Consider the following 135,938-nt stretch of genomic DNA (forward strand, 5'->3'; position numbering starts at 1 on the left):
CTACTCGGATGTCCATTGACGCAAATGCCACTTTAGTTGCTGACTCTATCAATATAATTATTTAAGTACTAAGTTTGTAATGAAATGTATATTATTTTGACTGTATAAATAGCGAATAATATTTCATCAAAATGTCACTCGAATATAAGTTTCCGGGCTGTAAGAATCTCATTCTCCGTATTGTCTTCTCATTGTCACAACCGTTACGCCCAGAGTTGGGTTTCGGGGATTTCCCGACGGGAATTATTATCTCGAGAAATTTTCGAGATTTTCCATCCCGAATCTCGAGAATTTAAATTTTTAACGTTTTGGGAAATTCCGGATCTCGAGAATCTTCTCTCGGGATTCGGGATTGCTTTATTATCAAATATTAATTGAAAAAACGACTTTCTATATAAAAAAAAAGTGGACAGAAAACACAAAACGTTCAAAGACTGATCGGAGCATTTAACACAATTAAGCCAACGTCGACTCAAAATGAGCGCAATTTTTGCAACATCAGGGAATGTTGTGTCTCAAAAGCGTACGCGATTGTCAGACGTCGCGATTGACAGTCTGTGTTTTTTGAAATTCCATTTTAATAAGTAATGTTTTGAATTATTTTTGTTTTCTTACTTCTATTTTTTTCTTTGTCTTATTATATAAATTTAAAAATGTCATATTTTATTGGAATTTGTCTGTTTTTACACTGATTTTAGGATTTTTAGAGGTTTTTTTAAATTTCCCGATATCTCGAGAATTCTTTTCTGGAAATCCCGAATCTCGAGATTAAGATTTTCTCGGGAAATACCCAACTGTCGTTACGCCTAATAAAACTCGCTCCTGCATCCATCTTCGACTTCTTCATCATCATGTCGAACTCCTACATTAGCGACTCCGTCATCCCTTAATATTTTATAGTTAGACGAATATTTTTTGACTATTATCTATTATGGCTTGGTTTTCGCAGGGTATAATTGAATTTTAAAAACTAACCAATACCATCTGTGAATTATTGTAGTCTTAGTTCAGTGAAAACAAATAGTACGTATAGTTGACAAAGTTTAGTATGCACTATTTATATAGGATCTTGACAGTCTACCTCTACTCACCCTTCACCACTGTTATCCACAATATATTTATATTTTTCTGATTACAGAGAGTAAACATGGAATCCCCGTTCCAAGAAACTGGTAAGTCCTAAATATAATTGCTTATTTCAGGCATTTTCACAGTAAACTAGATTGAGTGTGTCCACTTTGAAAAAATACCTATCGATAATTTTTTATTATTGATTTCTAAGGCGGCGGGAGGGGGTTGAGATAACAAAATACAGCTGGCGTCAATGACGTCCACATTTACTCTGACTGCTAATAATTTATAGCTTCTTGGAACCGGCTTCGACTGCACAATACCGATATATAACTTCTGTCCTGCAGATTCACCTAACAGTGTTTAGCACAGAGCAGATAGCTCATAAAAATAATTCCGATAGGCAATATTCAATACACTATACATTTGATGCAGAGTTTTGAATGTGTAAGTGTTGGTTTAACTTAACGCGAACAAAATCAACGTTTTATGCAACAGCACCTATCCTGATCCAGATTGCCCTCTGATTAGCGAAGGGCAAAGCATAGAGTGCGTCGACAGCTTCAAATACCTGGGGGTACACATCACGGGAGATGGCATTTTGCAGAGAAAGCTCGCTATCCGAATGAGAATGGCTGGAGCAACATTCAACTCGATGCGGAATGTCTGGGACGATTGTACTTGATCAAAACCAAATGCCTGACGGGGCTGCTTTATGCTAGCGAATCATGGCACCTTACGAAGGCTCAGAGCAACCGTATACTGAGCTTCGAAAACAGATGTTTGCGACGGATACTGGGTGTGCAGTAGTATGAGTTTAAGGGCAACGAGGAGATAAGAGAATTCGCCAAGCAGCGTCTCATTATGCTGAGATTGAAGAGGCGATGTTGGACCTGGCTCGGCCACGTGTTGCGGATGCCAGAAGAGAACCTCAACCTGGCTTGCCTGTTCTTCAAGCTGACCGGATTCCGGCGTCCTGAAAGGCCGCTAAATACTTTCTATAGAGTGTATACGGCGGAGCTGCATGATGCTGGTTTGACCTGGAACGAAGCAAAGGCGAGCGACAGGAATTCTTGGAGGCGCTGCGTGTGTCTATATGCTCCAACTAAGGGGCGGATATGGCCGAAAATAGTGTCCTACGTTAATGAAACACGCATTATGAACGGAAAATAGTGTGTGTAATACACCAATATTAAATGAGCGTCAACGCATAAACTGAGAGCAGTTGTCAGTATTCGACGGATGGCATATTCTTGACACGTATTTAAGTTTAGTGTGCACTATTTATGTCGGATCTTAATAATAATAATAATTAACTTCCTCTTTTATATATTTGGTTATTATCTACCGGACAGAACACCAGCACCTTCGCTACAATCCTCTGAAGGACGAATGGATCCTGGTATCTCCGCATCGCATGCTGAGGCCGTGGTCTGGCCAGACAGAAGCGGTCAAGGATGACGGTGATGATGGCCAGGGAAAGGAGGGTCAAAAATCCAATCCCCTCTGTCCAGGGGCCATCAGGGGAAATGGGCAGGTGAGTAAAGGCTTTAGCTATCTTCTCTTATATTAAGACGGAATTTTTCGCAATCCCGCTTCTTCCAGATGATGCATTCTTTGGTTTCTCTATAAAATCACTGAAGCCAGTTCCAATTTGACGTAAGAAATAGAACGCTGAAGAATCTTGAGAGTTTGTATGAATGTAGTAATGTTTTTGCTTCACTTGTATAGGTTTAAGCAGTGGCGGCTCGTGGATATTATATCTGGGGGTGCTGTGGTTGATTAAAAACTAAAATAAAATGTTTATTTGGATTATATTTTACTATTAACATCAAAATTATTGAAATTAAACATTATACTTATGTATTTTTATTGCATTATAAAATTGTTTCGTCTGCCTTTTGTCCTTGAAAAAAGGTCTATCACCTTTTAGTTGCTCTCGACAGCTATCGTGCCGCGCTCAGAGCCACTGTACCCGCACGCAACACGAAATACTACCAAAATGGCAAGTTCCTAGCTGCGAGCCCCGCTCCCCGCGCCTCTCCTTTGCCCACTCGAGCATATTCCATCGAAAATGGTACTGCACAAAATCACGCGATTCATCACTTTCTGATATTAGTATTGCGGTGTATGATAATTATTGGATGTATCGGTGCGCGGGCGAGCTTTACACGCTTAAATAATATTGATATTTTCATATAATATAGGTACTTACATAAATTTATGTATATTATATTATTCTCAATTTGCTTGGGAGTGCTGCAGTTCCGCAGTGCATATGGACGAGCCGCCACTGTATTTAAGCCAGCGCTCGAAATGGAAAATTTTACGAACCGGAGCGCAAGATCATTTTCCGAAAATATTTCCAATTTATCTAATTTGATAAGGTATACATATTTTGTAAAAATCAGTATGTTAGATTTTTGTTATAATAATATAACCTACATAGCTCAGACGGTCAAATTGTTTTTTATACGAAACGGAGCGATAAATTTTCAGAGATTTCATGAACTGGAGCAGCGTTCCGGTGCGCTCCCGTCCATTTCGAGCCCTGGTTTAAGCTCCATCTATATATACAAGAAGGTCTTCAACATCTTAAGGGTGTTCAAATATTAAATTTGGCTTAATACTTAAAGGTCAATCCTGATTACAAGTCGACTTTTGTATTCCAAAACGACTTTCCAGCGCTTTTCGAGGACGTGCCCGCCCCCCCAGAGTCCGAAGACCCCCTTTTCAAGATGGCGCCCGCGCGAGGGACCTGTAGGTATGTCATTCTTTCTATTTTGTGTCACAGTAGCGAAGGGTAGAAGTAGGCTGTTAAAATCCGACTAAGCTTTGTCAGTCATACTTATTTATTTTGTTTTCATTGAACTAATAATTCAAATTGCAGATGGTGCTAGTTAATTTTTAAAATTTAATTAAAACCTGCCTCAACTGAACCATAATAGTTTAGGTATTATGCTATGGGCGATCTGACAAACAATACTGCACACTTTTTCAGTCAAACTTATTTGTTTTCGATAAATTAAGAATACTTATAACAAAATGGTGTTGGTTAGTTTTTTAAAATTCATTAAGCCCTGCCTAACCAAACCATAATTGATAAAAAATATTCTTCTATCTATAAAATAATATCTAAAATTATGTATATTTAATGTCATAGTTTTATATATTTTATAGATAGGTATACAAATAGTTTTTGACTATTATCTATTATGGTTTGGTTTACGTAGAGTTCAATTGAATTTTAAAATCTAACCAAAACTATCTGCGATTTGTAGTCTTTAGTTTAATAAAAACAAACGCGTATGACTGACAAAGTTAAGTGTGCACTATTTATGTCGGATCTTAACAGCCTACCTTCGCCCTTTGTCACTGTTGCGTTATCATCAGCCAGGGTCGATCCACTGCTAAACGAAGATCTTTTCTTGGGAATCACTGCTATAGTGCATATTTTATTGCATAAAACATTTTTGTAAGTCGTCAGTAGTTCCATCCCAGCCCAGCCAAATGATATTATTATTTTTTCTTTATTTACAGAGTGATGTGTTTTCACCCAAACCCCAAAGTGACACTTCCAGTGATGAAACTTGACGAAATAAAAGCTGTAATTGACGAGTAAGTACTTAAATATACAATTGCATTTGTATCTCTTGACGTCAGTTCTGTTGTCCGTTCAGTCGAGGTTTCCGTTTTGAAACGGTGGTGTATTTAGACGATCAGTAAAGTTGTCCGTTCAGTCGAGGTTTCAGTTGCCAGGTCAGTTCGTTGCGGTGTATGTTTACATATTTTTTTATCCACTAAAAATGAATATTATTTTATAATTACTTTCTAAACATATTGGTTGGTGTAGTGCAGTACCTATATTTAAAGAAATTACTTATATTTCAATCCAAATTAAAAAGTAGTATTAAAATATGGCAACATACTAATTTACACATCAATTTAAATGGCAACTCTAAAAACTGATACGATAACCGATAGAAAATCCATCCTGTCTCGTCTCCGTTTTGGTTTCAGTGGGCCGCTTTAGTTTTGCATTTACACGTCAGTTTAATGGATAGCTTGACGGAAACGGAGACTGATTAGATAGCAAAACTGATCGTTTAAAAGCATCTTAACTGTTTGATAAAAAAAAACTCTTCGTTTTAGATGGGTAAACCAGGCAGAAGAGTTGGGCCAGAAATACCAATGGGTACAGATCTTCGAGAATAAGGGTGCTAGTATGGGATGCTCGAATCCTCATCCGCACTGTCAGATCTGGGCATCTTCATTCTTGCCTACCGAGCCAGCTGCCAAACAAAGGTAGGAACTGTATCTTGTTATTCTATTAATGCACCCTCACTGTACTGTGACTGGAGTACACCGATGGCACTGTTCAATTCGATAACTCTCTTAGGCTCAGAGTAATGATATTATATAGAGAGTGCATATTTTTCGGTAAAATGAAGCCGTGTTTCTTGCGTACCTATAACACACAGTAGAACCTAATCCATTTTTACTGGTGACGTTTTGAAAAAATACTTAATTCAGCCGTAGAAATTCTATCTTACTCTAACGCACAGCGTGGAGATAATTAGCATGCCGAATGCTTACTCACTCGCACTTATGGTTCATTTTAGTTCAGGCCTTGCTCGTAGGCCTTGTGCAGATGGTGCGATTTGACTCTCGCGTAACAAGTTGTGCGTTCTCCAAGTACAAGTGACCTAAAGACCACTTCGGATTAGTCGAGCAGTTTAGTCGAGTGGTGAGTGATTTAGTTACCACTGAATGATTTAGTAACTGAAAAGTGTCCGAACACTGTACATGGGTGAGTGAGTTGTCAAAATGAACAGAGCACAACGTAACAAAGCAAAAATAAATTATTTACTATTTTTTTTATTCAATGAATAACTCACAAGATTTAAGAATATAACATTCTTTTTATTGAACATACATAATTTAAAAACACTTCTGAAAAATAATTATATAACCAACAGAAAAAAATCTTTTTTTTTATAAAAATATGACACCCAGCAAGATTCGAACCTGTGTGATGAACCTGATTCGAAGTGTTTTCAAATTATGTATGTTCAAAAATAAATAAGTTAATAACTTCATTTTTATAATGGCTATATTAGAAGAATTCGAGGAAGAAATTCTACGACAACTACTAATGAACTTGACTAAAGATAACGTGTTCAGACGTCTCGTGGCGTGCTTAGTATTTTGTGAAAGGTGGTGGGGGTCGCTACTTGACCGAAAAATTAGAACAAAATGGATTGACTCGACTAAGTAAATGATTTTACTAAATTTGTCTGTTCCTACACGTTTAGTTACTGAATTACTCGCCACACGGCTAAATTACTCGACTTATTCAAACCGGCCTTAATTGAGCTGTCCACAAGCACTCGCGAGATTCTCAACAACGCGACGTTAATAGCCATTCCAAAATAAATTATGTCACCTAGCTTGTATACCCACAAGAATACGTCTTGCCAGTATTAAATTAATTAAAGCGAGATATTAAATCTTCAGGAGCCGTGTGTCACGACTAAGATGCAGTCTTTCTTCTCGCACTCCCGCTTATTTTGTATGCCCATTCAAAAGTGAATTACGTCACCTAGTTTGTTGTCTGCCGAATGAAACGCGTTATGTGGGCGCAGTACATTTTTGGTACTGGCACGTAAAGCACGGTGAAACACGCGCCATCTAGACAATATCTTAGTGGTATTCTAGAGACGTGGAGTGAGAGATGCGACATAGCAAAGTAGTTTCACTGCTATTTTTATTGTTTCAGATGCCAACTGGACTATTACAGAAAGTATCAGAGGACGCTTCTGGTTGACTATGTCCAGAGGGAGTTAGCTGCGAAGGTTTGTCATTTACTGATTACAATTGCTGGACTTTTATGTTGACCGATCAGACCTTCAAAAATGCACTCCACCAAGCTGTTGTAATCTTCAAACAATTTATTCAGAAATATGTTTATCAATTGTTGTCGATGTTTGCCTTTCCAGGAACGCGTGGTGTATTCAAACAGGGACTGGCTGGTCGTGGTGCCATACTGGGCAGTGTGGCCGTTCGAGACGATGCTGCTGCCACTGGGGCACACTCCGCGGAGAATCACGGAACTCAGCAATGATCAACGGAAGACACTGGCCGAGGCTATTAAGATGCTGACGACGCGATACGATAACCTGTTCAAGTGCAGCTTTCCCTACAGCATGGGATGGCATGGTAATGATTGCTATCGTTTTTATACTGGACAGAAATGAAGAAAATTTAATTTCCAGGCCCGAAACACGCCACCCCCCCCTCTCCCGCTTATGTGCACACCTGAGTAATTGAATATATTATTAATTGCGCTTCATACCTAGCACAACTCCTTTTCAGACCAGCGTTGATTACATATTTAATTTATAATCATCAATGTGCTGATGTGCTCCCTTGGAAGACGGCTAAATGATTTTAGATATTTCATAGATATATGAATATTTTTTGTCAATTAATTATGGTTTGGTTTACACAGGGTTTAGTTGAATTTTAAAAACTAACCAGCACCATCTGAAATTTGGATTCTTAGTTCAATGAAAACAAAAATAATTATGACTGACAAAGTTTAGTGTGCACTATTTATTTTGAATCTTAACAACCTACCTCCATCCCTTGCCACTGTACTATAGTGTATATGGCAGAGCTACACGATGTTGGCATGATGCAAGAAGACTGGTGAGCAACAGGGATTCTTGGAGATGCCATGTGGTGTTAAATTGCTCCAACTAAGGGCCGGACATGGTTAAAGAAGATGTAAAAACTGCTCCTAATGAGATATCCAGGGTTCCAGCGGCTAGCTCAGGTGTCCATCAAACCCCGGATTCACAAAAAAAGATATTTTAAATTGAGGAGAAATTAAATGAAACCACGTTTGTCTCCTGTGTAACTTGGTATTATCTTATATTTTAAATTTTCTTTACAGGTTTATATAATTATTTTGTTTTTACAATAAGTTTCGCAGGTCCGTACATAGTTTTCAAGGGACGCTTCCTGACTTTTTCTTATTCTTTTCAAATTCCTCGTACCCGCGTCGACCAGTAAAAAGGACTCGTGATTGGCCAAATCTGCTCGCATGATCCTTTTAATTTGACGAATCACTAGGACCACCGAAGCGCAATGCGCGGCAAAATTTATTATATTTGAATACTTATATTTAGTCTTAAAATTGTCTCTTTCATCCATCATCATTTATACTTTAAAATGTATCTTAATTACACCTCCGCCCAGTAAGTGATTTTCACGCACCGGACAAAGGCCTTTACTCATAAATAAATTTTTACGTAGTTGAGCAGGGAACCAGATCAGGTGTTTTATTCAATTGTTTATAGAGATCAGGGTTGCGGTTCGGCCCGTCTTTTATTTAATATTTACAGAAACCAACAAAAGCCTGTTGATAACAGGTATGTGTCACTAATCTATATTTAAAATTATTATGTCATATTATATACGATTCATTTATTTATTTTGATCACCAGGTGCACCGACTGGAAGTGAAAACGCAAGCAACAAGTCCCCAGAATGGCTGCTCCACGCCATCTTCCTTCCTCCGCTGCTCCGATCGGCCGAGATAAGAAAGTTCTTCGTGGGCTACGAGCTGCTGGCTCAAGCACAGCGGGACCTAACCCCGGAGCAAGCAGCCAAACGACTTAGGGATCTTCCCGACATACATTACTCTGATAAACGCCTTTAGAATACAGAGTTTAAATATATGAAAGTGAAGCAAGAAATAGATTACTAAGACTGATGATTTTATATTAACGACAAGCTGTATCGCAATGCCGATTTATTTGTAGCAAACTTCATAATATAAAGGGTCAATCCATTAAAGACGTCGCATGATTTTTAGTAATTTTTGACCCCGTCTATTACAAAAATTTTTACTCCCCCCATCTAAATTATGCCACATTTTTAACCCCCCCTCCTCAATCGTTAAAAACAAATTAGTTAAAAATGATTCCAGAATATTTTTAATGTTAATTGAATTTTGAAAATTAACCATTACCATCTGCAATTTGTATTTTTTGTTCAATGAAAACAAACAAGTATGACTGATAAAGTTTAGTGTGCGCTATTTATATCGGATCTCCACAGCCTACTTCCGCCCTTTGCCACTGAATAATATTATATTATGTATATACCTACATATTATATTTTTCTCCATGAGGCCCACCAACAGTAGTGCAGTGAAACAGTTATATAGCAGTAGAAGTGAAACAATTAAACACTAAAACTTTGAGAAAATCACATAAATATAATGTGACCTCACAGTGATCTAACCAAGAGCCCCCAGATAAAAAAAAGTGCCTTACACACTGGACTACGAGGGTCGGCTTTACATTTACTGTTTTAATGATTTCAACATAATTTAAGATTCACTCAATCCGTCAATTCCATGGATTACAGCTGACTTAATCATTAACCCTAGTAACTGTATCATCACTTATATTTTCATTCATAAAATCTCCATTCTTGTGCCATTCCCTATCGTAGGTTAGCCCCCATCAGGGTTATTCAATTCAGCGGAGCTACACTCGTACCTATCACGGAAGTTCTTTACACATTCGCGGACATGACGTCTATAAATGTTGTATTTTGTGAGATGTGATATGACAGGACGTCCATTGACCTCCTGTACTGTGGAACGGAATACGACACGACGTTTATAGAAGTCGTGTTTTGAATTAAAACAATATGTTCCCTGCTACTTGTGTCACAGTTCATACATATTCCATTAGATAGTGTCGTATCTTAAGACTTAACTCATTTCTATATATTATTATCTAAATCAAAAATTTAAAAAATTTTATGTGTGTCATATCACTAACATATATTAGCTAACATGTGTCCGCGAATGTGTTAACTATGAAACAAGGCCCGCTATAATCAGGCCATGACACGAAACTGAAAACTTTGACAGTAGTGATAGTTATTGCTCATACTTTAAATGCAATATGGTAAACAGTTGCTAATTGAAATAAATAGTAATAATTTGCACAAAATTGCAAACAGGTTAATGTATTGCATTCGAAGATAATCAATAATTAGCAGTTCCATCGTAATTCGCAATTAAGTGCCACGGATTTCTGAAGTTAATTTTTCCTTGGAATACTTTTGTACTCTCTTAATGTGGCCGAAGTAATGTAGATTTCAGGTTTCTATGCAGAATTTCTCTGTCCTTTGTCATTCGATTGAGAATTTCAACGTTTTGTCACTCGTCAGCCCAAGGAACGTTGAGGATACGTACGTCTACACATCAATATTTCGAAGACATCGACTCTCCGTGATACTCCAAAAAAGATTTAATATTTTTCTATTGATATTTGAGTCATTCCTATTTTAAACCAAAGAGAATTTTATACATGATAGGTAGATTAGTTTACTATAGTTATATTTTTATAATCTTTATACCTAAATCAAAATAAAAAATTTTCATATATTTTCAAAAGTGTTTTATTCAACAAAAGTAAATATATATTATATTATATCAATATTATTTTAACATGTAACAAACAATAATTGAATTTAATAAAATTAACAATATATTATTTCTAACGGTAAAAGGTTAGTTTGCTGTTGGCTTCCTGTAAAGTGTAAACCGAAAAGAACCGTGTTTTATTGAGACATGAATTTTATGTCAGTACTGTCAATACGACCCAAAGAGGTTGGACGGTCTTTAACCGCTTCACCGCGGAACATTTAATTACTATTTAATTACCACATTTAAATAACGTGCTAATTATATCTAATGGCCACCTAATGAGGACACAACAGCTGTGCCGTCAGCGCTGCAAGGATTAATATACGACTATATATTTCTGATACAACATTTCACAGTGAAGTGTGATACGGCGAACTGCACACGTACAAGTTTCCGGACATGAAAAATCATTGTTTTTTTAATAGAGTACATCATTCCGTTTGCCTAAAAGTTTCCGTTTAGTAAAATTAAATGAATGACTATCAACCGGTGGCGAAGACTGCCTACTGGTGAGAGGTAAACGATTCGTAAATCAAAAAAACAGTACACACCAAGCCAGAACGCAGAATGACTAACTATACCATGTGCCCACCATTAATGACTAAAATAAAAGACCAACCAACAAATAATGTCGTATAACCATGACTTTGAGTACTGCAGACGTGTCTATAAATAGAAATTCGCATGTGCGTCTACACCTTAATATTAATTGCTGAGTCCAGTGCCAGAGTCGAGTTAACTCGTCAAAGCATGTACAGTCCTACAAACTTATCTAAAGAACGGTCAAAAATGGAACTACAGACTATCATATGGACGCCATTTCGAAAACGTCATTCGAATGTCAGATTCTCTCCAGTTGCGAGTCTTGATTGGGTAGTTTTAGACTGTGGCTCCCCTAACCATTCTTTAGATAAGTTTGTAGGTCTGTATGTCGCGTCAGGCCATGCACGAGTTAACTCATGCATTCTTGTAAACATTATAACTTCTGAATAAACTGTTTGTGTATATTTTCTAAACAATATTTATCATTTTAGTGTGAAAATATTCACGATAAACTCGAGAAACATGTTGATTTCACAAATATTTATCATTCTGTTCCTATTTCTTATTTGTAAGGGATTTATTTTATTCCAAAAATAGCTGGCCTACAAGTGTCCACCTAGTAAAAATTGGCTGGCAGTAGCACATAGCGGGACGCATGGGGTCGCAAGTTAACGACAACCTACTGTCGCATTCTCCAGCACGAAAACAGTATACATAGCACTCTCTTCGGCTGTACAAGAAGCAATGTGGCTTAAGAGGGGGCTCAAGAGAAGGAGATTGAAATATAATCTAGTATCAAAAGGACATCGGCGTCGTTAGGACGTTAATTTAAATCGATATTTTCGCAAAAATCACTAATCATCGGAGATTTTATTTAAAAAAAAAAAAAATATTATTGGTATTGTCGGCCGTCTTACACATTATTATTTGATAAACAACTGCACGTGTCCGCCGATCAGAAAACAGGGCTGTCAAAATATTATATGGATTAAATATTTTTAAAATGTTAATTTCGTCATAGTTTTTAATCAAACCTGTAAGTACATACTGATAACTTGGGTGGATATCGTAGCAAACATACTATTGATATATCTACGGGTATATTATTATTATTACCTAATTCAAATTGAGCATAGGTTGATACTCAAATACTATTATAGTATGTTTATGATTTCGAGAAAATAATACGATGGTATATAATCCATATCAATTATTTGAAAACATTACATTTGCATGTAGGTACATGTATAATTGTATAATATAGTGAAAAGGTCAGATACCTGTTTAATTTGCAAGATAACATCAAAATTTGTATATACTTACCTAAATGAAGAATGACATTCATGAGTGAGCACGGCTCAAAGCTAGGAAAATGTGTTTTTTTCAATTTGAAAATATTTTAATTGTGTATTATTTTATTACAGATTCATAATACATTATATAACTAATAGAACATACTGTTTTTTTCTATGAATAAAAAAGACTGGAAGGAACATATGTCAAACACAGTGTCACTGCAATCAAGAAAGACCGGAAAATATGGCCAACAATGCATGATACACAAACATAAAATACACAAAATTACCTATTTAAGTTTACCGCACACGTGCAAACCACGCGATATTTGTTTACGCAGTCGTCGCTTTCCAAAATGGCGAATTTGGTTGCCAGTTTTTATGGCGATGAATCAGTATGTTCCTTCCTGTCTTTTTTTATTCGTAGGTTTGTTTACTATGTACACCAAGAAATTTCCATTTATAAAATCGGAAATGAGTTTTGGAATATAATGCAACTAAAACTGGAAAAATTCTATCATGGGTGTTTACTTCTTGAATTAGTTGACCCCAGAAACAACAGGTCCATTCCACTACGTGAACCACAGTGGATATTAAGCCGGGTCCACATTGGCAACATGTCGCCGGCAACCTCGTTAAATTTTACGATAAGTATGATAATTATCGTAAAAGTTCTTAAGCCATTATGATAATTATCGTAAAATTTATCGAGGTTGTCACGCGACATGTTGCCAGTGTGGACCCGGCATTAGATGCACAAAACTTGAATAAAATATATTATAAATAAAATTTAAAAAGTACCTACAATATAATTAATTGCGTCGACAGCCCTGGCGTCGCCCGCCAGTCGGATGGACTAATAAAAAAATAGTGTCTAGTGACTGTATGTTAATAATTATTTTTAGGCACTCATGATATAAATTATTTCGACAATTGGCTTTACATACAATAATGCTTCTTCCTACCACTTGTTTCACTAGTATAAAAGTGAAGTTGCGCAGCCAATAAAAAGTCACTTTCTTTTTATAATAGGCAGACACTAAATTCTACGTTTTAAAAAACATGCATTAGAATTAAACAATACCTATTATTTTTAATACGTAGGTCCTAAACATTACAAATAAACACTATTCATTAGTAATGTTTTTTGGATAGCACATGAAATAAAAATGTACGTAGATATGTATGTCAACATCCTTCGTATATTTAGTTCTCGGACAATTTCAGGTTAAAAAGTTATTAATATATTATTAAGTTTATATCGTGGCTAACACATAATCAAAAAAGTTATCATATCCATCATATCAGTTGCAATACTTCACACCAAAGAACTGATAAACATATTGAATTTAGTAACATTTATTAGAAAGTACTATGTTTTGGTCACCCCATAGCTTCACTTCACAAGCTTCACTTGGAGGGAGTTTATTGAGACAAACATTGGCGGCAACCTTTTTATATTAACTAGTAGACCAGTTATTATGGACCACATGTAAAAAAATCATATTTTCAATTCTCAAGGCCGATTCTGCAGAGCTTCCCCTTAAGCAATAACGCAAAGATTTTGACCAGCAGCCACAAAGTAAACCAATTGTTATTGCGTGTGACAATCAAAGCGCAATAATACTAAGTGATTCTGATGTGTTTCGAGCTCGAGAGAGATATTGATGTGCGCCATCATTTCATTAGGGATAAAGTTGAAATTAAATATGTGCCTATGCAAACCATGGTGGCAGACTATTTGACTAAAAATGTGCCACCTTGTTAAAATTGGCTGGCAGTGATAAGGTAACATAAATATTAATATTTTTGATGTAAATTGCTGGAAATAAAAATGTAATACTGGATATCAAAAAATGTCCCAAAATGAAACAGGACTGTAGAAACTACATTGAAATAGCCCGTAAATGTGAATTTTAGACACGTAAAATTGGGATTACATTGTATTACTGAAGTTGCTATAAAAAAAATGCTCCTAAATTGAGCATCAGTACAAGAATTTAATAAACTTGGCAGTTTTGTCTACCTTGGGTTTCTTGCATTCTGTTCCATAAACAACTCTGTCTCCAACTCTCGCATGACTTAGCCGGCTCTCACATCTAAACTCACCTCGTCTGCTGCACAGCCATAAATCTAACCTTCCAAGAAGGTCGATATGGTGTCACATATGATATGAAGACAGCGCACATCTACTGTCCGACAAGAAGATCTAGGCAATAACCATAAGTCGCAGGAGTCAAAGTGCGATTAACTAAATAGGAGGGGCTTGTTAGTTTACAGTTTTAACACGTGGACAACTCGTCGATAACCGGAAGTCATTGCAGTCGAAGTGCGGTTAAAAACAGGGGTGGGCTCATGGTATAGTTAGCCATTCTACGTCCTGGCTTGGTGTGTAGGTACTATTTTTCTGATTTACAAATCGTTTACCTCTCACCAATAGGCAGGCTTCGCCAATGGTTGATGGCCATTCATTTAATTTTATTAGTTTACAGTTTTAACACGTTGACAAGAAGATCTTGTTCGACAGTACCTAGCGACAGTGGCACGTAACCTTCGAAACGTATAGATATTTGGATGCGGCGATCGGCGAGCCGGTATAGGAATGATCAATTGGTAGGTGTTTGTATGTGTGCTGGCGTCTTCGACTCGCAGCCCGAGAAGCGTGCAACAGTAGATTTTTTTTCAAACTAAAAAGTCACATTCGACCAATCTTTCGTGTACAACCCGGAAACCGAGGTACAGTCATCACAGTAGAGAAATTTAACGTCTCCGAAACCAAAATAAGCTGTCAAATTGATGTTGAATATTTTTTTTTGACTTCCATGCGGCGGTGCAACAGAAGTATAATAAAGTAGGGTTGCTGCCAAAAGTTGGTAAGTCGATAATTTAGATATTTAGAGTTAATAACGGATCATGTCTGTTAAAAAAAAAATCAAGGTCATCCGATATATAGAACATCCACATAAAGCACAAGGAAACTAGCATTATGCCTGATTTCAGAGGACATGTCAAACTTCAAATTGCAAAAGATGATTTCGAGACTTTTGACAGTAACACCACGAATATACCAAGCTCAAATTGTTATTAAAGACTTTGTGATGCCGTTTAGATCTGTGAATAGGGAAAACTTGGCAACTACACCATGACAGTGCACTAACTCACTTATCACATTCTGATTCAAACTTTCTTAGCCAAACACAGCACTCTTGTAGATCGTCACGTTTCCTACTCTCCCAATATGCCTCCTTGTGATTTTTAGCTGTTCCAGAAATGCTTCCAACAATGGCGGGACTGCTGGGAGAAGTGTATGCAATTCCTAAGAGATTATTCTGAAAGGGATCACAGTTTCAGACTCCATTAATTTAATTTATCCACGTCAAAGGTTGGATGATATTTGAAAAAGACCACGTAGAAATGGTTTGTACGATTGGTACATTCTACGATCCTTCAATATCGATAGAAATTAATTTATTGTCAGAATTATCTGTTTGCTGATTCGAGTCTTCGTTTGCAGACGACGAATCGTGACTAGTTTGATGTTTTCTTAACTCTTTCAAGAATTTCGTTTGAAAATCGCACCGATAGCATGTATGAAGCCTGATTCTCTTCTTTGATTCATTGGTGACCACCAAATCATCCGACGAATGCATCATTTGATGTGACTTTAATTCTCTGGAATACTGCGCCTTAAACGAACACCGATCACACCTAAAATTCAACAGGACATCCCATTTATGAACCAATTTATGAATTTTCAATTCGTTGGAGTCATTCCCTTTAAAATCACACGAATTACATTTAAATGAATGAATTGATCGATGCAAGACCAGTTCGTTTTCCTCTTTACATCTGTAGGTACAAAACGGACACGCGTGAGGATATTCCGTATGCGATATCTTATGCCGTTTAAAGTGTTTAAATTCCGTAGTGACGAATTCACATTTCGGACACTGAAACGGCCCCTCACTGTGATTGGCTGTTATGTGAACTTTCAATCGCCGTTCTTCCTTACAGCTGAAACTACAAAATTTACAAACAAACGGCTTCTGATTCGAATGAATTACGACGTGTCTTTTGAGTGAGTTTTTTACCTTGCAACGATAGTCACAAAATTCACACACATACGCTTTTACGTCACTATGCGATCTCTTGTGCGCTTGTAGTAGGTTGAATGTTTTACACGTGTAGTCGCATTCGTCGCATTTCACTGGCCGCGCGTCCGTATGAACGAACTTGTGCGAGACAAGGTGAGAATGTTTCCGCGTCGTATAGCTGCACTGGTCACAGTTAAATATTTTATTGCCGACCCTGCGCTGTGTTTTGGGGGCTTTCCCCGCTTTTAACGTTTCCAGAGTATCGTATTTATCGTCTAAGTCGTCATTCTGGTATGATGCCGATGATTCAAACTCATTGGAACCATTAAATCCTTCATATTTATCCGGATGATTGAAATCTTCTTGATTCAATTTAGCGAAAGACTCATTCGAATTATTACATTCTGAGTCATTATGCTGAATTTTAGGGAACAATTTCTCCGATTCGAATTCCATTTTTACATCAGTGCGACTCTCAAGTGTCTGAAATAAAATAAAAATAACACCATTAGAAATAGGCAATTACGCCAGTGCCAAAAACTCAATACTAAGGCCTTCCGCTCATAAGAATACTCAAAAAAAGACGAGACTGAAACTAAAATTCCAGCTAGTATCTCGCTAATGTATTTCAATAGCGGCTCGCTCAAGAGCAAAACTGGAATCTCTCAGTTTCAAAATGTTCGGTACTAAACTGAAGAGATGCGACATGCTGGTCTCTCAGTTTCCCCGAACTAAAAGCACTCTTTACAAGACACTTGTAAAGCCAGTGCTCACCTACGCATCGGAAACCTGGACATTAACTCTGCGAAATGAACGAGCCCTGAACATCTTTGAAAGAAAAATTCTCCGCCGTATATGTGGACCGATCAGGGATGGCACCAATTGGAGGAGAAGATATAATGCTGAGCTCTACGGACTGTACGAAGATTGCAGCGCAGTTCAATCAATTAAGATTGGGAGACTGCGATGGCTAGGTCATGTGCACCGTATGAATGACAATGAACCGGCAAAGAGAGTGATGTCCAGCAATCCAATAGGGCGTAGAAGTAGAGGTAGGCCAAAAATTCGCTGGTTGGATGGATCTGCCAGTGACTGCCGTATTCTGGGGGTACCGAATTGGTAAGCGGCCACACTGGATAGGGACAGGTGGAGGGAGCTGTTGGAGGAGGCCAGGACCCACACCGGGTTGTCGCGCCCCTGATGATGAGTCTCTCAGTTTCCAGTTGCCCATAAAACAGTGGTGCTAATATCAGTAGATTCAATGAAAAATCATACTTTCTTGAACTGAACTGAACAACCAATAACAAGTCAAGACGTCAAAAGTCAAAGATGGACGAACCGATTTTTGATTTAAAATATGTGGCAGATGTTGAGAAATACTCCTGCCTGTATAATTACAGGCTGCCATAATATTCCCGTAAAGATATTACGGAAAAAGCTTAGAATGAAGTAGGAAAGATAATGGGTTTGACAGTTTGAGGTTATGAGATTATTATTGCAAGTGGGTTTCAGTAGCACCGTGTGCGAAGCATCAGTCATTCACCAGTTTATGAGTTTGATCACCAACCAGTTTGTCAGATTTTAGTTTCTTCATGAGCGAACGGCCTAAGGCAGGCTTCACACGAAGGATTTCAGTATGATGAATACCGAGTTTACATTAAAGCAAATGCAGCCTTTCAGACAGTGCAATGCAAATTAAAACAAAAACAAAAACAAAAAAGAGGAATCGAATCGCCTAGAAATCTCTTTCAGTGTCCAGCATCCGGTATCTTGATGGCGGACTAAACACAAGACGAGATGGCACTGTTCACACTGGATATACTGTATGAGACGCAGATTGATTTTCGATTTTATCGGCTGATGAACTCGCAGTATGTCTAAGACGGTGGTGAAGATTCCTTACTAGGCGATTATATAGTCTTTTTTTTATCATGTTCAATCCTAATCATATGGGCCGCCACAAAGTGAAAGTTTGTATTAACAGATTTTGTTTTTACGAGAAATGGATATCAGCCACTTGCTCAACCTATTAAGTCCATACTCTGACTCATACACAAATTGAAAAACAATGTGTACTTGGGCATTTTCGCCAAAGTTTGTACATGTTTGAAATTTGAGTAATATTATTTTTTCACTAAAATTAATCATTTTTATATAGCTAACAGATTCCTTGTTCTAGTCTTGAACTAGTGAGAGCAATTTTTCAGCAAAATATTGATTAATAAAATATTTATAGCATTTTTATCATGAAATTGGGCATGATAATTTTCCGCTCCGTGACCACGAAACTATGCTTATTAAAAATGAATGAGACACTTTTTATCACTTAAAAAAGCTTTATTAGATTAAAAATACAATACACTTAAAAATAAAACCACAAATAGTCAAAAAATATAATTAAATTGAAATTCTTGGGCACATTTTGTTCCTGTCCGTTACCCTATGTCTATAATAGCAGAGCATTTTCCCTCTAGTATTTGAAAATAGCAATCAGTGTTCGTTCTGCTATTTTTTTTAAGACAGTAATCAATTTTACTAAATTTTATTAGAAGTATACATAAGTTTCGTTATTTAATAATCAAATGAAAAATAGATAACGTTCAACTTTTTTTGGGACATTTTCGGAATGGAACGGAATGGTAATGGAGTGGAATTTCTAAAGCTAGTTATATGTTACCATAAAAACAAATTTTTGTTTTAAATTTATTTGAATCTTTTCATAGTCAGATATTCAACGTGCGTCACAATAACGATACAAATCAAACTTAATCACTAAAATAGACATATTTTATAATACTCGTAAAATAAAGTAATAATTTTGAAACACTATAAATGACCATAACTTTTATTTGGCTGTTATATGTAACTCAAATAAAAAATATTTTGAAGCAAATTAACAATATATAAAAAATGGAATTAGCAAGGGATTCGACATGTCGAGCTTCCAGTCAGCTGGATAGAATTTGGAAATCATTTATATACCTACTCAGCGGCGGCTCCTCTAACACCATGCATGTGCGCTGCACTGCTTTTTCCTAAACATCACTCAATGTGCAACAATGCTATTCATAAGTCATCACTCGTTTATCGCAATTTAATCCATGTAAATTTATACCAAAAGCATATACTCAGTAAACAGTCACCGAATTCGTGCGCTCGTCGGAACGCACAAATATGGATCTTAGTTTGCCGTTCATATTACATTGGGTAATAACAGTTCAAGCCGACACGTGAAAACGATAAATAACTCATGAATACATAAAATTTTATGACCATTAGGGACGCAGCTCAAAAGTTACGCGGAAAAATGTAGTAACTGAGATTTAGCAGGATTGATAAAAAAATAGATTTTTTTTATTTAAATCTCATATAAATTCATTGAAAATAGGCTGATATTGAATAAAAATTGATTATCAACATAAATATTTTGGATCGATCCTTTATTCCTTCTATATTTGCAAATATTTGAATATAATTTATAAAAAATTAAAATCTCAGTTACCATGTTCTTTCTCATAGTGAGTGAATATGTATAACATGATGTCATATTTTTAACAATGCAGGCATTTTGCTGGAGTTTTATTGCTTTTTGTAGACGAAGAAACTGACGATTTGTCGAGAGTCGAAAAATACGTACCTACCTATTCAAAACAATCGATAGTTTTGTTTTTTTAATTTTTTCTTCAAATATTATTTCTTACATACAATTCAGTATGATTTCTGCGGTCGTCGTTATAGTCGGCTTTTTTAGGTGTTTTGTCACGTTATTTCGATAGTTTTGTTCATAAAAATAAATTCATAACAATATATATACTTATTGTTTAATCAGGGAAGTGTATGTGTTTTAAAATGATAAATTTTGAATAAAAGATTTATAATACTTAATACTTATAATTATAGTTCAATCAGTGAAGTGTATGTGTTTTAAAATGATGTCGGTAAACGTAGACTTTATCAATAATAATAATAAGAGTCAGAATAAAAAAAGGATGGTCCGATGACATCTGTGGAAATTGAAAAGTGTTTTTCAACCATTAAATGAATTAAATCGTCTTTCAGAAATACTTACCATGTCTACCTGTGTTAAGCATTGAGAAAAAACTTTTACAAACAGTTCAAGACTTTAATGAGAAGTGATTGAGGTGTTCGCTAAACAGAAACAACGCTGAATTGATATGCTTTTTAAACAAGGTAAGAAAATTTTGAGTGCACCCCCAATGAAAGCAATTTTGGAAACCACCGGCCGCCACTGTACCTACTGCATATTTGTTTATTTAATTTTCTTTGTCGGCATGCGTAATCTGAAATACGGTCTAATTATCATAACTTCATAACAAACTCTGCATAAACTAAGCCGAGAAAGTTCGTTGTCATTAACTCATTACTCACCTCATCATGAACATCATCGGTAAAATAATCGCTTTTGTTACTTACCGCGCTTTTTTATTTTGTTTGCAATTTGAGCCGTACATCAAATTGATTTACCTACTTATTTTGAGTTATTATTACTTATTACTCTTATTAGTTATTATTATTAGCTTTTTGTATTGTTTATCGGCAAAAAAGACAAGTGCTCATAGGTAGACGGTAATAAAACTGTATATCACATGAGCCGAAAAAGTCGGTATGTTGAAAGGAATTGTGTTGTGCTAATAAAATAATTATTTTTTGTTAAATGGACAACATAAAGTTCATTTTATAAAGTTACTTTCTGTGTTTGATCATCGACTCATCGCATTTAGCTGGCCGCACACCGGGTATTAAATCTAATAGGGTACGCATTTCTGATAAACGTGACAAAAAAATACGGTACTGTTCGTTTATCAGGAATACAGCGGAAAACACATTTTGAAAATAGCCGATAAACTGGATTATTTGTTAGGTTAACCTAACCAAACCTAACCTAACCTAACCCAACCTAATCTAACCTAAACTAACAAATAATCCAGTATATCGGGTATTTTCAAAATGTGTTTTCCGCTGTATTCCTGATAAACGAACAGTACCAAAAATACTTCTTCATACATTTTTATAAATTTCTATGCCTAAAATGTATGGAGAAGTTTTTAAATTTTGGTGGTGTATCTAGCAGAAATATATATCAACACCAGGGGTCTATTCTATACTTATCGACCGCTAAAGTGATAAAGTGATAAATACGACGGCTAAGTAGGGTAGATTTGTATCAAAGTATTAGTACTTATTGCAACAATTACAATTAGTTGATTGTAATTTTTGCAATAAGTGCTATATTTTAACAGCACCTCTCTTGCTGCTGTTAAAATATAACACTTATTGCAACAATTTAAGCCAACTTATTGTAATTGTTACAATAAGTGCTAATACTTTGATACAAACCTGCCCAAAGTTTGATAATATTTATCACTTTATCACTTTAGCGGTCGATAAGTAAAGAATAGGCCCGCTGAAACTGTACCGCCAAATTTCGGAATCGTACATCGTGGACGTGGTCAGAATCACATTTTATAGCTGCGGCCTATGAATAATGCGGTCCATATTCGCCTGGTTGTGTCCCTTAAACACCAAAACAGTTTTTGCAAATATAATCCAAACAAGTTTGGCCATCATTACATTTATAACAAAACATCTTTTTGCATGCCATACACTTGGTCATGCCTTTTGTTTTAAATGGTAAATTAATTTTGCAAAAACTACATTCAATAGATCGTGAAATTATTGTTCGAATCGATTTTGACTTGTTCTTGTTCTGATGAAGGGGAATATTTTCTTTTTCCCCTTTCCTTTCGGATCGTTCTCTTTTTGTCTGATATCTACTTCATCCATGACGGATAAAATACGTTTCGAATGAGTAGGCTCCAAATTACACTTGACTCTGGTTTCCGAGCATGATATATCTGTGACTTCTTTAATTTGAACTGGCTGAGATATTGCAAAATCACTTTTGTTGGCCGGGCTAATAGAACCGTCATACATTTTAGTGAATGACGGAGCAGCGATTGTGGAGGAAGCAGGCTGAGATATATAAACAGCATTTTCATCAGACAGTTTCATAAAGGAATCTGTCACAGTGCAAGACAACATTAAGTCATCATCAGTGATTTCAATACTATCTCCTATGTACTCAACTACAACTTTTTTAGGCATCTGAACTTCAATGGTCTTGCTAAGTTGTGAATTGTTAACTGAATTTTCACTTTTAATAATTCTTGGGGGTAAGCCCTTATTATGTGGTGCTGCATTCTTTTGTGTCCGAAAAGTATGTTTTATTGGTGAAAAGCAATCACAAAGGCGTTCTCGTGTGCAAAAACAACTCAGTGCTCGGTGATAAATTTCGTTCCGCGCATTTGAAATAATTTGGTGTATTTGCATAGTACCAGCTATTGTTCAGGTATTAATTGAGTGATGTTGGCAACATCAACCTCTGCCACATAAATACATTTGACTGACTTCATGCAAACTGTTAATAAATCGAATTCCGCACAAGCACTTGTGATATCATTGCCATATGCCACTTGCCTATCAAGTGCTCTTTTAACAGCCCCTCCAATACCATCGGCAACACCTTTGCCATGACCGCTCTCAAAAAATGACCAAGTTGCAAAATGTAATTTTAGTTCTGTTGTAAAATAATTGAAAAGAAAAAAGTTTTTTTTCTGTCTATACTGCGAGCTTGGCCCGTCTGAAAAAAAATTGATTGTATTGACTTCAGGTGTTTTGTTTTTTATAAATTTGATGACAGGACACAGGTGCGCCCATATTGCAGATGGTTTATGAGATTTACTTTCAGATATTGTGCAGAACGATTGAGAGCCTTTATCCCAGTATATCATCCCGCAATGAAGAGTTATCTGATTTTTCGACGCACCGAAATGCATCGACTGTATTTCACGACTCATCTTAGAAACGTAGTTCTCCGAGAAGTCACATAATATAAGAACTTCATTCGGACCTAAACCATTGATGCATTCCTGATACTTGCGCTGTTGATATTTCCAGTTGAAGTAATGTTTTTTGAAAGATATTACATTTTTTTCGAAGATCTTTAATAGTTGACCAATGCAGCCCCTTTTAATTTGCTTCACCGTCTTCTTCGCAATCATTGATTTCACTGCACCATTTTCAGTCTTTTCATATTGATGATTGACTCGCTCCCATTGCAGCCACTCGATGTTCGTATCAGTATCTCCCTCTTCCAATTTGTAGTTTAATACATGAGATTTGCACTTAGCACACATTCCGTGCATGCATTGGTATGAGGTTATGTCACAAGACAGGCATAATAAAGCATCTGTCATGTTTTTGTATTCTGGTATCAAACCTTTCTTTTTTAATGCAAGGAACAAAAAATCCATATTGCTGTGTTTAATGCACAGACAAGTTTCTCTATTTGTTACATTCGCGATAAAACAAAAAAAGGTTTGTATTTGTAAAACGTTGTAAAATTATATGTGCCACCTTCTTCTTTATATATTTTAAATAAATTAAACAATGTATCCGTCATGTATCTCTTTTGCTGTTTGTTTTTCTTAAATGTCCGGCACTCTTTTTTGCCAGCGGTACTGCGGCTGATATCATCGCGAAGGAAAAACTTTTCCATTTCCTTTTGAATCTTCGACATGTCTTTGGAATGTCGTAGTTTTTGCCGAATTCTTCCGCGTAATCCCAATAGTTTAGCTACATAGATTGTAGACTTATTTCTTCTAACTGTTTCGTGTACAGCCAAACTCTTCAAGGTGCTTTTTTCTTTGAAGGTTTTAGACTTCTTGTAGGTGCTGCGAAGTGTAACTTCTAACATCTCATCTCTCGTCTTCATCTTCGTTATGGTCTGTTTTAATTCTTCTATTTTTTTAGAAGTAATCTTTTTAAAGCGATAATATTTCTTCCTCAAAGCTTGATAAGATGTATTCAAATCATTTCTGTGTTGTATGGCTTTATTGTATTTTCTTATTAAGATTTTGGTTTGAAGCTGCTTATTGTGTAACTTTCTCTTTGGTTCTGCTGAAGCCAATGCCTGTCTAGCAGTTTCAGTCTGCTGTTTTTTCTTTTCCTTCTGTTGTCTTTTTTGATGTCTCCATACTTTTCTCTGCGCTATTTTTGCATTTTCAGACATATCACATATTTTTTTACTCTTGGCTTTGAGTCTTTCTAAGTCTTTTTTTTTATATTGGTCATATTTTTCTGGATCGCATTTTAATTTCTCCCTATATCTTCTCATTTTCTCAGCCGGAGTGAGCGGCATCTAAAAAAATGAATTGGAACAATTAAATGAAAAAATAATTTAAGGAGAAAATAATACATTATTTGATTAATTATTTGTAATTAAATGAAACACAATTTTATAGTACTTATTCCACTTTTTAATTAAATTCTGTACCGATTTCGTCCTCTTCAAGGGGACATTATCAATTGAAAAGGACAAAAACGGTACCGTCAAACGGGGTTATTCCACCTTCCAAGTATAATTCTGCCTAGTAAAAAATATTTTGTTTGTATGGCCACTACACTCGGGTAGACATAATATATAATATTTGTTTGTTTATAACCTTATTCTCAATTATCAGTTAGTCACATTAAACCCTTTAAACATCTATAAATTTACGTTAATTAATATAAAACTTGACTTTTGTAAATGGCGTGTGCATATTATGCAGTCACGTCAGCTGTCGAAAAATCATCATTTATATACCATAAATACAAAAGGTATGATATTGATATTTGTACTCTCTATTCCATTATATTAGCAATTAGAATGCATTGCTAAATTTAAGTAAATTGAATTTTAAAGACTGCAAATACGCCAGGCGGACTTGTACCGAAGAGCAACATGAAGTTTCGGGTTATTCCGCCCGGCGTAGGGTTTTCAAAACACCTTTAAATAGCATTATTTTTTTTATATCAATAAATACAATAAATTGTCTATTATTTTTATTAGTTGAACGCCAAAATAGCAGTATTATTATTATTATTATTATTTGCTTGTTAATCAATCATTTTGAAAGAAGAAGCATGATGAAATTGATCTTGGCGTCTTATAAAATTGTGTAAAAAGTACTAAAATATAAAAATACACATAATCGTAATAATTGTTTCGGTATCTATTTTGTCATTAGATGTAAGAAGCTTCATTAAATCAGTTTTTGTATTCAGTCACAAAGATACTTTTTGTTATATTTCTTTCAAAATAACAAAAATAAAACATAAAAAAATAATTTCATACATTATTTTCCTACCTAATAGATATGCACATTAATTTGTTAGAATATATCATAATTATGAACATAATTTATGTACAAAAAATTATTAATCATATTTTTTGCACATCCCTAAGTTCAATCTTCAAAATGTATGCACGTGTCAAATGGTAATTCCGCCTAGAAAACTTTGACGATGCAAAAACACACAAAAAGGTGAATGTAGATGGGTTATGGTATCTAACATGTTTGCAACACGTGTTATGAGTATTGTTTTACTATGTTGCTGTTACCTCGTAACAGTGATAATGCGTTAGACTGATTTTTTTGGTAGGCGGAATAACCCCGGGAAGCTGTTATTCCGCCTACATGTTTGTATCAGTGAAATCAATGTATTAGAATGTAGATAAAATAATATTAACTATTTTTAAGTATAATTTATAACCATAAAAACCACATAACAATGAACATGTAGTACAAAAAAATCAAAAAATACAAATTAACAATACACCGTAGAAAAATCAGGCGGAATAACCCCGTTTGACGGTACAGAATTTAATTAAAAAATGGAATAAGTACTATAAAATTGTGTTTCATTTAATTACAAATAATACAATGCCGTTCCACCATGAATTGACAGTTAACATTATAATAGAAAATAATGCAATAGACGGGGAAAATATAGAAAGAGAAAATACTGCATATCTTTTATATCGCCAGGTTATTTGCTATATTTTTTACTGACAATATTTTTGTTTTGCGTACGGACAGAAAAAATAAAAGTTTTTATAATCTATGAAGAAGTAAACACACAATGTAAACCCAACTTTATGCATTCCTTTCGGTTACTTTTACATTCCACATATAGGTTACCACCAATATAGTTTCGGAAAGGAAGTAACGGATTCTATTTCAGAAGTGTTTGAAGCCAAAATTTAGCTTAGTTTTATTGTTAAACCTGCGTTATGTTTTATTATTTCTATAGTATAAAAGATAAGCTCCATATGTATAGTATGTGAAATAGAAATATGTGATTTCTTACCTTACAAATCGTGGTCACAGTAGTGGAACTTATTAAATGAACAACCCAGAAAGCAACCTGTTCCGATAGAGATACCGACACACACTAACTATTTAAATTGTAAGTGGCGGTCAGTGTTATACAAAGGTGTTGCTAGATTAAAAAAATATATATTTATAGTTGTAATTTTTCATAGTCATGCTGAAATCGCGGTAACGGACTGTGGAATTCCACCTTTTCAAATATCCTGGGATACACTTTAATCGTGATTTTTTTTTCAATATTGGTCTAAATTTACGAAAAAAACTGTATATTTTCCAAAAATATATAATGTAAGCTATTGAAGACACTAAAATTAAATTTTACAGACTCAAAATTAATGACGAAATCAGACTTTGTATATTTGAATTTAGAGGTGGGACATGGTAAAAACACACTACCTTTCGATCAAAATAATCATTTAAAAATATATACAGGTTAGACAGCTGACCGAATAAAGTAAATTAATAAATTTGCATGTTAAAAATACATAACATTCTAATATTCTATAATATAATAACTATGAAAAAATCAATCAAAGTCATGGGACATGCCAAAAACGCAATGTACAAACTTTGGCGAAAATGCCCACTTGCCAGACCCAGGATTTGAACCTGGGACTCACAATATTACAAGCCTACCTACCTAAATACAAATAAATTTTATACCACATTGTATATGTAAATGACTAACAAAAACATCGATATATATATAATGTAATAGTCGTAAAAATACGTAGTTTTTCTTAGGTCGTATTCTTATTTGTCCGGTACAAATCTTGCAATCGATTTTTAACTAACTTCCCGACTAGCTAGACATTTGAAACTTTTAGAATATATCAGAACACGATGCCAATGCATTTTTTTTAATACTTTTAGCCATCTTTAAGTAGAATTGAATTAATTTTTAGTTAATTCTGTTTTGTATGAAAAGTTAGCAACTAAATTATTAATAATATATACGTGCGTTACTATGGAAATAAATATGGAATGACATTTCATTATACAGTATTTCTATCAAGTACTTTTTTTTATCGTTTAAGCTAGTCAAGTCAAGTTTATAATTATGATTCAACAGAAAATTGAAAAACGTTGTATATAAAAAGTTCTTTTTATCTTCATTAATTTTATCTTCAATAATTATACATGAACGTCATATGCAAAAAACAGAATGACATTTTAATTAGTGCAATTTTTGGCATTAGATTTCTTCAATCGATTTTGAGTAGTTAGGAATGTAGGTATGTGGATATTCCTATTCTTAAACAGTTATTTAGATCAGTGAGTCGCAATCTGTATTTCGATTTCACTGTGCTCATTCTTAAAAATAATGCAGAAATAAGTCCGTGGGCGCACGCAAATGAGCTCGAGGCGCAGGTTTGGGAATTCATGACTTAAGGCAATTATTAAAGGTGTTTTTAAACGATCAGTTTTGCTATCCAATCAGTCTCCGTTTCCATCAAGCTGTCAGATATACTGACGTGTAAATGCAAAACGGAAGCGGCCGACTGAAACCAAAACGGAGATGAGATAGGATGGATTTTCTATCAGTTTTCGTATCCGTTTTTAGAGTTGCCAGTTAAATTGACGTGTAAATTACTATGTTGCCATAATTTTCATACTACTTTTCTAATTTTGATTGAAATATTATAATTTATTTAAATATAGGTACTGCCATCACGCCGTGGGTCTCAGGTTCGAATCCTGGGTCTGGCAAGTACACATATTGTTTTTCAATTTGTGTGTGAGTCAGGGTATGGACCTAATAGGTTCAGCAAGTGGCTGACATCCATTTCTCGTAAAAAACAAAATCTGTTAATACAAACCTCTACTCTGTGGAGGCCCATATCATCCTTATTAGGATCGGACATGGTCGAGAAAAAAGAAAAAAATAGGTACTGCATTACACCAACCAATATGTACAGAAAGTGATTAGAAAAATAATTTTCATTTTTAGTGGAAAAAAATATTTATACACTGCCGATTCCGAATTGACCTGGCAACTGAAACCTCGACTGAACGGACAGCTGATCGTCTAAATACATCGCCGTTTCAAAACTGAACGGACCAAAACGGACAACAGAACTGACGTTTAAAAGGACCATTTTAAAACAACCACCCGCCACTGGTTTTGTTAACTATTTATTTACATGTGACCTTACTGTCTAGTAAAAATTAATACCTTTTCTTCTTGTTTTACGGCGACATCTTTGCTGATGTTAGATTGGTAATCATGCCATCTTGAATCGAATTCATTTTTTATTTCAATCATCTCGTCCTGCATTGCTATCTGAAACAATAATATTTTTTTTTTTACTATGAATTCGTCAGGCTGCATAAAGCTCAATTATATTGGCAGATTTTCAAGCCAACTACCTCCTACGATCGTCCCAGATCATGAAAAGTCACTTTTGAGTCGTTCCTTGGAGTTGTGACAGAATTGGAATAATTGCTATTTTTTAGACATGATTGTGATCGGGAATGGGACAACTGGACGCCGCACTGTCGTAGACACATATACAGAACGTAGACGAGGAATTTTAATCAGTTTCTATCTACTACTTAGTAGTTTTAATTCATTTTACTCTTAACATAATGTTTTTTTTATTGCGGATTGAGAATTACCATGCCTAAGGCTTTATATAAAATAAAAAACTCTTTTTTCGTTGGAACTTAAACATATGCACGATTAAAGCATTATTTACGTGTGCATATTTAAATTCTCACCAACTATTAAATAATAATATAATAATTTAAATATAAATAATAATATTAAATATTTTTTTAAAAGTACCTCTAAGTACCTAACGTCTATTTAATTTCGAATTGCTTGGCGTCCAGTTGTCCCAGCGCCAAATCGTTTAAGACCCATTGTGATCAGAGAAATTGTATACTGAGCTTTGAGAATGGATGTTTGTAACGGATACTCGGTGTGTGTTGGTTTAACTTAAGGATTAACGAGGAGATGAGAGAGCGGCACATATAGTCTCTCATCAGATTAGCATTCACTAGCATGTTCACGCTAGTGAAGATGCCTCAGGATAATTTCAACCTGCATGTTTTTCAAGCCAACCGGATTTCGCTGCCCTGGACACCTGTAACTTAAATACCATCCACATGGGAGTAGCGAAGGGTGGAGGTAGGCTATAGAAATCCAAATAAATAATGCACACTAAACTTTGTCAGTCATACTTATTGGTTTTCATTGAACTAAGAATAGAGACTGCAGGTGGTGCTGGTTAGTTTTTAAAATTCAATTAAGCCCTTGACAACCTACCTCCACCCCTCGTCACTGCTATATAGGTACATACATGCAGTCCAAGATCTGATCGGCGCTGATAAGGGCATTCTCAACACTGTACGATTGACAAGGTGTGGATTATTTTTGTCGGATTGCCACAGACTACCTCCGCCCTTCGCCACTACCCAGTGACATCCCGTGGGGTAGGCAAATTGAGCGTCGCTTGGGGGCGGCAGTTACCCAAAGGGCGGCAAATCGAGGAGAATCATTAGGTATATATTATACAAATAGCTACATAGTAATAACGGAAATATCTTTCCACTAAAAAATCAGCTCACTGGTTGGAAACAAAATGTATTAAGTAATTAGGTACTATAAAAGTTTTAAGAGGACTTTTTTTTGTCGGGTTCGCGATGTCTAGTTCACTTCCGTTGTCTTTGGATATCACGTTCTTGGTGAACAACAATGACTCGTGCATACCTTATTTAAAATTTAGGGTCTTTTTACTGGTTCTCCGCCACCGGCCGCTGTCATCTGTCAGTGAGCGCAGTGTTGCCAACCGAACTATAATTATAGTACATTTTGATTCGCGTACTATTCGAAAAGTTACATTTTTGTCCGCGTACTATTAAAAAAGTATAGTACGTCAAAAATACCACAATTAAAAAAATGCTATTTTTTTATAGTACTTATTCCACTTTAATTAATATATTAGGACCGGTTTCGTCCGCCTCAGTGGGACATTTTCAACGTTGAAAATGTCCCACTGAGGCGGACGAAACCGGTCCTAATATATTAATTAAAGTGGAATAAGTACTATAAAAAATAGCATAAATAAGATCTCAGTGTGCGATTTTAGTCAATGGACATGGTTTTGCGTTGTATACCTACTCTAAAAAACTAACGTGACAGTTAATGACGGCGGCCGGTGTTAGCATTTTTCGGTCGTAAGAGGTCCTATAATTAAGTAGGACATCGGAATTTCTCGAATTCTCCGTTATGTTTGTGACAAACAAAAAACTTTCATTTTCTCTACACGTACTATAATTTTTGCCGAAATACTATAATGGCTTGGACCGCGTACTATAATTCGATGACAAAAAGATAGCTAAAATTCAAAATGGCGACTGACAGATTACGATGACGGAGAACCAGTAAAAAGCACCAAAATTTATCCAAATATACTTACCAGTCACTCGTGATTTTGGAAGTTGTCAAGTATATTTTTAAATGTACCTATCTGAAACTGTAGACTCACAATATAGTCTATTGAATCAGAGATGGCATTAAAATTAGATTTAGTGGTATATATCTTGTTAGTATCCACACAACACATTTCTTAGATATTGGAGTCATGAAAGGATGATAAAAAGTACTGTATAAAAAATGTGACGGCATTTTGGCACTGCCTAGGGGCGGCATTTTGTCTAGGGACGTCACTGCCACTACCACAGGGTGCTGTAGGATGCTGGCATGACCTAAGAAAACACAACAAGACTGACAAGCGACAGGAATTCTTTAAGACGTCGAATTGGATTCATAATTATACTTCAAAAGAGAGATAAGCAATGTGTTTACACCGGTTTATACCTCATTTTCGTGCGTAATTTCCTCATCTTCCATTGCCTCTTGCTTTATTTTAAAGCTTTCACTAAACCCCCTGGCATGTCCATCGGGAGAACGATGATTATCTATGCGACACGTTTGATCTGCATGGATATTTTCGAATTCCTGTTTAATGTCCATTATAATTATAATACTTAATTCAAAACAGTTTTTAATGATTCAAACGTTATATGAAAATACTATTTAAATCTCAGATAGTTATGTAAATACCGCAGTAGATTAAGGGAAAGTAAATTATTTACAATTGGGTCAATTGTTCAACGTCATAATAAACAGATATGTCAAATTCAGATATCTACGTATTCATAGATATTGAGAAGTTGTTAATCATAGACAAGAAACATTATTTCATTTAAAGGGATAGTTGGTTATACAATTCTTACTTGAGCATACTCTAGATGGTGGAATGAAATCTTTTGACAAGACTGTTATTATCATATTATTATATTCCAGCTACAACATTTTAATTCAGATTTAAAGGTTCATCCTGATGTTGTTTGTCGATAATATCACACCCCCCGACCATGTCCTATCCTAATAGGATCATATGGGCCTCCACAGAGTAAGAGGTTTGTATTAACAGATTTTGTTTTTACGAGAAATGGATGTTAGCCACTTGCTCAACCTATTAGGTCCATACCCTGACTCACACCAAGCAGCTAAAAAAGTTTGGAAACCAATCACCTTATTAATTTGATTAATTAATAGATCATTCGTTTTCATTGCAAGAAAGTCAAGATATTAATTTTATTATTAATTAGGTATCAATGGATTTAATAATCCTATAAAAACTAGCGAACTTTCTTTTTATATTAATTTCTTTTCACTCAACAACTTTACTTACCCATACAAAAAAGCCTATAAATAGTTTGACAGCTATTTCTTCAGCGAATCGTCATCATATTGACATATTCATACATTCAATAGTAAACAACATGCCTTGGGAATTATTTGATATATATAAAATGCTTGTAAAATTATTTGTACAATACTGACATGGATCAATTTCATTGCAGAACGAGATAAATAATGTCGCGTAATTTATTAATCGTCTCGATTTATTATTAATTTACGTAAAATACCGGAGAAACGTAATGCAAACAGCAGAAGAGAGCTGTCAAAGGCGACAGTGCAGAGCTTGTTTATCAACAGAAAATGAACTGTTGCACATATTCGACGAGGGATTTCGAGAGATTTTAGAATTGTTCTCAGGATTCCAGGTTAGTAGATTGTTTTTAGATAAGGGTTTAAAAACCTGACGGTTCAACGATCAAATCTTGCTTGTACGAAATGTGACAGGTCCAAATTCCATATAAAGGCTAAGCGACATGGCTGAATGACACAGAATATACAGACAGTCAAGAGTCTCTCACCGACTGCTGTTGAGTAATCAACAAAATGAGTTCAGAATCCAATTATGAAATTATTTTGTGTTGCTTTATATATTTGATTCCGAGCAAGGATTCAATGGATTAGGAGAATGGCTAACGGTGCTTTTTACTGGTTCTCCGTCGTCTTTATCTGTCAGTCACCATTTTGGAATTCAGCTATCTTTTTGTCATTCAATTATAGTACGCGGTCCAAGACATTATAGTATTTCGGCAATAATTATAGGACGTGTTGAAAATGTAAGTTTTTTGTTTGTCACATAAACATAACGGAGAATTCGAGAAATTCCGATGCCCTGCTTTATTAAAACACCTCTTACAACCGAAAAATGCTAACACTGGCCGCCGTCATTAACTGTCACGTTAGTTTTTTAGAGTATACAACGCAAGACTACGTCCATAGACTAATATCGCACACTGAGATCTTATATTATTTACTTACTACGTCCCTCGCTTCACGTTATTACGTTAATCGCAATGAAATAAGCAATGGGGAATATTTGCACAACCGGCGAATTCAATTAATTCCATTTTTCAAAATTGTGGTATTTTTGACTTACTATACTTTTTTAATAGTACGTGGACGAAAATGTTACTTTTTAATAGTACGCAAACCAAAATGTACTATAATTATAGTTCGGTTGGCAACACTGCGCTCACTGGCAGATGACAGCGAGCGGTGGCGGAGAACCAGTAAAAAGACCCTGGCTAACTATCATTCCTCGTTGAAAGGTACTTTAATAAATTGTGTTGATTGTTTTTAACAGGTAACACTAAAAGATTGTCTTCCAAAATACATCTGCGTAGAGTGTGTCGCCGTGCTAGAGAAATTCACCGAATTCAGAAAGAAATGCAAGACGTCTTATGAATATCTCCTTAGAGGGCACGTGGTAAGATATGATTTTTTGTTTTTATTTATTATTGCGTCATCATTGTTCCTGGCATACAACTGTTGGTGGGTTTTGACCTTAGCCAACGCAGTAACCGCTAGGCCATCGTGGTTGAGCATCGTGTCATTATTATCAGATATTACGACTTGATACTTACGAGCACCTACTTGCTAACCTACTTTTGAATCAATCAGAATTTAATATAGATATACACGATATGATTGTATTTCTGTAGCAATCAGACCACTCAGCATTACAAGGGTGAGACTTTGTATGTTTTGTTGTCAAAACAAAATAATGAAGCGGAAGCGATATCAGCATTTTCTCAATCATAACTACATCGTAGGGTCTATTATGATTAACTCTCCTGGAAACCTACATGCAACCACGACCTTCTCTCTCCAGAACTCTTCAATCCCAAATTTCCAATTTACTTACCTACCTATTTCTTCTTAACTAAACCTAAATCTTTCCTTTGTGGTTTCCGGTGGTTTTTATTACGTATTTTTGAAGTTATACTTCTTTAGGCGCGTTTGGAAAATCAGATCAGAGTGTATTTTTGGCGTGTGACATGTAACACATAATTTATTTTTTCACACAAAAATAAACGCACTCGATTGGATTCGAACCACCGATTGTTCGGTTATCAGCCGAACACACTGCCTTTACGCCACAGTATGATATTGCAATCGTGACGATTATACAGTATAATATTATAGTTAGTTTAGAATTGTTCCGTTGCCTAGGCATTAGACCATTTGCAATTCCTTATGTAAACAAACTATTAAACATCATAGTGGCAGTTGTTACTTTAAAAATAAAAACAATGATAAATAATTATATAATTTAGTAATATCAGTTAAAGTGTATAGAAATAAACCTACGGCGTTCCAATAAGCGGTCCTTTTTCTTGAGTGTGTAATTTAACAAGATAATTAAGAGCCAGTCGACGAATCTAGGTTATCACAAGTTTTGTTTTTATTTTGTTACGCCAAAGAAGTATAACTTCCAACGCGCGTACATAAATGCACACACCGATTTTTTTATACCTGAATTTGATCTCAATGCTATATGGCCATCTACATACTAGCAAATTTTCAGACACGGTATTATTAACGAATTTATTAATTCATTTCATTATTACTTTCAGGTCAATCAAATCAATGAATCATCAATAACTAATCATGCCGGAGTCAAATTGGAAGTGAATGAGTCACACAGTCAAGACGTATTTAAAATTGAATATGATAACGACACTAATGCACCAGTGAATGACTCAATTGAAATCAAACGTGAGAGTATTGAATTGAATCAAAATAAAAACGACTCCGTTGTAGAGAGTCAATCAAAAATCGATTGGAAGGATTTATTATTTGTTAAAGATTCAGATATTAATCTTTGGAATAGTGAGGGGAGTGTCGATTTAAAGAGTGAGTCGAAACGACTGAACGAATCGTTGGTTTCGAGTGACTTAAGTAAAAATGAGTCTGTACCGAGGAGCTCGAAAGCCGTCATCGGGAAAGAAAGAAAATCCAAAGGCCCGGTTACGAAAGAAACCAAAAATAAAGGTGTCGTTAAGAGAGTTGTCAGAAAGAAAATATATCATATGGACAGCGTTGATCCGACGAAAATCGAAAAATCAAGGTGAGAGATTCGTTACATAGAAACACTTATACTATAGCGCCGGCTAGACGCTCATGCTTTACGACAAGCTTACCTGCGCAAACCGGTTTGTATTGGGAAGCCTGGGTGTATGGATGGGAAAACTGTAGCTCGCGCAAACTGAAAAGCGCTGTAAAAGTGTTCAGTATTTTTTGCACAAACTATATGATACACCCCTGTTACAGGCGGGCTTCTCCCGGTGTAAAATAATCATTTAGTAGCTTAAGTCGAAACGTAACCCTGACCTCTAGAAACGGCTTCATAAAACATCTAATCTGATTCCTTGCTCAACCACGTAAGTATTTCTTTTTAATTTAAAAAGTAAAAATGATGATGGATGAAAGAGATAATTTTAAGACTAAATATAAGGATTTAAATATAATAAATTTTGCCGCGCATTGTGCGTGAAATCCTCGCGCGCCGGCGCCAGGGTCAGGCTCGTGATTCGCCGAATCAAAGATCACGCGATAAAATTTGGCCAATCACGAGAGTCCTTTTTTTGCTGGATGGCGTCGGTACGAGGAATTTAAAAAGAAAGAAAAAAGAGAGTAAGCGTCCCCTTTCCGATAAGTACGGACCTGACGACTACAACTGTAAAAATCCCAAATATAATTTGTAAAACTAAAAATTAAGAAAATGTAAAATATAAACAATATCACGTTACGAGCACGAAGGACTGTGTTTTATTTACACTCCAACCGTTTGAATTTCTTTTTTTTGTGAATCCGGGGTTTGATGGACACCTGAGCTAGCCGCTGGAACCCCGGGGATCTCAAATGGCGCCCTTGGCAACGTGAAGCTCGAAGAATCGCATGGATTCTTCCGAACCCGCGAACGCTAAATAAAAGTTTGAGATCACATACTGTGTATTAAATGTTAACGAGATCCAGGAGCAGGAACAACCAAGAAATGGTTAACTAAGAAGTGGACTCCGACGTAACCCTTATCGAAGAAGAAGTGCTGTCTCCAACATCAAACCAGGAGAGCCCTCTGGTGTTCGAAGACAGTCCACATACGGAGCTGACCGCGCCTAGCGTCGTGCTGGAGACCGTAGCAACGGCGCGTCTCCAGTACGACGAATGGCTGCACAAATCCCACCTATGGAGACCAGACACATCATCGACGGTATCCAGCGAGGAGGGCTCGTAGAGGCCACGGCCCACTCACGACGAAAAACGGCGAGCAAAATGCCGATTTTCCTAGGGTATCACTAACATGTGTACCCTAGTCGACCACGGGATGTTCGGTGAGGAGAGAAAAAGGAAACGCGAGGCTAGGGAGCCTCACAAGAGGGCTGAGATGAATCGAAGAAGCTGTACGGGCGCAGGCTCGACCACGAGGAGATGAAGCAGGACCAGTCGCCAACCCTCTAGTCAAGGGTGAACGCCGAGTTGCTGTTGGAAGTTTCAGTGTAAACAGTGTAGTTAAAAGTGAAGATAATAATCGTAAATATCCGGAAATTCTTCTAATTACGGATAAAAAGTTAATTAAGGACCCACTTTCTGAGCCCTATAATCTTAAGTTCGTTAGTAAGAAAAATGTACATTCTAGTTTTAAAAATAACGCTCCGCAAAGTGACGCCAATTCTTTCCGTTCAAATAAAGTAAATATGAATGAATTCGAAAACATTAACATTGAAAATCGCAAACAATTTTATAAACGGGAAAGACGATATTCTACAGTAGCGCGAAACCTGTTTCAAAGTTACACCGTGTTAATAATTTGAATCCAAAGAGAAACGAGGAAAATAGTACACTACCGTCCCTATTATTTCTTTACAAATTACCAATCGTAAATTTAACACAGCGAAAACGGAACGGGAATAATAAGGCGTCACTCGACAAAGTGTTAGTTGTTATGTTAAATTTTAATAATAAGTTAAAATTAGGTATAAGAGGATGAAAGTAGAGATTGTATGCTTGTGATAAAAAAAAAATGAGTCAATAAGCCGTAAATTTCTCAACGGGGTTTCAATAATGAAAAAAAAAATAATAATAATAAAACGTAAGAGGCACCGGAAATCGGCGCGGCGCGCCTTTGGAATAGGATATCGGGCGCGTAAAACGAAACAACAATTTTTTTTTTAAAATAAAACGGGTTTCACTAAAAATAAAGTTAATTACACAGTTTTAAGTGTACTGATTCAGAAATAAATATAATGAGAGGGTGGAATATTTCAATTTTTAATATCAATGTTATTTATACAGTCAATACAATGTTGCAAAATATTTATGGGTATTAGGGTAAAATATTAAATGTGATAGTAAGTACCATAAGTACAATGGGAAGATTTTATATAAAATTAGTAGCTATTTAATGTATGGGGTAGGAGTAATTAATAAAGTAAATTCGAATAAATTTAAAGTACAGGAAGTCTAATGAACGAATAAATTACTAAAGAAAGAAAAAGAATAAATACAGATGAAGACAATTTGGAAGCACAAAGGGAGCCACCTCTCGAAGTAAGCGCATCCAAAGGCAGCGTAGCCGAAAATTCATGATACCAAAGCTTGATGGAGTGGAGAGTGCGCACTCTCCTTTCTCGCGCAGGTTCATGGAGAGACTAGGGACGTGACGCCTGAAAGATATCGTGAAACAACAAGAGGTACCTCCGAAGTGTAACCATCTATAAAAAAAAAAGAAAGGGAAAAGGATACTTATTGTGAAAATCCATCCTAGTACCTGTGGGAAAGCCGTGCCGCCGTCAACGAGCCTGGCCGTTGTACCGCTATACGATGCCTTGCCCGCAGTAATAGGAACAGATGGAGACACAGTACCTGTCCATCTATGAGGTGATACTCCAGAGACCAGCAGATCAGTGGAAAACTTTCCACAGAAAGATATCCGCTGCTCGGAACGAGCCTGGCTCAATAGTAACGCCACTACCACGCCCTGGTTGCAAAGGCAGACGACGCCAAACGAGGTACGCTCCTATTGCACCAGAAGAAGAAAAACATAACACGAAATAATAATTCCGAACGAGGGCCAAACGTCTACAAATGTAGCCTCTCGGAATACAAAAAAAACTGGACAGCCCAAGAGTCGAAGACTGCAGCTCCACGACCCCTCCGCTGACCAGTATAAAAGAACGAGAAGAATAACAAAAACATTACGAAAACAAAATAAATGCATGACATTACAGGAGAAAAATAAGACAAATGATAATAAGAAAGGAAAATAAATCAAACTCTGACTTATTCAGGAGCATTGCTTTGAGTAGGAAAATAGTAATTAAAATAAATATAGAAACAATACGTAAAGTTAGTTGTTTTTTTTTTTTGTTAGAATAGTTAGATTGTAGTTGAATTTTTTTTATATAAACTGTTATCATGCCATGTACTTAACGGATGAACAAGGAATTGGATGGGTGGCCGATGAGATCAGGGCGTACCTTTCGACTTTAATCCAGATGGGGCGAATGATACACCCCTGTTACAGGCGGGCTTCTCCCGGTGTAAAATAATCATTTAGTAGCTTAAGTCGAAACGTAACCCTGACCTCTAGAAACGGCTTCATAAAACATCTAATCTGATTCCTTGCTCAACCACGTAAGTATTTCTTTTTAATTTAAAAAGTAAAAATGATGATGGATGAAAGAGATAATTTTAAGACTAAATATAAGGATTTAAATATAATAAATTTTGCCGCGCATTGTGCGTGAAATCCTCGCGCGCCGGCGCCAGGGTCAGGCTCGTGATTCGCCGAATCAAAGATCACGCGATAAAATTTGGCCAATCACGAGAGTCCTTTTTTTGCTGGATGGCGTCGGTACGAGGAATTTAAAAAGAAAGAAAAAAGAGAGTAAGCGTCCCCTTTCCGATAAGTACGGACCTGACGACTACAACTGTAAAAATCCCAAATATAATTTGTAAAACTAAAAATTAAGAAAATGTAAAATATAAACAATATCACGTTACGAGCACGAAGGACTGTGTTTTATTTACACTCCAACCGTTTGAATTTCTTTTTTTTGTGAATCCGGGGTTCGATGGACACCTGAGCTAGCCGCTGGAACCCCGGGGATCTCATATACCGCGCAGGCAAGTCGCTGCCGTCTAGCCGGCGTATTAGACATTGAAACTTGCAGGAGTGACTTATTGTATATACATAATTTGAAAACACCTCAGAAACGTTACATACTAGAAAAAATCTCGACTCGAACCAGCAATCATCGGATTTCGACCGATGTGCGTTACCAATTAAGCCACTTGCGTCCTACCAATTAATGACGAAATTAACTAGTAGTCATACAACTGAACCAATTGCGTTAATATTGATAATCGGTTTTTTGAAGTTTGAATCAAAGTACCAATTCACAGTACTCTCTCAGTAATTCGCCACCCCAAAAACCATACAAGTGTCCATTTTTTAGTGAAAGCGGCGGATTATAGTGCATACATACAAAATATGGTAAAAATTAAAAAAGGTATTTCTTAAAAATAGTTTTTTTGAGAAATTTGTACTAGCATATTACGGTTTTATTCATAATCAAAATCAAATATTTACCAAATTATACATATTTATAAACTAAGTTTATTAACTACATATTAAACAGTAAATCACTTGACACAACCAATTGTTCAGTGAGGCAGATATTCTTGAATGGCTTAGGATTCCTGGCTTTCCGTATGACCAAAAGCTTCAGTTTGTGTGTCCCGGTTCCATTGGAGCACGGCATAATTGTGATGCGATCTTTGGGCACTTTCCTTCCTGGTACATTACTTTCTTCGCGATGAATGTATGTTTTACGAAGGAGAAGTTTCCAAAATACACCCGTCTCATCTGCGTTGTATTCTTCTAAACGCGCGAATTACTGAATTTGACAATCAAATATCGGCGAATTATAGAGCTTGATTTTGTGCTTTCAACTAGTAAAAATAACGGCGGATTATTTATAGTAGTTGTCGGATAATCGATCGGCGGATTACTGAGAGTGTGCTGTAATACTTATTTATCTTGATTCCTAACCAACGTCAGGGTCTTAACATATTTGTACTTGCTAATAATTTAAAAAACTATTTTTTACGGCTCCACAATAGCCGAGCGGCTTACGCGTAGGCTTATAATGTCGTGGTTCCCAGGTTCGAAACCTTGATCTGGCAAATACACATATTGTTATTCAATATTTTTTGGAGTCGAAAGTATGAATAATAGGTTAAGCAAGTGGCTAAAGTCCATTTCTTGTAAAAACAAAATCTTTTAATACAAACTTCCAGTCTGTGGAGGCCCTTAATATGATCCTATTAGGATCGGACATGGTCAAAAGAAAAATGAAACATTTTTTTTTATTCAACGAATAATTCACAATATTTAAGAATGTAACATTTTTCATTGGACATACCTACTAAAATTAGAAAAAAGTATGACTGAATATTGTTAGTGGTTGCTATCAATTGACTCCATGGTTGCAGGTACGATCCTGTATCTAGCAAATTTTTTTTGTCATTTTTAAGGACCTGATCTGATTGGTTGGGAAATGGCTAACAATCTCTAGAAGTTCATTGTAATATGCTCCGCTAAGGTGCTAAACTAAAATTGACACTATCTCGGCATTTGATATTTGGCATTAGAAAATGTTAATATTTTTTTACAACGTTTTTATTAGGTTGTATTCTTATTTGTCCGATGGTTGTTTATCCAGTACAAATCTTGCAATCGATTTTTAACTAACTTCCCAACTAGCTAGACATTTGAAACTTTTAGAATATATCAGAACACAATGCCAATGCAATTTTTTAATACTTTTAGCCATCTTTAAGTAGAATTGAATTTATTTTCAGTTAATTCTGTTTTGTATGAAAAGTTATTTCAGAAGAAATCCATAATCCAATCCACTATTATTGGTTGCTAGGGGTCTGGGGTCCTAGCAACTAAATTATTAATATATACGTGCGTTACTATAGAAATCAAAATGACATTTCAGTATTATTTATATCAAGCACAAATTTTTTTGATCATTTAAGGCTAGCAAGTCAAGTTCATATGATTCAACAGAAAATTTCAAAACATTGTATATAAAAAGTTCTTTTTATCTTGTAATTATTTATTGTAATGCCACTGATTTTTATCAATTAAGTCAACATAATCCTCAAAATTCATTGAAATTATACAGATGTCATTATTTTGTCGGAACTGTACCTGTTTTAAATATGAAAAAAAATGACACCAATAACTGCATATTGAGGTAAAAAAACACTCAACTCATGTGATTTTTAGTTCTCAATAACACTAACTCTGATGTCATCTCATATTGTTTAATCGTTGGTTTTTTTTTTGTAGATTGTCCATGGAAGAACAAAAGGCGGAGCTGGTGAAGAAATCGCAATCCGAGGATTACCTGAACGCTCCGTATAAGTGCAAAGACTGCTTCAAGTATTTCCTCTACGAAGATAATTACAATGATCACCTGAGAACCAGACATGACGAGGTAATTTGGCCATAGTATTATGTATAGGTAAATCATTCTACAGTGGCAACATAGGCGATTCGCGCGTGTATTGAATTGCTTGCGACAATGCCTGTTTCAATGCTAGCAAACAATACCACTACAACTGCAAGCCGCATTTGAGGTACCCATGGTGCCACTGTAAAACGATTTACCTATAACTATATTTTTTTTATTTAATATTAATACTGAATTTTAATAATGTTAGATTCTTCATTGTAGAGTACGAAACGAAATTTTGAAAAACTTCAGAAACGTACATAGAAAAAAGGTGGGACTCGAACTCACTTCTACTTACATCAGTAGCGAAGGGTGGAGGTAGGCTGCTAAGATCCGCCATAAATAGTGCATATTAAACTTTGTTAGTCATACATATTCGTTTTTATTGAACTAAGACTACAACTGTGCCTAAAGCAAACCGGGTGATACGACAAAATTATGCACACTTTTTGTTTCATTCTTCTCGTCACAGCTCTACTCTGCAGTGTCAACTCAAATTTGGAGCATCTAATCGCTGTATGTTATGTTCCCTCAATCAATTCTTTACATCACAGAGAGTTGAGGCTATCGAGATGTGACTGCTTACTGCATCCTCAAAAACCTGGTGAAAAACGTAATAAACTAATGAAGAAAGAAAGATGAGTTCTGCGTAGTATCAAAACCAGAAAACTACAGTACCTCGGCCACATTATGATGGGCCAAAAGTACAGCATTCCCCGACTTGTTATCCATGGAAAGATCAAAAGTGGTAAATATAGCATTTCGTAGCTTAATACATTGGACGTTAAAGACGTGCTCAGCACGTGACGTTTAGGTGGCCATTCGATATAATTAGCATGTTATTTAAATGTGGTAATTAAAAAGTATTTATCTAGTCAGCAGTCAATGTGTTTTAAGAACCACTGTGATTGGTCCGCGTACAGCTCCACCGAACTTTTCTGGGTAGCAGATGATTTTCTGGGTAGCAGAGACAGCCATGATGATAGCCGACCTCTGTTATTAATGTCCTTCTGAATTTCATAATCATCGCAGAGCTACGAAGTGTTCATGATAGTGTAAGCCTGAAGTCGCTCCATTTTTTTCTCATCTTATAGGGAATATTTTATTCAGTATAATATAAGTGTATTTCAGTCCATAGGCCCCTATTTGTGTACGCTGTGTCAGTCGCGCTTCAAGGCGAAAGGCACACTCACGTCCCATGCATACAAGCACTCTGTCATCTTCCGGTGCCTTGCGTGCAGTGTCACGTATAAAAAGTGCGTTAGCGCCGAGGAGCATTATAAGATTGCGCACGAGGGGATGCCCCCGACACTCGTCTGCCATCTATGCGGGAAGATTTCCAAGTGAGTGAGACCAAGTTTTATAATAATAATTATATCATACTGGTAGGACCAACGAGTTAACTTCTTATGCCAAGACAAAATATATTTACTTTTTTATGTTATTCGCATTGTAGGAATACAAAAATATTGAAGGAGTGTTGGGCTCACTTGAGCGGAGTGTGCTGCGTGGTATCTTCGAAGCCATCAATGACACTCAGTCAGGGTGGAGACGGAGATACAATTTTTGTATGGGAACTCACACATAATACTTTAGTTGGCTTGACCATGTACACAGAATGAACGGGTCGGGTCGCTCATGACAAAAAAACTAATATTCAATGGAAGACAAATTAATACTTTGTCGATCTTGTAGAAGATGGAGGGATGGTATCCAGTTGGATTCAAATACTTTGGGTGTCCTAAATTGAATTCTTTTATTCCTGATCATTTCCTTCCATTTCTACTGTTGCTAATTGTCCATGTCTCTTGTTTATTTCAAGGAGTAGCCATGCGCAGACCAGACACATGAAACTATCGCACAGCAAAGCGGCGCTGGTCAGGATCCAGTGCACGATATGTCCGGCCACATTCCTAGAGAAGAATCACTTCAAAGCCCATATGCGGTGAGTTTTAGTCGAAGAGTTTGCTTTGTTAGAGGGAACCCTCTTGTCAGTCTTCGGAGGCCGTTAAATACTATCTATAGAGTGTATACAGCGGAACTACATGATGCTGGTATGATCTGGAATGACTCAAGAAGACTAGTGAGTGACAGAGATTCTTGGAAGCATCGTGTGGTATCCATATGCTCAAACTGAGGGGCAGATATAGCTGAAGAAGAGGAATTGTTTTAATTTAATGACTTTGGGTATTCAAAATTGGAGGGAAACAGCTTTAAACAGACCTGGAAGGAAGTAGATGCTAGAGTTAGCCAAGAAAAAGACTAAGAATTGTTAAAGATATAACCATGATGTTAAATTAAATTGTATTGTTTGCAATGCTGCATTTATAGGTCAGACAGTTAGATGTGTATAGTTTTTATATATTTCCGATCATTACAGATACCACTCGGACGTCAAGCCTTTCAAATGTGATATATGTGGAAACACATACCACTTCAAGGACACGATGCTGAAACACCGATTGATGCACTCCGATGAGAAGAATTTCTACTGCGCGGTGTGCGACTTATCTTACAGATGCCAGCGGTTCCTCGACAAGCACCTGAAAGACTCTCCGAGGCACGGCGGGAAGAAACAAGAGTAAGTTTTTAATACCAAAGACTTTTGGCACGTTGATGTGTAAACATTTTAGTTCGCGGCTATCCGAACTGTAGCAGTCTGATAAAAATCTGACACGTACTATCGAAATACGTTATGTTTGGTTGGTGAGGGGATAGGTAAATTTCTCCGTGGAGTGATCGTGTGGAAACAGCGATAAATTTATGAATGGCCTACATCTTACGTATGCTTAAATAAAGAGTACCCGTAATTAAATTCAACTTCAATTTGACATTTCACATTTTGCCGTATGAAAGCAGATATTTGAACATAAAATTTAAATATAAATACCAGTCGAATGATACTCTCTCGTCATTTTTATGTAGGAAGCCAAAATTAATACATCGACCAATATTTTTAAGGTAATTCACATAAAACGGCTGCCATTTTGTTTATGGGACTGCCAATAGAAGAAAAAATACTAATGAACTTGTTACCAATACAACCATATCTATAATTGTTTGATTCGTAAATCTGTCTTTAAAATTCCTATACAAAATTCTATCTAGAGTCCAAATTCTTCGGGCGCTATAGTAAGGGTGGAGGTACGCTGATCTTACATAAATGGTGCACACTAAATTTTGTTAGTCATATTTATTTGTTTTCATTGAACTAAGAAGACAAATTGCAGATGGTGCTGGATAGTTTTTAAAATTCAATTAAACTCTACCTAATCCAAACCATCATAGTGAAGGAAGACTGGAGATTCGACAAAAATAGTGTACTCTTTCTCAGTCATACTTACTTAATTGTTTTCATTGAATTAAGAGTACAAATTGCAGATGGTGTAGGCTAGTTTTTTACAACGATTTTCTTCTCGTATTCTTATTTGTCCGGTGGTTGTTTGTCCGGTACAAATCTTGCAATCGATTTTTAACTAACTTCCCGACTAGCTAGACATTTGAAACTTTTAGAATATATCAGGACACGATGCCAATGCATTTTTTAAAAACTTTTAGCCATCTTTAAGTAGAATTGAATTCATTTTTAGTTAATTCTGTTTTGTATGAAAAGTTATTTTGATACCATTAATGGTTGCTAGGAGGTCCTAGCAACTAAATTATTAAATAATATATACGTGTGTTACTATGGAAATCAATATGGAATGACATTTCATTATTCAGTATTTCTATTAAGTACAATTTTTTTTGATCGTTTAAGCTAGTCAAGTCAAGTTTATATGATTCAACAGAAAATTTAAAAACGTATATAAAAAGTTCTTTTTATCTTGTAATTATTAAAATTCATATTGCCTAACCAAACTATAATCTATAAAATATCTAAAATTATGTGTGATTTAATGGCATGATTTTAGATATTTTATAGATAGACGAATATTATATGACTATTATCTGCTATGGCTTGGTTTACGCAGGGTTTAATTGAATTTTAAAAAACTAACCGACACTATCTTCAATTTGTAGGTTTAGTTCAATGAAGTCAAATACGTATGACTGACAAAGTTTAGTGTTCACTATTTACGTCGGATCTTAACAGCCTACCTCCACCATCTGCCACTGCCGTATAGTGAGGTACGAGTGTAATATTTTTTTAATATTAAGTGAGCCATAAAATTGATATTCCCTACATACCCAGAATACACAGATTTCACGCGATGTTACAATAACTATGACTAACTAATTGGACTATTTTTTGCATTTTTAGCAGGTTCAATTGCGGAATTTGCCGAACTTCATTTACCGTCCAGTCAGAGATGTTCAAACACAAGGAAAGGGAGCACGGCATCGTGTTCAAACCCAAGAAGAAACCAGAAGGAAGGAATCACCAGTGTGACACTTGTGGAAAAGCCTTTTCTGTGAGTTATTATGAAGCTTGTTGTGGTTTGTCCTATATAAGTATCATTGCAATCGCTGTTATTAATTATTTTTGCGGACGATTTTAATTGCATTATGAAATATTTCCAGACGAATGTCACTCTTAAAAGTCATCTACGAACGCATACCGGGGAGCGGCCATTTTCCTGCGTCACATGCGGCAGGGCCTTCACGCAGAGGTCCGCAATGCAGACGCACGTCAAACTCGTTCACCTCAACATGAAATGGAGTGATTTGGTCAAGAGGAAAGCGAAAAAAAAAGAAGAAAACACAATGGGAACTATCATGCAATAGTTGTCCATAGACCAAGGAATTTAACGAGAGAATCAGGTCAGCAACTACATCATCAGTTGAGACTGAAGATGTTGAAAAAAACCTTCTTCTATAGAGATGGAGCCTAAATATGTGATACATAATATTGAAGTAAAAAATGAACTCAACAGAGCTTTTTTTTAACTGTTAACAAGGTAACACTTTTCCATTATTTTTATTGGTCCAAATTAACACGGAAGCAATTCCATACTTCTTCTTCTTCTTCTTTGGCCATATCCGCCCCTTAATTGGAGCATATAGACACCACGCCGCGCCTCCAAGAATCCCTGTCACTCACCAGTCTTCTTGCTTCGTTCCAGGTCAAACCAGCATCCCGTAGCTTCGCCGTATACACTCTATAGATAGTATTTAGCGGCCTTCCAGGACGCCGGAATCCGGTCGGCTTAAAGAACAGGCAAGCCAGGTTGAGGTTCTCTTCTGGCATACGCAGCACGTGGCCGAGTCAGGTCCAACTTAGCCTCTTCACTTTCAGCGTGATGAGAGGCTGCTTGGTGCGTTTTCTTATCTCCTCGTTGCTCCTAAAGTCATACCACCGCACACCCAGTATCCGTCGCAAACATCTGTTTTCGAAGCTCAGTATATCATCGTCTTAGATTTCAAGAGAGCCAGTCCACAAAATCATAATGCTGAGAAACAGGTGTGACAAATAAAAGTAACATTTTTTTATTGAACGTTTTTGTTTTTAAAGATATAACGGTGAAACTTTCAACATATAATATACTTTGTGGTGTTACCTTTTTATTATTTTGTACAAATATCTAAAAAAAATAGTATCTTAGAAGTTATGTGTGTTATATCTCTTGACCACTGAATATTGAAATGTACAAAAAATGTAGTCAAAAGAGTTTTGTGGCTTAAATCCATTGACCACTGCATCTTTGTTGATTTTAAAATGCTTTTGTATACTTTACTCATTTTCGCCAAAAATTTGTGGCTTGGCTCCCTTGACATCTACGGCGACGATATGGTTGCTCTGAGCCTTCGTAAGGTGCCATTATTCGCTACCGTAAAGCAACACCGTCAGAATGCACATTCCATACACGAGGTGGTATCTATCATAATTGGTAGTTCGTAACATGGCGAAAATTTAAGTTAGTACGTCTGTCGTGCAAAATACGTCGCAAATTCTTTGTCCAAAATGAAATTCAAACCTATGACCTATGTGACTCATCAGAACTCTGCACATTGGAGCACAAGATATTATAAATTTAAATGATATGTAAATGGGTGACAGAAGATTCTGAATGTATTTAAATAAAAGATAATATATATTAAAAAAAAAATGGTTTTTTTATTTACAATGTGAATATGCTAAATCTATTATCGGACGTCGGCAATGTATTCCTGTTTGTCACTGCTCTTAACAAGGATGGAGAACGGATTTCTTCTCTTCTGTGACCATGTTCGCTCCTTGGTTAAAGCATACGAGCATACTCCAAGACATCTTGTGTCTTTCCAGGTCATGTCAGCATCCCGTAGGACCGTCATATACACTGTAGATAGTAGGACGCCGAAATCCGATTGGATGGAGTACTGAATTTAAACCAGTCTTTAAGATACTCGTACGGTTGCACTGGTAGAACACACAAAAGATTAATGAGATAAAAATGTAAAAGACATAGCCATGGACCAAGATTTTGAAGCTGGGTACTTTGTGACGTAAAACCCAAGTGAAACAAAGCTCACCAAGTCTGCAAACATTGAATGGGTGGTATGTTTACGTGACAAGCTTAAATGGATATAATAAAACACGTAAGCCGGCTCGCACATCTAAACTCGTCTTGTCTACAACACAGCCATAAATCAAACCTTGTCTAAATATCGCATTCATGTTGCATAGTCGGCCAGGCACATAGGCGCTTAGCGACTGACACGTGCGACCTCTCGAAATGTCAGTGTTTTTACCATGTGTACTTCTTCCTTCTTCCCTTGACATGTTATAATATAATTATTATGTTTAATTATGATATTATGATATCTCTTGATAATGGCCTCTGCAACTAGCCCGAAACGTCGAGGAAAGAAGGAAGAAGTCCACGCGGTGAAAACCCAAAGATCAATTACGATGACAAACAACCGTGAAATTCTCAAACAGCGGATACCTTGGTAAAACCTTGGCCACAAACTGTGGCAACACATGCTACTTTATTCAAAGCTCTGATTTTTAGTAAATTGGAAATATTTTGATAAAACTATTTTTTAATCCAAATTCAACATGTACGAGAAAGCGAGAGCACAGTATGAACATCATAATAAATTAATTTAATAAAATTAGCTATTCAATTAATACACAAGTTTTACGAATATAGCATTCTTTACTACTACTACTACTAGTTGAAAAAAATATTTATGGCGATCGACTGATATCACTTGTAATTATATCATGCGAGAACAATAAAACCCCATTTTTTATAATTCAAATATGTATTTTGAAAACAGATATTTTATACATATAAAAAATAACAATACAGAAACATCGAATTAACGACAATAATATAGGTACTTAAGTAATATTATTACGTCTTTCACTTCTAAAAAAATTACATAGGTACACATTAACTGTATTTTCGACATAGTTACACAATTTACCTGTATGTCGAATATTAGAAATTTTGTAGTAGCCAAGATGCAACCCTTCGCGAGGAAACATACTTAAATACTTAAAATAAATTCTATACATGAATTTTCATTTAATTACATCAATAATCATATCACATAGAACTCCATCGAACAGCCATGTATTTAAAAATTTATATACCCCTTGAAGAAAATAGCACCGCAGGCGACTTTTTTACTATTCGAACAAATTTGTGGCTTCTGTTTTCTTACTTTACTGGTCGACCCGCTACGCCGGGCCCCCCTCACGCTAGAGCCCTGTCAGCCCCCCCTTGTGGGAGCCATGCTTGCTAGTGTATAATGCAATGATAACTGATAAAACTGGGTACTGTTGCCTCATTTTTACATAAAGTAATAAGCCCAAAATGATTCCCAACCATAGCAGGAACTCCATCAGTCGTTACCGATACTATTTATGAATAGGAAATCGAGTACGATTAGTATTCGACTTAAATGCATTAAATATATCTTCTCTTTTGTATCGTTCCTCTATTGGTAAAACTGTTAATAATTCTTCTGAAGCAAAACATGTCTTTAAAAACCAATCGAATAAAAACGCATAGTTGTGCAATATCCGTGTAATCTACCGACTCGTCAAATTGCAAGGATAGGAATTTACATTATTTATTTTATTAATGTTTTCCTGTAGAATTTCTTCCAAGTTCTCATCATTTGTGTTCTTCGCATGAGTGTATTTCTTGATAATTATATGTAAGAGAAGAGATAAGAACTAGTGGATTTTAAGAGCTCCAGCTCTTTCTCAACGTAGAGTAGTTTTGACTCGTTTGAACAAGAAATAGTACAATATTATTGTTATGTCCGCGATCGACGCACTGGCCATCCCTGCTCTACAAGGATCTTATACATTCGCCTAGTATGAAAATATCATTATTCATTATTTAAATTTAGTAAGAATGCGAAAATTCTAAAAGAAATTGCCATGGTAACTATTAAACAATAATCAAAAATGAATTGTCTTTAATTGGTTATAAAGCAATATATACCTACATAAGTTTATGAGTGCCTGATACAATTTTTCCAGTGCATCGATAATATTTGAAAAATAGAACATTATGATAATTTTATATTTTGTACCACAAACAATCTACCTTATCTATATTATGAAAGCCTAATAGATTTTTTTAAAATATGGAATATCAATATTATTTTTAGCGTAGTAATAAATGGGTGAAAATTGTAGAAGGCATTGTCATTTCTTCATAAAAAAATCTACCTGCAGGATCTTATGCGAGCCTAATACATTTTTTTCAAAATATGCGATATGAATATTATTTTGAGCTAGGTGAAAATTCTAGAAGACAATAACATTTTTCCAAAAACAATCTACCTGCAGGGTTCTATGCGAGCCTAATAACTTTTTTTTAAAATAGGCAAATCAATATTATTTTAAGCGTAGTAATAAATAGGTGAAAATTGTAGAAGGCATTGTCATTTCTTCATAAACAATCTACCTGCAGGGTTCTATGCGAGCCTGATGCATTTTTTTCAAAATATTCGATATGAATATTATTTTAAGCTAGGTGAAAATTCTAGAAGATATTGACATTTTTTCAAAAACAATCTACCTGCAGGGTTCTATGAGACCCTGATACATTTTTTTCAAAATATGCGATATAAAAATTATTTTCAGCTAGGTGAAAATTTTAAAAGGCATTGCAATTTTTTCATACACAATCTACCTGCAGGGTTCTATGCGAGCCTGATGCATTTTTTTCAAAATATTCGATATGAATATTATTTTAAGCTAGGTGAAAATTCTAGAAGACATTGACATTTTTTCATACACAATCTACCTGCAGGGTTCTATGAGACCCTGATACATTTTTTTCAAAATATGCGATATGAATATTATTTTAAGCTAGGTGAAAATTCTAGAAGGCAATGCCATTTTTTCATAAACAATCTACCTGTAGGGGTCTATGAGAGCCTTTTTCTTCTTCGATGGCGCTACAGCTCAAATCGAGCCCTGGCCTCCTCCAGCCGGAACGGTCCTCCGCACGTCTTTTCCAGTTCATGATTTTTAGCAGCTGGTTGGCATCTTTTGTAATGTTGTCACCCCATCGTGTGCGTGGCTTTCCCACTGGCCTTTTCCCCCTGGGTTTCCTTCGAGGATCTTCTTCGGTATCCGTGACTCAGGCATGCGCTGGACATGGCCCGCCCAGTTTAGCCTCTAGAGTTTTATGAAGGTGGAGAGTTTTGAATCTTGTATAGTTCCGTGTTGTACCTAATTCTCCACTCCCCACCATCATTCATGGGTCCGTATATCCGCCTCAGGATCTTTCTCTCAAAGCAATCCACCATTTCAGCTGCTTTCACATTTGGCGTCCATGATTCGCACCCGTATGCAACGACTGTGCGTATGACGGTTTTATAGAGCCGGGTCTTAGTTTTCCTGCGGACATTTCTGGATTTGAATATGAGCAATGCGAAGTACGATTTATTTGCAGTTATACAGTTATACGGGCTTTTATTTCTTCCAGTTCCTCGTTCTCTTTTGTAATATTGGAACCCAGGTATGTGAATCGGTTGACAGCCTCAAATTGATGGTTTCCAAAACTGAAACTTTGGCCCAGCCTACTCTGATTTTGTCGGCTTTTGAGGTTTGTAAGGATTTAGGTGAACATTTTAAAAGGCATTGCCATTTTTTCATACACAATCTACCTGCAAGGTTCTATGAGAGCCTAATACATTTTTTTTAAAATATGCAATATCAATATTATTTTGAGCTAGGTGAAAATTTTAGAAGGCATTGCCTTTTTTCATAAACAATCCACCTGCAGAGTCTTATGAGTTGTAATAATATCTCATATTGTCTTATTAAGAAAACGGAAGAGAGCAATAAATCTAAAGGTGCTTTCTTCAATAAAAACTTTTATTTTTTATTATTAGACACATGGGTTGTCTAGAAATAATGCATTGTTGGAAAAAATATACCAAGCTCGATGCATTTCTAAGAAAAAAAAATTAACTTGGCTAATTGTGGCGCCCATTTGTATCGACATAATATTATATAGGAACAATAATCAGGGATTTTCAACCAGTAAAATCATTGTTTAATACTTTGGACGCGGAAGACGCACACGGTGCGTAATGACCAGGCGGCCAATCGATGTAATTAACGTGCATTTTAAAGGGGGCAATTAAAATCTCATTATCTATTCAGCAGCGAAAGCGTTAATAGAAAGATATTTATTTTATTATGTTTTCAAAATATTTTGAACCGGAACTTTACGAGACATCTTTCTATCTTTTAGGATTCCACGCAGTGTTGCCATCTTTTTCTACGCTGATTATAGTACGAAGGCGTAAAAATTATAGTATTTCTAAAAAATATATAGTACAGGAATATTTTTCGTCTTGAATCCTTTAAAATTATAGTATTTTGGTATATTTGGCGTAAAATTATAGTATTTTACATTTTTCGCGGAATTAAATTTATAGTATTGTACTATAATTATAGTACGGTTGGCATCACTGATTCCACGAGAAGGAACGGTATATTCGTGGATTCCACGAGACGGAACGGCGCTCCAGGGCGTTCTGCTCCATTCCGAGCGCTGCGTTTTTGATTAATTTTGTGTTCCCTGTACACTACAACTACAAGACGTTGCGAGTCAGCTGGTCGGTGTAGGGATGATTTCGACATGGGTTGGGGGTCTTCCCCGTGCGTTAGTTCAGCAGAGAGAATAATAATATGCAGTATATTACGATCAGTGTTATATTATATCATGAAATTTTATCCATCAAAACATGGGGGGGGGTGATAAAAATAGCTAGGTATTTAAGAAACAATTGAAAAATATCATTGTGAATTATTTATTATTATGCAATAGAATGGTTGAAATAAAGATAAAAATACGTTGATTTCATTATAATTTATAATCAGTACCCACCTAGGTAGTATTTCTCGTATTTTTTGCATAATATATTATGTTGATCAAGTATACCCATATAATAAAATTATTGTACCCCTCTATAAATTATTTCACTCAACATCCAACGAAAAAAAAAAACTTTTGTGATTGACTTTGACAGTTTTACTATACTACAAAATCTACATACATTTTTCACCTTAAAGTAAACATTACGATAGGAATTTGTTTTTTTATTAATTATAAGTGTACATTGATTAACTGACATTTTACAAATTGGATGGCTGCATGCATTGGACATTGAACTTTCACTTATCAATCTTGCGAAATGATAATGTTACCAATTAAAAATAGTGTTTGAAGAAACGAAATGCAAAAATCGGACGATACCTGTCAGCAGCGGCAGTGCAGAGCTTGTTTGTCGGCAGGGAATGAACTGTTACACATATTCGATGAAGGGTTTCGGAACGTTTTGGAATTCTTCTCTGGATTACAGGTGAGTTGCGGACTTTTCGAGACATATTATGGTATATTAAGCTTATGTTACAAAGTCCCATTTTGACAGCCCTGTTCCAAATTCAACGTTGACTACTCTTCCGCAACATCTTCTTGGCTACGCTTCTAGGCGCTGTTGTCGACTAAATGGGACGAGCTTGTTAGTTTATAATGGAAAAATGGGAGGAGCATGTTAGTTCGCAGTTTTAACACGTAGCCAAGAAGATGTTGCTGATGAGTACTTTACAGTACTCTCTCAGTAATCCGCCACCCCATAAACCAGACAAGTGTCCAATTAGTGATAGCGGCGGATTTAATAGTGCAGACATACAAAATATGGTAAAAATTAAAACAGGTATTTCGTAAAAATAGTTTTTCTTTTTGAGAAATTCGTACTCCCAAATTATGGTTTTATTTATAATCAAAATCAAGTATTGGTAATTGTGCCGCAGAGGTGGACACGAGCTTTTATATATATTTTTTTACGAAAACAGTTAATTCCATGTAGACAATTTTAATAAATACCTTTTTCTGTCAGCGCGTCGGCTTTTCAATCTAATAATCGTTAATTGAAAATTTGAAATTTTCATACATTTTGATAGACCATTATCACAAACTAAGATTATATGAGGTAATATTAGGTTGGGGTAGGTTAGATTAGGTTAGGTTAGGTTAGGTTTGGTTTGGTCAAAAAAGAAAGTTGTAAAATCTCATGTCCACCTCTGCGGCACATTTATTTATTAATAGGTATTTAAGTATTTACTAAATTATACATATACAGTATAACCTCGTTTTTACGTACCCGGAATTCACGTTTTCCCGGCAATTGCGTGTAATTTTTTCAGTCCCGATGTATTTCAGTACATTTAATACCCGCATTTATGTTTTTCTTTCCCGCGATTTACGTCGGAAATATTCAAAATATGCGAGTTACGCGCGCTTGACAATGATTGGGTCATGACATTCGAACGGCGTAAGGTGAGAATTCTTTCTTTCTTTCGACCATGTCCGATCCTAATAGGATCATATGGGCCTCCACAGAGTGCAGGTTTGTATTAACAGATTTTATTTTTACGAGAAATGGATGTCAGCCACTTGCTCAACCTATTAGGTCCATACTCTGACTTATACACAAATTGAAAAACAAAATGTGTACTTGCCAGACCCAGGATTCGAACCTGGGACCCTCGACTTTATAGGCCGGCGTTTAAGCCACGCGGCCATCGTGGGTGTGAAGGTGAGAATTACATAACAAAAATGCAACAAACTAATATACATGATTTTTTTAATAAAAAATAAAAAAAATTTAAATTGAACGTTGTTTTTTAATTAAACGTTATTTTTTTAGAAACATAAAATTTAAATGTACCCCTCAAATTAGGTTTTTTTTCCAGTCCCTTAAAAAACGTAAAATAGGGGTTATACTGTATATAAATTAAGTTTATTAACTAAATATTAAACAGTAAATCAATCTAGTTTAGCATATACAGAGAATATAACTGGGTACATTAATACAGTTATCTCTCTCATCATTTAAGGGTGAATGTGCCATGTAACAAAATATGAAAGTGAAGAATTTGGGATAGTTTTTGGAACTAAGTAGACTCTGTAGGAAAGATGTATACAGTAAAACTTGATTATTATGATCACGGAAATAGCGAGATCTCGGATGTAATGAGGAGACATTCGTTGACATTTTAGTGTATGATTTTCTCCATACATTTATTCACTTTTATAACAAGCTACTTCTCGGGTATACCTAGCAAAACTGTTAATGTGTCGATTGTTTAAAAACAACATTTTCGACCCTAAGCAATAAAATCCGACCGGGCAGTTAACTAGACCGATGCCGCCGGGATCGGATTACGTTTATGACACTAGTAAAGTGTCTAAGTACCTAATTGGTGTTTTCGCCGACAACATATCCACGCATATGGTTGAAATTGTATGTAAAAAATCCAAGCTTTGTGAAGTCAGTATGTACCTACCAGCGCCAGCGGCTCAGCATTTCATTACAATAAACAACTTCTTTTGTAGTTTATGAATGACATGCTTGTTTCGGGGATTTTTACGATGGTTTTTAGATTTTTTATGTTTTATGCTTAATCCTTTCCACGCGGACGGCACATATTATTGCACCCTAATTGTTTGGCCATTCGATATATTTAGCATGGTATTTAAATGCAGTAATTAAATAGTCATTACTTAAATGCTTCGCAGTCAACAAGTTAAATAGAATGTGGCGCGCAAAATGTTATATAACGATATAACGAGTGATGCTTATAATGAGCAAATTCAGTTGGTCCCATCTTCCTCATAATAACCAAGTTCGACTGTATCACAATAATAACTGTGTACATGTAAAAATGCTTACTGTCTCGCCGCGAATCTCATTCTTCAAGCATAAGCGAGACGTGTTGTTGTCATTTTATGGTTCTATTTGACTGGTTATGAAAATTGGTAAAGGTCAAAATGCTCTGAGCGGTGTAGTTCGTATTTTTTCCGGCAGGTTAGCCACTTTCGTTCTACTGCGCAGATATTACACAAGTTCCAACTGTCGCGTGAAAATTCAGAATCTGCTGAACTTTTTTGATGCATGCATGCAATCTTGCAATGTTTACACATGCACTTTCTTGTTATGGCCGCGATAATACATACTATCATCAGTAAATCCATGCACATGTAAACGGGGTATTATACCGCCTGTACACGTGCGTGGCACACAACTATCGCTATAATAACCGTTAACATGTAAAAGTGCTGACTGTCTCGCCAATCTCATTCTTCAAGCATAAGCGAGACACATAATTTTGTAGTGCTATTTTGACTGGTTGTGAAAATTGGTAAACATCAAAATGCTCTGCGTGGTGTAGTTCATATTTTTCTGCCAGACTCGCCACTATTGTTCTACACGTCCAATAAAAACGACACATCGCAATGCATGGAATACCTAAATGTTTTTTATGTATCTACAGGTGACACTTAAAGACTGTCTCCCAAACTATGTCTGCGTGGAATGTGTCGCCGTGTTGAAGAGATTCGTCGAATTCCGAGAACTCTGCAAAAGGTCCCAGGAATACTTCAAGACATTAGAAGACAATAGAAGACAACAAGAAGATGACAAAGTGGTGAGAAAATATTCATAGTACTTCTCTGCTGTCATAAAATGAATAAGCTTATCTCTAGACTCTAGAGATTGCACAAAATCTTGTACATAATAATGTATACAGTAGGCCGTCGGTAATCCGGCACCCATATTTTTTCACCTATGCCGGATTGTCGGAAATGCCGGATTATTGGATTTCTATAGGAAATAATTCTATGACAGACACAAACACGTGTTTATCTGTCAAGGTCGGGCACCAAACTGCCGAGTGAACGGCTCTCCGCTCTGTAATCTGGCAGTTTAATGTGAAGGAGAGCTGAGTTGCAAAATGCCGGATTGGTGAACGCCGGATTACCGAGCGCCTACTGTACTTTGAAAATACAAAAAATTTTGAGTAGCGCAATGCGGCATGGAAAGATGCGTGTTGGGCATATTAGCGTATTTATCAGATTATTCATCAAGAAATGGTGATGTTTTTCTGTATGAACTGTACGTCACGTGACCTCAGTCAGTCTATCGTATTGTATGCAATATGGTAGGCTCCGATCGCCAAGTCTAAAACCTTTGCATATAATTTCTATGGCATTTCATCATCACCATCATCATCAGCCTGAATCTATTCACTGCTTTGTCTAATCTTTTATCTAATGATTTTTGATCTGTAAAAACTCAAGAGCTATTGAATTTTCATCGAATTAGTGTGTTGTTGTCATTAGTAGTAATATCGTATTATCTTCTTATTTCCCGTAAGCATACCTGACAAGTGTGCTCTTTTTCTCTGATCTCCACAGCCTACCTTTTACCAAAAATCACCCTTCACCACTGCTATAATATCTTTTTAACATTACAATAGGCCATGAAGCAAAATGACTAGTGTAATGAAACTATAGTGTATTTAGTAATAGAAGAGAAACAATCACAAACACCCAGGCTTATTAATTATATACTGTGACTTCACTGTGAATCAAACTTGGGGACCCTGGATGAAAGGCCGGCGCCTTACACACTGGACTACAAGGGTTATGCCTAATCTACAGTTAATTTGAATATTTTTATTATTTATTGAAGTTATACTTCTTTTGGCGCGTTTGGGAAATCAGATCAGAGTGTATTTTTGGCGTGTGACATGTAACACATAATTTATTTTTTCAAACGAAAAAAAACGCACTCGATTGGATTCGAACCACTGATTGTTCGGTTATCAGCCGAACGCACTACCTATACGCCACAGTATGATACTGCAATCGTGACGATTATACAGTATACTATTATAGTTTAGAATTGTTCCGTTGCCTAGGCAGCGAATTTATTATTGTCGGCCATTTCCAATTCCTTACGTAAACAAACGATTAAACGTCATAGTGGCAGTTGTTACTTTAAAAATAAAAACAACGACAAATAATTATATAATTTAGTAGTAAATAAGTTAAAAGTGTATAGAAATAAACCAACGGCGTTCCAATAAGCGGTCCTTTTTCTTGAGTGTGTAATGTAACAAGATAATTAAGACCTAGTCGAAGAATCTAGTTTATCACAAGTTTTGTTTTTGTTTTGTTACGCCAAAGAAGTATAACTTTCTAACGCGCGTACATAAGTACACAAACCAATTTTTTTTTACAGGTGTGCAATAAGCCAAAAGACCCTGGAGTCAAATTGGAACAGAGTGAGTCATCGCAGAGTCAGATATTTAAAATTGAATACGAAAACGAAACAACCAATCTAACGGCGAACGACTCGGTTGAAATAAAACCCGAAATCAATGAATCGATTCAGGGTAAAATCGACGCATCCTCGTGTGAAGGACGATCCAAAGTCGACTGGCATTTGCAGTTCGTAAGAGACTATCACAATAATGTTTGGGGCGTTGATTGTGAAGGGAATGCCGATTCGAATAGGGAGTTGAAAGATGTGACCGAATCGAATCGTGACTCAGTTTTGAGTGAGTCGGTGACCAAGGTAAAGAAGGTACCAAACCGTCGAAAAGCTGCCGTTAAAAAGGAAGCGAAACAGAAACGCCCGCCGGTTAAGAGAAGTAGAAAAAAGGTCGGCCGAGTGGAGAGGGTGGATCCGATGAAAATTGAAAAATCAAGGTTAGTAAGGCTTTTGTAAAACCTCAAATATTTTTTTTTTGACCATGTCCGATCCTAAAAATATCTTAATATGGGCCTCCACACTCAATAATAACTTAATTTTTTTATATTCTAAAAAAATAATATAATTCGCCAACGATTTATCTATCTGTAAAGTTGTGATTAAATTGAGATGCATGTCACGTACTGTCACGCTGTCACGGTGACAAATTTAGTCTGTGGTTTCATCATTTTGCAGAATATTTTGAACGAACATGATCTCTGTATTCAATGATCGAGTAATCCAGTAACGAGTCTTTGTAGATTCAAAATTCATAAAGCAGTCAAGAGCTATAATTTTATAATTCTATAATTTTCATTATAATTTTTCCAGATTGTCCATAGAAGAGCAACAGGCCGCCCTGGACAGGATGTCTCGGGCGGAGGACTATCTGAAAGCGCCGTTCAAATGCGTCCACTGCTTCAAGTATTTCCTGTTCGAGGACAATTACAACGATCACATACGGACGAGACACGACGAGGTAATTTCACCACTGTAACAACGAATCCAATAAATGAGACATAACAATATATTACTGTCTCGTTTATTGCTCTACGGTAGGGTGGTGGCAGAGTGCTTGTCACTGAAGCCATGGGTGAATACTCGAATTCTATATCTAGTGAAAATCAGAACGAGTTATTGGCATGACATTTAGATGAATAATCACAATGATCCTATATGATTTGTCATCAGTATAGAAAGTCGAAAAAATCTAACGAAGATGTCGGCTATAAACATGTCATCATGTTTCAATGTACCAACTTACAAAAAATTGTGGAAACTGGTAAAAGTTTGACCAAGCGTGAGTTTGAATCCACAATCCTCCGCTTAATACAAAGACAGCCACTCCACCAGCTATGCGAACGCGGGTTCATATAGAGTTGAGTAGTAATTATTCATGGAGTTAACAGAACATTTGTGCAGAATTTGCCATGGTATTTAACCTTTTAAATACCGCCACGAATTTCTATGAATTTAATGACCTTAGAAACATCATTATTTAGAAATTATAATTATAATATTAAAAGTATATCATAAAGACTTGTATATCGGTTAAGAATATCACTATGATTACAAGAGATGGCAGTATATTGTGTACAATGTATTAATTTGTGTAAAACAACCGACTGGGCGTAGTGCAGTGGGTGAAAGTACAGCGTGTGTACATGCTCATTTTCTGTGGCCAGCCTTGCATGCACGGATTTGTAGAGCACTTAAATGCACTTGTAGCATATATCCGGTTAAAGAATATTTAGATGAACAATCACAAATATGTCAAACAGTGACGTCATTCAAGCCAATTTTAAAAATACTAACTTAGGCCTGGCTTGCCAATTCAACCACACTAAAAATACCATCGAGTAACTCTAAAATGTCACAAGGCTACTTCTTGTTATAGTAACTAAATGGTTGGTAGGACTTTCTACTCCCTTTCGACATAGCCTAATTCTTGGTTTCCTTTTAGTCCATCGGCCCCCACGTGTGCCCGCTGTGTTTCGTGCGATTCAAGCGCCAGGAAACACTCCGATCGCACGCTTACAAACACTCGGTGATCTACCGCTGCCTCGTGTGCTGTGTTACATACAAGACCAGTGGCATTGCGAATCAACACTTTAAGGTCACCCACGAAGGGGTGCCCTCGACCCACGTCTGCCACTTGTGTGGGAGAATATCCAAGTGAGTTGAATATCTTCTTCTCTGGTGCTACAGATAAATGTATACGGCTGTACAATCGTATTAAATTTTTGTCGGTTTCCAGGAGCAGTGGAGCTCAAGGGAGACACATGAAGCTGATGCACAGTGGACCCGTTGTTAAGATCCAATGCTCGTTGTGTCCGTCCACCTTCCTGGAGAAGGCTGATTTTAAAACACATATGCGGTGAGTTTATCGTCTGTCGTAAAACAGGAATTGAAGGGAAATCCTCTCCTACTTGATAGAGCGTAAATATGTAAAAGTGAACCTGCAAGTCATTTTGCATTACAGATTCATTATCAGTAGCAAACTTAATACCTTTGCGCTCAGATGATTATTTGTCACGGTTACACTGATCCATGCCCATTCTATAGAAAATAGTTATAAATATTGTATAAAATTTATAATCCTTTTATATTCATAACTAGTGAAGCTCTGCCCCCCTGGCCACCTTCCCCGCACTTCTCTACACATGCAAAACGACAACGTGCACTAACATAATATTTAAGCTCCATTATCTCGAAAGGCAGATTGACGACACGCACATTTTTTACATTCCTATCTTGAAACCGTTCATGATGCATCTATTAGTGATGATTTCAGATCGATAGAATTGAAAAAATGTTATTTTTTTGCTGAATGTTGATTGGAGATTAGATGTTTGGAGTACTGGTCCACTACCCTATTTTAATACAATGTATTGCAACCATATTATCACTAACTTGTGTTACCGAATTATAAGTCTCTGGTAGGCAAAAATTGAGTGTAAAAACCTGATAGAAAATATTGCAGATTTTTGCCTATCTTTTTTTATTATAGAGTAAATTTTTAACACCTCAGAAACATACCTATTATAAAAATAATTAACAAAAATATTTGTTCGAGGACTTAAAACCATCATCAATTGCAATCCAAACAGTTTGCTATACCTAATGAGCTACTATCAATGCAATCATTAATGATGCCGAGTGTATTTATAATATGCCTCTTTTATCTGTAGGTTCATTCTTTTGACCTATGCTGCCAGTATTGCGAATGCATCACCGATCAGAATTTGGACAGTGTACAATGTACCTATTTATTCTAAAAACAGGTGGAACTATCGTAGTTATAATATCTGTATGTTTTTCATTGCAGGTATCATTCTGGCGCGAAACCTTTTAAATGCGACATATGTGGCAACGCGTTCCCTTACCGGGACATCATGCTGAGACATCGCTTGACGCACTCTGACGAGAAGAACTTCTACTGCATCCCGTGCGATCTGGCCTTCAGAACGCAGAGGTTCCTCGATACGCACTTGAAGATTTCGCCAAAGCACGGAGGGAAAAAGCAAAAGTAATTAACAATTAAATAGAATATTTTTTATTGATTTTTAAGTTGGCGGGAGGTTATGGGTGTGCCACTGTCTTCCATATTACCCTTAGATTTAAGTCGCTTCAATATCGGATTATTCCAGATACATTACCCATACCCAGACACTCCATACTTTGATTCAAACAATAAACATCTGACCTGACGGGTTACATGTAAATTTTACGTGAAACATTTAACTGTGAGCTTTCTTATCGGAAAGAGATGACCGTATACTATACGGTCTCCAATTTTATTAGCTTCAATATGAATATTAATTCGATTTTAGCTGATCATAGCTGATTTTGTCAAAATTCATGAATTCAAGAATGAAAACCTAACCTAACAAATAATCCAGTATAAAAAAAAATTGTTTGCTGCTGGCTTCCTGTAAAGTGTAAACCGACAAGAACCGTGTTTTATTTAGACATGAATTTTATGTCAGTACTATACGACCCAAAGAGGTTGGGCGGTCTTTAATATACGGCCATATATATATACTCCAGTTGATAATGATGATTCAAATGTACCAACGAGTATAAACAAAGCTGTTTTTGTTTTCTGTTGACAGGTTCAATTGTGTCATATGCCGCACCCCATTTGAAATCAAATCGGAGATGCTCAAACACAAGGAGAGGGAGCACGGCATCAAAGCAGCTCCCAAGAAGAAACCCGAGGGGCGGAACCACCAATGCGACACGTGTGGGAAAGCATTCTCGGTGAGACATCTTCATAAGTCTTTTTAGTCATACAGCTATGTCCTAAATACTACTAAATACATAACGCGGTCGTGTCCGGCAACTTGTATGTATGCAGTTCGCCATATCATACTTCACCGTGAAATGTTGTAACAGAGTTAAAAGAAAATTAAAGACCGCCCAACCTCTTTGGGTCGTACAGTACTGACATAAAATTCATGTCTAAATAAAACACGGATCTTGTCGGTTTACACTTTACAGAAAGCCAGCAGCAAATGAATTTTGAAAATAGCCGATAAACTGGATTATTAAATTTGTTAGGTTAGGTTAGGTTTTAATTCTTGAATTCATGAATTTGCCAAAATCAGCTATAAAAATTGAATTAGTGTTCATATTAAATGTAATAAAATTGGAGACCGTATGGTATACGGTCATCTCTTTCCAATAAGAAAGCTCACGGCGAACTGTGCCACGGTGAAATGTTTTACATACAATTTACATGTAACCTAATTCGGTATATTGAATATTGTTTTCAGACGAAAGAGATCCTGAGAAACCATATACGGACGCACACCGGGGAGCGGCCATTCTCCTGCGCGACGTGCGGCAGTGCGTTCACTCAGAAGGCCGCCATGCGAACGCATGTCAAGCTCGTCCATCTTAACCTCAAACGCACTGAGCACTCTAAACGGAGAACCAAAGTAAAAGATCAAAACATGGCAAGGGCAACTGTCTTACAGCATTTCTCCATATCGTAAAAATAGAGAATGAGAAAAAAAGATACTAAGCCATGATATAAACCTGGGAACCGGAACAAGAATGGTTTCCACTTCAAATCACATGTCGTTTGACGGTACATATTGTTGAATATGTCTCATTTGAAAGGCTTTACATCCAAGTGGTACCTATAATGATAAAAACCGTTCTACTACATTCCAAGGTATTGAAACGACACTTGAAATTCATTTTGTACAAAACACTAATAAGACTTAAAAACTTGATGCATGATAAAAATTTAACGGAGTTTACTGCATGGTATCTTCAGACCCATCAGTCACCCACAGTCGGGGTGGAGACGGAGATACAATAACGAGCTATATGCTCATCAAACTATTCTAGGACGTGACTAAATGAACGATACGTGCCGAGAGAATGACAGCTTGAGAGTAGAATATACCTACATCATTATTATGATAATGTGTGTTTCTCTTAATTGAATCAATTGTGTACATAAGCCCAGTCGCACATTGAAAATCGTCTCGACTGGGATAGTCATTAATCAAAACTGGGCGCAACTTTCTTCTGTACGCATAGGCAGTGATGTTACACAGTAAGCCAAAATGAATGACGAAGTGCGCCATTTCGGGTGAAAATTGTTGCATGCAACATTGGCTGTTTTTTTCAAACTAAAAGGTTGCTATCATGCAAAAGTACATTTTAGCATCTGTCCACGTGCATGGATTTACTGGCACCAATAGTATGTAAATTAAACTATCGTGATAATAACTGTTTACACGCAAAAGTGCTGACTGTCTCGCCAATCTCATTCTTCAAGCATAAGCTATGGTGCTATTTGATTGTGTAGTTCATATTTTTTCCGGCAGGTTTGTCACTATCATTCTGCTGCGTAGGCGCAGATATCGCACAAGTTCCAACTATCGCGTGAAAATTCAAAATTCAGAAGCCGTTGAAGTTTTTTGATCCATGCATGCAATCTTACGTACTTAATACGTACTGTCAGCAGTAAATCCATGCACGTGTAAACGGGCTATTAAGTTAAGTACATGTGTTTTGTGAATGCCGATAAAATCATATCGATAAATTCAATGATTCAATGTGTTGCAGTCGAGACGAGTTTAGATGTGCGAAGGCGGCTAAGTGTGACTTACGACATGACCTTAAGTTAATTTAACGGTGTCGTCTCTGCATCCGGTCCTAAGGCTACAGCCGAAATCGTTTCATGTACATAAATCAAATTATATAGTTATAAAGATGGGGAAGTATTAATCGAAATATTAATTTTATATAAACGTAGAAATATTTGGAATTTATTGAAATAAAAGACATAATATAATATTTAAATATTGTTTTTTTATTGGAAATGTGGTGGTTACATGTTAGAATATTCACTGGTAAAATACCTGACTGATTTAAACTTTACAAATTAGAAATTCAAGACATGATGTCAAAAAACAAAGAAACGGAAACAGTATTAGAAAAACAGTATTTATACCGAATGAGCTAAGTATAAGTAGACCATATTTTAAGAAGTGTCCACCTAAATGCACCTTAAGTATGTAGAATATATCAATATCTGAAGGAATTTGGTTGAGAGTTACTGCCCTCCCAATCGGCATTACTAAAGGCAGGTTAGCTATGTACCTTCGGAGAACAAACAACTGATGTTCCAGATTTCTAAAATAGTTATCAGGGACACAGGCCGATGACTAGTAATGGAACAGTTCGAATTTACACCGTGGATAAGTATGGACTTTTAGACAGTATGATATCGTCTCTGTTCTGGCAGAACACATTAACTGGAGAATACTAATTTTGAGTAATTTGACTTTGAAGTTGTTAAAATGTTTGAAATAATGGTCTATTATGTGAGTTTATTAAGTAATCGTAAAAAGGATGACTTTAAAATAAAAACTGTTTATTTATTAAGAAGGTTTCCGGACGGTAAAGTTTGAAATAAGGAACATTTTGGTATAACTAACTCAATTTGTCATTTTTTGAATTAGTGTCTTCTGCCAGAACAGTGACGATATATGAATACCTAAAAGAAAGTTAGTCAGATAAAGTCATGGATAGTATCCATACAGCCTCAAATAAAGGAAGAACTGTGAAAAGTGCACATTCTGACTGGAATCGCACCGCCGGAGCACACTTCGCAGTTTGGAGGATGATGAATCGGATACGAACCGGAGTAACCAGAACCAAAAACAATATGAAGAAGGGGCGACACCCACTGCTTCAGAGAAATGTGTTCTGTCACCTCTCCACCGAGGGCAATGTATAAACAATAAAAGAAAACTATCGTACATGCGTCTTCATGTGTTTATTCAGCATAGAATTAGTCTTTGTTTTGTACGCGCAAACGACGCACGCAAATGGCCTATCTTGTGAGTGCGATATCATATGCGCACGCAGATTCTGCGCACACGTGCCTCGGTACTCGCAAACCGAACATTCAAACGCTTTTACCCCACTATGCTTCGCGACATGCATGCTTAAATTCTTTTTAAAATTCGACGCATACGGACAAACGCTGCATTTGAACATCTTTTCAACGCTGTGACTACGTTTATGTGACAGTAAATTAACATGATTCGCACATGTGAATGAGCACAGGTCACACATATAGGGTTTTTCTCCCGTGTGCGTCCGTAGATGATTATCTAAATGACGTTTAGCTTTAGCCTTATAGTCGCACCGTGTGCATGGCCACGGTCTTTTATCAGAGTGCGTTAATCTGTGCTGCTTGAGATGAGCGAGTTGTTTAAATCTCAGATCACATTTATCGCAGAGAAAAGGTTTTTCTCCCGTATGTATTCTGATGTGCGCTTGCAGACTCGCTCGGAAATTCGTTTTAAACTGACAGTGTTCGCAGTGGAAAGGTTTACTACCGAAATGTGTCTTGAGATGCGTGACCAGATTCGTCTTCGCGTGCGTAACATATTCGCAGTGTATGCATTTGAATTTTTCTTCGAATCTATTACGTTTCACGCTTTTACCATGCGTCTTTTTACGGTGTTCCGTGTACTCCCATTTAAAACGTGACGTGAAATCACAACGTCGACAGACGTATGACTTAACTTTACTAACATTCAAATCTTTGTCATGTTTTAAAATTGATTTATCAAGAATATTTCTATTTTTAATTTTGTTGGACAGTGTTTCATCGCTATCAGAGTCATAATGAAATCTTTCGTCATCAAAATCAGCAAAACCCTTTAAATTAAAATTATTTTTTGCTTCATTTAATTCTGAATCATCTAGCACCGCCTTATCTGTCATTAACGCAATAGATTTTTTCGTTTTTTTTACGGCGATCCCATTTTCAAACGAATTCGAAATTTTAAATTCACTGCTGCCATTTGGTTGTAACTTAATGCGCGCGCGTAATGCCGCATCTGTGCGTACGCAACGCTGTTTAAAACGATTTATTTCATCGATGAATGCATAACACGCTCTGCAAACGTTGGATGGCAAGCTGGGATCCATTTCGAACTGAAAGGAAAGATAAATATGATAAAAACTTTATTTATATAGACCAGTAGCTGTAGGTTGTTAAGATCCGACATAAATAGTGCACACTAAACTTTATCATACTTATTTGTTTACATTGAACTAAGAATATAATTTGCAGATGGTGCTGGTTAGTTTTTAAAATTCAATTAAACCTTGCCTAAACCGAACCATAATAGTTTAGGAATGCTATGGGCGATCTGACAACAATAATAATGCACACTTTTTCAGTCATACTTATTTGTCTCTTCTTCTTCTTGGTCGTACACTCATGGCTGAGGATCGTGACCACATATGAATTTCGTCATCCTTTGCGATGGTGCCCAGACGCGTCGGGCGCGCGAAGTCGGCGAATTCAGTGTTTATTCATAACCATAATCACACGTCTCTTCCCGCGCATTACCCTTCACCTATGTAATATGTGGCCCAAGCAGCACAAAATAAATATTATTACAGCGCCTCTCATAACAAAGCAATAAAAATATTATATTATTTCGGGCATGTAATTAAAATTTACGACGACATTCTTCAACCAGCGATAAACTGAACACGCAATAAAATAAAACAATGATTTCTCTGTAATTAAATAATTGCTTTCCGCCCGTCGATCGACAATGCCTCGCGCAGCGTGTTTTTACTCGCTGTGGTCAATGAATGGACTCCATTTTATTTCATTCGTATCGCCGAGAAGCGGTGATTCGCGAAAAAACGATGATTCATGCAGCGCGCGCGTATAATGCGTCGCCATATCCAGTGGGCGCTGGCGTATTTGATTACGTTGTATTTTCAATGATTTATGCGCGACTTGTAGAAATTTTGCGCGAGTGCGGCGCCTGACGCGTTCTGTGGGCACCATCGCTTTGAGCGACCAAGACTTTCCATCCTTCTCGATCTTCCGCTTATTTGTATTCGATGAATTAAGAATACATATGACAAATGGTGTTAGATAGTTTTTAAAATTCTTCCAAGCCCTGCCTAACCAAACTATAATCGATAAAACATATTCTTCTATCTATAAAATATTAAAATTAATGTATGTAACCATTGGTTTATGTTAAATTAGTGCCTGCCGTAAAGAAGTGGACTGAATGTGCAACTGTCAATGTATGTTTCAACCTAGAGTAAGAGAGCCAATAACCACTCCTCAAAAATCTATTCAAAATACCTCATTCTGTAGCGGAAACGGTACAGTAAAAAAAAACAGTAAAACTGTATCGTTTAATTTACATATTTCATAGATAAAACGAAATTTTTTGACTATTATCTACTATGGTTTGGATTAGGCAGGGTTTAATTGAATTTAAAAAAATAACAAACACTACTCGGTTATAATAAAATCTGATCGGACAGGATGCCGCCGGAGACGGATTACGTTTATGACACTAGTTAACTCATTTAGTGCTGACGCCGCGACAGGCGCGTTTGCGTAAGTTGACCATTAGATATAATTAACATGATATTTAAATGTGATAATTAAATATTAATTAACAGGTCAGCAGTGATTGTGTGAGTCTAAGTACCTATCTAATTGTTGTTTTTGCCGACAATAATGAAAAAGTATCCACACATATGGTTGAAAAATCCAAGGTTTGTGAAGTCCGTAGGTACCTACCAGCGTTCATTACAATAAACTTCTTTTGTAGTTTATGAAGGCCATGCTTGTTTCGGGGATTTTTACGATGGTTTTCAGATTTTTTATTTTCGACTTTTTTTATGTGACTGCTCATTTAAAAAATACCTATTCTCTGATATAACGAGTACCGCTTATAACGAGCAAATTCAGTCGGTCCCATATTCCTCGTAGTAACCAAGTTCGACTGTAGTAGTTTCAGTTCATGAAAACAAATATGTATGACAAAATTTAGTGTGCACTATTCACCTATACCCTTCGCAACTGCTATTACTGGCTACTCATCGTGACGGATTGTCTTTTTTATATTATGGCCTGCAAATTGGTCAAAAAAAGTTTTCAACATCTTTGAATATGCCTGACATATCGAGGGTATACTGAAAGAACGCATTATTTCAGTTTTTGCTGTTTTAAATGCCAAAATGTATACAATTTTACGCTCTACGTCCTGGTAAAATGCGTAAAGGCATAGGATATAATGGTGAGAAAATAGAAACATTATTAAATCATATTATTTTTTGCTTTAATGCGTTCTGCGTATACAAAATTCAGGACTTGTAACATGTCGTATATTGTGTTTGCCATAAAGCTTAGTCTTTATAATGTAGAAAAAATGTTTTTAAATCATAAAAAAATCTACGAGGGAGAACGCTTTGAAAAAAATTAAAGTCCTTTTTGCGATTATCTCAGAACTTGTTTTAATGAGTTAACGCTTTCTGCCAGTATACCCTCGATATACGGATTCTTCAATGTAGGTAATTGACAAGTTTATCGGTGAAGAAAAATAATTCTTAGTCGGTACATACTAAAGAATTATACAGGGACATAATTATGTAACATAATCTGTACCTTTATTGGTATGAAGCATTCCAGTAGGTCTACAGCAGAAAAAATTGAATTGTTCTCTTTTCCAGACAAAGATTTCATTTCCCCTTTGTCTGTCAAACAGGTTCTGCATAATTTTGATATTTTCGCGTCTTTATTGTAAGAAACAATGGACTCTTCCATGGTTAAAGTCTATTTTTAATAACTCTACGTGTTCTTTAATTCATCTTGTATTTGTTTATACAGTCATGTTATTGTTATGACGTTATTGTGGTGAAAAAATATTGGATCCGTTTTAATAATACAAACAAAACAGATGTTTTGACAGTTGGGACCATAGACAATCGTGGAAGAATCATTACAAAATGTAATAGACAAAAATAATATGTTAGAGGTAAAAAAATCAATTATTTATTTTTTAAATTGCCAAATTTTAACATATTACTATTAGTGGTTATAATATTAAATTTGTAATATTTTCTGGATGAGAATATAATAGAGAGTCTCGTGAATGGACAAACTTCTTCTTAAGAAGTGAGCTTATCATTATTTAATTAAATAGATTCTAATCCGTTTACTTGCACGCAGACTTTTATCATTAAAAAAATCATGGTTTTTGTGTATTATCTTTTTAGGTTTTAAGTTGAAGGAAACGTGTAGCTGCTGGCGTCTATGCCGATGATATCGACATCATTGCCATATCAGAATTGGCACTGAAAAGACATTCACAGCACTAGAAGCCTCTGCCAAAAGAATGGGTTTACAAATAAACGAGGCAAATTAATGCTAAACTAAATTAATGCCTATCTACGTCACACCACGAGAAGTCGCACCAAAGTTAAGATAATATTGGTGCATACAAGTTTGATACGGTCGACAGTTTCATATACCTTGGATTAATTCTTGTAACTCGACATAATGATATTACAGAAGAAATCAACAAGAGAATCATGTCTGCGAATAAATGCTACTTTGGTCTGTTAAGGCCCTCCTCCCACGGCGCAACTGAAATCTGGCGGAACTGGTTGGTGATGGTACTCATAAACTGACCAATGTGATGCTTCGCACACGGCGCTACTGAAGCCACTTGAAATCAAGCCCTGAACATCTTTGAAAGAAAAATTCTTCGCCGTATATATGGACCGATCAGGGATGGCACCAATTGGAGGAGAAGATATAATGTTGAGCTCTACGGGCTGTACGAAGATTGCAGCGCAGTTCAATCAATTAAGATTAGGGGACTGCGATGGCTAGGTCATGTGCACCGTATGAATGACAATGAACCGGCAAAGAGAGTGATGTCCAGCAATCCAATAGGACGTAGAAGAAGAGGGAGGCCAAAGATTCACTGGTTAGATGGAGCTGCCAGTGACTGTCGTATTCTGGGGGTACCAAATTGGAAAGCGGCCACACTGGATAGAGACAGGTGGAGGGAGCTGTTGGAGGTGGCCAGGACCCACACCGGGTTGTCGCGCCCCTGATGATGATGATGATGAGAGGGGCCAGTTGAAGAATTTAGCCTGGGGGCCCGCTTCAAGATATGGGGGCCATAGCAATCAATTATTTTTAGCTTTAATTTTTGAATCGGTACAAAAAATAGTTTTGTTACTGGCAACCCTGAAATAAATCCGCTTATTAAAAATTATCTTTAGTATGGCAATTTATAAATGAATACTCCAATGCGGGTGTCATCCTATATCTACCGTAGTGTCATAGTACGATTTTATACTAGATTATTATTATTTTCAAGGATATTCATATTTGATTAGCTCTAATTCGCAGCTACCCCACCGTGCGTGCCAGTTATCACACGATATCTCTCATCGCGAGGATTTTCGGTCATTTTTTCGCTCGGCTTTATTGACGTGTTAAAGGCCGCAGTGGAAATTCCGCCGTTGGACAATATTTTTTTCCGAGATTTCATCCGAAATTCGCATCGGCTATCAACTGTCCGCTATGTAATGTGTGTAATGATTTTACGCGAGTGAAACTGCAATGGAATAGTGAGAGAGGATCGACGCGTTCTGTGTTTATTTACGATAAGTAAGTGCGAATTCTGTCATTTTTTACGCTTTATCGTGTTTTAGAATCTATTTACCGCAATCATTATACGACCGTTGGCCGTTTTTATTAGTTTTTCGCGTAAAACTGTTATATATTATTATGTTCACGTATTTAAAACACCCCTACAAACATATTTTTATAGGTTTTGGCGTCAAAACATAATTTCTCAGATCGATTTTCAAATGTCATTTATAAAAAAACAATCACTTGTAATTTTTTACGTAAGAAGTAAATCAAGGATCTTATTTTAAATGAACAATCGGCAATATTTAACTAATAGCCTCTTATGCCATATTGTATTATTAAAAATACATTAATCGAAGATTTTTAACATTTCTGTGATAAATACTTACTACACAACAAAATTTTACATATTTTGATTCCGTTGTTTTGCGGCGCTCGAATTCAAATTGTATGTTTCTATGGCCATCCTTAAATGTAAGTCATTATGTCCACTATTAATCGTATTACAACCTGTAGATGGCTCTCGTAGCATTGTTTCAAGAAAGAGAGAGAGAGATATCCGTATTACACGCCTGGGGACTTGTTTACATGAATGGTGTTTTTTCAAATAATAAGTCTCATGGAGATAATCAGACTGACTCCTGACTATTGGACTTCGCATAACCAAATTCTATACCTGTTTATAATAGCATAAGCCGGCTCTCACATCTAAACTCGCCTCGTCTGCCTTAAATAAAACCTTCCAAGAACGTCGATCCGATGTTGCATATGAAGACCGTGCACCTCTACCTAGCGACAGTCGCACGTAACCTTCGAAACGTATAGATATTTCGGTACAAGTCAGTTATGGGGAAGCCAGGCGGGAATGTTGTATCGGATATATATGACCGTATATTAAAGACCGTCCAACCTTTTTGGGTCGTATATTACTGAGATAAAATTCATGTCTAATTAAAACACGGTTCTTGTCAGTTTACACTTTACAGGAAGCCAGCAGCAAACAAATCTTGAAAATAGCCGATACATTGGATTATTTGTTAGTTTAGGTTAGGTTTTCATTCTTGAATTAATGAATTTTGCCAAAATCAGCAATGAAAATTGAATTAATGTTCATATTGAATCTAATAAAATTGGAGACCATATAGTATACGGTCCGATAAGAAAGCTCACGGTGAACTGTGCCACGGTGAAATGTTTTACGTACAATTTACATGTAACCCTCCACCCCTTCACCACTGCTATATGGTGCAGGATGGTTTTGACGTGTTACTGGGCAAAGTAAGAATTGAGAATTTACATGGAAAAAGATATTATCTAAATAAAGATCTCAAGAAATTCTTGAAACTATTTTCCTGAATTATTAATTACTGACCGATTTAAAGATATCGAACTTTTAAAATGCACGGCAATTTTAAACGTGACTCAATTCAATGTCAACACCGATAGAAAGATACATAACGTAGAATTTTCTTATTTGACAATTTCCCCGTATGACCAGTTGTGATATCATTGTATATACGATCCCACAAACGTTATTGACTATGTGAGTTATCTGTTTCACATTCTTGCCAAACTGGTTTTTAAATTATAAATACAATTTGTATTTCACCGGGTTGAGAATGTGATGAGGTATACTTATCGCATTTAATAAGGTGGCCGGCATGACTTCATTCTGTTCATTGGTGCTTATTTCATTTAGCGAATGACACTTATGTCGTTATATTTGGAGAAATACCTTGCTGTGAGGTGTGCCAATGAAATTCTTGCCGATTTTTAACATTTGAATGTTTTTGACTCTTTCGAACACCGACGAGACGTGCACCTCGTAGTTTACTGTATGCCGCATTCTTGTGTATACTACAGTCGCAAAGGGTGGAGGTAGGCTGTTAAGATTCGACATAAGTAGTGCATACTAAACTTTGTCAGTCATACTTATTTGTTTTCATTGAACTGAGAATACACCCACGATGGCCGCGCAGCTTAAGCGTCGGTCTATGGTGTCGTGGGTAACAGGTTCGAATCCTGGGTCTGGCAAAGTACACATGTTGCTTTTCAATTTGTGTATGAGTCAGAGTTTGGATCTAATAGGTTGAGCAAGTGGCTGACATCCATTACTTGTAAAAACTAAATCTGTTAAGGCTATACCTCAGTTGAGGCACGGTCTAAAAAGATCGTGGCTAGGCGATGCGCGGATTGTGGGTCGCGGGTGTAAATGACAATCATACTTATTTGTTTTCTTTGAATTAAGAATGCATACTATAACAGATTGTGTTGGTTAGTTTCTTAAAATTCATTAAGGCCTGCCTGCACCGAACCATTTCTTCTTCTTTCGACCATGTCCGATCCTAATAGGATCATATGGGCCTCCACAGAGTGGAGGTTTGTATTGACAAATTTTGTTTTTACGAGAAACGGATGTCAGCCACTTGCTCAATCTATTAAGTCCATACTCTGACTCATACATAAATTGAAAAACAATATGTGTACTTTTCAGATCCAGGATGCAAACCTGAGACCCACGACGTAATAGGTCAACGACACTGTCGAACCGAACCATAATCAATAAAAAATATTATGTTTGGTTTAATGGCAATATTTTACATATTTTATAGATAAACAAATATTTTTTGACTAATTATCTACTATCGCTTGGATTAGATTAGGCAGGGTTTAATTAAATTATAAAAACTAACAAACATTATGTACACATTGTAGTCTTAGTTCAATGAAAACAAATATGTTTGACTGACAAAGTTTAGTATGCACAATGTATGTCGGATCTTAACGGCCTGCCTCCACCCTTCGCCACTGGTACCTATACTGTAGCGTAAAAAAACAGAAGTTCCGCCATAAAGACTTCATTTTGACATTTCATATTGATTTCCATTGTAACGCACGTATATATTAATAATTTAGTTGCTAGGACCCCCTTAGCAACCAATAATACTGTTTTACTTTTAACGAATTTTTTCTGAAACATACAAAACAGAATTAACTGAAAATGAATTCAATTCTGCTTAAAGATGGTCAAAAGTATTAAAAGAATGCATTGTCGTCGTGTTCTGATATATTCTAAAAGTTTCAAATGTCTAGCTAGTCGGGAAGTTAGCTAAAAATCTTCAATCGTCCAATACAAATCTTGGACAAACAAGAAAAAATTTGTACTGGACACACAAGAATAAATCTGTACCGGACAAACAAGAATACGATCTAATAAAAACGCGGTAAAAATGTATGAATGTGGAGCAAAAAAAAAGACCTTTGGTTAAGTACTGATTAAGTTAGTTGCAATTGACTTTGCATTGCCGGTTCATTTGCAGTGAACTTCACACTACTGCTATGACGTTCATTTGTCAATTTGCTTGGTGTAATGAACTGATAATCGGTCACGATGAGTAGATAAGCAGTCAACAACGCTACACTTCAGCATTATTATTTAGTTTAAAAATCCTATAAAATTTATCTAAAACCGTTCCTAACTGTACTCGTTTAAGTAACTAAGCATAGTGAACCAAGTCCATTCTGGTTATTTTTGAGTAAGCTAGGTTCGAACATAAAATTTGAGTATTTCTTATTCTGTAAGGCAGCGATTTCCAAACTGGGAGGCGCGACAAGTTTAACACAATTATTAATCTAACCACAGATTTGCAGTTTGCAAATGCATAGTTTATAAAACGGCCGCTAGTTATAAACTACACAAAAAACAGTCCTATAAAAGGTTGTCTGCAAACCTGTCTGAAAATATGGAGACTAATTTTTATAATACCTCACTGCTATACTATTGTGAAGCGCGCTGGCTATCTCGTGAAAAAATGAAATAAATGGGTCAAATCATAATGTTGAAATTTGAGGCAAATTTGTTTAGGAACGATAATTTTGTTATTAAACTTGTCTATATTTGGTTGAAATTAAAAAAAAAAAAGAGTAAATAAATCAATGCAAGGACCACTAATGCATTCACTGATTTAAAAAGACAAAGTGAAGGCATTAATAAATAATCGGAGCTTTGGAAATCAAAATTAAAAAAAAAAAAAAAAGTTCGCCATGACTCCACTTTTAAATGATTTCTACGCCACATATATTGAAGCAAACAAAAATCTATTGACTGAGTTCTAGGTTAGTTTGCTAATGCACTTTTCACATTAATTTATTAACTCATTTAGTGCTAACAACGCGACTGGGGCGTTTGCAGTAGTTGGCCATTAGATATAATTAACATGATATTTAAATGTAATTAAAAAGTAATTAACTGGTCAGCAGTGAATATATTAATAGTAATAAAAAGTCGCCTGCGGCGCTGCTTTGTTTTAGGGCTATTAAATAGGGGTAAAGGATGTGGGGCCCATGATAGACTCCATTTGTCAATGAACGATGATGGATTTGGATTGGGGGGGAGGCGCCTAGATTATATTTTTTTAAAAGGGTGGCGTAGTAACATAAAGTTTGGAAATCACTGCTGTAAGGGTATGATTTCCCTTACATAATAACTTAAATATACTCAAAATAACACTTCAGAATTGCAATCATACCCTTACAGAATTAGAAATACTCAAATATTATGTTTGAACACAGCTTACCCAAAAATAACCAGAATGGACTTGGTTCACTATGCTTGTGAAACACTCATATAAATTGTACATTTTATGCAGTTTACCATAGCATAATATTCAAAAAAAAAAATCAAAAATTGAAATCAAAAAATTATGTGTTGTTCGTGGAACATTGCAGACAGTAATGTTGCAATTTTATTAGATTCAATAAGAACGTTAATTTGTTATTTGATAGGTACGGCTTGATTACTTGCTGACCTACTTTTGAATCATTTAGAATTATATATAAATATAATATATACGATATGATTGTATTTCTATTACACTAAAATACCTACTTACTTTCTTCTGTCGTACGCTTGTATTCTGGTGGTTTTTTAATTGTTTTATTTAGACATTGATTTGCTCTCAATGCCATAAGACAATCTGTTCCTGATACAACAGGTCACGGTGAACTGTGATACGGCAACCTACAAATAATGAACATAATATAAATTGGCATCCATTGTTTGAGTGATAAAATCAGAATGGCAACTGAGCGACGTTAATATATGTAGAGTGTACCAACTTAACCGTGCTTCATGCTTTTAAATAATTTCAAACGTTATAGCGGAAGTAATATAGAAGGATCCTTCTATTTAGAGTCCAAATTCTTTGATGTAGGGGAGCAAGGGGGAATTGGAGCCTACTAAGGAAATTGTTGAAAAAAAGTAACAAAATGTTCTAATCGTTTATTATTAAGACTTGAAATGAGTCCTTTGGTTACATAGTAATAATATTACTACAATATCCACTCAAAAATTCTATAACTAAGGTACAAAAAAAACCTTTTCCCAAAAAACACATTTGGCTCCAATTACCACATGTAGGGTAATGAGAGCCAAAAATTTACCAAATATGTAATGGGAGCTTCATATTTTAATATGCTTACAAACACTAATACACATTATAATAGACATAGGTACAATAAAATGTTAAATATTTACTAATGTAATTCAACAAAAATATGCTCTAGTACTAAAAATATCAAAAGAATCAACACGTCATGTTATGGAACTAAGCAAAAAACACAAATATAATCTTTCTGGTTTCGGAGGGCATTTTCCAACGAAGTCACCGTCCAACCAGCCTAGAAAGTCGTCAGCTTTCTATTTCTGGGCATCTGGAACAATTAAACTCGTGTCTACTAGTAAAAGAGGTGTGAAATTTATATAGGGATAATGGGAGCCACCTAGGCTCCAATTACCCGAATGTCAGCCACTTTGAAGATTGATAAATAACGTAACCAAACCATTTTAAACCTTGATTTTGAAACTACTAAACAAAAATACATGTATCTGGCTATACAATGGACACAAAATATGATAAAATAAGTAAAATTTTAAGTACTTACGTTGATGTTTATGTATTGTAAATTTATATAAGCACCTAGCCCAAAACACACTTCTACTCGCCACGCGCGTGCACGTGCCACTAAGCAGCCGACAGCGATCGACGGGCTTAGCCGACGATTGACGAAGATGTTTTGGTTATTTCCGAGTCATTTTAGTGTTAGATGGTACCTGTTTTGCGGTCGCTCCCATTACCCGCCGGCTCCCATTACCCCACGCTCCCCTATGGGGTAGGGTGTCGCCCTGGGTTTATTGACTACCTATGTATTGTTGCGACGATAATGATAAAATACAAATGTAAACACGTACCTATTATCGTGCAAGATGGAAGACTGCATGCATAGATCAGAAAAGGTTAGCGGCTTCTGAATTTTCACGCGATAGTTGCAACATGGCATGCGCAGCAGAATGATAGTGGCGAACCTGCCGGAAAAATGTATGAACTAAACCGCGCAGAGCATTTTGACATTTATCGGTTTTCGCAACCTGTCCAAACCTGTCAAATAGCACCACACAATATGCGTGAAGCATGAGATTTGGCGAGACAGTCAGTACTTCGGTGTGTCGCGATAGTTTAATTTATACGCTATTGTTGCTAGTAAATCCATGGACGTGTACAGGCGCTAATAAGTCGGTGGCGAAAAGAGACGCAGCATCCGTGAGGGTCAGGCGGTTTTCTTAGAATTAATAATAACCATGTTCTTGATTTTTCGTTTGTTAGTAATTTTGAACAATCACAAACACCCAGGCTTTGAGAAAATCACATAAATATTGTGTCCTCACCGGGATCGATCCCAGAAGGCCAGCGCCTTACGCACTGAGCCGCCTGGGGTCAGGCGGTTGGTGCATTTTACGTAGATGGCCATCAGTCAACACACCACTGCTACTGGCATTGTGTATTGACCTTTATTCCGCTTTATATGAAACGGCTAATCAAACAAAAATTATTATATTTACCTGGCAGTAAGTAAGCAGGTACTTATGCAATTATCTGAATTGATTACGCAAGCAAAATAAACATCTGCTTGTGTATGATTTTATAATACGTCATACGGATAATATAAATAATCATTTTTCCTTTTTTACTTATCAATTTTGTCATGACTATGATTTATAATTATTTGTGATTATTATGAAATTCTTTCGTCTCTTTTACAACTCACTTTCATATCTTCGACTGGCAGAGATATTCTAGAATACAAAAAAGTGATGAATATATGTCGTAGTATTCGGTTACATACATGTAATTGTGAGCTCTCTATCGGAAAGAGATGACCGTATAGTATACGGTCTCCAATTTTATTAGATTCAATATGAACATTAATTCAATTTTTATAGCTGATTTTGACAAAATTCATGAATTAATAATGAAAACCTAACCTAACCTAACAAATTATCGAGTATATCGGCTATTTTCAAAATTTGTTTGCCGCTGACTTCCTGTAAACCGACAAGAACCGTGTTTTACTTAGAATTTTATATCAGTACTATACGACGCAAAGACGTTGGACAGTCTTTAATATACGGCCATATATCGTTGGTGTTTTGTAAAAAGGGCGAATTAACCAAAATGCTACTTTACAGGAGGAAGATTTTTAACTTATGACATTTATTTGTTCATTACCTGTGGATGATTATAAATATCTAACAAGTTTATAATAAAGCTTAGAAAGAATACTGTCATTATAATAGGCATTATTATATAATATTTTAAAAGGCCTAATATGTCACATTCGCTTTTTATTCGTAATACTAAATGGATATTCGCCCTTACGATTATCATTTTTAAGTACTTTCCTGTGGAGATACAAATTCGCCGTTTTTACACAACAAAGGTAGTGGGGTACATATTGTATTTTCATTAAAATCTCGACTTCGCCAAAATGGTTGATTCGCCCAAATTTTACAAAACGCCGACGATATTTCCGATACAACATTTACAGTGAAGTGTGATACGGCGATGCATACGTACAAGTTTCTGGACACGGTCGTATTCTGGCAGTTAATTATCTTGGAAAGATAACTGTCAGGCATGATATCTTTTAACACGGTCGGTCGTCCATGGTTATGTCCAGCTGTTAAATGTCATTTGGTAACACAGTTCACACATCCTATTTGATTCCAAATGCATCTCATTACAATCTCTGATTGGCCTTTTTTTATCCAACTGGAAAATCTAATGGGATACATTTGAAATCAAACACGTGTTAATACTCTGTTTACACGTGCATCGATTTACTGCTGACAGTACGTATTATCGCGGCCATAACAAGATTATGTATATATAACATATATTATCGTGCAAGTTGCAAGATTGCATGCACGTTGGAACTAGCATGACCTATGCGCATCCGCAGTAGAACGATAGTGGTGAACCGTGATCCTGCCGGAAAAAATACAAACTACACCTCATTTTGATATTTACCAATTTTCATAATCTATCAAATAGCACCATACAATGACAACAACACGTCTCGCTTACGCTTGAAGAATGAGATTGGCGAGACAGTCAGGACTATTACGTGTAAACAGTTATTATCGCGATAGTTTAATTTACACACTATTGGTGCCCGAAAGTCACAGAGTCACAGGCGCTATTACTGTGCTAAAAATTATTGTAAATAATGGCCTTGTTTATGGAATTGCTCCAAGTGATATCCATGTTATTTTTCACTACCTGTCAAATAGTTCCATAAAATGATAACATCGTGTCTCGCTTACTGTTGAAGAATGAGATTGGAGAGCCAGTCAGCACTTTGACGTGTAAACAGTTATTGTCACGATAGTTAAAATACGCACTATTGCTGCCAGTAAATCCATGCATGTGTACAGGCAGTTTTATAATGGTGCGTATAAAAAACAGTATTTAAAAAAAATATGTATAATTTATGGACATAAGTAAGTGGCTCAGAAACATAGATTAGAAAAAAATAGATGAAGTGCGTAAATTTGTATTATGTCGCAGTCCAGTCCAATGTCCTATATTTAGTGCCTCGGATATGTCTTTAAATATTAATTAGTTAATAGATTATTGTAACACTCGAAAATTCATAAGCGTATCAACGGAAAATACATTTTGCCCTTTGTGCGGGTAACATTAATTAATACATATTTCAACACGACTATACTTAATTGTGTTGTACCTAGGTACATATTATATTCAGCAGTGGCAAAGGGTGGAGGTAGGCTGTTAAGATCCGCCGTAAGTAGTGCACACTAAACTTTCTCAGTCATACGTATTTGTTTTCATTGAAATAAGACTACAATTTACAGATGGTGTTGGTTAGTTTTTAAAATTGAAATAAATCCTGTAAAAATCAAGCCATAATAGACAATAGTCAAAAAATATTCGTTTATCTATAAAATATTTAAAATTATCCAATTAAATCATACATAACTTTGAATATTTATAGATATGATAATATTTATTATCTATTATAGCTTGGTTTAGGCAGGGCTTAAATTTAAATTCTATAAAATATTTAAAATTATGCAATTAAATCATACATAACTTTGAATATTTATACATATGATAATATTTATTATCTATTATAGCTTGGTTAGGCAGGGCTTGAATTTAAAAAAAATCAACCCACAATTTGTGTAATACATATACTTAATCCAACGAAAACAAATAAGTATGAATGAAAAAGTGTGTACAATTTTGTCATATCGCACAAAGTAGATATATCAAAACTATTATGATTTGGAGTAGGCAAGGCTTAATTGATTTTTAAAAACTAACTAACACCATCTGTAAATTATAATATTAATTTAATAAAAACAAATACGTATGACTAACAGAGTTTAATATGCACTATTTATGGTGGATATTAACAGCCTACCTCCACCCTTCGCTACTGCTATTCAGATATAATAGTCAATTCAATTCAATTATAATATATAAGTATAACACGAGGCATTGAGGCCAAACGGCCTTTTATCCTCGTCATCTGTAAAACTCGCGTTTGTATACCTATTAATGAAGACCGCATGGCCCTTCATCGTGGGTCTGACGGAAGAAAAGAAATAGAAAAAGAACAGAGAAAAATAGTGGTATATACAATGGCGGCTCGTCCATATGCTCTGCGGAACTGTAGCACCCCCAAGCAAATTGAGAAAAATGTAATATTATAATATACATAAATTTATGTATATTATATGAAAATATCAATATTATTGCGGTACTAATTTCAGAAAGTGATGCATCTTTATGATTATGTGCAGTACTGTTTTCGATGGAATATGCTCGAGTGGGCGAAGGAGGGGCGCGAGGAGGAGGGCTCGCAGCTAGAAGCTTGAACCGGTACTGGCAATCCGGCAGTGTTTTTCGTGTTGCGTCTGAGCGTGTGCGGCGCATAGATAATATACGTAAGTGCGGCAGCTCAGAGCACGCGCGCGACAGCTGTCACTTTTCGTCATTCATTTAGAAACAGAAATTTTAACGAAAAGGTGATAAACCCCTTTTCAAGGAAAAAAGACAGATGAATGAATTTATAATGAAATAAAAATACAAAAATGTTTAATTATAATAATTTTGATAAAATATAATATAGATAAGTAAAATATAATCCAAATAAACATTTATTTTTATTTTTAATCAACCGCAGCACCCCCAGGTATCTTATCCACGAGCCGCCACTGGTTTTACCTCAGAGTAATGATATCTAGAGAGCGGCTATTGTTCGGTTAAATAATAAAATTGTATGAGCGGACTTGAAAATATATAAGGCGTTGTTCTTACGAGGATGCTTTCCCTTTGTTTAATATGTCGATCAATGCATGCTAGAAAAAAATTAATGATGTCTCGTCTTTTTAGGTTGATCGAGAGAACCGATCATCATGAGCCATTCGCCAGCCTTGGAGTCTTCGCCGGCGGCTACCACCCCATCTACACCGGTTCTGAGGAACCTCGTCGCCAACGAGAGAAACCCGTCCCGATCTCCGCCCCATTCCAGAGACGACAGGTTCCAATATCAGCCGGAAAAGGTGACGAATTATCAACTTTCGTAATCTGTTCTGTGGTATCCATATGCTACAACCAGCTACTGTAAAAACTGATTCGTATGCAAAGTTATTAAATTCAAATTTTACTTATTTTTTACATATAGTGAACATTACAAATTATTAATTTAAGACATTCACAACATTACGTCATTTAGACATAAAGAAATATTATTAAAACAGTATTATATAAAAGTTATTAGACAATAGAAAAGTGTAAATACAAAAAACAAATTAGATACAAGGAAGTACACTGAATGAGTTACGTGATTTGGTTAAACAGAATTATTGCCCTCCCAATTGGCATTACCAATGGCAGGTTAGTTCTGCACCTTGGGAGAACAAACAACTGATGCTCCCGATTTCTAAGATAGTTATCGGGGACACACAGGTTAATACTACCAAGAATGGCAGAGTTCTCATTTTCACTGCGTATAAGTCGGAAAAAATACGTGGCCAAATATAAATATCGTCTTGTGTTTAAGCTACAGTATGTAAGCATGCCTAAGAGGAAGCCAGTTGAATAAAGCCATGGATAGTAAAAAGTGTCAAAATTTTCTTTTGAACTCGCTCCACCATAAGGTCGTATTTCAACTGATGCGGGGCCCAAACAATCGACCAACTGTTAAGCCGGTTTCTAACTAAGGAGTTGTAGAGGTGCAGGCGTGTCTGACTTAAAGTAGGCTGCGTTTTGCTGTCCTGCATCAAAACTGGCAGTGATTACCACATTCACAAAGAAATAGAGTAGAACATCGATATAACATCCTGTTAATGTTATACATGAGGCGTCTAATTACAAAATGCGACAAGTCCACAATTCAATATTTTCAGGAAACAACGTTTTTATGTTTCAAGCTTCAATTATTTGTTTTAACGTGAGATTATCTTTTCCGTTGTATTCTATGTCGAAATTACAACCAAATGGCGATTTGTTTTAGCCGATAAATCCTTAAATGTAATAAATATAGGCAAAATAAAATTGGACGTAGCGCTACTTGTACGTCACTTTTTAATTTATTCCGCATAAGGCATAATTTCCGTGGCACTGTCATGAGTTTACCAGATGCTACAGCATGCGAGAGGCCATTTCCAATATTGAACGTTTACCAATTACCATTGAACCAAGCTTTAATTAATATGAAACACGGACTTGGCGCTTTTTGTAATAAATCGAGACTTAAAATATTTTTTTTCATAGGGTTATGTTGCGTTTTGGAATTTATAGATCAATACATATTGTGTAAAATTGTACAAAGAATACGTGCGTATTTTTTTTCTCGATTTTGACCAAATGCGGACTTATCGCATTTTGGAATTAGACGCCTCACATATTTTAATCCAAGTGTCACCGCCCATAAACAGTGTTCTGCGCATGATAATCACGTCATACCTCTCGCATTCGAATTAGAGTCATATTGCCGTCCTGCTCGTAGACTGAACGTATCGCTGAAGTTTGCAACGCTGACCGCTAATTCACAAAGCTGCTCAGCACTTTAATTTGTTTGTTGTTGTAAGATAGCGAGAAAGAAGAAATAACACGCGCAAAAACAAAGTTATCAGTGGTAAGATCACATCTCGACGATCTTATAACATATATTGACTATTCGTCAGGTAACGAAATTCAACTATAATTATGTATTTGTATACAAAACCATAATGTTTTTTGACTCTCCTAAAGGCCAATTCTTGAATGAAGCAGTATTACCGGTTGCACAACCTAAGCGCAAACCCACTACAACGAAGTATATTAAAAGTCGACCGGTGGTGTCGAGTACAGTATGCAATTTAAGTATACACGCTTTGCCGGTAGAGGCGCTAGCAACTCTCCGTTTTGACATATTATTAAACATACGTAGTGAGCAGTCTGTTATTCTATTTTTTCTATCTTTTACACAACTATTACCGCTGAAAGTATTAGTTTGTGTTTAAATTCTCACTTAAATATTTATTGTGATTTTGTAATCAGAAACACACATGTTTGTTTGCAAAATACAACGGAAATTCCGTGTTGTAATATTGTTATATTGGGGACGTAACTGATTAATTGGCTACGTACTTCAACAATTCACAAACGTTTCGTTTTGGCATGTTTACTTTCTATCTTACTCTAACGCATGGATATAAGGTATAAGCATGCTGAATTCTTTCTCACTCGCACAAATGCATTTCGTTCGAAGCTTTATACACACAATATCTCCTGTAAAACTAAAAATTTTACGTGCTTCATTAATGCTTCATTAAAGCGGTGTTTTTTACTGCTTCATTCAAGAATTGGCCTTCTGTAAAGTAGCGTTTTTGGAGTTACACAATTTTCTAGTTTCAACGATATTATGTCGGATCTCAACAGCCTACCTCCACCATTCGCCACTGATATGCACATCGTCGGTCGAAATCATTACATAACGCTGATTTGGAGATACGATGTCTATTATAATATCTGCCCTTGACTTTCAAGTTAATTTACTCAACTAAATATTTATTCACCAATTTGGGTCAATCAAACTCTTATTGTTATAAATAAATAACTCAGTTTTATTTTCCACAGGTGAAAGAGTTCCAAGACAGAGACAACAACATGAAAAGAGACTCGCACAACGCCTCGGAGCGAGAGAGAAACAGAGACCACCACGGCGCGTCCGACAGGGACAGCAAACGCGAGTCGGTCAACTCGGACAGCAGACGGGAGTACAGTGCCGCCGCACCTGAAAGAGACGGCCCGAAAAGAGACTCCTCGCATTACAATCTGGAGAGGGAGAGCAAGAGAGACTCGCACGGTGATCCGAATCCCAAGCGGGACTCGCACGGTGAATCGAAGAGGGAATCGCACAGCGCCCAAGACAGGGAGAGGATGAGGGAGCACCAGAATCTGAATCTGGACCGCGAGAAGTATACCCTCCTCGGAGAGTTCGGAAAGGAAGACAGTCGACCGTCTTCGGTAAAGGTGACTTTCGCTTTTAGCATGGCATGCTATGTGTTGTCACACCGTAGAAAACATTTTCTTTTAGACGAAGCCTAAATGTGTGAATATGATGTTGAAAAATAATGACTCCTTGCCTACTTATTAAGTCAGCTCAACCAGCAGTTCGGCCCATCTTACCTTCCAACCTGGTCGCCTAAGGCTAATTTTGTTGCATTTAGAAAATTTGCGGCGTCACATTGTCAACGTGAAGATCTCTTCACTTGGATTGTTTGGCAATTTGTATTAGATTTTGTTACTTATTACAATTTTTAATTTTGCCTCTACGTACTCTAAACTTCATGTAAACTCAGTCAAAGAACATTTAAGTGCATGGCGACGTCAGTCTTGGGTAACTGCTCCAAGAGACTCCCAGTCTCGTGATACGGCCATTTAAGACTAGGTGTGGTTTGGTGGGGCCATTAACTTCAATGTCAAAACTGCAAGCGTTTCATCATGATTTTATGTTCATTGAAACAGTCCTCAGTATCATCTTCTTCTGTCGATGGTGCAACAGTTCAATTGGAGTCTCGTGCATTTCTTATAATTTTGAAGGCAGTTTGATTTTCCAATCGAATGATGTTACTCGTTATTGTGTTGGTAACAAGTTAATTATTTTTCTTCTTCTATTGGTAACCTTAAAAATGCGGCTAATATTCTAGTATGAAGTCTATTGCTTCGTTTACATAACCTGCGTACGTATTTATCAGTGTTTTACGTGATTATTCATCTTAGAAATACCGGTCAATGTATTGCTTTTGGTTTCCTACATAAAATTGATAAGATAAATTGATCGTCAGCTGAATGCAGAACTATTCTAACTCAAATTTGAAATATTTTGAAGGAGAGTTTTTTGAAACAGTCTACTTCAGTTATTTATTATTTATATAGACAAGTGTATGCACTTTTTTTTTCATCAATAATCCCACTAAAATATGATTTGTACATTTATCCATAAAAATAATAAATAATTTCAGTAAATTGATTCAAAGAACTCTCTCCTAAAAAAAATCAAATGTAACTTAGAATAGTTCTGTATTCAGCTGACGCTGTCCACAAGTATTTACATATACCTAAATTTTAGATTCAAATGTCTGTTTTGATACGTGTGAAATCAGTGAAATGTCAAATTTAAGCTGAAATTTATTAAACACTATCTAAACCTATGAATTTAAGTATTCAACGCTTATTTTGTATGTAATTGACTAAATGGGTGGATCTGAAATAATTCTAGAGGAATGTCATAGTACAAGTGTGAAGTTCTCGTCAAATGTGCCTGCTGTGTGAAGTCACTTGTAGCATTCATTCATTGGTAGAACAGAAATCTGTTTTTTTAATTCAATTTCATACATTTAGGCTCCATCTCTATTATAGAAGGTTGTTTCAACATCTTTTATATTCCATTTGTTTTATTGGTGTAAATGTCAGTTATTATCGATTCAAACCACGGCATTATAGGCCGATAAGTCACCCACTCGGCCATTGTGTATGCAAAAATCACATATTGTTTTTCAGAGTATGTATCTAATGGGTTGAGTAAGTGGCCGACATCCATTTTCTCATAAAAACAAAAATCTCTTAATAATTAATTAATATTAAGCGATAGGTCCACAATTCGATATTTGCGGGAAACAACGTTTTTATGTTTCAAGCTTCAATTATTTGTTTTAACTTGAGATTATTTTTTCCGTTGTATTCTATGTGGAAATTGGAACCAAATGGCAATTTGTTTCAGCCGATAAACTCTTAAATGTAATAAATATAGGCAAAATAAAATTGGACGTAGCGCTACTTGTACCTCACTTTTTATTTATTCCGCATAAGGCACATATTTCCGTGGCACGGTCATGAGTTTACCGGATGCTACAGCATGGGAGATGCCATTTCCAATATTGAACGTTCCCTTATTGGTTGACTTAAACACGCGCGAAATCAACCATGCTTTAAATAATATGAAACACGAACTTGGCGCTTTTTGTAATTTATAGATCAATACATATTGTGTAAAATTATACAAAGAATATGTGCGTATTTTTTTCTCGATTTTGACCAAATGTTGACTTATTGTTTTTCGGAATTAGACGCCTCATTTACTGTTACATAACAATGCTTGGGTTTTCTTGCATATTGTACTGGGCAAGATCGTCCAGGAATAAAAGGGTTACAATGCCAAATGGCAAAACTCAAGTCGCTAGAACAGATTCATATCGTTGCTAAACACGTACAGACCTACACAAACTTATCTATAGAATGGATGGGGGAGCCATTGTTGAAAACTACCCAATCAAGACTCGCAACTGGACAAAATCTGACATTCGAATGACATTTTCAAAATGGCGTCCATGTGGTAATACGTATTTCCATTTTTGACCATTCTTTAGATAATTTTGTAGGACTGTATCTCAATTTTTGTCAGTTTTGAGTTGTTTGATGTAATGAATTCAGAATTTGAATACGCACATATTCCACCAACGCGTATCTCAAAACATACTTTATAACATAATAGATTTAAACAATGACAAAAAAATCGTATCACAATAAAAGACTTTTATAAATAATATAAACTCGTATCTTGAGTTACGTGTTTTTAAGTACACAGAATACTGAAGTTCGACAGATGATTATACTGGAGCTGTTTCTCGTAAGTCAAGATACGTGTTTACTGCAGTAATATTGTGGAATGATTCACAGTAAAGTTGCAACGCATTCTCGTATCATCGACAATATGACTGATCGGTCGAAAGTGTAGTGCGATAGATTGAAGAAACATAACATTTTTTTCATGAAAATATATGTAACTATACTAAATGGATATTTCATAGAAGAAAATCTATTTCTGAATTTAAAACTGAGTATAGAGAATAAAGATGTTATTTGTCTCTCCTGAAAAGTTGTGTTTTTTGAGATACGTGTTTGTAGAAAATTACCCACAATATTGTATAGTTGATAACTGTCATAAATTTTAATTTAAATTATTGTTTCGATGATGGATAGCGTTGATTTTATTCATTTTTCATTATGACTTGCTCTACAGGGAAATCAAAGATTGTCTACGGGTCTTCAGGTGTCTATGGCGGCCGCCAACGCGGTCGCTTCGTTTTCCTCTACACCACTTCACGGAAATTTCTCTACAGGTAGGTACTTAACACAATAGGTTTTTTAATTAAGAAATGAATTAGCCGAACAAAAAAGGCCTAAAGTCCTAGAGTGTGGTAAGTGATGATATTACACGCCTACTTCAGACGGAAGTGTGAAATACAAAAATAAAAATTAAACAAATATGAACACAGCCGGCGCCTCCAAGCATCCCTGTCGCTTGCCAGTCTTCTTGCTTCTTCCCAGGTCAAACCAGCATCCCGTAGCTCCGCTGTATACACTCTATAGATAGTATTTAGCGGCCTTCCAGGACGTCGGAATCTGGTCGGCTTGAAGAACAGGCAAGCCAGGTTGAGGTTCTCTTCTGGCATCCGCAGCACGTGGCCAAGCCAGGTACAACGTCGCCTCTTTACTCTCAGCGTGATGAGAGACTGCTTGGTGCATTCTCTTTTCTCCTCGTTGCTCCTAAAGTCATACATTTGAATACCACCGCACATCCAGTATCCATCGCAAACATCTGTTTTCGAAGCTCAGTATACAGTGGCTCTTAGCCTTCGTAAGGTACCATGATTCGCTACCATAAAGCAGTACCATCAGAATGCAAGCGTCGTATAGGCGGCATTTGGTTTTGACCGAGTACAATCGTGAGTCCCAAACACTCCGTGTCGAGTTAAATGTTGCTCCAGCCATTCCCACTCGGATAGCGGGCTCTCTCTGCAAAATACCATCATCCGTGATGTGTACCCCTAGGTTCTTGAAGCTGTCGACGCTCTGTATATGTAGGTGATTGTAATCAAAGCACTCGTTTATCAAAGCGAATTTCCCCATGACAAATAATGGAAACTACGATGAGTCATTCCAAAACCGATAAATATTAAATAAAAGTTATTAATACAAAATACCTTTTTATATTTTTATTACAGGTTTTCCTTGACTTTTGTACAATTCGCTATTTTGTACATTTTTTAAAATTTAGATTTTTGTCGATAATGTAAAAACTGTATGCCCTGTCACCTTCTCAAATAAACAGGTATAATCTTGCATTATACCCGTTTATACTCATAGATTTACTGCTGACAGTACGTATTATTGCGGCCATAACAAGAAAATGCATGTGTAAACATGTATTATTGTGCAAGTTGCAAGATTGCATGCATGAATCAAAAAAGTTCAGAAATTTCTGAATTTTCACGCTACAGTTGGGATAGTTCGGTATCTGTGCCTGCGCAGTAGAACAATAGTGGCGAACCTGCCGGTAAACTCATTTTAGGGTTAACCGATTTTCACAACCTGACAACATCTCGTCTCGCTTACGCTTGAAGAATGAGATTGGCGAGACAGTCATCACTTGTACGTGTAAACAGTTATTATCGTGATAGTTTAAAATACACGCTATTGCTGCAAGTAAATTCATGCGCTATTAGAATGCGTGCCGATGCGTTGTGCGTTTTGCCAGTTTATTTGTTTATGTATGTGTAAATATTTCTACAATCTAGAAATATGATCCAGCCTCTCAGTGGAAACGTTTTCTACTTTCTTTCTATTTTACTTTCTACTTGATTATTGTAAACTGTAAGCTGTCTGTAATTATTGTCTGTAAAATATAAATCGTATTTGTAACCAAAGAATTGGCAGACACTACTCGCAAGTGGAATCTTACAGGCTAACATATGTGAATTAGTTGTTGTCCATCCACATGACCTCCACTTGACCATATGTGAAATTTCATCAGCGGGATTCAAACCATTGGCTAATCAGCATAGCTCACTAACTTCCGCTCCATAGTGGGTGGTAAAATAGAAGCCGATTGTAAATAACAATGTGATATTTTATGTTTTGTGTGTTTCGAACAGAGATTCACATTACATTGCCACTTAGGATGCAGTTTAGAACAGTGATAGCCAATCTTATGTTAGAAGACGGCACAAGAAGAAGTCGTCAATGATAAACTTGTTTGTGTTTGCAGATCATCAGTGGTATGGGGTGACACAGCAGACGCCTCCTGGCGCTGCCCCGCACTCCCCGGGCGCTGTCAGTTGGGGGGGAGAGGCCCCCGGGGCCACCTCCAGCGATAAGGTAATGAGAACTAAACAGATAGGAATTATTTGAAAACCTACCTAAAAATGCATTCCCTTTCCATATAATGGCATAGCTGGCTTTAAAGTCGTTTCCTCGTTATCAATATCTGGGCCTTAAAGCATATGGACACTACACAGCACCTCCTAGGAATGGCTCACCAGTCTTTATACCCTAGCTCGGCTGTATATGTCACAGACTTTTAACGGAAGCCGGAATTCTATTGGCTTGAATAAGAGGCAGGCCAGGTTGAGACATTCTCGTAGCATCTGTCACATCTTCATTGAAGTTGATCAGTAAGCCTCAGTGATCGACAACACCACACGGCGCTGTTCTCTTAAAAGAGATGCACTAACTGACATTCCTTTGGATATTAGATACGCTTACCATGGCCCCTGCACGGGGGATCAGGCATGGCGGGTCGACCACTTAAGTGAGATAAACACACTACGAATTCGCTCTAATAGTAAAAAAGTCGCCTGCGGCTCTATTTCACAAGCGAAATTATATTTTATAATAATTTTTAGTGTGTTTCCTGGCTAATAAAAATGACTATTTATCCAATATGGTGAAGGGCTGCATGTTACTTGGTTAGGTACCACAAAAGGGGGTCGCGATCATTGCTTCATATGATACCGAGTGCCGACAATTCAAGTTGATTTATTTAAAAATGCCAAAAATTTCGGAATACCCTTTATTTTACACAGAACCCTGCAGTTCCGCAGAATACCATTTGGGGATCACTATTGTTGAACATTGAATAGGTTGGGGGGCCGGCATAAGTAGCGTTTCTCATGAAAATAGCTTCGTAGGTAATTTTCAGTCGTTGCCGGCATCCTCTTTCTTGATCTGCACATACAGATACGCAGTGCATCCACAATGCTCAAAGGCGAAAATACGGTAGTCGGTGACTTTCACTTTGTGTTCTAGTTCTGTGGTGGTTCTCGACTAATTCTGCATTTTTCGAATTATAAGGCATGTTTTTAATGAAATGTACAACGTATTCCTGACTCCAGTTTGTTGTTGTTTTTTTTACAGTCGTCAGAAACGGGCGCGCCTCGCCTGTCGCGCAAGGAGTCCTATAAGGCGCAGCGGCAGCACTATCGCAAGGAAAAGAAGAGAGCGGCATCAGCGCTGCTCTCTTCCCTGGAAGACCCGGCCGTCGTCATTCTGGCCGACTGGCTCAAGGTAAACTGACACCATAAACTTATTTAGAATACTTAAATTATCAATCACAAAATCTCGAAAATAGTGTTTTGTACCTATAGGTATTATAAATTATAACAAATGTGTCGAAATGGGCTATCGTCTTTCAATGCAACAATATACGAATATTATATATTGTATGGTAGTGGTGAAGAGTGGAGGTAGGTTGTAGCGATCCGACATAAATAGTATATATTATATACTTGGTTAGTCATATTTATTTGTTTTCATAATATTAATACTATCGACCAAAGGTACTTGATGGAATTTGAATTTAAATTCTAATGGATTCAAGCTCTGTACTATTCCATTTAAGTCGTTTTTTGCGGCCTGGGATTCACCTTTTGGCATCTACAGGCGTCGTGTACACTCACCAAATGACACTTCAACTATTCATAATTTGATTATTGTATTTTTTGTGACCTCTGACTGGATAGGTAGATAATGGAGTTTTTACCTACTTTATTGTATTGATTTACTATATAAGGTAGAGTTAAGAGTGTTCGTTGTCAGTGTGTGTTTACCTTTGGTGAGTGTACACAACGCCTGAAGATGCCGAAAGGCGAAACCCGGGTCGCAAAAAACGACTTAAATGGAATAGTACAGAGCTTGAATCCATTAGAATTTTTATTTGTTTTCATTGAACTATATGATATAATCTCAATAAAATTGTCAATGTATAGAATAGAATATAGAAATATATTATATAGAAACCTAGCAGGATTCAAACCTGCGCCCATTGGGATTCGTGCCATCGTGCACTGACCACTATTCTATACGTGCCTCATCTAACTGTGATGAATTTAACTAACGGTAAAAACCATTGGGCGATGGTTTCTACCGAATTCTGACCTTAATTTTTGCAGTATGTACAACCATCGAAGCTTGCCATTTTTATAGTATGATTATTTGATTTTTATGCGTTGTACAGTGAAGAAGCGATCTGTCGTGTTGAATGGTAGACTTTCAACTGACAATATGTCAAAAAGTATGAGCAAAATATTTGATAGAAGTAACAAATGAAATTCTTACCGTAAGTGGGATAACCCTGTACAATAGAGGTGGGAAAACTGGTCGATTTTGAAGACTAAGTATACTTACTACCAGTATAAAAAAATACTTAGTGTCGAAACTTGTTCCAAAATACTTACTAGTATTTGAAATACTATATAGAGCGTTTGGCGTGCGTATGCGACATAAGTCTCATACTCAACTGGAACTAAAACCATCTCCATATTAGTATTTGAAATATCGGCTTCAATAGAATCGGTAAAAATACTCTGAGCTCTGCTTTTCGAAATGTCCCATTTATTATAAAATTTTAAACACATTTTAAATTTATGAGTTGTTTTTCTGTTAGGTTATAATATTCTTGTTCATAAAATGAATAACAATGATTTTATTTTTATTTTAAACAATATGTTTTGAGCTGTCATAACACTCATAACAAGCTTGTGCGTCATCAGGGAATGTGCTGCGACACAAAATTTATGACCTATTAGTTTAACTGGCGAGCGACTCGCAATGATATCATCACAAGTTTTTTGGAACAAGTTTATCGGGCCACACATACTGAGTATGGGTAGTTTCATCTGAGACTTGAGTACACAAACTGGTGACAGTGTTTCCAACTCATCTCTACTGTACAATGTTCTGCATTTTATAGATCAACCTATTCTTCTTCTTTTGTCAACTTTCAGGTTAGGGGATCTTTGAAATCGTGGACCAAGCTCTGGTGCGTGCTGAAGCCAGGTCTACTGCTACTCTACAAGAGCTCCAAGGCAAAGGTTAGTGTTGATGACATAATACACCTCCGACAACCTGTTCACTACTAAATTGCACTTCATTTATATTAATTATTGATGTATTGATTTTCAGAGTAACCATTGGGTGGGGACCGTACTCTTGAGCGCGTGCCAGGTGATCGAGAGACCCAGCAAGAAGGACGGCTTCTGCTTCAAGCTTTACCACCCGTTGGAGCAGAGCATCTGGGCGCCCCGGGGCCCTCACAACGAGACCATAGGTCACTAAACTTCATCATTAACTATATATTATTATTTAGACATTACTTTTTTGATTTATTATAAATGTATTGCATCGTAGATAATTCATAGTTAGTAGTTAGTAGTCTGTTTTTTTTACCGGCAAGTTCGCTAATATCGTTCTACTGCGTAGGCGCAGATATTGCACGGTCCAATTGTCGCGTGGAAATTCAGAAGCTTCTGATTTTCTTCTTTTTTGATTCATGCATGCAATCTTGTGCAAATTTACGTGATAATACGTACAATCAGCAGTAAATCCGTACACGTGTAAATGGCGTATAATGTTAAAATCATAAATTTCAGTCAGTCTTGTTTGCATTGATCCACGCTGCCACATGTGTTTTCATCGATTTGTATTGCAGGTGCCGTAGTGCAGCCATTACCAACGGCGCATCTGATCTTCCGCGCCCCATCGCAGGCGGCCGGCAAGTGCTGGCTGGACGGCCTGGAGCTCGCCCTCAAGTCCTCGAACATGCTGCTCAGGTCAGACCAACGGTACTATCTCTCGTGTGTTTTTCTTTTCTTTTATTATAATTATTTAATTTTTCTTTTATCTCTATTTATATACATATTATGTTATTTTGTGTTTTATTTTACGTTTATGTTACGTTTTGTTTTATTTTTAAGTTATTACCTTTTTAAAAACCTTTTTAAATTTTCTCCAAAATTTGATAACCTAGTTAAAACTGAATATGGATTTGGGAATGTAAGGGCAAAGACACACGCCACTGTAGTTACACGCATTGACGCCAGTTGCGAGGGGTGGAAGCAGGCTGTTAATATCTGACATAAAAAGTGCACACTAAATTTTGTCAGTCAAACGTATTTACTTTCACTGAACTAATATTACAATCTGTAGATAGTGTTTGTTAGTTGTTAAAATTCAATTAAACCCTGCGTAATCCAAGCCATAGTAGATATTAGTCAAAAATTATTCGTTAATCTATAAAATATCTAAAATTATGGCATTAAACCATACACAACCTTAGATATTTTATGGACAGAAGAATATTTTTTATCAATTATGGTTTGGTTAGGCAGGGCTTAATGAATTTTAAAAACTAACCAACACTATCTGCAATAATTTATAGTCTGTTCAATGCAATGACATTATTAATGGACGACGCACTCAGTACAGTAGCTAGCAAGTAAATTCGCCCATAGTGACATTCGCACGTGCATAGGTAGACGTCACGCAATGTCCATTATGCGATATCACGCATCGGGAATTTATAGCAATATCACCTTTATTGTAACGGCGTTAGAACAGTGTTTCTAGTATCAATGTTCGTTTGAGCGAACCTGTTCGAACAGAACCATTCGGCAGACCCGACAAAAAAAGTGAGTGTCATTTTTTTTCCAGATGCTTCGTCCATATTAATGTCATTGGTTCAATGAAAACAAATACGTATGAATGACAATGTTTAGTGTGAACTTATTATGTCAGTTCTTAATAGCTTACTTCCACCCTTCGTCACTGGTATCTGTACTGTATTCTTTCTTCTTCTCGGTCATTCCCTCATGGCTAAGTGACTTAAGTGTCTGCACCCCTCACGGTCACCTGCTTCACTCCACGTCACGTGCCCCCTCACCCGGTTATTCCAACTCACTCCTTCCCTAGAGCCTACCCAAAACCACTGGTTATGGTTATCCGGTATCCATGTCCAAAAAACTGCAGAATGTCTCAGGTTTCAGCGAGTTTCTGGGTGATTAACTGGTTTGTCCTGTGCTCTGTCTAAAAATACGAAGTATTCGTTGACAACACCACATTTCGAAGGCATCAATTGTCTTCTGCTCCCTTGCCTTCAGGGTCCATGATTCGACACCGTACAAAAATATGTTATACTAATGTTTGCACAAGCATGATTTTCTAGATTATTGAAATTTCTTTATCCTTCCATATATTATGTAGTGGTATGACATGTCTTTGCATTTTTTGCTATCTGTGTGTGCCTTCTTTTTTCTGCTTCACGGGCGGATTTTCCACTAATGTTCGATCCCAGATATACAAACTCGTTCACTGTTAATCGATCTCGGACTAATACTTGGTATATTAGTTGTCAAATATATAAAATTTTCAAAAATACCAGATTACACTGAATGTTGTCTGTTTTAAATAAAGCTTATCGCTGCGTGTTTCTGTGTATAATGCAGTGACTCACTGTGCAGCGCATGCATCTATGCTATACACAAGGCTGCTTTCGGCAGCTAAGGATAGTTTATCATATTTATGTATTGAGATACCTATTATAATTGTTACAATGAGTTAGCCGTTTGAACTGTCAAAACTGTCTATCTCGCTCTAAAAGTTAACACAGCCAAGAGGGATGCTGTTAAAACATTGCACTTTGCACATTTGCCGCCGATAGCAGCCTTGTGTATAGAATAGATGTGCAGGTGTGCATTATTATTCTTTTTACTGTATTCGCTACTGCCATCTCCCCTATCTAACTTTCCGTCTCTTGCCGGATATATCAAATTAATGTATTGTTTGTAATTATTTTCACAAGGTGCGGAGCGAGCGGAATCAAGGTTACGGATGCGACAACTAATCACGAGACGCAGTGGTCTCCCGAAGACCTCGAGAGGCACTTCCACGAACACGGTATGAAAGTATACATAATTCTTTTCCATCAAGATCTTTAATATGAATTTCCTAATAATCTAATGCTTTATTTATATTACGTCATCTATATTGTAGCCGACACGTCATAGCAGCCGTTTAAGGAACTAAAAATCCCTTCTCCACGTATATATTATTTTTTCCAAGATTCCGTTGTTTTAACTCTACATCCTATGGCGTATTGGCCACAAGACGAAAGTTACACTGTGATATAAATATTTTGTTTTTACATTGTACTAATTTTTTTTTTAAATCTATCTTGGACCCCCTCCGTTTGCTGTCTCTCTATTTTGGCTATGGATTTGAAATCTTTCCTGCTTCTTTGTTTCGTTTTAACGATTTTGAAATCGTGAACTTTAACCTAACCTAACCTAACCTGCATTTCAATAATCTCTCGTGCTAACTTTATTAATCGTAAATTATAAATTTGTGTTATTTAATTTTTTGTTGTTCATGTATAAAAACTGTAATAAACGTCCATTTATGTTGTGTTTCAAACAATCATATATTAAAAAAAAAAAAACATACCATGCATTTGTTGCTATGCTATAAACAACGATATAATTGTAACTGAATTATATTTAATTAAATTATATGGCTGTCAAATTTTTATGGTACTATTGATTTTAATTATTGTGAACGAATAGTTGTCAAGTTTTTATCTATAATTATGGAAGTGAATTCTTTGCGTTCCACTCACACTCCTTCACCGTGCGTTTCGATTTCTGACACTGACAGTCCGCACAAAATGACACCGAGCAAAGCTAAATTCGCAACGAAGAAATCGACGCCGACCCGGCAACTGCAGACCAGCTCTAGCGTTCTGAATTTGAAGAGATCCATAGCAAAATGGCGGAAGATTATCGAGAGATTTGAGAAAAAATTTGATAGTATTTCAGGGGATAGTGTTGATTTTGCGGACAAATTTTGCGATATTGGTAAAATTATCAATGAAAATGTTACTACATCGTCGAGTAGACGTCATGATGAAGCGTCGACGTCGTCCGGAATGGATTTTTTCAAAAAGAACATGAAATACACTTCGTCCCTGCGTTCGAGAATGTTTAAAAGCGATGAAAAGAAAAATAAAAACAAAGTGGCCGAAAAAGTATCACGTTCGCTGACAGTATCGCCGCTGAAATCCGATATTAAATTTGAATTCGATGACATCAATGCTGTGAACACGGACGGTTCAAGTGCGTTGCCTTTAGGGACATCAATTAACGATAGCACACAAAACACTACGAATCACGGATTTATAGAAGACAATCTACTCAAAATTGTCTCTGCTTTTCCGCGTAGAAGCTCCACACCGTCTGCCTTTTTCAAAGTCGGTTTCAATGAAGGAAATACGAGCATATTACCGCCTCCCGTACCTACGAAAAGTCAATTTCTCTTTGCTAAGTACAAGAATGATGTTTTCGATCAAGGTACTTCGATCGGCAATTCGTGTAGTGAACTATCTGCGAAACTTAAGCCGGTTAAAAACTTTTTAAATGTCGGTAGTTTTCATTCCGGTAGAAAATCGGCTGAACCCCGGTTTGATTCGTCCGGTTTCGAGGCAGGTGATAAAACAGCGAAGATTGCAAATGCCGATTGTGATAAGGTGACGTCGAAAAAAACGAAGAATGTCTGTGATCTCGAAACACCGCGATCGAAACTCGACAATACAAGTGTAGTTGATTTTGATACGGTTGCCAATGAATCACAAGCAAAATTGAGTCAATCGGCTAAAGTTCGTCAAAATAGTTACGAGGGTACTGTCTTTGGACGTCCAATGACCCCGGAGAGGTTTTCGCTTATCGATCTCGGACGTCTGCCATCGTCAGGATTGTCCAGAATGAAGTTAGTCGCTAGTGAAGAAAGGCAATCGCAACTGAGTCTGCATGTTGCAGGGAAAGTTGTATATTCTACACCTAGTATTGGTAATTTGTCATCTATGATGGTAGACCATCTTTTTTCTTCTTTATTAGGCTGTTGTGAATCCTTGTCGCTCGCCAGTTTTCTTCCAACTTCCCAGGTCAAGCCAGCATCCCGCAGCTCCAGCTTATAAACTTTGTGGACAGTATTTATTACCTTCTAGACTGGTTGAATCCTGTTGGCTTGGAGAATAAGCAAGCCAGGTGGAAATTCTCTTGGGGCATCCGTAGAATGTGGCCCTCACTCTTAAGGCTTAATTACATTGGCAGACGCGCAGATCCAACCAGATCTAACGATCCATGCTGACCGTCATGACCAATGTCTTTACACTATAAGAAATTACACGCAACGATTCGATCGCGTTGGGCCTTGCTTTTGATTGATTTAAAATAAACATAGTGTTGCTATTATTAAAAATATAGGTTGACCGAAAACTATTTCTTTGTTAGATTGTTGGCTACACTGAACGGTTTTCCTTCGCAATTTTACGTCAAAACTCAGCTGTCAAACTTAACCTCGCAAGCGGGCGGTAGCTTCGGATATTTTTTTACGTTCTCGGCATTCTTCGTGAATCGTAAATAGGATTGTTTCCAATTTGCTCACAATCATTCACGATCCCGGAAAACCATAGATAACAGATTTTGGCAATCGTGGCAGACGATCGGGCCAGACGCAATCTGCCAAGCATTAGTGTGATAGGCCTCGTAGCATGAAACTACAGAGGTCGCGAAAAACATCCCGTCTAGGAATCGTTTTCGAAAAACTTTTGCGATTCGAAGATGTATAAGGTAAAGACATCATTTCTCTCCGATGCAATCATGATTTGGAACGTTCACGGGAGCTGGGAATCTTGTTTCACATATAAATAGTATACGTGGTGTTGTTAAAACCAATACCCTGTATTTTTTTCAATTATCGGAACATTCTTTAAATAATTAAAAAACAATTGAATTTGAATTCTTAAAAATTCGACAGTTCTTTATTAATAACTGCCAACAGTTGCTAACAGTCAGTTTTGAGTGAAACCATAATGGATATTTACAATAGTGTACTATTATCTCACATGTTTGACAACACACGACAATAATTGTATCCGGTAAACTTGCAAAAAATCGTCTTTGAGTAAGGACACATATTTTTTCTTGCTAGGCTTTATAAAAAATGGATCAGATAAAGATGGATGTCTTTAAAACGAAAATATCTAGGAGATGTGTGTGTCTTTTGTCATTTAGACATGGTGTGCCCCATTGGTGAATGGCGGAGGTAGGCTGTCAAGATTCGACATAAATAGTGCACACTAAACTTTGTCAGTCATACTAAATTGTTTTCATTGAACTATGCATACAAGTTGGAGATGGTGCTGGTTAATTTTTAAACAAGTCCATAATAGATGCATGATAGTCAAAAAATATTCATCTATCAAATTTAGTCCATGGTTTTGTCATTTTGCAGAATATTTTGATCGATCACTATCACTGTTAATTCAAAGATGGAGAGTGCCAACTGTAATGCATTAGTATTTTGAACAGTTTCTACACGTTAAAATTGCTTGCGATATTGCATCCATAGATAATATTTTTAACAGAACCCAACCTGCAGACCATAGATAATAGACAACATTCTTATAGAAAATATATAGTGCCAACCGCTAAAAACAAAAAACACGCGATTCTGACATCAATCGAAAATGTAGAATGTAGGCATGTAGAAAATGATAAATAAACGTTCATAGAATCATGCGGGTGTCGATGCAATGCGGTAAGCGTGAGGTGACCTCATTGTTGTTCTGGTGATATAGGCAGATTTTGCTTACTGACAATGTTCGTTTAAAGGTTCAAAATGTGCTACAGGATGGGAGCATCAGTCTGATAACATTTTAAACACCAAGAAAAATGACATTACACACTTTTTTCCCGTAGTGGCAGCTTCCCGTGACGTCAAGTAATAGTCCGCGACATGCACCATAATTTATTTGACGCTTAACAAGCAGTTGTTGTTTTTAAACGATCGACACATTAACAGTTTTGCTCGGCATACCCGAGAAGTAGCTCATTATAAAAGTGAATAAATGTATGGAGAAAATCATAAACTAAAATGTCAATGAATGTTTCCTCATTACATCCGAGATCTCGCTATTTCTGTGATTGTAATAACCAAGTTTGACTGTATACATCTTTCCTACAGAGTCTACTTAGTTCCAAAAACTACCCCAAATTCTTCACTTTCATTTGTTACATGGCACATTCACCCTTAAATGATGAGAGAGATAACTGTATTAAAGTACCCTTTTTGATTCTCTGTATATGCTAAACTAGGCTATAAACCTTCTACCCCACAGTAGCAATTATAATAGTGCCCCCTCTGCTTTTTTTGTCTCTTCCGCAGATTTAGACGGCGCCGACATAACTGAGTCCGACTCGGAAGGAGGGGGCCAGCAGCCCCTGGATGAGACAGAGCTAGACGGGTCCGTGAGGCCGCTTATCATGCCTTCGGGTCAGAGAGATCCCTCCGGGGGGCTGTCTTCCAAGGTTATCCTAGACCGTGTCGTCGCAAGACTGAACGCGGTGTATGACGACGAGCTCAACGACGACGTGGGACAGGTGACTGGTGTTTTGTTATTCGAATGCTGATCGTATACCCTGAGAAAGTCCACATTTAATCGATTTATATGAGACCCTAGAAATCGGTTCAAAAAGTAAAAAAGCAAGTCCGTACTATTACGTTATTGTACAGTTTTATCCAAAGATGTTGAAAAAAAACATTATTCTAAGTAATGTTGGCTATCGGTTTTAGTATATTAAATTAAGGTAGGTATCAATTAATTCCTTAATTACTAACCGACGTCGCGGATCACTCCATTATTTGGTTTTTATAATGTACTTGCTAATAATTTAATAAACTATTTCTTTTATTCAACTAATACAGGGCTAGTCAACCTTTTTATACCTACCGCCCACTTTTGTATATCTGTTAGTAGTAAAATTTTCTATCCGCCCACCAGTTCCACAGTAATGGTGATTTATAAAGTAGGGTACTTAATAAAATTTAGAGTTTTTGTAAATGTTTTTAAAACCCCTACCGCCCACCATGAAAGCCGGAACGCCCATTAGTGGGCGGTAGGGACCAGGTTGACTACCCCCGAACTAATAAGACACAAGATTTAAGAATGTAACATTTTAAATACTGAATATTATATAAATCTAAGATAAGACACCCCTAGCTTAATTGGAAAAGCATACTGGCGTGGATCTACCAGACGTTCAAGCCCCATCGGGTGTCATAGTTTTTTCTACAAAATTATTTTTTCTAGTGTGCATGAGATGTTTTCAAATTGTGTATATTCAATATGTAGAATGTTACATTCTCAAATCTTGTGTCTTAATCGTTGAATAAAAAAATGGTTTTTTTAATTTGTATTAGATAGATGTTCTAGTATTTATTGCACCCTTCCAAGACAGGACTCTAAATAATATGGCCTATTTATTCTACTTCCAGTCTGGCGAAGTGATGGAAGAACTGGGGGAAGAGAACAAGTCTCTGCTGTGGTTCCTGGTGAAGCAGGTCCGTCCTGGGATGGATCTGTCTAAGGTGGTGCTTCCAACCTTCATTCTGGAGCCCAGGTCTTTCCTGGACAAGCTCTCGGATTCCTTCTACCATTCTGATATTTTGGCCAGGTGAGTTGTATGCGTTTTATTATTATTGCAATTCATCTACAGTCGAGAGATGTCAAAGAAACCTTTTTATGACGATGGAGTTCCAATTAGATGGTCTACTATGGGCTGTACAATCCGTTGTGTATATGATTTGAAACGAGAAAGTGACACCACTGCAAAATGGCAGCAAATTTAAAACTGTCAGCTATTATTAGTACACCCCATTTTCTTCATCTTTCTTTTGACCATGTTCGATCCTAATAGAATCATATAGGCCTCCACTTAACAGATTTTTGTTTTTACGCATCCAATTATTATTCAACGCAAATTGAAAAACAATATGTGTATTTGCCAGACCCAGAATTGGAACCTGGGTCTCGTAATGACCCCATGACATAATAAGCAGACACCCTAAATTACTCTTCAATTAAATAATTCTTCTGTCACTGTCAATCTGCCGCAATACGAGTGGATGAATGTGAACCAACGGCCAAGGTTGAAGATAGGCAGTGGAGATCCGACGTAAATAGTACACACTAAACTTTACACAGGGTTCAACTGAATTCGAAAACTAACCAACGTCTGCAATTTGTATTCCTAGTTCAATTAAAACAAATAAGAAAAACTGACAAAGCTTAGTGTGCACTATTTATAGTGGATCTTAACAGCCTACCCCCACCCTCCGCCACTGATATGAATAATACAAATACATGTTTCAGTGCGTGGCGACACCAGGATCCGTTTGACCGCATGAAGACAGTGGTGACGTGGTATCTGTCCGGCCTCTACCGCAAACCGCGTGGCCTCAAGAAGCCGTACAATCCCGTGCTCGGTGAGACCTTCAGATGCTGCTGGCAGCATCCGCAGTCCGACACCAGGACGTATTACGTCTCCGAACAGGTTTGTCTCTATTGTTACGCAGATTATTTTCTTATATTATATAGAAAGTATTTTTGAAGTAAAAAAGGAAAACACCCTCAGGTGGGGTTAAACCACCAACCTTTGCGATGTGCACTTGAATAGTCTATAGCTCGATAGCGTGTCGATAGCTTTAAACTAGGGGTGCACATTATGAGAGACGATACTTTGTAAATAGAGCTCGCTATTTTAGTTAAAAGTTAAAACAAAATGACGCCTATTCGATGCTTGCATTCTCACGGCGATGCAAATCTTGGCACCTTATGAAGGCTCAAAGCAACCGTATACTGAGCTTCGAGAATAGATGTCTGTGACAGATAATGGATGTGCGGTGTATGGCTCTAGGAGCAACGAGGAGATAAGAGAGTGGACCAAACAGCCTCTCATCATGCTGAGAGTAAAGTCGCATGGCTTGGTTATGTGCTACGGATGCCCAATGAGAATTTCAACCCGGCTTGGCTGTTCTTCAAGCAAATCATATTCCGGCGTATCCTTGGATACCTTGAATGCACAAAGCGCTCCAATTGTTCAGTGTTCTTTCTTGTTTTTTCCAGGTGTCTCACCATCCGCCGATATCAGCGTTCTACGTCTCCAACAGAAAGGAAGGTTTCGCTATCGAGGCCAGCATCCTGGCAAAGTCAAAATTCTATGGTCAGTACGGCATACTTTACTTTATATCAACCTAAACCAATCAAATGATCTACGCTCTCGTAGCTGATTCAATCTCTCTTGTTTCTGTGCATTTGCTGCCACATATACGGAAGTAGACTTAATTATTTATCGATCCTACCTTTTGAAGTTTACTACCGCTGTGTGATTTGATTTGTTCAGCAATTGTTTCTTCTTCGAGGAATGTGTGATGCCATGAGTCCGGTGGCGAAGGGTTAAGAAGCTGTTAAGATCCGACATAAATAGTCCACAATAAACTTTTGTCAATCATACGTATTTGTTTTCATTGAACTAAGTCTACAATTTACAGATGGTGTCAGTTAGTTTTTAAAATTCGTTGCAGTGTATAATTATACATTTAAATCTTCCTCAGGCAACTCTACGTCGGCCATCTTGGACGGGATAGCCAGAGTCACCCTTCTGCCCCTCGGAGAAACATACCTCGCCACTTCTCCGTATGCCCATTGCAAGGGGCTACTCGTCGGGACTCTCACTATGGAACTGGGAGGACGGGTGACGATCGCATGCCCTCACACCGGACACACGGCTGAGATCGAGTTTAAACTGAAGGTGCGTATTGATTGCTCTGAAGCCGTGGGTGCGGCTCAAATCCTGCGTCTGACAAAATTACATATTGTACTCTCAATGTGTTTTAGATCCACTGTTGCTGGGCTTAGAAAATTTTCTACGACACTGAAAACTTTCACAATGTCACCATGACTGTAGGCCATTCTCAAAAACGCCATGTGAGCTTTGACGACAACATAAACATTGATCCCTGCAAACCAACCCGCCCTGTACCACATTCGGTCTTAATCAAGCGTATTGCGAGGCCCTATGCTTGGTATGAAGCATCAGCAGTATTTTACCCTGGTAATGTCTCATGAGCAGACACCCAAGACTGAGGGCGCCACTCTCGCATGTGAACTTTGACTGAGTTTACCGATTGACATGAAAGTGCCGTGATGAATTAACAAAAAATTAATGAGTTTAATGGTATATTTTAATATAATACAAAAACAACACGGACGTACAAAAACTATGTGAAGAGATCTTCACGTCCACAATATGAGACACCACAAATTTTTTAAACGCAATAAAATTGGTCTTTGTGGTGACCAGGTCCATCGGACAACAGCTCGTTGGATCTGGATTGGGTTGAGCATCTTTTCACTTTCGGAGCACATTCTCGGACATTCCCAGAGGATATGGCTTGCATCCTGTTGTTTTCTGCCACATGGACATGTTGGTCGGGTGACAAGTCCAAGCTCAAAGAGCTTGACAGCCAATCCACCGTGGCCAGTCAAGAACTGACTGGTGTCGCCATTGAACATTTGGAAAGAACAAATATGTGTGCCTGCCCTTGGTGTAGACATCCCATTTTCACTGCCAGGCCGTTCATTGCAGGAATTGACTCCACTGTCACGGTGTGTACGAATTTTCATTGCATCAGTGTCTCTAATGTTGTTTGTGTTTGCAGCCATTCATCGGGGGCTCGGACAGCATCAACATGGTATCGGGACGAATCCGCCACAACAAGGACACGCTGGCCACTATCGAGGGTCACTGGGACGGACGGATAGACATCAAAGACCGCAGGACTCAGGTAAGACGATATTGGAAAAACCTTCTCTATATCAGGCATGACCGTTGGTCGATCGCGGGATGGATTTTCGATGATATGGGCTCATAGGAATTCTGTCTTGAAAATTTAACATGCTTATTTTAAAAATGGATTTTTCAATGTATGTATGTATAGACTTTTGTATTATGAACATTAATAAATGTCCATATAATACATCAGTGGTATCGGTATCGGGGGGATGTTGTAAGATGTTGATCTTCCCCCCGATGTTTCGTATATTGTTCTAATGGTTACGTCGTATGTGTGTGTGACATATGTTCGGGCAGTGGTGAATGGAAACACGAGTTGGTATTTTTTTGATTTTATATTATGGTAATAAAGTTCGGTAATACCGCACTACGAAATACATTATATTAATTCTAGTTTGACTGTAAAGGTTTAAATTATAATATCAGATATTAAAAGAGACACGGATGAGTGACACGTGTCGACTACATTTTAGGAAAGCTCAAGGACGACTGTGTTTTGTTGCATAATTATGGTCTATAAATGACCATAGATAACAACATGACTGTTGTAGGGTTATACAACCTCTACAGTGGTGAAGGATGCTTGTTAAAGGATGAGACTGTAAAATCGGGGTTCTATTTCATGATGTAGCCTCCCTGGTCATGGCACCCAATACGTACAACAATGAAAGACAAAACTCTATGCCAAAAAAAAGAATGCATCATTTCAAATCGGTGGTTGATGAGGAATTGCTGTATGTTATATTCTATTGTTTTGTCTCTAGGAGGAGTCGGTACTTCTGGACGTGGCTGAGTTGAAGGGCAGGCGGCTGAGAAGACAGCTGATCGCCCCCAACCACCTGGGAGACTTCGAGAGTCAGAGACTGTGGCAGAAGGTGTCCATGGCCATCGCCAATGAAGACCAGGTCAGATGTTTTCAATATACTAGACAGGCTTATGCTTACAGACTTTGTGGTTAGTTAAGACGTTGCCCGTACGAACTTTTGATAAGATAAAGCAGTGTAAAAAGGTGTATGCTGGGTATAATGTGTAATGACCACCAATAGGTCCTGACTCTTGAGGGAATACAATACTGACAACGTTCCTGCGCATCTATTCTATACACAAGGCTGTTATCAACGGCTGTCGAGGGTAGTCTATCATCATTTTTATGTATTGAGGCGGTTAATTCTTACAATAAGTTAACAACAAGTTAAGATAAGCATTTCATGTAACAAATACTATTTAAAGTCGTCGTAATTAACTAAGATGCCCGTAGCTTAATTGAAAAAGCATACTGGTGCGAATCCAGCAGATACAGGTTCAAGTTCCGTCAGTTGTCGTATTTTTTTCTACAAAATGATTTTTTCTAGTGTGTATATATGCATGAGATGTTTTCAAATTATGTATATTCAATGTATAGAATGTTACATTCTCAAATCCTGTGTCTTATTTATTGAATTAAAAAAATAGTTTATTAAAAACAAGTTAACAGTCTGAACTGCCAAAAAGTGCTATGTTTTAACAGCACCTCTCTTGGCTGCGTTAACTTTTAGAGCGAGATAGACAGTTTTCACAGTTAATACATAAATATGATAAACTACTCTCGATAGCAGCCTTGTGTATGGAAATTGTGATGAGGTAATGCTACAGAACAGATTAATAAAATGCGATTGTCAGTGCTTTTAGACTCTGAAGCCAGATCTAGTTTACGACCTAATGACAATCAAGTCTTAAAACTGTATAAATACAGAGCCTGCTTGGTTGTTCTCAAACATAATATCACCAATATTGAATGCTCTATTCGTTTACATGACAAACTTAAATGCATATTATGATATAGACGTAACCATTGAAAAAAAAATCTTTAACCCTCGAGAATTATTATATTATATTCCCTGAGGAATACTGTACTGTAGTTTTCTGGTGTCAATTCCACGCGGAACTTTTCAGTTCTTTCCAATTCGCTTGAGTACCTCAACATTTGTCGCCTTGTTAGTTCAAGAAAATTAGAGGATACATCCTGTACAGTCGCATCCCAAAGACCTCAATTCTCCGTGGTATTTTTCTGCCACGGATATCGTTGATGTCTCTTTAGATAATGAATTATGAATTGAATTGAAAATTTCAGATCGCCGCTACTGAGGAGAAGACAATAATCGAGGAGGCGCAGAGGGAGAGGGCCAGGGGGAACTCGGGAAAGGAGTGGGAGCCCAGGTACTTCAGGAAGGGCAGCCCCTCCGGTCAAGACCTCCAAGATGACCACGATCAGTCGCACCAGAACCACTGGCAATACATCAACCCCGATCTGCGGTGAGTAGTTTATTTTGTAATACTCTCTCGGTTAAATTCATATTATGCTATTTTTCAAGTGACGTTAAAAATCCTGGTAAAACTCGTCTCTAGAACAGCTTTACTCGACAGACGTAATAAAAATTGAAGACATCAGACGGGATTGATCCATAGACCTTTCGATTAGCAAGCGCACAGTGTTGATGTAAATTGTACATATTATATTCTGCTGTATCTTTCACACCACTTATCACAGCCTACCTCCACCCTTCGCCACTGATGTCTCTTGATGCGGTTTTATTAAACTACCATTGTCAATTTTAATTTTGCTTCTATAATAACGCGCAGAGCACTTTGATGTTTACCAATTATCATAGCCTGTCAAATAGAATGTCACGATTGAAGAATGAGATTTGCGAGACAGTCAGCACTTTGGTATTGTGATGACAAACGTTTATAACTACTGTTTACACAATTTTACAGGAGAGCAAAAACAAAGTTTTGAAATCAGTCTGACGAGAGTTGGTCTTAAAGATATTTTTTGAAGTTTTTCATATCAAAATAAGCGGAATTAGCACCCCAGTACAAACCTCAAAAGTTTTATTTATCTTTCATTTTAAGCAGATATATCTTAATGCCATATCAACTTTTTTTCACATTTGGTCAGATGCAGATATGTATCTTTTAACGTTACTTTGTGACCAATAAAGTTGCAGCTTTAATATTTTGCCACATCAAAGAATTTGGAACATAGTATGGAAGAAAACCAAAAAAGTTAAAAAAAACATTATTTATAACCGTCTGTCATCATAGTTGTTATCACGATCGTTTAATTTACACACTATTGATGCCAGTAAATCCATGCACGTGTTATTATGTCAATAAAGGTTGCAATAAATAATCCTGCCGAAACCGGGGAATTTTAGTATCTTCGGTTCTATTATTGAGGAATCACAAGGAATATAAATTGAACGTTGATTTGTAATTTATTTGTCTTTGTCGCTAGGCCGTGGGACGAATCGGCGGACATCTTGGAGTACGAGAGCGACTTTGTGATTAGGACGCTCCGCCGGCAGCCTGGCAGCAATCTACTCTTGATGCCGCCCGTCGGAATCATCAGCGAGACAGGGGTCATCCAGGCCGTGCAAGGTATACAGCTGCTGGAGACGGAGAGGTCCGCTTCGGAGACAGACTCCACGAACTCGCATCACAGGAGGACGCCCGTTGCACAAGGGTTGGTGTTGTTTTTAGTTTCTTTTCGACTTGTTCATTAACATATTATGGCAATAACTCGGTGGAATCAAATTTTGTATGGCAATTAATTATGTGTGAAGGATTGTTTTGTTTTATACATAGGGCAGACAAACAGCATTTTTTATTTTACTAGTATGTAGTCAAATATTGGAAGATTGGATAAAGCCTATATTATATTATAAATGTGAATTTTATTTGCCAGCAGGTTTTCAGTGGTGCTGATATACAGAATATTACATTTTCTTGAACACTTTAGGTGGATAGTTTTTCTGCATGATTAACAATAATTCTATTGGTTACCTAATCGGTAAAGTTCACCGCTCAGGTTGCGATGGATTGATGTACAGTTTGATTTTTTCAATATGTATGTTTCTGAGGCTGTTTTAAATTGTATAATATGCTGAATAAAGAATGTCAACATGACAACCCTTGGCGGGTCTTGGCCTCCCTCAAAAACTTTCTCCATCCTGAACAATCCAGCGCTGACACTCTCCAGTTGCTTTGGCCGAGCTTTCTCAATTAAACCTTCCATGGCGCAGTCCATCCATCACAGCCTACAGTGTGTAGATAGTGTTTGTTAGTTTTTAAAATTCAATTAAACACTGCCATCCAAGCCATAGTAGATAATAGTCAAAAAATATTAAAATATCTAAAATTACGTCATTAAACTATACTTAATTTTAGATATTTTATATTTTAGAAGATTACTTTTTATCGATTATCGTTTGGTTAGGCAGGGTTTAATGAATTTTAAAAAACTTACCATCACCATCTGTAATATGTTATCTTAATTCAACAAAAATAAATAAGTATGGCTGATAAAGTGTGCACTGTTTTTGTCGGATCACCCATAGCATACCTAAACAGCTACCATCTGCAAATTGAATTCTTAGATCAATGAAAACGAATAAGTAAGACAGAAAAGGTTTAGTGTGCACTATTTATGTCGGATCTTAACAGCCTACTTCCACCCTTCGCCACTGCCAGGAAATGATGAATTAACTTATGACAATAAAGAATGTGACATCTTGTCTATTGTTCGATTATTAATTGGTATTGTAAATTGTGTGTTTGTTTCGTTTGCAGGCAACAGTCCGTGACGGCGGCCCTCCTGAGGATGGAGAGCGCCCTCCGAGAGCAGGCGACGGAACTGGCTGGGGTTCGAGCCGTAGTGGAACGCCTGGACACGCCTCACCGCCAGCAGTACAGGTCCAACGCGGCCGGACACGGCTCCAGCCTGCAGCATCCCACGCAGCTAGCCTGGCCGCGGACCTCTTCCACAATCCTCAACGCGCTCGTCGTTCTGTTTGTCGCCTACGTCCTGCAGACCTTCGGGAACTGGCTGCTGGGGCGATAGTCTCGTCCGGCAAATTATTTTCCACAACTGAAAAAGTGGTGCCAGATTAGGAGAACGTGTTGATGTGTAAATAATCGAAAAGCGCCAGAATTATTAAATAAATAATACTGCCATAGACACAAAAGTTTAATAAATGTAATATTTGATGAGGATTAAAGGAGTACAAGTGAATATATAGGTTAAAATGTGTTAAGAGCAGTTTTCACAATACCATAATACAGTAAAACCTCGTTAGTAAGAACACTGATAATTCGAAATTCGCCGTAATTCGAAATTTTCGTGAAAAAAAAGTCCCTTGAACATTATTTTCATATAAAACCATACCTTTAATTCGAATTTCGTAATTCGAAATGATTTTAGAGTCCCTGGCACATAAAAATATTCAATAAATCGTAATAAAGTACACTATTTCATGAGCCAGTCATTGAAAATTGTGACAGACTTTTCTTAAAACATCAAAAATGACTTATTTTATGAAGGTAATAATAATAATCCTGGCATTTTATGACCCATTAACACACACGGCACCGGAAATTTGGTAGGCACATCTATGATCGTAAACAATATTGATGAAAATCAAAATTTTTTTTTTTAAATTTTAATATTTTCCCCCCATACATTTCATAACTCGTAATTCGAATTTTTTTTCGAATTTCGGTCCCGTGGGATTCGTATTAACGAGGTTTTACTGTATACCTACATATTATTTATGTGTGAAAATGGATCCAAATGTATTGCATGAAAACATATAAGCATTCTGTAGTTAACATTGGAACACATTCCATGGACTTTTGTGTAGAAAACATTGTTATTATTTTTGTAGCTACGTATCTAATTTGAATGTTTTTGGTCAGACTTTTTACTGTTCAAACGCCTAAAGGTAAAAGTGTAAAACAAGTTTTTAATTCTACAGGATACTTCGCCAAAGATAGCTTCTTGACAACTTTTCACACATGTTGTTCGGTTATAAAGTAAGGCAAAGCTGATGCTTTTACAACGATTCCTCGTAATAAAGTATGCTACTGCTTCCGAGATTCATATACCTACTTGGCGCCCGATCTAGCTCTTCTTCAGAACGGTGATAATTCCGGTGCTTTTCGATTGTGTCGTCGTATTTTATAATATTGTATTGCAATCAATCACTAGGCCATTTCCAATTTTATTCCAAAATTGGCCATCTAATGTTTTTAAATATATCATAATTATTAATGTATTAATTATATTATTACCATTGTGTCGTTGTTGCATTCCCACTACTCGTATTATCGGCGGAGACACTTCGGGACCTCTCTGAAGCTTTCGCCACTCGCTGATGGTCTGGTTGCAAAATTTGCTAAAACATTGACCGCAAAATTTGCTGAAATATTGACTGCAAAATTTGCTGAAACTTGGGTCACAAATATTAGCACGCCCTATGCAAATTACTGTACCTTCGAAGTGTTAAACAATACAGTTAAACCTCGATTTAACAGACAAAATTTCCGGTCTGTAAAGTAATCATTTTTCGTCGCGTGATTATGCAGAATTGCATGTTTTAACGCGTGCCGACATGTAAATAGGTATTTTTTGTGTTTTGAATAACACTCTTTATTTATTTAGATGAACTAACCGATTTGTCAATTTTTGGACAACCTACTTTATTAGCTTGATTTATTCCGTTGCATCGAAGTTTTACTGTAATCAATCATTCAGGCGAGCACACAGAATAATTGGTTTGGGGGCCTATTTTGAAAAATTATCCATTTGATTTTTGGGGGCTGAATTAACAAAATCTATTGAATTGTCTCTACTTATAGATTCTTGTCGCTTTAACGCGCGGAGCACTGTACTTTTACGAGTACATTCTTCATACCCGGACACTCCACGCTTTGAGTCTAGTGATAAACACCCGGCCTGCAGGTATAACTAAGCATGTTCACCTATGTGATATTGCGAGCTGTCGCATTCACAGGTGGCTATCAAATGTGCATGGCTTAACAGTTGTAATTATTAGGATCATTAGTGTCCGTTTGTGTCATCTGCGCTGTCTTGTCTTTTAGACATGCCGCATTGGTATATTAAAGCAAATGCCCCAGATAGTTGCACCAATTTATGAGTGACACGGGTCTTCAAGTGGCTGCAGGCCTTGCGTCGTGTGGAGTGAGGCCTACCCATTGAGAAGGCATGGTTTGATATTCGGGTAATAATATCCTCGAGTTATGAGGTACTGACGAATAATTGGAAGAAGTAATATTGTATTCACCCAAATTATTTGTATTTTTTCCATTTCCGGGGAGGGTAGTTTGGACCTGAGAACCCTCCCTTGTGTGCACGCCTGGAATCATTTGATGTAATATATGTCATTTACAGAATTACTTTGATGTTTATTTGCTCGACTCGGTCAACGATGCACTTGTATTTGTTCAATCCTCAATATGTCAATTGTTATTCTATCAAGATAATTACAGTAATTTACGTGGGCGTGTTGATATTGCTGAAACTGTAGCCAGAAGCGTTGCTGAAAGTTTGACCACGAATACCGCTCGTGTCCCGGAACAGTGTGTCGTCGTCTTAACACGCCGCCGTTTGACATGTTTTATAAAATGTCGGCTTCCGTGCTGTTATAATTATGATAGACTTAAAATAACATAATGATATATACGAGTATTCACCGATACTCGCCAGTATTCACTTAAAAGATAATGAGTGAATACCGACTGGACCGTGTTGTGTATTTGTAAACGGAAGTTTCGCATTGTGTGCGGACGCTTGACATTTTAGTTTTACGAGGCTTAATCGAAGTGTTATACAATTATGTAACAACTATTTTATAGATGAATAAAATAATTTTTTGTGTTGTACGATAATTTATAGAAATGTTTCAGGTATCTACAAAATAATAGAAATATTCTTGTTAATTATTAGGAACTGCTGGCGTCTATAAATTAGGAACGTGCCTCGTGTAAAATAACAGAAAAAGATTGCCAAAAGTCCCCCTATAAAGTCGCTACCTGATCCTGTCTTCATTTGTTTTACTATGCCGAGGAAAATGTAATGTGTATCTAAAAGTACACCCGATCCTCTTTTTGCACGGGGGATACGTTCTTAGACTAGCGTGCAAAACAAAACCGTGTAAAAAAAGATAAGGTGCCCATACAAAAATGGTAGATAGGTTCAATTACTTAAAATCAACTCAAAATACGAAATTCTTGAACTCAAAAATAAATCGAATTTATTTATTATTTATACATTAAAATATTTATACATAAAAATAAGTACATAGTTTTCCATTTAAATTAAATTTAGCCTACAGAAATATATTCATTCAGACTCGTTACTTGACAGTAAACGTGCCCGTTTACTGCTGTTTTTCTCTGGCGAAAAATCACTCTCATAGCTGGAAATACTTAATGACGCTGACGCTGAAGCACGTGGCGTGTCTCTCGTATCGAACCCGAAGTGACTTACTAGTGGCGCCATGTATGTACGTATGTGTGTCTGGGCGGCAACCGGTCCATTGCAATGCAATTTTTTGATAAATATGTACATACATACGTATTTTTATTCTTTTAAACCGTGTTAAAGCAAAAAATCAGTGTAAATAAAAGATAATAAAAAATAATCGGTACTTTTTTTAAACCGTGTTATTTTGAAACTGTGCAAAAAGAGGATCGGGTGTACTACTATTTCTGTGTTTTTAAAATAATTATAACTACCAGGTATGCAGAAGGCCCGTATGTATTTCAGGCTTTTATTACGTACATACGTACGTAAAGAATATTTAAGAAATAATTATAATTGAGTCATGGAGTTTGCGTCATCGGATATAGCTGACTATGTGGAAAAATGGATATCGCGGAAATAATAACAGCAGTACGCTATTTACTGAGTTTGCCATAATTGGACACTACGGGAAATGGATGTTATTAGAGAATTTGTAATTGCGGTAATGTATTTAATATCGCCGATCAATATGCTGACACGGATTGAGTTGTTTATCTCTATAATATTATTAAATCACTGCGTTTGATATACGAATGCATGACACGGTCCGACCTTAGGTACCCCGACATACTTAAAAAGAAATTTACAATAATTATTTGTATTTCGTTGCTCAGAAATATTGTTAATGTGTTTTTTTGTTAAATTAAATAATAATTATAGTTTTATTGTTATGCCTGAATTTGTGCGATTTGCATAATCTGATGACGGTGTAGTCGCCTTAAAAAACTGACTGCGGACAATCAATTGGTGAAAGTTTTATATCGATAGCATCATACCTGGATGTTGTAAGAGTAAAGTTGGGATCTCCTTAGCTCCATCTCTGTTAATATTCATTGGCACGCAGCGCCTGTGGCATTCTTGATAGTTTTGATAGATTATAAGACGTCGGTTAAGAACAGAAAGCTATGCAATCGACTCAATGTAAGTGCTGTTGAGAATAGCAACCGTGATAATAATCACATCCGCCCTGTCTTCCTGCGCATCGGAAGAAATTGCATCTGCGCTTGTTCAAGGTTAAATTGTTCCATTTTGACAATGTTTACGCATGCAAATTAGTGTCAAAAAGCTGACATCTATATAATTTCAGTGGATTCAATGGAATATTTCGACTATCAAAATTTTATTAAATCCGGTGTTTGGTGGTAAAGTATGAAAATATCCACAATTCATTAGCAAATTTCAAATAAAATTCTAATGGATTTAAGTTTTGTACTATTCCATTTGAGTCATTTTTTGCACCCGGGTTTCACCTTTCGGCATCTTCAGACGCTGTGTATACTCACCAAAAGGCAAACCGCAAAGATGAAACCCGGATCGCAAAAAACGACTCAAATGGAATAGAACAAAACTTAAATCGATTAGAATTTAAATTCAAATTCCATCAAGTACCTTCGGTCGATAGTATTAATATTATAAATTTTAAATTCCTAGGTCAGAGAAATGCATTTTTGTTAGTAAGTTCCGTCGAGCGTCATATTTTTTTAAAAGAAGATTTTTTCTGCAATTTGTATCTATTCTTAGTTACACTATTCACGTCAAATCTCCGCAACCTACCTCCGCCCTTCGTTACTGGTTCACATCCATCCACTCGTAAGGCGGCAGGTTGACAGTGACATAAGAACTATAAGAATGAAACTAAATTGTTTTCAATTGTGGTAATTTGGGGTGACCCAATAATAGTTGACAGTTTTAAATTTTACACTGCTGTCACAATTCTCATTTAAACTTTGCCAAATTCAAATAGCGGTCCCTCCAATTGGAGCTCCGTCTTCATTGAAGAAGTATTTCTTTGACATCTCTTGACTATACATGAATTGCGACAATAATAAAATGCATCTATGCCAGAATATCAGAATGGTGGAAGGAGTCTGAGAGCTTTCCAGTAACCTGGTTTTTTTTTTTACAACAATCTAAACAGCCTATCTCCACCCTTCGTGATTCGATATGCCCAACGTGGTTACATGTAAATTGAGCTTTCTTATTGGAAAGAGATGACCGTAGGTATACTATACGGTTTCCAATTTTATTAAATTCAATATGAACGTTAATTCAATTTTCATAGCTGATTTTGGCAAAATTATTCAAGAATGAAAACCTAACCTAACCTAACAAATAATCCAATATATTGGTTATTTTCAAAAATTGTTTGCTGATGGCTTCCTGTAAAGCAGGGGGGGGCAAACTTTTTGGATGGAGGGCCAAATTCAAGAATTCAAAATGAGCGGCGGGCCGCAAGTAAAATATCATTTTTAGATATACACTATTTATTATCACGAAAAATAAACATTACAAAAAAATTAATGAGAAGAATGAAACTGTTGTACATTTTTTAAAATTCAGGTGTTAATTTTGTAGTTGATATTCTCAAAACTGCTTGTAAATGGGCATCGGAGATATTTGATCGTAAAGAATTTTTATTGAGGTTCATGATCAAAAATGTTTGTTCTTATATATAGGTTGATCCAAAAATAACGAACATTTTTCTTGCATAATCTTTAAGTTGGTCGAATTTATCTGAATTAAGGGCATTGTAAAATTTGGAGATTTCTTCACGGCGATGCAATTCTCTTGAATCAGTATCACACTGCAGATCAATAATCTCAAGTTGTAGCTCTGTCGGACACTAATAATATCTATTGAAAATGGATCGCGTACTATTGCTAAACAAATTTTAATCTATTGTCAATATTTTTTTTTAATTATAAAAAAGTTATTCATAATCAGAAGTACAGTTAATGATGGCGGGCCGCAAAAAATTACTGGCGGGCCGCAGTTTGCCCACTGCTGTAAAGTGTAAACCGACAAGAAACGTGTTTTTAGACGAATTTTATGTCAGTACTATAGGTACGACCCACAGAGGTTGGACGGTCTTTAATATACGGCCATATATTTCACGGTGAAGTGTGATACGGCGAACTACATATGTACAAGTTTCCGGACGGTCAAGGCCCAGTGTGCACTCGTACTTGAGTTAGTAACAAAAATATTCCCAATTAGATAGACGTAGATTACACAAATCGCACGAATTCGGCATAACGCAATATTGTATGTTAGTTACATTGGAAAAAAAATGTGTAACTGTTATATTATTATTGTAGTGATTGTTATAATTTGTAATGTTACAATGTAACCGTAATTAATTGTTACGAAATCAAAAGCTGAAGTGATACAACAAGTGCTATTAAACATGACGTGCTTTCTTAGCCTGAAATATTGACATTTGTTTTGTCGTAATATTTAGTTTGTAAGTAGGGAATAAGATTATAATTATTGATATTAAATTGATTCAAATTGTTATATATGTTTAGATTATGATTGGGTTGCGCCTGCGTTTATAGATTAAGAGACGCTTTCGCGAAACTGAGACAATGGATGCTTTTGAAACTGTGGATTCATTTGTTTATCCTAGGGTCACAAAAACTAATAACTCAAGCGACGAAATAAATTGCTGGATCACCCTCGCAAACAGATGCTATTTTAGTCTCGAAAGGCTTCTAAAGGACATGGCACTCATAAAAACACCTCAGATATATAATGTACCCACTAGAAAAAAGCCCCGATTAAAGACAAAAACAGTATACAATGTCAGCGCATCTATTCTATACACAAGACTACTTTCGGCCCCTAAAACAACTATATAGGGTAGGAAAGTATCAAAATATTAGCACTTATTGTAACAATTACAATACTTTAGTTGTTTTAACAGCACCTCTCTTGGCTATGATAAATTTCTGAGCGAGATAGACAGTTTTGACTGCTTAGACGGCTAACTTAGTGTAATTGTTACAATACGTGTCAATATTTCGATACCTTCCTACCCTATTTAGCTGCTGTAGCGGGCCGAAAGCAGTCTTGTGTATAGAATAGATGCGCTGATATGAGCCTTTGTCAGTTTCAAATAAATACATGTTCACTCCACTGTGTATAGTCACAAACTGAAAAAAATAATAGATTTCTATCGTCACCTCAATTAATACTAACGTAGATAACTTAATTTTCACTGTTTTTGAGATAGCTATTGAATGTGATTATACATTTCCTTCTCTACAAAATGATAAAACTAGGTAAGTCAGAAGTTGATGGGAACTGTATTAATATTGTGTTTGAAAATATTAGATAACTATAAAACCATAAATGAATGAAATACATAAAACAAAATATCTAAATTTATTTTTTCATACAATTGAAAATTATTTAATTGTTCCCAATTAGACTATCACAATTTTCCATTTTTATTTTAAAATAAGTTTAAATTTCATTTTCCCAACAATGACCAAATCAGAGTTATCTAGTTGTAGTATTGAGGTGACGATATGCAGATGATTGCGTAGTTGTGCCTTGAATATGCACTCGGTTAGCGGAGATTTTAGGATACACAGTTCGACTCTGGCGAGAATGGAAGAATTCTAATTTACCCATGTTGATTGTTGATCAATTGTCTCAGTTTCGCGGAGACGTCGCCTGGTCTAAGATCGCAGGACGCCGCCCGATTGATTGCCGCTTTGCGCTACCCGAATGTAGGCGTCCGCGAGCATCTTCTTTATTCCTCACTTGTGTTGTCGATAGACGCGCGTGATAATACCACGCATATTACTACGTCCCGCTGTGAAAGACGTTAAAAGTTACGTTTCTGTATAATTTTAAATTGTATTTTAATATTACGCTAGTTTTAAGTTTAAATTTTTACACTCCATTATGTTGTTTTTGTCGTATAAAATTATAACTTAAAAAATATAACTTATTATTCTGTGCTATGAACGAAAAGAAAAGCAATTATTATGAACAAGGGATATTCCTTTAAAGTGTATTAAATAAATTAAATTTATAAAACAAAAAAAAAACATCTGACATTGCGCGGTCGGTAGCTTTTGTATATAACAATATATTATATGTCTGTAATACGTAAAGTGTGACTTTTATATTATAATTCCAGCCGACGCGTCGTCGCCGCCATCTGGAGAACAAAAAATACCGCTCCCCGCCAACTAAACATTCCTTCGCCGTTTAATGTACATATCTACGATGCCGCGTACAGCGCTCTGACGTGTCAGCCAGTATATAGAAGTCACACAGCATTCTGCGCTTGTGCGTTTAATTTTACATTGTGGGTCCTGGCCTCGTCCAGCTACTCTCTCTGACTCTCCCCGCCTGACTACGATTATTCGTTCTGTGCACGTGACCTAACATACGTAGTCTTCCAATCGTTATTGATTGAACCGTAAAGATCAATGTTGTAATTATTCCTACAATTGTTGCCTGGGTCATAATCGTTTGTTAATGTTTTAGTGCCCTTTTGTAATGTATACTGGTGGTATAACTATCGAGAAGCACTCTACAAATTAATATTAGTAGTGTCTCGGGAAAGAAACACCTCAACTACACGCATGCTCTTCAATATACTCGTTTTTAATGATAGCCCGTCTTCAAAATTGTGCCAGAAGCATCCCAAACGCGACCTTCCAAGATCTTGATTGATCTGTGTGTTCAGCTGGGATCAATCCACTATAGTATGAAGACCTTCCCTAGTTTATTCCACTCTTCTAGACTCATAGTTGTTCATTGGCACATACAAACGTTGAACTCGAATTAATTTGTCAATCCAGCATGTTTAGGGGTACAGGGTGGCATCTATAACATCGTACAGTCTTACCTGGTCTTTTCTCATTGTGTCCAATGTGCACCTTTCCATTCCTCTTAATTATTTAGGAACTCTCTTAAATTACTAATGGACCATGTTTCACATGCATTCTACACACTACATTAAAACATAATGGGAGATCAATTTTGTAGATACTATTTAGGTCCCCAAAGCATTCCATGCCGGTTTGGTTTTGCGAGCAATTCATACCTCTGTCAACAGATATATGTCGTCCGAGAAAGACGTGTTGTTGATCTACTTAATTAGAATTCCGTCGATGAGGTATCATTAGCCGTGGCCGATCCACTGGTAGTTGATCACTGCATCCCACATAGCTCCTTCTATTCTCCTCGGCCCATGTGGTCGATCGGTACCCTTCTGGTGCCTATTACCATTTCATTGGCTTGACCCTTTTCTGGTGAGTTATTCGTTGATTTATTTTGTGGTCTTTCCACAATATACACAGTTTCATGCTGTTCAGCAATTCCATTCTGCTCGAATGCTTTTCTGCCATTCGTGAATCGGCCTTGTGGTGTCGGGACAGTTTTCCTTCGTACAAATTACCAGACATTCTCTTGGTCTTTGAACACCGAATTGTAGTAAAATCCCCTTATCTCCTAAACCAGAAATCAGATCACCAGCGCCTTGGACATTGGAGAATATCCTAGCATTATCTTCATTCCGCAAAATATGGCCAAAGTATGGCTCACATTGGTGACGTGATCAGTCCCAGCTCCTGTGTTCTGATGGTCTGTACCTTTAACGACCTGGTTTCGGCTCCATAGACACATATTGTGTCAATGCATCATCTGAATGCCATCCGTCGAGTGCCCAGATTTATGTAAGATGTTTAATTTTGTCAAAATTGTCTCATCTATGAGCATGAATTATTATTTCCTTATTGACGGGAACTGACGTATTTAAAATAATGTAATCTTTTCACTGTGGGCTTGCTCTCAATGTACAGGCAGATATTTTTGACCTTTCGTTTGTTGGTGACCATAAAAATTAGACCAGGTCGCAAAGACCTGTTTGAAAAACTCTTACCTTCTGACCTACTTACATTTATTGACACTCCGTAGCACGCGATTGCCACATGTGCAAACTATGTGGTTTAGTTTTTAATATTATTTCAGTTGGGTATTATTAGTTGTGATGTGGTTTCGTTTGTATTTTATAAATAATTGAAATGTTATTCTTATGAAATTAATATACATAACAAGTTACTATTGAAAATTTAACGTGTTTCATTTGAATACCCCTGCCCACCTTCACACTACTGTTAAACAACACTGGAAATTGAATCAGAACCAAACCTGCGAATCCAGAGAACCACCCTTTCATTATTTTGGAACGTGAGGATTGGAAATCATCCCACGTGAGAGCAGGTAAAAATGACCTACGAGCTTCAAGAGAGTGAAAAGCGAGCATTCCTTGAAAAAATATACAGTCTGACAGTGGTTAAGGGTGGATGTAGGCTGTTAGTGCACATTAAACTTTGTTGGACATACACATTTGCTTAGACTACAGTTACAGATGGTTTTGGTTAGTTTTTAAAATTCAATTAAACCCTGCAAAAACTAAACCATAATAGATACCAGTTAAAAAATACTTGTCTATCTATAAAATATCTAAAATTATGCAATTAAATTATACATATAACTTATAGGTAGAATAATATTTTTTATCTATAGTAGTTTGGTTAGGCAGGGCTCAATGAATTTAAAAAAATGAACCGACAATATGTGTAATATGTATTCTTAATCCAATGAAAATAAATAACTATGAATGAAAAAGGGTACACAATTTTGTCGTATCGCCCAAAATATACCAAAACTATCATGGTTTGGTTGGCAGGGTTGAATTAATTTATAAAAACTAACCAATACCATCTGTAAACTGTAGTCTTGGTTCAATAAAGACAAATATATATATAACAGCCTACCTCCATCCTTTGCTACTGCAGCCTGAATAGAATATGTACTCGTTTGAAGAATTATCGGAAAAAAATCTTAAGCGCATCTATTCTATACACAAGGCTGCTAATCGAGGGTAGTTTATTATCATATTTTTGTATTGACGTATTATAATTGTTACAATAAGTTAGCCGTCAGAAATGTCTATCTTGCTCTAAAATTTAACACAGCCAAAAGAGGTGCTATTAAAACAGTTCAGACGGTTAACTTATTGTAACAATCCTCAATACGTAAATATGATAAACTACCTTCGATAGCCACAGATATGTATAAAACATATGCTGTGGACGTGCTCGAAAATATGCTTGTTGACAACTTCATTAGGGTTCCAGATAATGGACCCAACCACTGACATAATGTGTATGTAAGATATAATTTGAATTCTTGAATAGCTTATCTACGTTGGGTTTCATCTTACGTAGGTACTTCCCGGGTCTTTTCGTATGTTACTGTATTAAAAATTCCCTAGTTAGAAGCCGGCTTGAGAGTGGGTATATTGTTTGAGCCCCGCATCAGTTGAAATACGACCTTATGGTGGAACGAGTTCAAAACAAAATTTTGATATTCCTTTACTTGAGGCCTATGGATACTTTCTCGTAGGTATGCTTACATACTGTACTTTAAACACTTGAAGATAACTATATTTGGCCAGGTATTAGTTACACGTGGTGTAAATGAGAACTCTGCCGTTCTTGGTAGTATTAACCTGTGTCCCCCTGATTTAAATCTTAGAAATCAGGGAGCATTGTTCACCTGAGGTGCAGATCTATCCGGCCATCTCCAATGATCGCCAATTGAGAGGGCAATAACTCTGTTCAATCAAACCGCTTTGGATGTTGATAATTATATTCCACCTACGTGAGGATGAGTATAAGTGGGGGTCATTCGGTGTACCATTTCGAGCAGGGGCGCACACTGAAAAATGGTATTGGGGCCCATTTCGAAAAAAATCCATAATATATTGACTTTTCGCGGCCGCAGTATGGGAGGGGGTTTAAACAAAAATGTACTTAGATGATGACATTGATTTCCGGATACATTCGTCTGGACCCGAGGACCCCCCCCCTTGTGTGAGGGCGTGATTTTGAGCGCTGCTTTCAGGTCCACCCAATAAATATAATTAAATTGATTGCCGAGGGAGAACATTTTCATCCAGATTGCCACGAATTAAAAATCGGTCAGCTAATTAATTCGTCAACACAATAATTGATCACATCGATTTTATGTCGACTGCCTTGTAAATGTCAATATAGTAGTAGATTAATTAATAATTTTGTTTAATTTTTTAAATTATATTCAAAAGATTTAAAATAACATGGTTTCCTATTTTTGGAAATACCTACATGATTAATTTGAAGAAAGACAAATGAGTAGGCCAGACATTAAGAAAGACAGAAAAATCCTACAATGAATATTTTTTTATGAATGAAAAATAATTAGTAATGATTTTCTTTTCGAATAAAAAATATTATCAATTAATATTTTGAATGAAAAATATTTATCAATGATTATTGTATTATGAAAAATACTATTAATGACTAATTTTTTTATTAATGAAAAATAATTAATGATTTTCTTTTAAAATAAAAAATATTATCAATGAATTTTTTTCGAATGAAAAATATTATCACTTGGTTTAGTTATTTTAATGAAATTAAATGAATGAATATTATAGTATAGTTAGGTAAATAGGATATAATTGAGATGATCCAAAACAATGTAGTATGTATTTATAATTTAAATGTATTTATCAATGATTTTTTTGAACGAAAATATTTTTTTATCAATGAATTTTTAATATTTTAATAAAAAATTATCTCTATTTGATAAAGTGATACACAATTGTATTAATTATAATGAAATAATTACATGAATGAATCTCAAGCGATCTTGTGCTTTATTTATTATGTCCGATAGGTCCAAACCAAAACTCGATTTACTGATCGTTTTCATTCAAAAACAAAAGTTTGAATATTGGCAGTTTAACATGAAGCAAAAATGATACATTCAATTTATTATAGGTAGGTACCTAATGAAGTAATCTCACATTAAAAATTCTTACAACAAACCTAACTAAGAACATGACGTGTTGGAATACTTGTATTAAGATACATTATTATCGTAATACTTGTGGTTTGTCGTACATATCTACAACATTTTCACAAGGGTGCCTCCAAATCTGTCAGCGCCACAGACCCTACCTAAAACTATGAGAGTAGATTTCGTGGAAATGCTTTCAGTATAGGTAAATACTATAAATGGTGTGTACAGTGATGTCCCGTGGGGGTAGGCAGATTGAGCATCGCTTGGAGGCGGCAGTTACTCGAAGGGCGGCAAACCGAGAAGCATCATTAGGTAGGTATATATAGAAATATGTACATAAACTTAGTAATAACGGAAATATCTTTCTATTAAAAAATCCTCTCTCTAGTTGGAAACACAATTAACATAAAATGTTTAACAGGACTGTAATTTTTTTGTCGGGTTTGCGATGTCTAGTTTACTTCCTTTATCCTTGGAAGTAACGGCCTTGATGACCAGCAATGACACATGCAGATTTGCGAATTATATGTAGATACATACTTACCTAATTAATTTATCCGAATAATGTTGCCAGTCACTCACGAGTTTTAAAAGTTATTATGTGTATTTTTTTATGTACATATCTGAAACCGAGGAATCGTAATATTGTCTATTGAAGTAGAAATGGCATTTCAATTAGGTTTAGTAGTATATATTTTGTTAGTAATGTATCCACACATAACACAACACATTTCTTAGATATTGGTGTCATGAAAGTGTGATAAAAAATACTGTATAAAAAAATTGGGCAGCATTCTGGCGCTGCCTAAGAGCGGCATTTTGTCTAGGGACGCCACTGGGGGTGTGTATGTCCGAAGGTAAGTAAGTAGGATCCTAATGAATTCACAGATAACTCCGACATTCTAAGTCTGTTTAAGGGCAGCACTTTGGCCCAAGGGACGTCAATGGGGCCTTATTCTTCAGCCGGTCGATATCTTTGCCGGCTGCATTCTAGCGTGTATCATTCATAGTAAATTAAACATCGTTTTCCGCAGCAAGTTGTTGATTATTGGGTCCGTCATGCAGCTACAATACCTAAATATTAAAAACATTGCAAAAAATGTACCAAGCCAGACGCAAACACATATTTTTCAATTTTCGCGATGTCAAAATATTATATTAAATCATTTTTAAACCGTAACCATCCCGTAATCATATGTGCGTGTGGAAAATGGACCCTAAGTTAAAGAGAGATCCAGAAACTTAGAGTAGGTAGCACAACGTGGTATGGAGAGGTGGTTTCTGGGCATAACGCGAAAGGACAAAACGAGAAATGAGTGAATAAGGAGACAGACATAGAGTTCGCAAAAAACTTCAAATGGAAATGTGCTGGACACATAGCTCGAAGGAGGGACAATCGTTGAACAGATATTTAGTCATCAAGTGGTATCCAAGAGGTTCAAAACGTCCGCAAGGTAGACCTAGAAGCCGCTGGATTTATGAAATGATAAAGTTCTGCAGAAGTACATGGCAACGCAATGCACATGACCGATATAAGTAGAATCGGCTCGGAGAGGCTTTCATCCAGCAGTGAATAGGTTCAGGCTAATTAATGATGATGAAATTGTATTAATAATATCTAAATTACCTTGATTTAAATTACAAAGACGGTAACAATTTATTGATCAATTTTTCAATACCTACATCGGATAGCATATTAAATTATCAGTAATTATTCGCATGGATAATTGGATCAGTGGCTTAATGTGTTGAAGGAGTAATAGATAGATGCTTCTGAAATAATAATAAAAAAAAATGCAATAAGAGGAAGTAATACATTAGTACACCTAATGGGAGGTTTTTTTAGGACTACGTATTCTAGCATTGGCGTGCGGTGTCTTTTAACATCAGGCATCAAAAAACAGAATAAAATATAAATGAAAAAGCCAGCTGCCTTGGACCAAGGTTTTGAAGCTGGGCTATTGTTATTATAATACGACTCAACCAAAAGAACACGTCATAGCGCCTCAAATATTGAATGAACGTTTTGCATACTTTTATATTTATTTCTGCTATATTTCTCCACACTCGAGATCCGAAGCCTGTTGTATCACACCCTGTAGGGTAGGCCAGATCCCATTAATTTTGTGTTCCCTGTCAGGCATGCTCTTAAAAAGCAAATTTCAATTTTGAAATACATTATTTCTACTGAATACTCGATGAGAGTATTAAAATAAATTATGTAGTTGTACTGAAATTACAAGTTGATAATGATATTATATTAAAATAATGGGAAACTGTTTGCAAAGCATGGGACGAAGATGCTACCAAAAAGCAAGTCTAACACTTCGTCAGCCTAAATACCTAACTCACATTTGAAATATGTTATTTCTTTTATTATATTATAGTGTTTTTTGAAACATCGCATTTAAGTTATTTATTATTTATATAGACACATTTATGCATCATTATTTTCGTCAATAGTTCTATCCAGTGACGTCCCTAGACAAACTGCCGCCCCTAGGCAGCGCTAAAATACCGTTCCATTTTTTTTATACAGTATTTTTATCATCCTTGCATGACTCCAATATCTAAAATAAATGTGTTGTATGGATTGGTACATTACCAATAACATTAATCTAATTTAAAACAGACTTAGAATGTCGGAGTTATCTGTGAATTCATTAGGAGCCTACTTACTTACCTTCGGACATACACACCCAGTGGCGTCCCTAGACAAAATGCCGCTCTTAGGCAGCGCCAGAATGCTGCCCCATTTTTTTATACTTACAGTATTTTTCATCACACTTTCATGACACCAAAGAAATGTGTTGTGTTATGTATGGATACATTACTAACAAAATATATACTACTAAACCTAATTGAAATGCCATCTCTATTTCAATAGACAATATTGCGAGTCCACAATTTCAGATACATTTAAAAATACTCCTGACAACTTTTAAAACTCGCAGGTTTGTATAAATTAATTACGTTAGTATGTACCTACCTATAATTCAAATATAATTTGCAAATCTGCACGTGTCATTGCTGGTCATCAAGGACGTGACATTAAAGTACAACGGAAGTAAACTAGATATCGCAACCCCGACAAAAATACAGTCCTGTTAAACCTTTGTTATGTTAATTAATATATTTTGTTTCCAACCAGTGGGCTGAAATTTTTAATTGAAAGATATAAGTTGAGGCACACATTTCTATATACTTATACCTAATGATTCTTCTCGATTTGCCGCCCTTCGAGTAACTGCTGCCCCCAAGCGACGCTCAATCTGCCTACCTATATGGGACGTCACTGGTTCTATCAAAATCTGATGTATACATCTATCTATACAAGTAATAAATAAGTACCTAGGCTGTTTCAAAGAGCTTCCTTCTAAAATGTTTCAAATGTGAGCTAGAGTAGTTGTGCATTCAGCTCTCATAGGGAGCATTACTGGAAAGCGAGTAGCCATTGAATAAAATTTATTTATTGGTTATGTGGATACTATGAAATCTTTTTGAATAAGTAAGACATGCGCCGAATTCACAGCATTTATGAACCGCACGCCACGTTGGTACAAGTTGGTATATTTTATTAAAATAAAAAATTGTAAGCCCCGATTATGTATTTACAAGGGGGGGCTGACAGGGCTCTAGCCTGGGGGCCCGGGCTCAGGAGGGGCCCGGCAAGGCGAGTCGACCAGATAAGTGAGATAAACACACATCACAAATTTGCTTCAATAGTAAAAAAAGTCGCTATTTTCCTTCAATGATATTATTCTTTAAAATTATGTGGTTGTACGATACAATTTTTAATTGTGTATCAATACTCAACATCTCCATAATTCAAATGGATGTATATATGTATGTAATAAAAAACTAAATATACACATTAATTCTACAGTGTACAGTACCTCATTTAGAAAACGCTACTGTAGAGCGTCACGCTGCCTTTATCCTTAACTTAATAGGTAGGGGGGGGGGTCCGCCAAAGATCCTAGCCTGGGGGCCCGCTTAACGATGTGGGGCCCATCAATGGTAAATTCGGCTCGTTTAAAAAATAAAAGAATATATTTTTTAGTGATTTTATTAAATTAAGTAAGTATTTAATTGTATTTTCTTACACAAAATATAGTAATCATCTACAATGGATACAATATACAGTCATAGTACATACTAATATATTATGAATTATTAATGTAGGTAGGTACCTATATATTACAATTTTATTTACACTTAATACTTACCTACCTATATTTTTCCATGTCAGGAAACTTGTGCATATGCAGTTAGCCGTATCACACTTCACCGTGAAACGTTGTATCGGAAATAGGTCCAACCTCTTTGGGTCGTATAGTACTGATATAAAATCCACGTCTAAATAAAACACGGTTCTTGTCAGTTTACACTTTACAGGAAGCCAGCAGCAAACAAATTTAAAAAATAGCCGATAGGTACCTGTACTGGATTATGTGTTAAGCTATGTTAGATTGGGTTAGGTTTTCATTCTTGAATTCATGAATTTGCCAAAATCAGCTATGAAAATTGAATTAATATTCATATTCAATATTATTGAATCTAATAAAATTGGAGACCACGGCGAACTGTGCCACGGTGAAATGTTTTACGTACAATTTACTTGTAACCATATTTTTCTCCACAGAGTGGAGGTCGTATTAACAGATTTTATTTTTTTTACAGCCACTTGCTCAACCGATTAGGTCCATATCGATACCCTAGTTCTATAAGGAAACAACTCAAAAATCCTTGTTCTGAGTAAATCGCATTTGAAGTTTTACATAAAATGGTTCCTTTAGTTCCGAAGATTTTTTTAGTGAAAGCATTATTAAATAGTGATAGATATAATATTGTAATTTATTATGGTTTAATTTTTTTATAATATTATTAATAATTGATGCAAGAATAAATTAATATTAAATAAAAACTAAAAACTATTCGACTTGTTTCCAGTGATGACAAATAAATCCTCTACATTCATAGTTCTATAAGGAAACAAATCAAATGGTTCCTTATAGAAATATGTTTGCCTACGCAAACTTGTTTGAATGCTGCTTGTCTATAGAAACATTAAACAAAAATATCCTCAAAAAAACACAAAAATATCAGCAACAAAAAAGGACTTAATTTAATTATGCGATAGCAATGTTATTCCTAGGGTCCATTGGGATTTTTACAAAAATCTTAAGGCAGTTGATACACTTGAATATTATCTAAATCTTTTATATTTAAGTAAACATATTTTTATAATTATTCTTATGTCACTTTTATTGTTTACTAAACGTTGTTAAAATAAACATTGTCATGTCCCGAATGCCAATTTTTTATATATTTTTATTCACATACCAAAAAGAAGGACCCTATTACAGAGTAATAATGTCATAATACACTAACAAAATAATATGATTCCAATTCTAATGGATTTAAGTTTTGTACTATTCCATTTGAGTCGATTTTTGCAACCCGGGTTTCGCCTTTCGGTATCTTCAGGCGCTATGTGCACCAGTGGCGAAGAGTGGATGTAGGCTGTTCAGATCCGCCCAGTGACGTCCCTAGACAAAATGCCGCCCCTAGGCAGTGCCAAAATGCCACTCCATTTTGTATACAGTATTATTTATCATCCTTTCATGACTCCATTATATAAGAAATGTGTTGTATGGATACACTATTAACAAAATATATACGACTAAACATACCAAATTAAATTTATAAATATTTTTAATTAATAAGTTAATATGTCAAATTTTAATTATTCACAAAACTGAGCGTGTCGTTTATTGTCACCAACGACATCAATGAGCAACGGAAGTAAACTAGACATCGCAAACACGACAAAAAATTACAGTCCTGTTAAACCTTTTATGTTAATTAATACATTTTGTTTCCAACCAGTGAGCTGATTTTAATGGAAGGTTATTTTCGTTATTATTAAATTTAGTTAATAAAAACGAAATAATAAAATATACTAATTCTAATTATACTAAATGATTCTCCTCTATTTGCCACCCTTCGAGTAACTGCCGCCCCCAAGTGACACTCAATCTGCCTACCCCCACTAGACGTCACTGGATCCGCCATAAATAGTGCACACTACCTTTTGTCAGTAAAACGTATTTGTTTTCATGGAAATAAGACTAGAAATTATAGACGGTGTTGGTTAGTTTTTAAAATTCAATTAAACCCTGCGAAAACTAAGCCATAATAGATCATAGTCAAAAATACTTGTTTATCTATAAATTTTATAAAATTATGTAGTTAAATTATAGAAAACTTTGGATTTTATCTAGTTTGGTTTAGGCAGGGCTTAATGAATTTAAAAAAATGAACCAACAATATGTGTAATATGTATTTTTAATCCAACGAAAACAAATAAGTATGAATGAAAAAATGTGCACCGTTTTGTCGTATCGCACATAGTATAACAAAATTATTATGGTTTGACTTAGACAGTGTTTAATTGATTTTAAAAACTAACCAACACTATCTATAAATTATTTTAGTATTATATAGTTCAATAAAAACAAATACAAAAGACTGGCAAAGTTAGATGTATACTATTGATGTTGGATTTTAACAGCCTATCTCCACCCTTCTCCACTGATGTGCACATAATAGTTAATTCTATCATATTATTATATACTTAACAAACCTATACCTACCTATTGAGTCAAAGATCACAATAAGAATATTACAAACAAATTATGAATACCTAGTTGAAGTGTTTGTAAAAACCCCTTACTTAATTACCCCTAAAAACAACTTATCACCTTCTTGGAACGATTATAATAGGTATATCTATGATATTAGTCTTTAAAAAGCTATTATTTAAACCAAACATATTCAATAATATTCCTACCTTTTAATAATAATACTTCAAGTAATTTCTGTTTTAAATCATGAATTTACTACTCGTCCAATAGAATAATGTTAAATAAATTATTTAAGACTACAATAAATTAGTTATCTATTTAAAAAAATAGCCTCATGGGTTCCTGAATAATAATTGTGTTAATGAATAGACTGTCACTGGTTTGATTTTTTTTAAATGTTTCCTTATAGAACTATGACAAGCTCAATATGGTTCAATCTTTTTAGTTCAATAAGGAACCACATAAAATGTTTCCTTATAGAACTGTGAACATGTAAAATACAAAGAAATTCCATATGGAATTATTTCCTTTTATTAATTATTGAGATTTTTTAGAAATATTTTAAAAATTGAATTATGTAGCTGTCATGATTCTTTATCAAATGGCATTATTAACTCAAAACTGCAAAATTTTGAGTTGTTTCCCTATAGAACTAGGGTATCGATATTCTGGGTCCAAAACACACATTGAAATAAAACACGAAAACATGAATTTTATATCAGCACTATATACGATCCAAAGAGGTTGGACGGCCATATATTTCCGATACAACATTTTACGGTGACGTTTTTTTTTTATTAGAATTATTAATAACCATGTCCTTGCTTTTTCGTACAAGGTGGTTGTTAGTAATTTTGAACAATCACAAACACCCAGGCTTTGATAAAAACACATTTGTCATGACCGGAATCGAACCCAGAACTCTCGGGTGGAAGGCCCGCCTTACCCACTGCACCACGAGAGCCGCCTTACGGTGACGTATTGTGATACGGCGAACTAACTCCATACGTACATGTTTCCGGACACAATCAAACCCAGGACCCCGCAAAAGACCGACAACTATAACTTAAGAAGCTGCGGCTTGAAGAGCTCGTAAATACACTATCAATTAGTACCTACTCACATCGGGGCACTAGCGCCAAAAAGCAAACTTACGTATTATTATTATTATACCTAGTTTTCGGTCTGTATACGTCTATGTCCTATATGTATTTATAAGTATTTCTTTGACCATGTCCGATCATAAGTAGATCATAATATGGGGCTCCACATTTTGTTTTAACGAGAAATGGATGTTAGCCACTTGCTCAACGTATTAGGTCTATACTTTGACTTAAACACACACATTCAAAAACAATATATTTTCTCTGGGGTTCCAACCTGGAACTCACGACATTTTAAGGACGCTTTAGCCGCTCGGCTATCGTGGGCTTCATACATGATCATCACCATTGGCGAGGGGTGGAGGCAGGCTGATAAGATCCGACATAAATAGTGCACATTAAGCTCTATCAGTCATACTTATTTGTTTCTTGAAGTAATAATAGAAATTGCAGATGGTACTGTTTAGTTTTTGAAAATCAATAATTAAGCCCTGCCGTAGCCAAACCATAATAGTTTAGGTATGATATTATGAGCGATTCGACCAAAATAGTGCATACTTTTCAGTCATACTTATTTTTGTTTTCGTTGAATTATTAATATATATTATAAAAATGGCGTTGGTTAGTTTTTTTAAATTCATTAAGCCCTGTCTAAACCAAACCATAACAAATAAAAAAATATTCTTCTATCTATAAACTATTTAAAATTATGTATGGTTTTCGCAAGAATTTTAAAAACTTAATTCAATTAAAACAAATACGTATGAGTGATAAAGTTTAGTGTGCACTATTTATGTCGGATTTTAACAGCCTACCTTCACTCTTCGCTACTGAGTATCAGATTATTCAGAATACTGTAAAATTTATAAAAGAACATCTTTTGGATCCAAAGTGCTTGATATTTTGTCAACGGAATCTGACATTTCTTCGGACATTTTGAATTCCTGATCATTTTTACTCCATCTTTCTAAAACAGCCATTTCGTTCTGGTCCACCTGAGTGGCTTTATTAGCCGAATCTTTATCGTTAATCTTATCCATTTTCTTCTCTTTAATGCTGTTGGCTCTTTCGTCTTCCATGTTCTTCCTCTCGAGCGCTATAGTCAATATCTCGGCTAACCTGTGCGCGCAATGAATCATCTCTTTCGTTTCCTCTTTTGTAATAGTCACAGGACGCTCCGTTCCAGAATTATTCCTTTGATTGTTGTTACTGCTATGGACACTTTTACTGAAATTCTGACTGATCATTTTACCATTGTGCAGAAGTTTATCACTGTTTCCAAAAGCGTCTCTTTTAACAGCTGGAGGCTCGTGGTAAAAAGGCGTCGGGCAGTCATCATAGAAGAATTTAACAGGAAAAGCTGCCAAAGAATTGTTGTAATTCTGCCAAAAACTACTCCACTCTCCTCGCTCTTTCGTTTGACTCATATCTAAATTGTCTTTAGGTAATAAATCACCATCTTCATCCAAGTTAAGCGAAGATCTGAACTGTTCATTCTCTATCCAGCTTGTATGACAACTGGAACTAGAGCTAAAGCATACGTTTTGAGAGTTTGGACTGATAGTAGCTTGATTGGAAGCAATATTAGAAACTGTACTATCCCTTTTGAGGAGTTTCGGATGAATTGACACACCGTTCGGTGTTAAATCACATGGTGAATTCTCACAAGTCGAAGCCTCTGACGTAAAATCGGGAGAATTTGAAGAATACACCAGCTCTGAATGTCGGGATAAGCTGGAGCCCAAAGAAAATTTTCTGGCAGAACTGCTTCTGTCTTGTTTTCTTAAATTTCTACCCGACGACGGACTTTCGTATGACGATCTTGGACTGAAATTCTGTAAAGAGCTTCTTCTAGAATACGGTCTTGAAACGTTCTGCGGAATGAATCTTGGTGTACTGGAAATGCTTTCAGTAAACCCTTTATCATTACTTCTTCTCCTTCTTGAGTTTCTTCCACTATCTTTTCTTTCTTTGGATCTTGGACTGGTTTCTTCGTCAGAGTCTGCAAAGTCAGATATCTGCGCCAGATCTAGTGACATTTTATCGTGATAAATACATTCATCACTCCTGTATTCTGTGTCAGCATTACGTTTGATTCTACTAAAGCTGGTCTTTCTGTGGGTACTTTTAGACTGTCTTACAGCACCAGTTTCCACAGAATACTTTAAAATACCACAGGTTCCTGGTAGAGAGTTGGCCCTGTTTGTTTTTCTAGGAGCTGGACTTCCGAATATACTCAAATCATTCTTAATACATTCATTTGAATTCGTTCGGCTAGTTTCTTTAATAATAACACAATTCCTTGAGCCGACGACAGAATTTCTTCCATTTTGTTTTGTTTTCCTCTCCTGGCTTCTACTTATTGAAGACGAATTTGAAACTATCGAATTGGGACGTGTTGGTCCTTGCTTTTTGACAGGTTTATCAACAACTGCCTTTTGTTTACTATCTTCCAATAAATTTTCAGGGATTTTATCAGTACTCGCGTCTCTTTCTGACTTTCTTCGTTCTTTCGTTTCGACTTTAGACGTCCTATTTGCACTCATCATTAAAAATTGTCTATTAGCTTATTTTGATTTAAATATTGTCCTTTTTTAAAAATCAAAAATAATCATTTAAATTTTTAAAAGAACACACTTCAATCACCATATTATTATATTTATTTATATTGTCCAATGTCAGCACAACACATATTTTTATCACAATACAATCGCTTTTTATTGACGGTTTCATTAATTTATTTTGAAACTAATTTCATTGTTCCAACTGCTAGTCCTTGGAATATACAACAAAATACACATAAAAAGAAGGAGAAATTGATCACCAGCCAGTTAATGGGTAGATACCACAGGCGAAGGGTGGAGGTAGGTTGTAAAGATCCGACATAAATAGTGCACATTAAACTACATATATTTGTTTTCATTGAACTAAGATGCAATGAGATAGTATTAGTTAGTCAAATAGAATAGTCAAAAAATATTAGTTTATCTGAGAAACTTCTAAAATTATGCAATTAAACCATACATAGTTTTAGATATTTGATAGACATAAGTATATATCGTCTCTGTTATGGCAGAACACACTAACTGGAGAATACTAGTTTTGAGTAATTTGACTTTGAAGTTGTTAAAATGTTTGAAATGGTCTATCATGTGAGTTTATTAAGTAATCGTAAAAAGGATGACTTTAAAATAAAGACTGTTTATTTATTAAGAAAGTTTCCAGACGGTAAAGTTTTAAATAAGGAACATTTTGGTATAACTAACTCAATGTGTCATTTTTTCGAATTAGTGTCTTCTGCCAGAATAGTGACGATATTATTTTTTATCGATTATGGTTTGGCTAGACAGGGCTCAATGAATATTATAAAATTAACCAACACCATATGTAATAAATATTTATATATTCTTAACTTAACGAAAACAAATAAGTACTACATATGTCTGAAAAAGTGTGTACTATTTTTAACTAATCGACCATAGCATGCCTAAACTATTATAGTTTGGTTTAGGAAGGGTTTAATTGAATTTTAAAAACTAACCAACACTATCTGCAAATTTTTATCTTTGTTTAATGACTGTCATGACTGACAAAGTTTAGTGTGCACTATTTATGTCGGACCTTAACAGCCTACATCCACCCTTCGCCACTAATACACCCAGTCTGTATTATTATTTTAGACTTTGAGAATCGCGTATTGAACTCTTCAGATCATAGCTATCCTCAGCTAACTGGTTTTAGACAGTCAAAATAGTCATCAACTCTCCAAAGGATGAAACCAGACACATGGATCATAAGGAGAATCAATCACCAGCCAATATTTATGGCGAAGGGTGGAGGTAGGCTGTTAAGATCAGCCATAAATAGTGCACACTAAACTTTGTCAGTCATATGTATTTGCTTTCATTGAAATAAGACTACACTTTACAGATGGTGTAGGTTAGTTTTTAAAATTTAATTAAACCATGCGAAAACCTAGCCATAATAGATAATAGTCAAAAAATTATATCTATAGAACGTCTAAAATTATGCAATCAAATCATACATAACCTTGGATATTTTATAGATAGAATAATATTTTGTGTCTATGAATTTAGAAAAAAAGAACCAATACCTAATAATGTGTAATAATATGTATTTTTAATCCAAAGAAAACAAATAAGTATGAATGAAAAAGTGTGTACAATTTTGTCATATCGCCGAAAGTATACAAAAACTATTATGGTTTGGTTGGCAGGGTTTAATTGATTTTCAAAAACTAACCATCACCATCTATAAATTGTAGAATTAAATCAATTAAAATAAATGTCTTTTCTTGCGACCATGTCCGACCCTAATAGGATCATATGGGCCTCCACAGAGTGGAGGTTTGTATTAACAGATTTTTGTTGTTACGAGAAATGGATGTCAGCCACTTGCTCAACATAATATTAGGTCCATACTCTGACTCATACACAAATTGAAAAACAATATGTGTACTTGCCAGACCCATGATTCGAACCTGGGACCCACGACGCTATAGGCCGACGCTTAATCCGCGCGGCCATCATATAAAAATAAATACCTACGTATGACTAACAAAGTTTTTTTTTTGTGATTTTACCGAGGCTTTGACTGCGACTCGCTGTCATATCGCCTCTTCTCTTCTAGAAGGGGATCCATCGATCAGGTCCTCACTCCTATTCTGTTAAATAACATTACAATTTTGCTTAGCTCTTCCGTCTTACCCACCGCCAGGACACCCTTCAATTCGTCGACATTCTCATAGATATCCGCAATTCGCAGCTGTACTCTGTGAAGTTCATATTTAGGGCATTGTAGTGCTATATGTACAATGTCCTCTAAAACATGACATTCATCGCAGAGCTGCGATTCGCTTCTTCCCATGAGGACATCAAATCTTTTGCCCATGGTGTGCCCTGTTCTTAGCCTCAGTATTAACTTAAGCTCATTCCTCGT

At 36.2% G+C, this 135,938-nt stretch overlaps 7 protein-coding genes across 12 annotated transcripts; 4 read left to right on the forward strand and 3 right to left on the reverse strand.

Moving 5' to 3' along the window:
* The first annotated feature begins 1,144 nt into the window (after positions 1–1,144).
* Galt (Galactose-1-phosphate uridylyltransferase) lies at positions 1,145–9,557 on the forward strand. Its single transcript, XM_085940642.1, has 8 exons — positions 1,145–1,172; positions 2,427–2,608; positions 3,708–3,835; positions 4,612–4,689; positions 5,224–5,376; positions 6,851–6,926; positions 7,071–7,290; positions 8,583–9,557. Exons 1-8 carry the CDS (start codon positions 1,148–1,150, stop codon positions 8,795–8,797), a joined length of 1,077 nt encoding a protein of 358 aa, XP_085796768.1. The 5' UTR covers positions 1,145–1,147; the 3' UTR covers positions 8,798–9,557.
* Positions 9,558–15,238: 5,681 nt separating this feature from the next.
* LOC147076994 (uncharacterized) lies at positions 15,239–31,886 on the reverse strand. Of its 3 annotated transcripts, XM_085940641.1 has the most exons (4): positions 31,859–31,886; positions 31,581–31,699; positions 28,932–29,039; positions 22,284–24,738 (listed from the first exon to the last, which is right to left on the reverse strand). In XM_085940641.1, the coding sequence occupies exons 2-4, from the start codon at positions 31,611–31,613 to the stop codon at positions 23,890–23,892; spliced, it is 990 nt and encodes a 329-aa protein (XP_085796767.1). In that variant the 5' UTR covers positions 31,614–31,699; positions 31,859–31,886; the 3' UTR covers positions 22,284–23,889. The 3 variants fall into 3 exon arrangements, with proteins under 3 accessions (XP_085796765.1, XP_085796767.1, XP_085796766.1); XM_085940639.1 differs by lacking the exon at positions 22,284–24,738 and adding an exon at positions 15,239–17,000 and having other exon boundaries at positions 31,581–31,886; XM_085940640.1 differs by having other exon boundaries at positions 31,581–31,886.
* Positions 31,887–32,498: 612 nt separating this feature from the next.
* Positions 32,499–48,020, forward strand: LOC147076995 (uncharacterized). Of its 2 annotated transcripts, none has more exons than XR_015069398.1 (10): positions 32,499–32,836; positions 33,772–33,894; positions 35,045–35,538; positions 41,836–41,983; positions 43,133–43,344; positions 43,824–43,946; positions 44,382–44,582; positions 46,266–46,416; positions 46,526–46,902; positions 47,068–48,020. XR_015069398.1 is itself a non-coding variant. In XM_085940629.1 (10 exons), the coding sequence occupies exons 1-9, from the start codon at positions 32,711–32,713 to the stop codon at positions 46,727–46,729; spliced, it is 1,782 nt and encodes a 593-aa protein (XP_085796755.1). In that variant the 5' UTR covers positions 32,499–32,710; the 3' UTR covers positions 46,730–46,765; positions 47,068–48,020. The 2 variants fall into 2 exon arrangements, 1 of the variants encoding a protein (XP_085796755.1); XM_085940629.1 differs by having other exon boundaries at positions 46,526–46,765.
* A 5,427-nt stretch (positions 48,021–53,447) lies between these two features.
* Positions 53,448–64,830, forward strand: LOC147076996 (uncharacterized). The gene is made up of 9 exons (XM_085940628.1): positions 53,448–53,773; positions 56,748–56,900; positions 58,499–58,968; positions 59,342–59,489; positions 60,474–60,685; positions 60,768–60,887; positions 61,839–62,039; positions 62,626–62,773; positions 63,289–64,830. Exons 1-9 carry the CDS (start codon positions 53,648–53,650, stop codon positions 63,508–63,510), a joined length of 1,800 nt encoding a protein of 599 aa, XP_085796754.1. The 5' UTR covers positions 53,448–53,647; the 3' UTR covers positions 63,511–64,830.
* An 827-nt stretch (positions 64,831–65,657) lies between these two features.
* Positions 65,658–69,800, reverse strand: LOC147076997 (uncharacterized). Its single transcript, XM_085940638.1, has 2 exons — positions 69,483–69,800; positions 65,658–66,985 (listed from the first exon to the last, which is right to left on the reverse strand). The coding sequence occupies exons 1-2, from the start codon at positions 69,639–69,641 to the stop codon at positions 65,789–65,791; spliced, it is 1,356 nt and encodes a 451-aa protein (XP_085796764.1). The 5' UTR covers positions 69,642–69,800; the 3' UTR covers positions 65,658–65,788.
* A 1,459-nt stretch (positions 69,801–71,259) lies between these two features.
* Positions 71,260–110,543, forward strand: Orp8 (Oxysterol-binding protein-related protein 8). Of its 3 annotated transcripts, none has more exons than XM_085940625.1 (20): positions 71,260–71,501; positions 82,247–82,416; positions 84,977–85,372; positions 88,422–88,521; positions 90,450–90,559; positions 91,598–91,747; positions 93,466–93,552; positions 93,644–93,788; positions 94,170–94,302; positions 96,318–96,412; positions 100,736–100,950; positions 101,846–102,024; positions 102,723–102,903; positions 103,476–103,572; positions 103,964–104,160; positions 105,071–105,196; positions 105,969–106,109; positions 107,315–107,496; positions 108,482–108,709; positions 109,816–110,543. In XM_085940625.1, the coding sequence occupies exons 2-20, from the start codon at positions 82,270–82,272 to the stop codon at positions 110,084–110,086; spliced, it is 3,180 nt and encodes a 1,059-aa protein (XP_085796751.1). In that variant the 5' UTR covers positions 71,260–71,501; positions 82,247–82,269; the 3' UTR covers positions 110,087–110,543. The 3 variants fall into 3 exon arrangements, with proteins under 3 accessions (XP_085796751.1, XP_085796753.1, XP_085796752.1); XM_085940627.1 differs by having other exon boundaries at positions 94,170–94,290; XM_085940626.1 differs by having other exon boundaries at positions 84,977–85,366.
* Positions 110,544–131,842: 21,299 nt separating this feature from the next.
* Positions 131,843–133,525, reverse strand: LOC147076999 (uncharacterized). The gene has a single exon (XM_085940958.1). The coding sequence runs from the start codon at positions 133,523–133,525 to the stop codon at positions 131,843–131,845; it is 1,683 nt and encodes a 560-aa protein (XP_085797084.1).
* Positions 133,526–135,938: the final 2,413 nt, after the last annotated feature.

The sequence above is a fragment of the Rhyacophila brunnea genome, unplaced genomic scaffold (genome assembly GCF_057557595.1).
Source record: "Rhyacophila brunnea isolate RB1 unplaced genomic scaffold, BYU_Rbru_1.0 scaffold_13, whole genome shotgun sequence".
Lineage (NCBI taxonomy): Eukaryota > Metazoa > Arthropoda > Insecta > Trichoptera > Rhyacophilidae > Rhyacophila > Rhyacophila brunnea.

Coding starts and splice junctions, on each gene's coding strand:
- Galt (XM_085940642.1), top strand. CDS start 1,148: ATGGAATCCCCGTTCCAAGAAACTG. Junction 3,836..4,611: donor CCCGCGCGAGGGACCTGTAG/GTATGTCATTCT, acceptor CTTTATTTACAG/AGTGATGTGTTTTCACCCAA. Junction 4,690..5,223: donor ATAAAAGCTGTAATTGACGA/GTAAGTACTTAA, acceptor TCTTCGTTTTAG/ATGGGTAAACCAGGCAGAAG.
- LOC147076994 (XM_085940639.1), bottom strand. CDS start 31,736: ATGGACATTAAACAGGAATTCGAAAATATCCATGCAGATCAAACGTGT. Junction 29,040..31,580: donor AAATTACGCACGAAAATGAG/GTATAAACCGGT, acceptor TTATTGTTTCAG/ATAGCAATGCAGGACGAGAT. Junction 17,001..28,931: donor CCGTAAAACAAGAAGAAAAG/GTATTAATTTTT, acceptor ATTTTATTTCAG/ACACTTGAGAGTCGCACTGA.
- LOC147076995 (XM_085940629.1), top strand. CDS start 32,711: ATGCAAACAGCAGAAGAGAGCTGTCAAAGGCGACAGTGCAGAGCTTGT. Junction 32,837..33,771: donor AATTGTTCTCAGGATTCCAG/GTTAGTAGATTG, acceptor TGTTTTTAACAG/GTAACACTAAAAGATTGTCT. Junction 46,417..46,525: donor CTTGTGGAAAAGCCTTTTCT/GTGAGTTATTAT, acceptor AAATATTTCCAG/ACGAATGTCACTCTTAAAAG.
- LOC147076996 (XM_085940628.1), top strand. CDS start 53,648: ATGCAAAAATCGGACGATACCTGTCAGCAGCGGCAGTGCAGAGCTTGT. Junction 53,774..56,747: donor AATTCTTCTCTGGATTACAG/GTGAGTTGCGGA, acceptor ATGTATCTACAG/GTGACACTTAAAGACTGTCT. Junction 60,888..61,838: donor GATTTTAAAACACATATGCG/GTGAGTTTATCG, acceptor TTTTCATTGCAG/GTATCATTCTGGCGCGAAAC.
- LOC147076997 (XM_085940638.1), bottom strand. CDS start 69,641: ATGGAAGAGTCCATTGTTTCTTACAATAAAGACGCGAAAATATCAAAA. Junction 66,986..69,482: donor AATGCTTCATACCAATAAAG/GTACAGATTATG, acceptor CTTTCCTTTCAG/TTCGAAATGGATCCCAGCTT.
- Orp8 (XM_085940625.1), top strand. CDS start 82,270: ATGAGCCATTCGCCAGCCTTGGAGTCTTCGCCGGCGGCTACCACCCCA. Junction 91,748..93,465: donor TTCTGGCCGACTGGCTCAAG/GTAAACTGACAC, acceptor GTCAACTTTCAG/GTTAGGGGATCTTTGAAATC. Junction 104,161..105,070: donor AGATCGAGTTTAAACTGAAG/GTGCGTATTGAT, acceptor TTGTGTTTGCAG/CCATTCATCGGGGGCTCGGA.
- LOC147076999 (XM_085940958.1), bottom strand. CDS start 133,525: ATGAGTGCAAATAGGACGTCTAAAGTCGAAACGAAAGAACGAAGAAAG.